Source organism: Panthera uncia, chromosome F2 (assembly GCF_023721935.1).
Source record: "Panthera uncia isolate 11264 chromosome F2, Puncia_PCG_1.0, whole genome shotgun sequence".
NCBI classification, from domain to species: domain Eukaryota; kingdom Metazoa; phylum Chordata; class Mammalia; order Carnivora; family Felidae; genus Panthera; species Panthera uncia.
The window spans coordinates 49,444,950-49,589,128 of NC_064812.1; the positions used below are offsets into that span (position 1 = coordinate 49,444,950).

General features: G+C 38.1%; 4 protein-coding genes and 1 pseudogene across 7 annotated transcripts in view; 1 reads left to right on the plus strand and 4 right to left on the minus strand.

Moving 5' to 3' along the window:
• Positions 1–6,723: 6,723 nt before the first annotated feature.
• Positions 6,724–54,680, minus strand: CA13 (carbonic anhydrase 13). Of its 2 annotated transcripts, XM_049633212.1 has the most exons (8): positions 54,572–54,680; positions 46,746–46,754; positions 35,352–35,549; positions 26,764–26,882; positions 19,560–19,655; positions 18,192–18,254; positions 17,539–17,694; positions 6,724–7,033 (listed from the first exon to the last, which is right to left on the minus strand). In XM_049633212.1, the coding sequence occupies exons 1-8, from the start codon at positions 54,678–54,680 to the stop codon at positions 6,914–6,916; spliced, it is 870 nt and encodes a 289-aa protein (XP_049489169.1). In that variant the 3' UTR covers positions 6,724–6,913. The 2 variants fall into 2 exon arrangements, with proteins under 2 accessions (XP_049489169.1, XP_049489168.1); XM_049633211.1 differs by lacking the exons at positions 46,746–46,754; positions 54,572–54,680 and adding an exon at positions 40,025–40,182.
• A 218-nt stretch (positions 54,681–54,898) lies between these two features.
• On the plus strand, positions 54,899–60,827 carry RBIS (ribosomal biogenesis factor). The gene is made up of 4 exons (XM_049633213.1): positions 54,899–55,004; positions 57,122–57,238; positions 60,286–60,402; positions 60,698–60,827. The coding sequence occupies exons 2-4, from the start codon at positions 57,125–57,127 to the stop codon at positions 60,767–60,769; spliced, it is 303 nt and encodes a 100-aa protein (XP_049489170.1). The 5' UTR covers positions 54,899–55,004; positions 57,122–57,124; the 3' UTR covers positions 60,770–60,827.
• Positions 60,828–61,185: 358 nt separating this feature from the next.
• E2F5 (E2F transcription factor 5) lies at positions 61,186–88,132 on the minus strand. 2 transcript variants are annotated; one of them, XM_049633215.1, is made up of 8 exons: positions 87,797–88,132; positions 70,240–70,349; positions 68,928–69,089; positions 67,614–67,657; positions 66,314–66,378; positions 65,479–65,746; positions 62,846–62,890; positions 61,186–61,609 (listed from the first exon to the last, which is right to left on the minus strand). In XM_049633215.1, exons 1-8 carry the CDS (start codon positions 88,028–88,030, stop codon positions 61,500–61,502), a joined length of 1,038 nt encoding a protein of 345 aa, XP_049489172.1. In that variant the 5' UTR covers positions 88,031–88,132; the 3' UTR covers positions 61,186–61,499. The 2 variants fall into 2 exon arrangements, with proteins under 2 accessions (XP_049489172.1, XP_049489171.1); XM_049633214.1 differs by having other exon boundaries at positions 62,846–62,893.
• A 7,386-nt stretch (positions 88,133–95,518) lies between these two features.
• LOC125924981 (uncharacterized) lies at positions 95,519–95,639 on the minus strand (annotated as a pseudogene).
• A 4,538-nt stretch (positions 95,640–100,177) lies between these two features.
• The window catches only part of LRRCC1 (leucine rich repeat and coiled-coil centrosomal protein 1), a 47,416-nt gene continuing 3,414 nt past the window's right edge, over positions 100,178–144,179 (minus strand). Inside the window, exons 4-19 of one of the 2 annotated variants that reach the window (XM_049633216.1) lie at positions 139,708–139,875; positions 136,632–136,807; positions 136,329–136,535; positions 122,071–122,264; positions 121,644–121,791; positions 120,208–120,356; positions 116,362–116,566; positions 115,374–115,513; positions 113,552–113,753; positions 112,969–113,154; positions 112,049–112,223; positions 111,006–111,169; positions 107,383–107,591; positions 107,152–107,289; positions 103,338–103,473; positions 100,178–101,043 (exon numbers count right to left, since the gene is read on the minus strand). In XM_049633216.1, the coding sequence (XP_049489173.1) occupies positions 100,921–101,043; positions 103,338–103,473; positions 107,152–107,289; positions 107,383–107,591; positions 111,006–111,169; positions 112,049–112,223; positions 112,969–113,154; positions 113,552–113,753; positions 115,374–115,513; positions 116,362–116,566; positions 120,208–120,356; positions 121,644–121,791; positions 122,071–122,264; positions 136,329–136,535; positions 136,632–136,807; positions 139,708–139,875 (2,720 nt within the window). In that variant the 3' untranslated portion in view covers positions 100,178–100,920. The remainder of the gene's footprint in view (positions 101,044–103,337; positions 103,474–107,151; positions 107,290–107,382; positions 107,592–111,005; positions 111,170–112,048; positions 112,224–112,968; positions 113,155–113,551; positions 113,754–115,373; positions 115,514–116,361; positions 116,567–120,207; positions 120,357–121,643; positions 121,792–122,070; positions 122,265–136,328; positions 136,536–136,631; positions 136,808–139,707; positions 139,876–144,179) is intronic. The other variant, XM_049633217.1, reaches the window with a different exon arrangement.

Below are 144,179 nucleotides of genomic sequence, written 5' to 3' on the forward strand. Positions count from 1 at the left end.
GACAGACATTTTTTGAAGTTTTTGAAGAAAGAAGCTCTCCTTTACCATTGGTGTGGCTTACAGGAGGTGGTTTAGGTATAGAGGTGCAGGCTTCTACCCTCCCATTATGAAGGGAGAGTCTGACTGGTAACAAAGCCCACAGAGGTGGAGACAGCCAAGAAGTAGGAACACTGAGGGCTGATTGTAGCCTGTGGCTTCACATTATTGCTTTATCCGTGTTGTGTTGGAGTTCCTATTGTTCTCAAGCAAAAGAGTCCTCACTGATCCATTTCTCTACCCCCTAGCACCAAATACAAATCTACATTAGAGAGCCAGAAAATCCAATTTTCAAAATATCACACTTGCAAATCTTTGTGCCTCTATTAATTTATCTGGAATTAATTTTTGCATCTTTTCCATGTTTCCTTAACACTCTATAGATAGCTGAAATTAAAATACTTAATAACATTTCATATGTTGCAATTTGTTTTTATACTTGTCTTAGATTTTGAGCTAAGAAAAGCAACCATATCTTAATCATCTTTATATCTCTAGTACCTAACATAACATTTAGCACATATCAGACGTCTGACAAATTGTGCTCAAATTAAATTTCCAGAATTGGAGTGTTTAGCAAAGTTCTTCCATCTTTGGAGACTTCCAGCCCAATATCACAGTCATTTGATGAGCTTAATAGAGATCCCAGTCCTCGGTCCCTGGCTGGTTTTAAGTCTGTTTCTCCTCGGATCCATTCCTGGATCTTTCCACTGATCTGCTCTGTATGACAGAAGGGATGATTTCTCATATTTCCACATTATCTGGCATCTGACTAGGTTAGGACAGAATAAAAGGAGAACCCAGAGTATGTCTCCCCCTCTCTCTATCTCAAACCAGGTCTCAATAGTGGCTGACTCCAAAAACTAACCAGATCCTGGTCGTCAAGTCTACTCTAGTTTCAACTTCACCTGGGTGGCCATGGTGCCTGGGCTCCAGGAATATTGCCTCCTTTAAGGAAGGTGATCTCTAGGTTGCCTCACTGTTCTGTTTAGTTTTTCAACATCTTTTCTCACTTGTATAATCAAATCCAAGCATTGGTTCCTCTGATCTCATTGAGACACAAACCCAGAGTTTTTGCAACTCTAACGAGTATAGCTAAGATCAACTGACCAGTCCCTCCACTTAGAGGAGCTGAAAACAGATTCATTACGAAAGTTTAAAATTTTTTAATGTTTACTTATTTATTTTGAGAGAGAGAGAGAGCATGAGCAGGGAAGGGGCAGAGAGAGGGAGAGAATCCCAAGAAGGCTCCACACCCAGCACAGAGCCCGACGTGGGGCTCTATCCTATGAACCCTGAGATCATTGACCTGAGCCAAAATCAAGGGTCAGATGCTCAACCTACTGAGTCTCCAAGGCACCCCTAATTAAGGAAGTGAAAATACCCACTTTCTTTCACCAGATGATTTACACTGGTAGGAATGTTGAAGACCTTCAGGCAAGAAGACTTTCCTTAGCCCATAACAGGAGGTAGGGGATCTCTGCTTGTTATTAATTCCTCTTTAGGAAGGTACAGGTGAGTTTGAGCCACAACAGAAAAATCTGCAAGTAATTCAATTCGATAAACATTTTTAAGTCAAAGTTTAACTCACATAAAATTTACTCAGTCAAGTTAATGAAATACCCAAATTTCTGAGTTAGTGTATGGCAGCATAAATTTAATTTTTGTTACAAAAATTCAACATTTGATGTTTCCACTATTAACAAGCTATGCTGTAAAAAGAGCAAACACATCAAATCTTAATTCAACAGGTCACGTTGCATAAACTTCTTGTAAACTTCTGAGGCATCTTCTAACAAAGCCTCATCACTAGTTCCTCCACAGTTAATTGGAAATTGTTTCTGTTCATCTATTTCGTAGATATGCCCATCTACGTGAACTAATGCAATAAAGCATGAACTAATGCATTCTGTTCATTGCTATACATCAGTCCTTGGTGTGAGGTGTCAGGGTACAGGTAAGAATGAGACATGTAGGCAACACTGTGACGTGGTTCAAATTCACCTTGATTATGTGAACACTCAGATCATTTGCTCTCTGGTACCATGTTCACATTCCTTCCATCAAAGACGTTATTCCCACCAAAACCCACCATGCAAAGATCAGTTACCTTGAAGTAGAAATGACTGGTGGCAACTTAAACAATTATCCACTGAGAGGAGTTTGCATTTCAATGGGTATTGAAATCTTAATATAAAACAATTAATCTTCTTCAGAATTTGAAACAGGAGCAAGTTGGGGTAGTTATTCATGGGCCGGGATGGCTTCCCACCCTCCATAGTGAGACCACTATTCCTTGGCCTACATTTTCTGCAGTCCCACTCCAAAGGTATTAAAAGGCTTTTACAAAATATTCTACTCCATTGTCACTTATGATGAAATGTGTATAGGTAAAGCTACATTTTCAATAACCTTGTGTTAGAAATAAAGGACTTCCCTATGAACAGCCCAGTGAGTATTTCAAAATGTGGTCTTCTCTTCTCCCTTCCCTTCCTTTCCCTTCCCTTTAGGGGTCCAGGCAGCCCAGCACAGGACATCACAGCCCAAGCTGAGTGAGAAGGGCATCCATGCAATGTGGGGGTGAGAGGCTGCAGGTGGTGATGGAATACGGTTACATACAGAAGAATTGGTCAAATAAATAAATGTGTTGAGGATAATGGAAGAAGCCTGGTTTCTTACTTTTGGAAAAGAGAATTACAAATACGGAAATGGAGAACTAGAATGAAACTTGCAGTTGGACAGAAATTGGACATATGAGTGTGAAATCATGTTTCCTAACACAGAAAAATATAGAAATACCAGTGTTGAAGCTGTATATACACATGATGTATGTGTGCACGTATGAACATGTGTGTGTACACATTCCCAACTTCTGTCCATGGAGAGGACCTAGAAGTAGTGACATTCCAATAGCAGTGAGATCATCTAGTACCCAGACTGGTTTTCTCAATACTAGCAGGGTCCCTTTGGAGAAATGGTAGATCCTAGGACTAGGAAAGGGAAAGAATGAGATGAGCCAGGCATGTCAAACTGCTGTCAGAAAGTAAGCAAACAGGGACATGTCAAAAGGACACAGAAGTCATCTTGAAGGTGCTCCCACTGGGTAAATCAAGAAAAATTTGGGGGCAGCTGGGTGGCTCAGTCAGTCGGGCATCTGACTTCAGCTCAGGTCACAATCTCACAGTCTGTGAATTGGAGCCCCATGTCAGGCTCTGTGCTGACAGCTCAGAGCCTGGAGCCTGCTTCAGATTCCGTGTCTCCCTCTCTCTCTGCCCCTCCCCTGCTCATGTTCTGTCTCCCTCTCTCTCTCAAAAATAAATATGAAATTGGGAATGCAAGCTGGTGCAGCCACTCTGGAAAACAGTATGGAAGCTCCTCAAAAAACTAAAAATAGAACTACCCTATGGCCCAGCAGTTGCACTACTAGGCATTTATCCATGGGATACAGGTGTGCTGTTTGGAAGGGACACAGACACCCCCATGTTTATAGCAGCACTATCAACAATAGCCAAAGTATGGAAAGAGCCCAAATGTCCATCGATGGATAAATGGATAAAGAAAATGAGGTACACATATACAATGGAGTATTACTCGGCAATCAAAAAGAATGAAATCTTGCCATTTGCAACGATGTGGATGGAACTGGAGGGTATTATGCTAAGTGAAATTAGTCAGAGAAAGACAAAAATCCTATGACTTCACTCATATGAGGACTTTAAGAGACAAAACAGATGCACATAAGGGAAGGGAAAGAAAAATAATATAAAAACAGGGAGGGGGACAAAACAGAAGAGACTCATAAATATGGAAAACAAACTGAGGGTTACTGGAGGGGTTGTGGGAGGGGGGATGGGCTAAATGGGTAAGGGGCACTAAGGAATCTACTCCTAAAATCATTGTTGCACTATATGCTAACTAATTTGGATGTAAATTTTAAAAAATAAAAAATAAAACAAGTTAATAAAAATAAATAAATAAATACACATTAAAAAAAATTTTTAAAAGAAAAATTTGTGAATGAGAATAAATAGATAAGGTATTAGTGATAATATAATAGTAATAATGATAATAAGTAACTGAATAAATTAGGAATTGCTAAGTCCTTAATAAAGTAAATTAATTAATATTTATGTGGTCTCAAAACACATCCTCACACAAATATGTTAATTACAAAGGGTAAACAACGTTGCAGTGGAGAAACCTAACAGACACTGTCTTAAGTGATGAAAGTGAATATTCTCCATAAGAGAAAAAAATCACAATTGGTTGCCTGATAGGATGAAACGAGAAGAGCACAGCATCCAACACTGCTTTTCTGATATTCCTGCCAACGATGCATAACCTGTATCTAATCGTAGGAAACCTTGAACAAACCCAAATTGGGGGACATTCTATAAAATAACTGGCTTATAATCATCAAAAGTGTCAAGGTCATAAAACCAAGAAAAGACTGGAGGATCATTTCCAACTGAAGAAAACTGGACAACTAAATGAACAAGTTTTTCTCAAATAGATTAGGGGGTAATAATAAAGCAATATTAATTTCATGGTTGTTTTAGCCATGTTGCAACCATGTAGGACAATGTCCTCACTTGTAGAAAATATAAATTAAAATCTGTAGCAAGATAGAGAAGCAGGTTGGCAGCTTACTCTCAAATAATTCAGAAAACAATGTACTGTGTTTGCATTTTTTCTGTGAGTTTGAGATTATCTTCTAAATAAGAAATGTAAAAATCGAATCTCATTCTGTGTCTTGCATATACAAGTCCCTAATACAGTTCAAAGTTTGTCTCATTTTCTTTATTGTGGTTGGATTCAACTTAAATTAAAATGCAAAGTGCTTAATAAACATAAATCCAATACACGTATGGGAAACAAAAGAGATCTATATTAGTATTTACAACTCTTTAATCTTGTTAAGAGATCAACAACTTCAACACACACTTAGACCTTTTCCCCCTAAGAGATAAATAAGTTCACAATCTTCAAGATAATCAGTGCTGTGTAGACTTTTTTAGTCTACTAAAGTCCAATTTGTAACACAGAACCGATGCAATACTGTAGCAGAAACCATAAATTACAAATAACTCTCATGCAAAAGCAGTTACACTCCCCATGATACACCCCTTCAAACAGAACATTACTTTTTCTGAGGAAACAGACTTCTTTCTCTGACTAGGATACTTTACAACATGTCCTTCCAAACTAAAGAAACACTTTACCATTCAACACTGGTATTTTTAAAGCCATTAAAACATCTGGTGACACAGGTAGATTTAATAACCATGCCTTTAAAAGGAAACCATTTTTAAGAGATAGCTTACATTTTACTTGTTACATTAACTTATAATGTATTTAATCCCAAGCAGCAAGATAATTACCAAAGATATCAAATAAAACATTTTAAAACATTCAGTTCGTTAAATATTTACTAGATGGCAAGCTCCTGTGAAGGGTAAGCTAGATGGGGGAAAACAAAAATGACCAATATCCACATTAGTCTTCAGGAGATTATCTTCTGCAACCAAGTACAGCATTATTACACAACTTACTGATTCTCAGTGATCCTATCAAGAAGACTACTGCAGAATAATTTGAATTATTAAAATCTACATCTGGAGGAGAAGCGGTGTGTGACACAAATTAATAAAATCAAGGAAACTCAGCTAAACTTCTCTCGAGGACAGAAGCGTACCATGTGTTCAAGTCTTAATGTGATTAATGCTTAGTGTCGCTCCATTTGTACCAGAGAGAGTAAAAGGACTTCCACCATCCTCCTTCACCAAAAACAAACAAAAATATATGAGAGACGATAGATTAAAATGAATATCAGAAGCCAATTTACAAAATTACTTATGAGATTGAGGGACATGTATCAAAGGGGAGATGGGCTTTGCCAAGGAAATGGGTTGCAGGGTTTGTAGACTCATGGCACATTCATACGAGGCCCGGGTAAATGTTTTCCACCAGTTGACACAACACTAACCTTCACGGGACTGTTTGCTGCTCTGTTGCCAAAACATAGGAGAAAGCGGGGGACCCATCCATCATACCCTTGGGGCACTCCACCTGTGTGGTACCCTGCAATCTGTTAGTCTCAAACCATGTCAATACATTGGGCAAGCACTGTATCTAATCAATTATTAACCAGTTTATCATTAACATTACTGCATGACTGTGATATAGGGCAAAACTCATTAAAGTTTAAACAGTCATTTATATCCAGAGGAATTCCTTGCCAAAATGGTATCGGTTCATTTTGAGCTGTGAAATAGACAGAGTAAGGAGTTATATCCCCACCCCCACCCCCACCCCCACCCCCAGGGCACTCATATTGTTCATTCTATTAAAGGTACCATGCGATGAGCATCGACAACATAATCAAAACAAAAATTCACTTTAAAAGGAAGTATTATCGACTTTTTATGAATTGGAATGATAACAAGACAGCAAGCTGACTCATTTGTGTAGAAAAAGATATCACAATCTTATCATTCTGGAAAAGAATTTAAATTTTTCACCAAACATCACTGAGAGATATGACTGATTCAATCTCTAGGGCAAGGGGAAGATCTTAATACATTCTGAGATTTGTGATGCCTGCCATGTTTTCACACAGGTTGAAGTAGATGCACTTCATGGGTTTTAACACACATCAAACAATGTTTACTGTTTGGATACCCATGAGGGAAAATCTGAGACAGATGAGTTAAGTTATTAGTTTGATTAAAGAGATCTGATCTTTGTGGTACTGAAGCTGACAGCAGCCATATGGTACCTGTAAACCAGAATCCTGGGAAAGAACTGTTACTAGGGATTTTTGTGTTTTGTTTTTTTCTGCACCGACTTGTTTGGGGTGGTCGACTGGTGACAACTTTTAATGGAAAGAGGCTCTCACTTTTCGGCCCTTCAGAGGCTGTGGCGGACGGTGATTGCTCAACAGAAAAGCTGCTGCTTCGCCCTCCGAGGTACAGAGGAGAGTGCGGAACGTGGCCAGCTGTTGAAAACAAGAGAAGAGTTCGTTTCAGCATAGAAAGTCACACCTGCGGGGACACCTAGGTGGCTTGGTCAGTTAAGTGTCTGACTCTGGATTTCGGCTCAGGTCATGATCTCACAGCTGTAAGATAGAGCCCCATGTCAGGCCAGCTTGGAATTCTCTCTCCCCTCTCTCTCTGCCTCCCGTCTGCTGATGTTCTCTCTCTCTCTCTCTCTCTCTCTCTCTCTCTCTCTCTCTCAAAATTAATAATAAATAAACATTAAAAAAAAGTCATATATAACCTTTCCCTTACCAGGAACCAAAATACTGCAGTAAAAGTGTTCTAAATTATGAGTCATATATATAATAAAACAATACTTCTACTAAGTTCTCACCACTATACAAATACCTATGGGTTCAAAAACTTAAGTACATAAGCATTCTTTATCTGGAGATGAAAGTAATAGGAGGAAACAACATCTAGAATGTGGTTCAAAGAGTCCATATCTAGGAATCAGAGAATGTCACCTACCAAGTCAGAGGAGGACAGTGGAAAGGTCACTGCACTGGCTTTCAAGGCTAGGTCCCATTTCTGGGCCTGGTACAGACCAGTTGTGTGACCTTGAGCTCTAGCCTTCAGTTACTTCATCTATAAAGTAATGCATTGGATTATATTCCTTCAATAGCTGTCTTCCAACTCTTGGAATTACAATGAACGCTTATCAGTATTCCAGCACAACATGGCCTCAGTTTGCACAAGAACCTTGTGGTCCTCATCCTATGGAATTTTGATCTTTTAAGTACTGTTTTCCTGAAACAATTATTTTGCCCTCACCATACTTGAGCCTTGGAAACAACAACCATGGTAAACATCTAGTACCCTTCAACCTCTGATAATGTTTAAATACAATTTAACTGGGATAGGCATATTTCTCATCAAAAGAACTTAATTTTTCTTATTACAAAAAAAATGTTTACTTATCTTACAAACTTCATACAATATACAAGCATCAAGAGGAAGACAGAAGTTACTAGTAATCACAAGACATAATCACAGTTAACATTATGGAGTATATCCTTCCAGATGTTCTTCTTTATATAAACACATGAGCACACATGCACATACACACAATGTGTTTTATTACAAAAATAGGCTCAACTGCCATGCTCTTTTGAAACTTTATTTTTTTAATTAATATATATCTTAGATATCTTGCCTGTCAATAAACATAAATCTATGTCACTATTTTTTTAAGTTTATTTATTTATTTTGAGAGACACAGAGACAGTGTGAGTAGGGGTGGGGCAGAGAGAGAGGGAGAGAGAGAAAATCCCAAGCAGGCTCTGCACTGTCAGCACAGAGCCTGATGTGGGGCTTGGACTCATGAGACAATGAGATCATGGCCTGAGCAGAAACCAAGAGTCAGACACTTAACCAACTGAGCCACCCAGGCACCCCTATGTCACTACTTTTAATTGCTGAAAAGTTTTCTATTATAAGCATGATTTATAAATTATTCACCAATTCCTTGGTGATTTAATATTTTTTATCAAGATTTAGCACTGGTCTACAGTAGTAAAATGAAGACTGCTAACTGAATAATTCTACTGTCACAAAAATATTCACCTAAAATACATTGTCAATTAACACAAGTAAGTTTTGGGTGTTTGTTTTGCTGCTCTGCTTCAGCAAAGACTAATTATTACATATTGAGAATGAAAGCCTCCATTGTCTAAGCCGAGTTAGTCACCTAATCGCAGAGGCAAGTAGATTCAGACTAGGATACATCTATTAAGTTTCTGTCATCATTGTTTAACTGAAGCCTAAATGGATGTGGGCCTACATGGCAGAGAAGTAGGGGGATCCGTACTTCCCACATCTCTAACTGAAGCCTAAAATATTTCTTGCACAGCCCTGGCCGGGATGGGAGGCAGAGGTGACAGAGGTGCTCCACAATAAGCAGGCAACAGTTTGTAACCACAGTCCACGGAGATAAGTTCATGCATCATATACAAGCAGCCAGGTCTCTCCACAAATGATACTTTGAGGTGTCTTTTATTATTTGTTTTTTTTAAGATTTTATTTTTTAAGTAATCTCTACGACCAACGTGGGGCTCAAACCCACCACCCTGAGATCAAGAGTCATATGCTCCACTGACCAAGCCAGCCAGGCGCCCGAGGTGTATTTTAAGAGGTATAGATATGGGCAAGACAAATATTTACAACTTAACTATTACTCATATTTCATTAGACCAAATTATAGCTAAAGCCAGATGAGACTCGAATAATTGTCTGGTGAAGTCAAGCAGCAGAGGAAAATAAAATCTAAACTCTGGATCCATAGGGAAGACACCCAGGCTTTTCCCCAGACCATGCGGATCAGGTTTGTCTGGAGTGACCTCTCCAGGTGGCTGTGCAGGAATCCGGAATCTGGAATCAGGGCACCCACTTGCTGGCCTTGGCCAACATGACTTGCCTCCCAGTGAAACTGCTGATTCCTCTGAAAACCTGGGCTTTATTTATCTCGCCCATCCTCCTTATAACTCCTCTGCAAGTTGATCATGGCTCCCTACCTCTGCAACACCTTGACCTCATGGTGTAAAACTGGAATTTACTCTAGATCTTTCTCTGAACCTATCCTGATGTCTCACCAAACCCCTGACCTTTTTGGCTCTGGATTTCCCTCCCAGTCGCTTTGCCCAGCTAGGTAGACCTACATCTGCCAGTGTCTGCTCAGATTTGCTTTTCTTGACTCTGCACAAGAAAATGCACATCCTTGGCTGGCCCCTACCAGTCTCCTCACTTTCCGGACCCCAGGCTTCTTGCAGACAGAGAATTGGCCACTCTGTCACTAAGGCTCATAGCATCTATGGGGGTCCTAGCAGCAGTCTCCACAGATCAGCCTGATGTCTGAGGTAGGTATGACCTGTTTTGCTATTTTTCTTGGCTCTAATACTCAAATTTTAATTTCCTTATATAGCAAGCCCAGCAAGCAGAAATACTCTCTTCTAATGTTTTGTAAATAACTTTGCTTATGTCACTCCAGTGCTCAAATGTCTAATGGCACTCCACTGCCTGCCAAAGCTGGATAATAATGAAAATAAAATCTCTTACAGAACATGGTAGGCCAGGCAATGTGCTAAGTGCTTTACATACATATCTCATTTAATCAATGATATACTATTATCCCCACTTTATTTTTTTTTTAATTTTTTTTTAACGTTTATTTGTTTTTGAGACAGAGAGAGACAGAGCATGAATAGGGGAGGGTCAGAGAGAGGGAGGCACAGAATCTGAAACAGGCTCCAGGCTCTGAGCTGTCAGCACAGAGCCCAACGCGGGGCTCGAACTCACGGACCGCGAGATCGTGACCTGAGCCGAAGTCGGACGCTTAACCCACTGAGCCACCCAGGCGCCCCCATTATCCCCACTTTAAAGATGAGGAACTTGAGGAACAGCTAGGAAGTTTCAATAAATAAGCTGTCTGGCAGATAAGTCATATACTAACTAACCACTACTGCATCTCTTTTTTCCCCCTATTTTCCCCTAATGTCTTTTCGTTAAGTTTTTATTATGGAAACTTTCCGACATACACAAAAGTAGAAAGGGCAGCATAATAAACCACCACAAACCCATCACCCAGCTTCAACAACCATTAACACAGCCAATTTCATTTCACCCATATTCTCATTCATTCTCTTTCCACCTCCCATCCTGCCCAAACTGGATAAGATTGAAGCAGATTCTGAACATCATATCGTTTCAGGTGTAAATATTTCAAAATATAATTCTAAAATATGTAATATTTCTACCTCTAATAAGACCCCCAAAACAAACTTATTAGCCTGGCTTCTGAATCACCGGGTTCTAACTGACTAGATTATCTCCGATTATGACCACACACAGGTTCTGCTCTAAGCCAGTTTTATGAAGGGTGGCTCCAGAGCACCTGAATGAAAAGACTTTGGGGTGATTCATAAAACTTCAGGTTGTTGAACTCTACCCCAGACCTTCTGAATCAGAAATTCTGACAAGGTCCAAGGGTCAACGTTTTGGTAAGCTTCCCCAGGTAACTGTTGTATACCCTAAAGCTTGAGAACTTCAGGTACAAAGTTGCCCACATATCTTTTGTACTTCCTTTACTTGCCTTATTTATGGTGTTCCATCTTGAAATTGCTCCCTTTCCTTTACTACTTCAAACCAGCCACCACATTTTCCCTAGACCAGATGTCAGCTCTTTCATGAAGTCTTTTCCTGATTTTTCCAATAAAATAGTCTCTCCTTTTTTAAACGTCCTTACACTTTATATCTCTTACATACCAAGCACAGCCATTGTGATATCCTTTCTTAGGCATTTATTTTATCTTGTCTATTAGATTACAAACTACTTGAGGATAAGGGACATTTTTAACACTTCTTTGTAATTTTGTGTATTATGCCCTACAAGAATTAGCAATTAATAAACGATTCTAGAATTGACTTGTACTGTCTCCTATAATTTAGAACTTTAATTTCAAAGCTAACTATACACACTTTTATATCAAGTCAAAATCAATGTTCAACCGAATGGATTCTTTCCCCATTTCACATTTAGCCTAAAGATGCAGAAGCTAAGAAAACTATTCCTAGATCATTATCATTAATTACAAAATATAACATTTTACTATTTAAAAAGGATGTTAGAACTTTGCTTCCAGATATGCTGGACTGCAGACAACCTCCCTGTGGAAAACAACGCTAAAACCCAGATGTAATACAAAAAGCAACTAGTCACAGGTACTGGAGAGTGAACAGAAGCAGAGGGACTCAGGTGGGGAGTTTATCCTCACTTGAAGGAGAGATGGGAGCTCTATAAGTGAGTTCCAATTTCCAGTTTTTCACCTGGAGCTGAGAAGAGTCTGCAAGGTGCACACAGTGCAATGGAGCACACTGGTGTTACAAGGATAGAGGCAGAGAGGGTCATCAACTCTACACCCAAGAACCACACATGGCTGTACTGAGACCAGAGCTGCTGCATGAGAACGAAAACCTGAAGTTCAAGCCCTATCAAAAAAATTACCTGCTAGCACAGAGGAAAAAGTGCTCATCAGAGAAAAGTAACTGAATCCAGAATGTCCACAACTTAATGTTCGTCACATCTAGAATACAATAAAAAATTACTTAACATGCCAAGAGGCAAGAAAATGGAACACCTTCTCCAAAAAAGCAACTCCATTGCTTATGGAGTGACATAAGCAAAGTTATTTTCAACATCAACAGAGTCACACCCAAGATGAACCAAATTAGGAATTTACAAGAATTTTTTTTAACTTTTAAGTTTTTTGTTAATGTTTATTTATTTTTGAGAGAGAGAGAGAGTGTGTGTGAGCAGGCGAGGGGCAGAGAGAGAGGGGGACACAGAATCTGAAGCAGGCTTTGAGCTGTCAGCACAGAGCCCAATGTGGGGATCGAACTCACAAACCACGAGATCATGAGCTGAGCTAAAGTTGGACGCTTAACCAACTTGAGCCACCCAGGGGCCCCTGAATTTACAAGGATTTTTAAATGAGTATTTTAACTACCTGAGGGTCATATGTTAAACAAAGCATCATTTTAATGCTTGAGAAATCTTAGGAGAGTAGTGGTAAGTCTCAGAAGAAAAATAGATATAATAAAAGAGAACCAAATAAAATTTTAGAACTAAAATATAGAATTGCTAAAACAAAAAAATTAACTAGATAGACTTAATAGTCAAATTGACATGACAGAGGACAGAGCAAATGAACTTGAATATAGATAAGTAGAAATTATCCCTGGTGAAGAACAGAGATTAAAAAATTACTTAAAAAAATAGAACCTTGGGGATGTGTTAGATGATATTAAAAGGTTAAAGTATGCATAATTGAAATATCAGAAGGAAAGGAATGAGAAAATGGGGTGCAGGATACATAAAAGTTCAACTCATAAGTCATCAAAAACTTAAACGTAAGAGCTACAACTATTAAAGTATGAAAAAAATATTTGGAGGCATATAGTTAGATTTAAGAAATCTTAAACAGGTCATCAAAAGCACAAATTATAAGGAATAAGTTGATAAAAATGAATTACATCAAGATTAAGAACTTTTGCTCTTCAAAAGACATAGTTTTAAAAATGGGGGGGGCAAGCAACAAACTGGGAGAAAACTTTGCAGAACATGTATTTTAAAAAGGGCTTTATCCTGATTGTATAAAGAACTTTTGCAATTCAATAATGAAAAGACAAAACCCAATTCAAAAAGGAAAAGATGATTTGAACAGGTATTTCACCAAAAAAAAAAAGATATACGTAGTCAATAAACGTATGAAAAATGCTCAACATTACTAGTCATCAGATGAATGCAAATTAGAAATCACATATAACCTCTAGAATGGCTCAAGTTAAAAACACTGACAACACTAACTGCTGACAAGGATGTGGAAGAGCTAGAAATCTCATATATTGCTGGTGAGAATGGAAGATGGAACAGCCACATTAAAAAACAAGATGGCAGGTGTGCCTGGGTGGCTCAGCTAATTAGGTGTCTGATTTGGCTCAGGTCATGATCTCACAGTCTGTGAGTTCAAGCCCCACATAGGGCTCTGTGCTGACAGCTTAGAGCCTAGAGCCTGCTTCAAATTCTGTGTCTCCCTCTCTCTCTCTCTCAAAAATAAAATAAAAACATTTAAAAAAAAATTTTTAAACAATATGGCAGTACCTTAGAGAATTAAACATGAATTTACCACATGATCTAGTAAATCTAGTGTTAGGAACTGCCACAAAACGTGAAAACATGTGTCCACAAAAAAATATATGACAATTATTCCTAACACCCAAATATGGATAGCTATTATTCATAATAGCCCCAAACTGGAAGCAACCCAAATGTCCATCAATTGGTAAATAGATTTTAAAATAATGTGGTATACTCTTATGTGGATCCTGAGAAACTTAACAGAAACCCATGGGGGAGGGGAAGGAAAAAAAAAAAAAGAAAAAAAAGAGGTTAGAGGGGGAGAGAGAGCAAAAGCAAAAGAGACTTTAAAAAACTGAAAACAAACGGGGGGTTGGGGGGGGGGGGGGGGGGGGGGAGGGTAGGTGATAGGCATTGAAGAGGGCATCTGTTGGGATGAGCACTGTTGTATGGAAACTAATTTGACAATAAATATCATATAATAAAAAAAATAAACCGATAAAAAAATAAAATAATGTGGTATATCCATATCATAGAATATTACTCAGTAAGAGTCAGTGAATCTTAAAAACATTATGCTAAGTAGAAACACAAAAATCTATGTAACTGTATGATTCCATTTAAATAAAATTCTAGAAAAGGCAGAATCCTAGTAACAGCATCTCAAAGACTGCCCAGAGCCATGGTTGAGTAAGGAGGTAGAGCGCAAGGGAATTTTCGGGCCAAGTGATCTGTTTCATATCTTGATCTAGTGGTTGCTGCACAGTAATATACAATAACAAAATCAACTGCACACTAAAATTCATGAATTTTATTGTATGAAAAGATCATAACAAATAAGAGAGATTTTTTTTTAAAAAAAAAGAGCAAACAATTAAAACCAAGTATTCTGTACACTGAATTCAGTAGATGAGTAAGACAATTTAGATAATTTAGGATAACCCTAAGAAACTTGGCAGAAAAGTTAGCTTAGCCTTCCAAAGAGAATGATGGATCTGTTATCAAAACTATCTGAAAACAGCATATCTGTTTACTGGCCTGGCAGTTAAATCAAGCATTTCAATAAGTGACTCTGGGGACAAAAATGGGCTTGAATCAAATAAAAGAAAATGAAAACTGTCTGATTTGCCTTTTTGGTCAAACAGTGACTTGGCAAGAAATAGCAGGAGAAAAACCTAGAAAAAAAAAATTGGCACTAACTCACTAAAAAAAGAATTTAATCTTCATGGCTAGTGACATTATATGGTAGAATTGGAAAATAAATAAAACAATGTGCCTCAGGGACTTCAAAAATAAACAGCTGCCGAAGTTGAGATTAAAAATTATCGTTTGGAAAGTAACTCTCAAGTGGTATACACAAAAGACATATTCATTTTACTTTATAGGAAACAGATAACTGAATAATCATCTCAACTCTCTCAGGCTTTGGATTTTTTTTAAATAACATTTAGATCAGTTCTGAATTTACAGAATTATTAAAAAGATTGTACGAGTAGTTCTCATATACCTCATACTCAATTTCCCCCATTATTAATATTTTACATTACATGGTACATTTTTTACAATTGGTGAACCGATATTAATATGTTACCATTAACTGCGGTCCATCCTTTATTAAGATTTCCTTTGTTTTTACCTAATACCTTTTTATGTTCCAGGATCTCACCAGGAAACAGCATTACACTTGGTAGTCATATTTCCTTCAGCATTCTTGATGACAATTTCTCAGATTTACCTTGCTTTTGATAACCTTGACAGTTTTGAGGAGCACTAACCTGCTGTTTTGTAGAATGTCCCTCATTTGGGCTTTCTCTGATGTTTTTCTCATGGTTAGACTGGGATTGGACTTTTAAAATATCTTTTGCTTCATTCTTTAACTCTTAAAATCACCATAATGTCATATTATAAAAATTTAGATTATTACCCAGATAATCACGTCCATCTGTTTAGAAAATGTCTGAAAGTACTCCTACTATAGATTTAAGTGAATGTAAGTAGATCACAGTGAATTATCATTCATACTAAAGCTCTAAAATATAGCTATTATTTTATATATTCTACCATATAAATACCCCATTAATACGTAATATTAATTAATCGAGACCTAAATAAGATACAGCAGTGTATCCACACCTAGTCACAATTCCTAACTTTACAGTGAGTCATTTTTTTTAATGTTTATTTATTTATTTTGAGAGAGAGAGAGAGCACAAGCATGAGAGCAGGGGAGGAACAGACAGAGAGATAGAGAATCTCAACAAGGCTCCACATTCAGTGTGGAACCCAGGGCAGGACTTGATCTCATGTGAGATCATGACCTGAGCAGAAATCAAGAGTCAGACACTCAACCAACTGAGGCACCCAAGTGCCCCTACAGCGAGTCATTTTGTTTAGGTTAGTCTTATGCATTTTAAGGACCTAAATTATATTCTTTAACATATTCTCTTCCAAATGGCAGGTGGATTTTAAAAAGTTATTTTCCAAGTGGCTTTAAGAAATAAAAATATCCTTAAAACATGAGGAAGAACATGAGCTCCTATTATTACTACCTTTCTATTATAATTTATCAATTCCTACTGTTAACTTGTTCAAATTTAACAAAGGAATGTAAAAGTAAACAGTTTAACACATGAAGGAAAGAAAAATGTATTCCATTACTAAGGCCACTGAATCAGTGACAGGTCATTTTTCTTATGACACAATGCACCTTATTCATGACTGGAAAAAGTCGCAGGAATTTCCATGTCAGTCAAACTCTGGACTTCAATCCCAACTTTTACAAAACGTTTTAATTAGTATGTTCCAGAGTATTATTTGGCTTTAATCCTAAAGACAAGGCCAACAGAAGTTGGATGTGTTCAACATGCCAAGGAGAAATGTTATCTGACATGACCTTGGAAAAGGTGAACCAGCTCTAGTCTTTGATTGGGGGAAAAAAATAAACAGCTAGGAAGGTGGGCTAGACCAAAATAGAAGTGCTTTATCAGCTGCAAAAATTATTAGACTATGTTCTTATTCAGATTTTGCAGCAAGTAATTCAAGTAGGAAAACAAAAAGAAAATAAAACCCACTAAGCACAGCATCCCAGAAGATATAGCATCCACTTGTCAGATTGGTTAGTCACACAGATTGTAGATCTGAGCAGAGTTTCTAGGCCCAAAGACATCTTGAGCCTGCAGACTGCTTGGCTTATCGTGGGGGCTCAATATGTTTTTCAGAAAAACAAGTGAGGAAATGTCTTCACTAAAACAGCACGGGTGCAAATGCTCAAATAGCGCCTTAGCAAATGCTCAAAGTCCCTCAAGCAGCCCCACAAAAGTTCTGTCAACAAAAGCCTAAAGATCCATTGTTGTTCTCACTGCTTACTTTCTGAATGTCAAATTTGTAGGAGGAGCAGGTCTAGGGACTGAGGTCAAAAAGGAGAAAGTCCCCTTGATGAGCACTGGGTGTTGTATGGAAACCAATTTGACAATAAGTTTCATATTAAAAAAAAAAAAGAGTAGCCTCTCTTCTGATTTGCTCATTTATATCCTAGCCTGTTTATATCTGAGACCAAAAAAGAAAACACTTATAGCCTTTAAAGCCACTTCACTTTCCTCAGTGTCTGTATGCACATGGCATTTCTAACAACTGGGAGAGAAATCATCTAATCATAGAAAGTCAAATAAGAAAGGGACACAAGTTTTACCTGGTCCAACCACCTATCTGATTAATGAAGGGAAAACACAGGCTTCATAATGCAGCTGAAATTAAGGGCAGGGTTTTTATTTTTTTAAAAAGTTTCAGTCCCGCTTCCTCTAGTAAATCAGAATCAACCTTGAAGCAGTGACATACCTGTTGAGAGCTGATATTTATAGGTTGTTTTAAAACGATCCATGTGACACTCTCAAGAAGAGGTGGGACCGTAAGGGAACCAGGGTATGTCCAGTAGTCCCAGGACGGAGGAAGCAGAGATAATGGGTCAAAATTCGTGAATCGAGTTTGTTTACCCTAGTGGAGAAAAAAGAATTCCTACAAATTACAATGGGATAGCTTTACACAGACCTCAAAAAAACACACATCCCATGAAATACGATTTTACTGGAATTCTTTAACTCATGGAATTATTTAGTATCTGCCTTTGTATCTTTAAAAAAAGTATCTGCCTTAATCTAAAAATTTTACATGAAGCAGCACATTACCTAAATTTATTTAAGAAGCACAAGATTTGTTTGAAATGTGCTGCAACTAAATGCTTATTGTGCAAAACTCCAATATGAGAAACTAAGTATGCATAGATTTATTAGTAATGGTTTTAGATAATTTAAGACCCCTTCATAATTTTCAAAACACACTTGGCAATAGGTTAATTCTGCTCTATTGGTCAAGTGTGTTCCAAACCTGCTTCAAAGCAGATAACATATCCAATGTCCAAAGTCTAAGTTATTAAAAGAAGGTAAGAGAATTCAGGAGAGAACAAGTCATTAGCAAACAGTATTTTATTTTACCTTTTCTTTAATGGAATCCAAAATGTCAGTAATCTTTTGCAGTTGAGAATTGTGTTCACCAATCTGAAAGCATGAAATTTCAAAAGAAATGGTTACTGTTAACAGAACAGGTCTGATTCACTCCATGCCAGTCACTTTTTTTTAACCCTTTTTTTGAAAAACCTTTGCCAACCCAGAACAAACGGTAATTGTTCTATAATGAATCTGTCTTTTACCTGCTGGCTTTAGCATGCCAGAGAATGTGAATAACAAGATAATGTTACAGGGCTCCTTGGCTGAATTATAAGTTTGATTCTAAAATGAGTAGTAACAGCTACATATTCTTTAGCTTTATGAAGGCTTAATGTACAGGTTAACTTAAGAGAAAACTTGCTTAGGAAACTCTAACATAATACTTGCCCAATTCAACCAGAAGTGACCTTCAGACCCTACATCTAAACAGACTCTTGTGACATCAAAGTATTAAAAGAAAACATCTCCCATTCTCAACCTAAAATGATTTGAGGTCCTGAACCAAAACGATATATTGTCATGAGTAGAAATCATCAGAAAAATAGATGTAACTCTTTTCATTGTTAGGGATGTCCTGAATCGACCTGAAGGTTTTAAATCCTTCAGAATGAAAGTATAATCTCTTGCTTCACTTGGACTCCACTGCCACCAGCAGACTTGGTGGCCAAAGGGAGGGAGCCGCTGCCATTCATGCCTCCCTCCCTTCTGCCCTGGGCTTCCCCCAGTCCCAGCCCCAACGAGTTACATCACACACAGAGTCGGTGGCAAAGCAGAAGTGCACGCCCTGCAAGAATGTGGTGCAGTGGGAGCCCAACCCACCCACGGGTATTATAACAATGATACTTGCCTAATCCCATGTGAATATTAGACAAAGGAAACTACAACAAAATTTTTAAAAAATTGGCCAGTGTGTCTGAGACAACAAACCATTGTGGTAAAACTAGTGTTTCAAGAATCAGGAACTTGAACTTGACTGTCTGTTATCTCTAAAGACTGTGCAATCAGGAAGAGCCTACAATAAAGCCTACAATAAGAGCCTACAATAAAGATCTTCTTCTCAGAATGTTAGTGTTATTCCTGCTACTATTATTGTTGTTGCTGCTGCTGCTGTTTCTACCCACATAAAAATGATCAATGGACAATAAGAGGAAACAGAAGACAAATCTCCTAAGGTAGTTGTGGGCTATTAGATGAATCATAAATTAATACATAAATTTTTAACATTAATTGCAAAAGGAAAACATTAAAGTTAGAATGAGTTTACTATTAAAAGTGGTAGACTATCTTCTGCATGACTGAAACTCTTTATCCAACATGACTGATTAATTACTTAAGATGAAATCAGTGTATTCTCACCTGTAAAAATACTCCCAAAACAGCTAGTCCATCTGGCTCATGAGCTGCCTCAACAAAGCTGGGATATTTGTCTGAATTCCAATGAACAACATGGAGCTGAAAGGGAGGTATGCAACATAATTCAAATGTTTTATTGTAAAACATCCCTAAAAACATAAATGAAAATAGAATATTTATATAGATGTTCTGGTGCTGTGCACTCATGTATATAACGTATTCTTCACAAGAATCTTGGACAGAATCTTATTTGTTTTCATCCAAAAACCAGAGACAAAAACCATGGCCACTTAGTCTGTGGTGCACTATCAGAAGTTCTACATCACTATTTAGAATGCTCTGGACTATCCTGCCAAGGAACAATCTCCAGCCATTGCTCCTGAGTGACTTAAGGCTCCCCCACAGCCTTGCAAGGGTGGGATTGCAACAGAGCCACCTTAGGTCAGGTCCCAGCTGGTGGCAGAGTCCACTAAATGAGCTTAGGCTCACAGGATGGTGGAGAAGTCCACTGAGGTCTGCAGTGACTGAGTCCTGCTGCTAAGGACAGTGCCAATTTTTCCTGAAACTGCCCAGTCAGCTGTTCATCACTGTACTCTAAGACTTTTTATGGCTTGAAAGTGCAAACTTGGGGCGCCTGGGTGGCTCAGTCGGTTAAGCGTCCGACTTCAGCTCAGGTCACGATCTCGCGGTCCGCAAGTTCAAGCCCCGCGTCGGGCTCTGGGCTGATGGCTCAGAGCCTGGAGCCTGCTTCAGATTCTGTGTCTCCCTCTCTCTCTGCCCCTCCCCCGTTCATGCTGTGTCTCTCTCTGTCTCAAAAATAAATAAACGTTAAAAAAAATTAAAAAAAAAAAGTGCAAACTTTCCTTAACACAACTATTTTAAGCAATATTCACACATTTATTACCATCTATAAATATGTTCAGATCCTTTGCTGACAGCAACTTTTAATGGGGACAAAGAGGCTTTGTCTAGGAACAGGAACTAGGAACCAGAGGTGTCTGAGGATGAAAATGAGAGGCAGGTGGTGCTACTGAGGTGGGGGAAAGGAAAGATGGGGAGAGGGAAGGAGTTGGAAGACTTGGAACTCTAGAAAATAGGTTACACCTACTTCACAACTTGGACCTCATGCAAAATCCAAAGGTGTTCTAAATGTTCTGCCATTGTAAACAGTGCAGTATCCCTATCACACAAACAACTGTGGAAGACTGTAGAATAACAATACGGCAGAAAACCACTCTGGGAAGATCTTCATTCCTGATTAAGGGGAAGAACAATCTAAACTAAGACAGATGCTAAAGGGCAATGTGCCACACTCACATGATTCAGCCAAGATCACGAGTAGACCATGTGGTCTAACAACCCCTATATGAGGGACTGACTTCAGATAAAAATCTCCTTTAAATAAATCCTTTTGGCAACTCAGGAAGGAAACACATATAAAGGGTTTCATGCACAAATAACCTTTCTAGCTAACTCTTACAGAGAGGATTTAGTATGTTCAAAGACATGTTTTTAATCCCATGCTTTAACTATAACTTCACATCTTACAGGCAACTAATATGGGGGATTTCTGAATAAATAAGAATTATCATAAATAGCCACAAAACTATAAAATAGTACACCATCCACAAATAATCAAGGACAACTGTGGGATATCCAGATAGAAAATACAAAAGTGGGTCCCACCCTGTGACCCAGCAATTGCACAAAGGATAAAAAAAATACAGATTCAAAGGGGGTATGTGCACCCCAATGTTTAGAGCAGCGTTATCAACAATAGCCAAACTATGGAGAGACCCCAAATATCCATAGACTGATGAATAGATAAAGAAGATGTGGTACACATATACAATGGAATATTACTCAGCCATCAAAAAAGAATGAGATCTTGCCATTTGCAAGGACATGGATGGAGCCAAAATGTATTACACTAAACAGGAAAGTCAAACAGAAAAAGACAAATACCATATGATTTCATTCATATGTGGAGTCTAAGAAATAAAACAGATGAACATATGGAAAGGTGGGGGTCAGGGAATAGAAGAGAGAGAAACAAACCACAAGAGACTCTTAAAGACAGAACAAACTGAGGGTTCATAGAGGGAGGTGGGTGGGGGACGGGCTAGATGGGTGATGGGCATTAAGGAGGACACTTGTGATGAGCACTGGGTATCGTATGTAAGTGATGAATCACTGAATATTACTCCTGAAACCGGTATTGCACTGTATGTTAACTAAATAAAATTTAAATGAAAAAAAAAGTGGAGGGGCACCTGGATGGCTCAGTCAGTTAAGCATCTGACTTCAGCTCAGGTCCTGATCTCACAGTTCATGAGTTTGAGCCTCACATTGGGCTCCCTGCTGTCAGCGCAGAGCCCGCTTTGAATCCTCTGTCTGCCCCGCCCTTGCTCTCTCTCTCTCTCTCAAAATAAATGAACATTAAAAAAAAAAAAAAAGTGGATTCGGGTGGTGCCATGTTCCAAGTTGGTGTGAGATAGTTGGAGGAGGAACAAAACCTGAAAACACTAAATGATGAAACAAAATTCATTTGGCTCACATGAGATAGATGACATTCCACTGGAAGGGAGGGGCTGAAAAGAACATTAAGGTTGTTTAAAATGGCTCTGTGCCAATCCATCAGCTCACTTAGTAAGAGATGACACCAAAGAGATAGAAAGATGTGAAATGACTTCTTTAGGTTCACAACCACAATTGACTAGAAAATGAACATGTAACTAAAGAGAAATGAATCTATATATCCTTCTGCTGGTTAAAAAACAGCAAATGTTTAGGATATTCTGGGAAACTAGAGCAACAAAACTCTTTTTAAACAAGTCTTTCTCCCACACACCTTGCCTAACTGGCAGCAATACCTTCAGAGAAACTGTTATCACTTGTATTAGCATTTGTATTTGAATCAAAACTCAAACAAATAGCAAACTCACATTTCCTGACTAACAACAACAGCCACGGTGATTGAAGTCATAGTCATGACAACAATGGAAATGAGAAGATTCTTCCCTGTTGGAAAATAATTCCTAAATAATAGTATTATTCAACTTTGGCATTTTTAACTGTATACTACTGATATGTCAATTACGCTTACCATGCCCAAGATTGCCATTAATGTTAAAATCATAGTTTTACTATCAACTACATATTTAATATGCTTACTATATAATCTGCACAAACTGGAATCAGATGAAGTTCTAAATATGGAGTGGATCAGGGGCGCTTGGGTGGCTCAGTCGGTTGAGCGTCCGACTTCGGCTCAGGTCATGATCTCACAGTCCGTGGGTTCGAGCCCCGCGTCAGGCTCTGTGTTGACAGCTCAGAGTCCAGAGCCTGCTTCAGATTCTGTGTCTCCCTCTCTCTCTGCCCATCCCCCCACTCATGCTCTGTCTCTCTGTGTATCAAAAATAAATAAACATTTAAAAAATTTTAAATATGGAGTGGATTATTAGTCTACTTTGTATAGATGCCTAACCCTTGGGATATGGTTTTTCATGATATAGATCACTTTAATCTCTCTATAACAGTTAGAAAATCATCAGAGTAGACCTCAAGTTAAGTTTTTATATGGTACATTTTAAATGGTTTTCCTTTCCTTTCTTTTCTTCTTTTTATTTTGTAAGAGGGTACAACTCAATGACAGTCACGAAATTAGGTACAAATGTAGCTGGAAAAACTAATTAACGCTTTAGACTCCTATCTACAGCTCAGCACAAAGGGACTCTTTTGAACCTGAAACTAAAAGTAAGTGACTCCCAAATGCCTCCAGCGCCAGCTTGGACCTCTTCCCTAAAGTCCACACTTGCACCCAACAGCCCTCTTGAATGTGAGCCAAGGATATCTATCTAATAGACACCTCAAACTTAACATGTGCAAAACAGAAAGTTAACTTCTCTCTGCAATCTGCTTCTCCCTGGACTTGCCCATCTTAGTAAATGGCAGAACCATCCTGTTTGTTCAAGCCAAAATCTTAGGAGTGTTTCTAGACCCCTCTTTTTTTTCTCCCTTCAATCTTGTCATCCTTTTCATTTCCAAGTCCCACTGACTTCACTTCGCAAACACATCATGGACTCATCTAGCTCTCTTCATCTCCACCACACCCATACCCCAAACCATCATTGCTCATTTGCACTACATCCATAAGCTTCAAATTTGTCTCCCTGTTTGTTTCAACCTTAGTCCAACCTCTTCTCCACATAGCAGCTGGTTCTATTTTATAAAATATAAAGTAGAACATGACATTCCCCTGCTCAAGACCTTCCATCATCTTTGTCTCGATACATTAAGGATAAATCCCAAATTTCTTACCATGCCCCACAAAGCCTGACAAGGCATGGTCCTTGCCTGCTTCTCCAGGACATGGCCTATAACTTCTCCCTCGTTAATTCCAATCCCAGAAGCCAAAGGCTTTTGCTTCTTAAACATGCCAACCTTACTCCTGCCTGGGGTCATCTGTCTTTGCTGTGCCCACTTGCTGAGAAGCTCTTTAGATTTTCTCATAGTGACTCTTAGACATTCAGTTTCAATTCACATAAATCACAAAGAAACATTTCCTAACTATTCAGTAACACTACCAGCTCCCATGGTATGTTCCTATCAAAGAACTTATCACGTACCATTTATTAATGTTTATCATCTACCTCTAACATCCCCCCAACTCTGAGGTCTGACCCAGACTTCCTCATTTTCCATCAGCATTCCTGTCTCAAACCAGAAAACATGACCCCCTCCTCCTTTCCCCTTCAAACCAAATTAATCAACAAATCCCACTGAAGGCGGATACTTCCAGTCTATACTTCTAGCCAGCACTCCAGTTAACTATACTATCATCGATTTACCTGGAACTCCCCCCAAAAATCTCACTGATTCCTCTTATCAATCCCTGCTTCAACCCAATTTATTTTCAAATGGTACCTAGAATGTTTTTTTAAATGCAAATATGATCACTTTCCAGTTCAAAGCTAGTCAGTGGCTTCCCACTGCACAGAGAATGAAGTGCACAATCCTTACATTGACTTACCTTACTAAGTGCAGGCCCTCCAGCCCTTCCAACCCTACCTGGGGCAGCTCTCCTCCCTGTTCATGCACCAATCCAACTAGCCACTTTGTTCTTCAAATACGGGATGGACTTCCCACCCCAAGTCCTCATACATGATCCCGTGCAGGACCACTGCTGTCTCTCTCCTTTGCCTGGCTCACTGCTGCTCATCCTTTGTTTGGGGCTGAAGGGCTCTTTGCAGGGAAGTGTTCCCTGTTCTATCCCTACTTCCTTCCAGCATTCCCTTCAGGATGAGCACAAGTCAGCTAGGCAAACATGGGGGACATAGTAGGGTCACAATGAATTCTTAAAGAGTGAATGAATTCATGAACAAATGAAAATAAGAAATAGTCTTAAACATATATTAAAGAAAATATGAAATTCCAGTCAAAGCTTTATCTCCTTCAAGAAGGAAAGTCTACAAAGATGTTTCTTGCTCTGCAAGTCAGGACTCCGAGCTTCTGGAAAATTTCAGGATATGGGTGCCCTTTTCAAGAAACAACTTGCCAGCTCAGATAAGATCTCTCTGAGAGTACGCATTCAAGTTTATGAAACTAGAAAGTAAAACCATAAAGCAATGTGACTAATTTTTCTTAGTTGTTTAGGAATATTACAAAGCAGTAACCCAAGGCCAGCTCAATTGCCACAAAGCCTTTAAGATTTAGAACAATGTGTTAAATTTAGAACACAAAATGTGAGAAAGCAACATGAAAACTGTTCAGCAGATGATATAAACTGAGGCACCACACAGATTCAGAAGTCCCACTTCCTACATTCTTGGCTTCTTTTCTCCACTGATATGGAACACTTTGGATATACATTTTATTTCCCCATCCCGAAAACAGAGCAGGTCCCACACCTTAAGCACTTGGCCTCAGACAAAAGTGTTTTAAGTTGACAAAATGGACACTTTGGTTGATAGACTCAAAGAATAGATGTACCTGTGAATGCAAGAGTAAAACTGGAAAAAAGTTCTGTTGGTTGGATTTCTCTGAACAGCAGAATTATAAAGGAGTATCCATACTCCACAGCTCAGTAACCATGAGAAAATGAAGAACTTTACTGGCCTGGTAACACTGCTCTGTCTCACCTAGATGGCTCACAAGCCAAATTATTTTCACATAAACAGCTTTGGTTGAGTCATACAATAATTCACTTTCACCTCATGAAAAAGTTGGGTGTTAGCAATATTTAACAGTATAAAAACTTGAAGTATATTATGCTTTATCATTGAACAGAGGATTAGAAAAAGTAGAGTGTTATTAACAAATATAATTATAAAGAAGTGACTTCCCAATTAAAAAAAAAAAATCAATGATGGATGCCTGGGCAGCTCAGTCAGTTAAGTGGCCAACTTTGGCTCAGGTCATGATCTCGTGGTTCGTGAGTTCGAGCCCCGCGTCAGGCTCTGTGCTAACAGCTCAGAGCCTGGAGCCTGCTTCAGATTCTGTGTCTCCCTCTCTTTCTGCCTGTCCCCCACTCACATTCTGTCTCTGTCTCTCAAAAAGTGAATAAACATTAAAAATTTTTTTAAAGAGTCAATGAATGCTTTATTGTGTTATGCTTTACCAATGACCTTAATAATTAACAGATTCCATTCTATACCTGTAATTATAGATGTAATGTAGAGTTTAGGAGAATTTGTGTCTTTGTTTTTTCTTCCCTACAAGAAACTCCGCCATTCACTATTACCTCTACAAAATATGATATTAGTATGTATCTCTGTCTGGACCAAATACGTACACAGTTGGGCCCCAATCAAATGTCTCTTTCTCTGCCTTCTCAGTCAACTTTCGGGAAGCACAATAGATAGTATAGAAAGATTTGTAATTTGGTATCAGACAAACTTGAATTTAAATCCATCGTACCCACCCCCTAATTGGATAAGTTACTTAATCTCTCCAAATCTGCAGTTTACTCATTTCTAGAATGAGCACAATAACCCTAAGCTCTCAGAGTTGGTATAAGACTCAGAAGAGCCACACTGATCGCTCTCATATTGATAAACTCTCATGTTGATTGAATAAAGCAATTTCAGACACCGAGAAACCTAACTGACTCAGGATCAATTTGGAGTCAAGAGAGTTGCCCTCTGCGTTCCTTAAATTCCATCACCTAGGAAAACACTGAATCATGAATCTATGTCTGTTGGCTTACCTCTGCAGCGTATCTCACTCCATCCACCACATGTTCAGAGCCGTGATCATCAGCAGACCCCCAATGCAGGTGAAACTGCCGCAGCCTGTAGTTTCCAGTGAGAGGACCCCCACGCAGAACTAAAATGGCGATGCATTTTCAATTGTGAGCAAGAAAACAATCTTTACACATGCTGCTACAACCCACATCATCTCCCTGAACACACGCAGGTCCTCCAAGGAAGTGTTTACAAATGTGTCATTCAGTTTGTGGACAGGAACACAACTTTTAGGTATATGAGGAGTGCGTACAAACATTTTAAAAGGTTGGAGAGTCTACAAAACAGATTTTTATGGAATATCTGGGAAATCACAGCAGACAGTGCTTGGAAAGTAGAAGAAATTAGGAGTTCTTAAAGGTAAGGAATTGGTCTGTTTATTGGAGAATGTCAGCCTCTCTGAATAAGGATGTGATTATGTAAAAAGGGCCACCTTGAACTTGGTAGAGCAGTCCAGCATTATGATTAAAGAATAGTGTCCTGCACTGAGAAGACCTGGGCTCATGCTCTTACTGGTGATCTTGCATGAACTCTAACTTCAAAGCACCAGCTTTCATGTCTGTAACCTCAAGAGAGTAATGCTCCCTCCTCCTAATGCTGTTTTGAAACTAGAAGAAAAGTTGAATACAAAGGACTTAACACTGCCTGGCACACAGTGAGCATGCTGGACATGTTAGCTATTATTACTATTTTATTGTGTTAGGATTACTACAAAAACTGGCCAAGTAAGCATATCTTCTGTACTTAAATTCTATCTTCCCAGGGAAACCTGGAATACAGTGCAAAATTAACTCTTTTCTGACAACAGAATCATATCTTAAGTATATAGAAAATCTTCTTAATATAAAACATAGCTCTAACCTGTCTCCTCCTAATTAATCTTTATTGGGCATGTTTATGGCGGGATAAGACAGCATTGGATATTGAATATACCATACACATTACTAATCTCCCATCAACATCCAGTAGAATTAAGTGTTAGATTATGAGGTGCAGTCTTAATAACAGTTTGATTTAAATGACCTTCCTCTTCAGAGATTTCAGATAGGTAGACAGAGATAAAGAGAGAGAGAGAGAAATCTCAAAATTTGTCAGGAATGATCCATCTTATATATGAATCAAAAGATGTTAATGGGGTTCCTGGCTAGCTCAGTCAGCAGAGCATGTGACTCTTGATCTCAGGGTCATGAGTTTAAGTTCCACATTGGGCATGGAGTCTACTTAAAAAAGAAGCAAGGGGCGCCTGGATGGCTCATTTGGTTGAGCATCTGACTTCGGCTCAGGTCTAATCTCATATTCTGTGAGTTCAAGCCCTGCATTGGGCTCTGTGCTGACAGGTCAGAGCCTGGAGCCTGCTTCAGATCCTGTGTCTCCCTCTCTCTCTGCCCCACCCCTGCTTGCTCTCTGTCGCTCAAAAATGAATAAACGTTAAAAAATTTAAAAAAAAAAGAAGCAAAAGATGTTAAGAGGTATCACATGCAGTAAGGATGCCTAAGGCACACGCCTCTTTGAGCTCTTTTGTGGGAGAAAAATGATCCAGATGGCTGCCTCTATTAACCAGTACAATTGAACTCATTTCTTCCTTACTCAGTTTGACTCAGTGAAGTTGAACATCAATGATTAAGAGTTACCGTGGTTGGAATCAGCAAACCTGGGAATGGTCCCAGCTCAGCAACTGAATTATGTGATCTTTCAAGATTCACTTAAGTCTCTGTGGGCTTTAGCTTTCTCATGCATACTTGTGTTCATCTGTCCGTCTGTCTGTCTATTTTTAATTAGGAGATAGGACTGGATGCTTTTTGGCTTATACAATTTTCAAAATTACCAAGGGAAAAGATTGAGCATATGCAATTCATTTTGTGGGTTTTTTTTTTTTTTTTTTTGGAAGATTGAATGGTAGGAACTTCCCTACCATTAGATTTATTTGGTAAATAAATCTAATTTACCAAATTAAATTTACCAAAAAAATTTATTTGGTAGATTTATTTGGATCCAGATTTTTTTTTTAAATAACCAAAGATGGCTATTTCCAAAACCCTCTGAAAAGTTAAAGAGAAGAACCATTTACATCAGACTCTAAGGCTTGCTCTTCTGTTACACCGTTATAAGCAGAGTAATGTTAGGGTTTTGAGTCTCCCACTGGACAGTGTTCATGAGGGCAGAGGCTCTGTCCAACTGGATCATTGCTGTACCCATCATCTAGCATGGAACCTATCACAGAGGAGATGTATGATAAATATTCGATGAATGAATGAATAAAACATTTGATTTGTCTTTAAACAAACATTTTCAAAGATCATTCACAGATAAATTAATTTAAAAGGCAAATTTCCCTAAGTGACTCCATACAGCATGGATACAGTGGCATTCCAAATGAAAAGAAATCAACAATTCTATTGTCCTTTCTTTTCTTGCAGCAGTAGCATAAAACCTGAGCTGAAACATAAAGTCATTCCTTCACAGATAAAAGGCAGATTACAGAGCTTGAGTAATCAATGTGGAATTAACTTTGGGAGAAGATGCAAATAAGCTGGCTCAGGAGAAAGAAAATGATACCAAAAAACACACATTGTTAGGGAAACATCCAAGAATAATGGCTGATCTCTGGAAAGCCTGCTCAGAATCCAGGGTTTAAAGCCAGATTAGCATAGCTCTGCTAGTTAAGCAACAAAGATTGCCTTACACTCTACATATGTGGACTCCACACGTGAGTGTTTCAATTAAAATATCCAAACTGGGGGCTCCTGGGTGGCTCAGTTGGTTACGTGTCCAACTCTTAATTTCGGCTCAGGTCATGATCTCATGGTTCGTGAGTTTGAGCTCCATGTCCAACTCTGAGCCGACATCATGGAGCCTGCTTGGGATTCTCTCTCTCCATCTCTCAATAAATAATGAATAAATGTTAAAAATAAAATAAAATAAAATAAAATAATAAAATAAAATATCCAAACTGGGACCATGATCAGCAACTGTCTGTGTGTGAAGAAAACATTCTCTTAGAACAGAGCTCTTCTGAAGAAAGCTTCCCACAGGATGGGGAAAAGTAAGTCAAAATATCCAGGTTAATTTATCACTGACTTTGAGATACTCTATAATAAAATAACATAACTATAGTATAAAATGAACAATGGCAACAAAAATTATTTTTAGGGGGAATGAGTTAGTGTTTTCAAGCATCAAATCATTCACCTTCCTCTGTAACCCAGATGAGTAACTAAATATTATTGTCTCCATCTTATATCCGAAAACAGTAATTGTTTCTCCCAAATCATACGTGGTATACATATATAGTCCACTTATCATTTCATTCAGAATTTTTTAAAAATCTATTCCAAATAAAACACTCATATAAGAGGTCCACAGAGAGTAAGCAATCAGAGTTAAGTGCCATTAAAATTTGGGAACTTTTTAATATCTTAATAAAAGAATCCTTGTCATTTGTTATATGCTGCAAAGACCAACAATGTTGTGAAACTAGAATGTATATGTTACTCCATTGAGTTTGGCTTTTTTAAATTGTTGGTAACTTCTTCTTTTCTGAAACCACACTATAGCCAATGGCCTTAAATGGTAACCAAGGCTTGCAACAAAATCAGAAAGAAAATAATTTAAAAATTAACACACTTGTCTATGCATGCATTTACTGTCTATCCCACCAGGATACAAACTCTTCTAAGGCAGAATCTGTCTTGTTCTCTTGTATCTCTAGTGCTTAAGACAGTGTCTGCACCAATAAATATTAAAAACATAAAACAAGAGACCTCACCTGTAGAAGCACATCTCTGTAAACTTCAGTTTATAAGATGGCTACTGAGTAAGTGACCTGGGAACCACTAGAGAACATGTTCTTATGAATCTAATGAAAGTCATAGACTAATCACTGTGTGGTAAACAGTTCTCTGAAGCAAAGCTAAATGAATAGCACATGTATTTTGCTTGGACCCTAGGAAAAGAGGAACCAAAGGGCACAAATCTGCCAGGATTATACTGTGAGAGAGAGAGAGAGAGAGAGAGAGAGAGACCAAAGCCATAAATGCTTCCAATCAGTGGGGCCTGAATTCTTTATGGAGCCAGGAAAGTCTTCGTTAAGTCTGGCCTCTTTTGCTCTGAGCATATGCACACCAGGTCACTCTCTGCTTATTCATTCAACAATTCTGAATACCTTGCTATCGGCTAGCAACTATGTTCAATACTAAGTATGGGATGATGAGTAAGGTCATCCTTATCCTCAAGGGACTTAGGCCTAATGAAGGAAACATCATTATGACAGTTTTGTAATGTATACATTGTCACAAATTACCAATTCAGTTTCCTGGAGATCTTGGTTCTTGGAGGAATCACACAGCTAAGGCATCCTGCTCCCATATCTTTTTATGTTTTTTCTCTTTTCTAATGTATAATTTCAGATCTTGTGAATTTGGTTGATTTCAGGCAGTTACCTAGAACCAGATAACTAGAACTAAATAACTAGAGCGTAACTAAGAAACTGACAATTTCTAGAGGTGAAAATTAAAGAATAAGCATTGAGTCCATCATGTCACTGGTTTTCCTACAAGGCCTTTCTCAGTAAGAAACTAGCTTCCTTCCTTTTGACATCTTTAAAAGATTTCAGCACAACATATCTTATACATGGAAAGGATACAGGCCTGTTATTTACTATGTCTTATTATTATCATTTTGTTATTAATAGTTATTAAGTACTTACTACATTCCAAGAATTTTCATTTATTAAAATGTAACAATCACTACAACAGCCTTTAATGATTAAACATTCAGGGGCGCCTGAATGGCATGGCTCAGTCAGTTAAGTCTCTGACTTCAGCTCAGGTCATGATCTCACGGTTCATGAGTTCGAGCCTGGTCAGGATCTGAGCTAACAGCTTGGAGGCTGGAATCTGCTTCAGATTCTGTGTTTCCCTCTCTCTCTGCCCCTCTCCTGCTCACGTTCTGTCTGTCTCTCTCTCTCTCTCAAAAATAAAAAAACTTTAATAATAATAATAAGAATTAAACATTCAAGCAATGAATAATCCACTAATGTTTAAACTAGTTAGATGTCAGGGGCACCGGGGTGGCTCAGTTGGTTAAGGGTCAGGCTTTTGGTTTTGGTTCAGGTCATGATCTCACGGTTTTGTGGGTTTGAGCCCCGCATCAGGCTCTGTGCCAGCAGCATGGTGCCTGCTTGGGATTCTCTCTCTGTCTCCCTCTCTCTCTGTCCCTCTTTGACTCGCGCTGTCTCTGTCTCTCTCAAAATAAATAAATAAACTTAAAAATAATTATAATTTAAATTACTTAGGTGTCAAATGGTAAATATTAATTAATTTCTGGCAGTTTGTAATTTTACTGGGACTTTACATAGGCTAATGAGTGCTATACCATAATGCTGTATCAATTTTCTTTTTTATTTTATTTTATTTTATTTACTTATTTTTTATTGAGAGAGTACAAGCACTGGGAAGGGGCAGAGAGAGAGAATCTCAAGCAGGCTCCATGTTCAGTGCGGAGCCTGACGCGAGGTTCGATACCAGGACTGTGAGATCATGACCTGAGCTGAATCTCTTGATTTCACTTACCTACGGGGCCACCTACTCACCCCGCCATATCAATTTTCTTTCTTTTTTTTTTTTTTCAACGTTTTTTATTTATTTTTGGGACAGAGAGAGACAGAGCATGAACGGGGGAGGGGCAGAGAGAGAGGGAGACACAGAATCGGAAACAGGCTCCAGGCTCCGAGCCATCAGCCCAGAGCCTGACGCGGGGCTCGAACTCACAGACCGTGAGATCGTGACCTGGCTGAAGTCGGACGCTTAACCGACTGCACCACCCAGGCGCCCCCATATCAATTTTCTATCCTCCAAGAAACATCACACCAAAAAAATGTTTTTAACTCAAACACACATTTATTGAGTACCTACTGTGTGCAAGGCACTATGCTAGACACAGGAGTCAGACAGAGCTGTTGCCCACAGGGAGCGTTCAGCTGAATGGGAAGAGAACCAGCTAGCAGTTACAATGCAGTGTGGGGAGCTCTGGATGGGACAAGCGGGGATGTTACAGGAGGAGTTGTGGGGCCAGTCAGGTGAGATTCCCAGAGAGGTGAGATCCTGTCTGAGTACACAGACCAGTAGCTAGGGTGAGAATGCCCTTGTCTTTCTCTACCAGATTACTATTTACCCTCTGCTATGGCCAAGAGGAATTCTTCCCCCAAAATATCATCACTTCCTACCCCCTCTTTAAAGGACTATTAAATTCTAAAGGGTGGCTCGCCAGAAGTTAACCACGGGGAATGCAACTGCCCAGCCAAAGAAGTCCTACAAGGACCGTGAGGACAATTTCATGCCTGTGGTTTCTCTCTCTCCTTTTTTTTTTTTTTTAAGTTCATTTATTTATTTTGAACAGGGGAGGGCAGAGAGAGAGGGAGAGAGAGAATCCTAAGCAAGCTCCACACTGTCAGTGCTGGGCTGTACACAGGGCTCAAACCCATGAACTGTGAGATCATGACCTGAGCTGAAATCAAGAGTCAGAGGCTTAACCAACGGAGGCACCCAGGTGCCTCTGCCCTCTTACTGGTGGGATTCAGAGTTAATTTTGGTCAAGAATGGCTTCTTTACAAAATAGAAACTGTTTTATTCAAATTAAAGTGGTTTGCTATAGAAAGTTTGTGTTTCTTATAGTTTACCAAAGAAAAAGAAAAATCAACAACAATTTAACTATAGTGGTTTCTACTTTTTAACTGATTAATACCCAGAGTCACCACAAAACATTCTCTTTTTATTTATCTTGAGAAAAAAGAATGAGAATCATGACCCATATTTATGTAGTTTCTGTCTCAGAGGGGTACAAAGTACTTTACAGACATTTCCAATTAACTCTGGTAATTTCATTGTGATCTAGATAGGAACTAGACCTTCACATATGGGAGAAGGCACACACTACCAATCACAGACAAAGTGTCAAATCTGGAAACATAAACTGATTCCCCCAGATTAACTCAAAGTAGAAGGAAAACGAGAGGAAGAGAGAAAGAGACAGGCAGAGAGAGGAAGACAGAAGGAAGAGGGAGAAAAAAGGGAGAGGGAGAGAGAGGAAACCTAGATCATCATCAAGCAGATTAGAGTAGGAATTTTCTATGACTAAGGCTGCCTACATTTATAAACTAAAAACTTAAAGTTTTAGGTGATGTAAATTTAATCATTTCTTATTGTAACAGCAGGAGTGGTTAGCCTCAAATTTTTATGTTTAAGACATAAACAGTATCAAACTACAATTATGGGTGGTAAAGCCCTTATACTCAGAAGCCATGGACTATTTATAATGTACCCATTGCATCAACCATATCTATTAATACAGAAGCATTAAACTGAGGGCTTAAAGGAAAGACAATTGAATGTAGTATATAAAAAGTGAGGTCTGGGGGCTCCTGGGTGGCTCAGTCGGTTAAGCATTCAACTCTTGATTTCAGCTCAGTCATGATCTCATAGTTCGTGGGTTTGAGCCCATGTTTGAGCCCACTGTTAGAACTCTGCACTAACAGTGCAGAGTCTGTATGGGATTCTCTCTCCCTCTCTCTCTTCTCCCCCACTCTCTCTCTTTCTTTCTCTCTCAAAATAAATAATTTTTTTTTTAAGTGAGGTCCTTCCTCCCCATGAAAGTTAAAAATAGCATGTTAATCCTTTTCTGTATATTTTTTACAGTGTTCTGATGAAAATGTATCTTTTATGAATTTGACAAATATGAGAAAGAAATTTTATGAGCTTGTAATTTTTGCTAACAATACAGTACCACATAAATACAGGATATTATTATGAACCTATTCTGAGATTAATGAATAAGTGAAAATCTTTTTCCAATTTAGGATTTGCATAATTTAACTATATTTTTGGGGCGCCTGGGTGGCTCAGTCGGTTGGGTGTCTGACTTCGGCTCAGGTCATGATCTCACGGGTCATGGGTTCGAGCCCTACATCGGACTTTATGATAACAGCTCGGAGCCTGGAGCCTGCTTCTGATTCTGTGTCTCCCTCCCTCCCTGCCCCTCCCCTGCTCATGCTGTCTCTGTCTCTCAAAAATAAATAAATGTAAAAAAATATATATAATTTAACTATATTTTTATTAACAGAGCAAATACAACATCATCCTAATATTAGACTAAAAGTGAAAGTAATTTGTCAGAAGCCTTAAGAATTATTCCAAAATTCAATTCTCTCTAATCTTCTCTCTCATCTTAACTTTAAATTGGATATCATCCATTCTTTGGGCAGTTGATATGCTTGAAGAAGGATTCAATGTCCATTTTAAGGAAATTTTCTTTTTCTACCTCATTTGGTTATCAAATTAACACATAAACTAAAGTTTTATTTGGTTGGTCCATGACTTATTCACAGCGTGAAAGACATTATCCCGTGAAACAGTCAAACAAAACTTTTATTACAAGTTCTAGCAAAGTATTAATAAGGAACACACAATACATAGGTATTTTAAATATGAAAGATAAGAAATCACAGTGCAATCACCTCACACACACCCCCAACCAAAAAAAAAAAAAAAGAACCAACCTGATTTGTCTTCTGTGTCATCGAAGTCAACGCTGAAGGAATGGCCACTATTACTGATGATTTTGGCTGAGTTTGCATCATACTTGATACTCAGAGGTCGCAGGGAAGAGTCATATTTCACTTCTTTGGTTTTAATCTCAATTGGAGATTGCTGATCCCCATCAGCAATCGGGAAAAATTTATTCCAATGAATAGGACCTTAAATATATAGGACCAAAAGAAAAGGATTAAGTAAGTTACTTCATTCCCCAAACATTTGTTGAGTACAATGCACTGTGCTTGAGCTGAAGGAATAAAAAGGATGAATAAAATAAGATCTTCATCCTCACGACCTTTGCATCTAATTTTTTTTTTTTTTTACAAGGCTGGGTGCTTTTATTATAGGATGAAAACCTCCTGGTTTGCTTAACTCATTTGCAGCATTAAACTAACCCTTGCAACAAAAACCGTTTAAGGGTTAAAAAGTACTTTCCAAAGGTGCCTTTCCACCAAACTAAAAACAATAGCATAATTGATCATTGAAAACAATGAGATTTAGTCTCAGCTCCAAGGAAGATCTGTGGTAGCTCCAGAGGTCTCCAAGTTCTTAAGATGAAAGAACGAATGAAACTGAGAAAGCTGTGTAGCGAAAAAAGGGTGCAGTTCTTAAAAATGCTATCCCTGAGGTGCCTGGGTGGCTCAGTTGATTAAGCATCTGACTCTTGATTTTAGCTCAGGATTCCACGGTTCATAGGTTCGAGCCCTGCATCGGGCTCCATGTTGGCAGTGTGAAGCCTGCTTGGGATTCTCTCTCTCTGTCTCTCTCTCTGCCCCTCCCCTGCTCTCTCAAAATAAATAAATAAACTTTAAAAAAAAAATGCTATCCCTACTTCTTTCTTCTATCACTCACTGGTATCTTCAGGTGTCACCCAGGCCTCAACTCAGCTACCTCTAATGTCCAACAGGCATACTAAGGAAATATGTAAATTTTTCACATAGTATAATCCAAATAAAATGGTGGCACCATGTCAGGAAATGTAATATTGTTGATTATCTTCAGCGGAGTCAGGTAACAATTTCTTTCTTTCTTTGAACATTTCTGAAGTTCTTTCTGTGGTTATTTTGCCAATGTTATATTTGAATTCCAACACAAGGGAAAATGGTCATCCTGATCCTCTATTCAAAAAAGTCAAAATTGGAACAAGTCCCCAAGTCAGACACACGTTTGGTAAATTGATATGAACCAATAAGCAGGCAATTCCCTTGTCTAGACTGTTCATTTCTCTGGGAGACTTGATTCAAGTTCTGCCTCCCCAAATCAACAGCAAGACTGCAGCTTCAGGTAAATCTCTAAGTCATTTACAGGTGTGTGTAGTCACTTTACAGGTTAGAGGTTCTTATTGTCTACTATGCCTGCAATTTATACAGCTACCACCAAGTCAGCAGAGCACAGGGCTACTGACTAAGCTTTTCCCTACTTCACTAACTTGATTTCTCTAATATTCAAGTACTTATTAAAATGACACAGCCTGGGGGTGCCTGGGTGGCTCAACTGGTTGAGCATCCAACTCTCCATTTCTGCTCGGGCCATGATCTCACAGTTTGTGAGATGGAGCTTCATGCTCTGACAAGGTGGAGTCTGCTTGGGATTCTCTCTCTGTCTCTCTCTCTCTCTGTGGCCCACCCCTTGCATGCACGCTGTCACTCTCTCAAAATAAATAAATAAACATTAAAACAAATGTTACTGAGACAGCATGACAATTAAACATTTGTTACTGACAACAAATATTTTTAAAGATTTAGAATGAAACTTCAAGAAATACAAACATATCGCAATTATGAACAGCTTCAATCTCTAAATCTAACACTCCTTATTACTCTTAAATTTTGCAAAGGAGAAAGCTTAAGCTCTTTCCTTCACATGTGCATCAGTTACAAAAACTCAAACCATGAATATACAACCATTCACATAACTTAAAAGCTCTTCTCTAGGGAATCTGACATTTTGGACTTCAAAACAACTTGAACATCAAAAGTCTTTGCCTACTTATTACAGAGAAGGCATTACATTTCCTGGTTTATTGAGTACTCTCATTTACCTTTCTAGTACTCTTTCTGTGTACAATCTAGTCCTTTCTTTAAGTGAAAAAAAGTTTTCTATTTCACTGCCACCAAGTATGAGTCAACCTAACCAGAATTAGATTTCAAATGTGTAATGCATGTATCATGAAAGGTTGTTGTTGACTTTTTTCCAACTAGGAAAGAGTTTCTGTCTCCTCCTAATTCCTTTACTCTCCTATTTCCAGTCCTTTATAACAAGAATAATTTTGAAAAGCAGAGGCAAACCAAAATAAAACAAAAATAATAACACTTTGGGGTGCCTGGGTGGCTCAGTTGGTTAAGCGTCTGACTTCAGCATCAGGTTATGATCTCACCGTTTGTGAGTTCGAGCCCCGCATCATGCTCTGTGCTGACAGCTCAGAGCCTGAAGCCTGCTTCGGATTCTGTGTCTCCCTCTCTCTGTTCCTCCTCCACTCACGCTCTGTCTCTCTCTCTCTCTCAAAAATAAAGATTTTAAAAGTAATAATAATAATGCTTTGCATAAATTACTCAATATTATTTATTAACCGCTATAGTCGGTTCATTTTCCTGCCTCTTAAACAAGCTCCTTTTTAATGAATGTTTCCAAAACATTCAACTTTAAACCCATTTAAACACAGTTCTTAAGTAGAAATAAATGGTGATTCTTCCATTGACTTTAGAACTTTTAAATATCTACAGATATGCAGTTTTCAGTAACTGTTACATTCCCTAAACTAAACCAATAAAAGTACCACAGGTTAGTGGAAGAACTTTTAAGTATTTGGTGAAGGTGGAACCCCCTTCCAATGGCTCAACTCTTGGTGTTCCATTTTATTGTTGCTACTACACCTTGTTTAAATTTCCTTTTATCTGCTCATTCACTGCTTTTGCCAGCCTAAACAGAAAACAAGCAACTAAACTTGCCCGGTCAGGATACAACACATCTCCAGTAGCATTTTGCCACAGTTGATTTACTTACAGGCATAGTCCTCAGAAAGCTATTGCATCAAAAACCAGGAAATGGCCCTACAATTCTTAGCAGAAATACAAAATCACTCCTTAGTAATGGCTTTTCAAAGATAGATTTTTTTACATTTCTGAAGATGAGTTTCACTGGGGCCAACATTTTCTAACAAATAAATGTATTAAAGAGTAATCAGTACTCATTGATTGAAAAGACGCTTCTTCTTCCTAACTATTGTGAGGGCACGGTTGACACCCAGTAACTATGAAATGACAAAAATTAAAATTATTCCAGCAGAGAGGGAAATTAAAAGAAATTTTTTGTGGGTTTTTTTCCCAAACATAAATTGGAAATTAGCAAAGTGTGAGATTATAATTAGAGTCTCAGTCAAAAAGAAATTCGCCTAAATTATATGTTTTATTATTAAAGGTCTAAATTTCACCTGCTGCCATTTTAAACTGGCAAGTTAATCATAACCTCAAGAAGGCTGCAATTAGAAATGAAGCTGAAAAGCTTTCTTTGTGAAAGTTTCTTTGTGAAAGTAAACTTTCTCTAAAATTTGACTATATGGTACTATTCAATAATATGCACATTAATCCAAGGAAAGTATAATTATAATTATTATTATTATTCACAGATCTAATTTTTTTTATTATTTTTTTAAACTGTTTCATTTTTTTTTAAAGTTTATTTACTTTTGAGACAGAGAGAGACAGAGCGTGAACAGGGGAGGGTCAGAGAGAGAGGGAGACACAGAATCCGAAGCAGGCTCCAGGCTCTGAGTAACAGATCTAATTTTGACACTGATTCACTGTAAGGCTTCTTGGTTCACTGTGCAGTTATTTCAAATAATGGTTATTTTGGTGATTTAGTATATAGAAGAAGACAAGTATACATATTATTACTGCTGCTCCCATCAATAAATCCATGTTTGCCAATATGATAAAATTTGAATAATCCTTTGCTAATCCTCTATCTATGCAAGGATGATTGTGGGAGAGGGAGAAAGAGTGAAGTGGCCCAAAGCATAACTTTATTTTTTTAGAAAGAACCTGAAACCTCCTAAAGCTAACAGTACCAGTCAACCAACTGCAAATTACCGTGGCAATATTTTATAGTAACAGCTATTAAATGATATTTGCAGTATTTCATTTGCCAAGAAGGCAACTTCAATCTTCAGGATTGTGATTCAATTATTAAAATTTCTTAAGTATACCTTCAAATGTTTTCCATGATTTGTTTCCTGCGAATAATGAACTCAAAAAACTGAAAGCGAACTTGCCCTCGATTCATTAAAGTATGTCATCAGACTTCTAATCTCCGTGCCTTTAATTGATAAGTAGTTGTTACTAGGGAAAGTCCTCGGCTTTTCAAGTGAAAGTGAATGGACATATACGAAGATTTCGTGGTCTGGGGGAATCTTCACAGGGCTAACACACACCAACTTTCACCCTCACTATCAACACCCTCCAAAAGACGCTTTTCCTGTCTTCACAAGACTGAGCCCTCTCTTTACTTCCTGCATTCGGCTCAGGGGAAAGCTGCTCAATTTAAAGAGGAACCAAAAAGTTTCTCGCAAGTGCGAGATCAGCAGTGTGTGGTCTGTCCCCCACGGCCGCCCCCTGGAGCAAAGCCCTCCCTCGCTCACCGTTGTGTTCGCCGTATCCCCAGCTGAGCCGCGACATGGTCCCTCGAATGGGAGGCAGAGGAAGATGTGGCAGGACAGCGAGAGGAGGGACTGAGCCGGGCGGGCGCGCGAGTTGGCAAAGGCGGCGGCCAGCCTGGACGGGGTCCGCCCCGCGCCGCCTGGCAGCAGGGGTGCGCTACAACCCCGGGGCCAGGTCGCTCTCGGCTTCGTCCGCCAGGGGGCAGTGGCTTGCAGGAAGGCGCCCGCACATGTCTGGGCGACCTCGGGCGGCGGAGCTGAGCTAGGTCCTGGGGCGAGCGAGAGTCCCTTGCACTAACAGCTTGAACTCCAGAAAAGGAGAGTGGGTTTGATAGAGAGGCGGGGAGGAAGGGAGGAAAGAGGGAAGAACGAGAGAAGAGTTTCCAGAGGAGATTTTCTGCCTCCTGAGAAGTAGTCACCCCTGAAAATATTGCTTGGAGGTCTATCCTGGGAATAAATGAGTCACCTGGGCCTGAAGCTGCCGGGCTGGGAGGGGCTGCTGGTGGAGACATGAAGTCAAGTCGTTGGTGGTGGTGGTATTAAAGTACAAAATAATAGTGACAATGGTAATAGCTACAAAAATAATTTAGCTGCTATTTACTAAAGGCTTACCATGGGCCAGTGTCTGAACTAAGACTTTTACCCACATTTTGCCACTAGATCCTATAATTGCCCTAGAGTCTTAAGACAAGCTGAGTAACCCTCCCAGGTCACACAGCCAAAAGGGGCCTAGAGTTCTTACTAAAACAGGACCCCTGACCCCTCCCTTACCCAGCCTGGTTGCACCAGCCCATTCATCCCATCTCCTTCCTGACTCTCACCTCTGCTCACTGTGGCTGGAGGAATTAGGGAACCAATCTAATATTGATTCTTGGTCCCGAAATAATGCTGCCCTTTTGTCCCAGTAGAGACAGGAAGGTGTTCATTCCATCGTTGGTTTGGATGCACAGTAGGCTTGCTGCCCTATGACTGAAAGCTGAACTGTCTGCAGAGCCTTGAATTTCTGTCCTGGAGTAGTAGGTGTTCTGGGCTCAGAGTGAAAAATAAAGAGAACTCTGTGACCTGCCAGGATTATAAGTACTGTTCCGGCTGCAGAAGGGTTTGAATTGGGTCAATTTGAAATTTCAAATTGAACTGTGCAGTGTTATTTATGGTCAAGCCAATGCAAATAGTTTCTTAATGGTCATGAACCTTCCATAAAAGATGTAAGGATGGCTGTTTAACTATCATCTTTCACTTTCTCTTGCAATCCACACAGCAGCTGCCTAATGTGGTAATTGAAAGTCCCAGGAGGTACCTCTTTTGGTAACCACCGTATTGTTTAGGGACCACTAAATAGGGATCAATTTGAACTATTCTTTAGACCTGACCTAAATACTTCATAGTGCAGCCTGCACCTCCTTCTGCTTCTGTAATTCTTAATGAGGTTAGAATGCAACAGAAAAAAAGTTTTTATACAGCCATAAGTACAATAAATTTTATGCTCCTCTTACAGCTAAGGGAAAGCCCAAGTTTTCTCTTCCATATTCTCTGGTAGAGTTGGGTTCATTTATGCCAGTATAGTAGTAGTCAAACTTTATTTTATTTTATTTTTTAACATTTATTTATTTTTGAGAGACAGAGCACAAAGCAGGGGAGGGGCAGAAAGAGAGGGAGACACAGAATCTGAAGCAGGCTCCAGGCTCTGAGCAGTCAGCACAGAGCCTGACACGGGGCTTGAACCCATGGACATGAGATGTGATCTGAGCCTAAGTCGGACACTTAACGACTGAGCCACACAGGCACCCCGTGGCCAAACTTACAATAATAAAAGTTTTATTTATGTTCACTTTCACTACAGAACACAAAGTAGATATATGTATATATTTATATACAAATATATAATAAAGTACTGTTATCCAAAATATACAAAAAATTCTTAAAACTCAACAATAAGAAAACAACCTGATTAAAAAATGGCCCAAAGACCTTAACAGATGTCTTCCCAAAGAAGATATGCAGATTGCAAACAAGCACGTGAAAGACATTCCACATCATATGTCACCAGGAAAATGCAAATGAAAACAAAATGAGATACTATTACACACCTACTAGAATAGCAAAAATCCAGAACACCGGCAACACCAAATGTTGGCTGTGGAGCAACAGGAACTCTCATTCATTCATGATGGGAATGCAAAAAGGTACTGGCGCTTTAGAAAACAGTTGGCGGTTTCTTACAGAACTAAACACACTCTTAGCATATGATCCAGCTATCACGCTACTCAGTATTTATCCTAATGAGTTGAAAACTTACGTCCACATAAAAATCTGCATATGGACGCTTATAGCAGCTTTATTCATAATGGCCAGAACTTGAAAGCAACCAAGATGTCCTTCAGTAAGTGAATGGTACTTCCAGACAACTGAATATTATTTAGTACTAATAGGAAATAAGCTATCAAGCCATGAAAAAACATGAAGGAAACTTAAATGCCATATTGGTAAGTGAAAGAAGCCAATTTGAAAAGACCACATACTGTATGATCCCAACTGTAGGACATACTGAAAATGGCAAAACCATAGAGAGAGTACAAAGATCAGTGCTTGCCAAGAAGGGTGAGGGGAGGCAGGTGCTGAGTAGGCAGAACACAGAGGATTTTTAGGGCAATAAAATACTCTGTATGCTATTACAATGATGAATACATGTCATTATACATTTGTCCAAACCTATTGACTATAAAACACCAACAGTGAACCCTAAGATAAACTATGAACTTTGGGTGAGTAGGATGTATCAATGTATGTTCATCATTTGTAATTAAAAAAAGACTCTGGAAGAACAAGTTGATAATGGAGGAGGTTAGCCTCCATGTTGGAGCAGGGGGTAGAGGGTATATGGGAACTCTCTATACATTCCTGTCAATTTTGTTGTGAACCCAAAATTACTCTAATAAATAGTCTTTTTTTAAAAAATAGGCAAAATAAACCCACAAAATACTAATGGACTCATGTAAAATACACACACACACACACACACACACACACACACACACACACGAGAGAGAGAGAGAGACAGAGAGAGAGAGAGAAACAGGAGGTAGCATGTAAGAGGTCCTGCTGCCAAATTGGGGACAATTTGGCCATCAAAAAGAATAATGATAGTAATAGATTATAACTTCCACTCCACAAAATATCCATGAGTCCATAGTGATACTGAAAGAAAAAGAGAAAAAATGTTCCTTTATGAGAGAATGCAAGCCACTAAATACAGATAAAGTGATAGAATTATAAAGCAATAACTTTTGCAAGGCCAATGTAATATTTGGTTCAGGCAAGGATCAATAATGGGTGTTAAAACTTCCAGGTGAAAGGCTCCTGGGGAATAGGATATTCCCACAGCCTGGAATTAAGAGACAAAAATATATGTTACAGCCAAACATAATGTGTGACCCTCAATTAGATCCTAGGTTGGAAAAAAAGGTGCAGTACATGCCTTGGGGACAATGAAATGTAAACATGGACAGCATATAGGTGATACTATTGAACTGATGTTCATTTGCATAGGCGTGGTGACGGTACTGGCCATACTTTAGGAGATAAATGCCAAAGCAATAGGGCTGAAGTCCTTTATGTTTGCAACTGACTCTCAGATGTCTCAGTCAATAACTGGAGACTCTAGCTAAAGGATATTTGGGTGCTCATGTTACTACTCTCACAACTTTTCGTAGGTTTTTAATTTTTCCAAAATCATCTAGGGCAACAGAAACCTGCTTTCTCAAATCAATGAGCCATTAGTTTGCTAAATAACCTTTATAGCTAGGTGTGGGTGTTCTCCTTAACAAGAGCCCCTGTCTCCAGGTTCAATACCATCAAGTGTAAACAAGTAGAGGAAGATTAACACTGACCAGAGAACCCAGGAATCCTGACCGGACATATGTGCATCAGTTCTACTTCACTCTCGATACAATTACGTCCAGTTCAAGCTTCCTCTGCCGCAAAGCATGGTTAAGTCAGCTCTCCTCTTCAGTGAATCAGACACTGTATGTTATGAGCAGCACTTGTAAGTTAGAACTCTAGCCATAAAAATATTTAATTAAGGATGGTAACATATTCAGAAACTATCAAAGTATGAATCAATCTTATTCTATTAGGACATATATATGGACTCTCTTTGAGATGCATTTTTTTTTCAGGGATTCTTTTTAAGAAACTCTGAATGTGAACCCAAGTGGCCATTGTCATCTGATTTTTCCTGAGTAGTAAACTGAGATGAGCAAGGTTCCTCAGTTACCTAGAGAGGCAGGCCACATAGTTGGGGACATAGCCCCAGTCTGCAGAGTCCCAAGTCCAAGGTGCTCCCCAGTCTGTGACCATTTCCTTCATTCAAGCCCTGTGATTTGCACAGCTGGGATTTATTAACCACAGGACTGTCTTATCATTTGATATCTTGTGGAGCGTGTAGGTTTTATGGAGCTGATATATGGGGGTTTCGATTTCTTTAGTTTCCATTCCTAAAGTTATCCTAAGGTTAGGACTGCATAATGCAGTCTCCCAAAGGGGCTTCAGGACTTGCCCAAATGACTTAGGTTTCATGCCAAGATGGGAATTCTCAGACCAGAATTGGAAAGACAGCTTTAATGTATCACCTCTCAAGTCTCTTTTCAGATAATAACTTTCAGAAACTGGAGCCAAACATTTTGTCCTGTGTTGTCAGACAAGAACCTCCATTGCCAAAACCCTACCTTCTACATTTTTGTTCTTTTGTTTAATCTCATGCAGTCTTCTGACAGAAATTTATCACACCCTATTTTATAGCATATTATAAAAGTAGATAAAGCATGAAAGAGAAAAGCAGAGATTATTTAAAAGGAAATAAAGTTGTATAGACGTCAGATCAGTGTTGAAAAGCCTAGATAATTCAGGGCAAAATAACTCAACTATCGAAGAATTTAATTAACTGTTATTAGCTTGGAATAAGCTGATTTGGAAATAAGTCAATTTTACTCTACTGCTGTCAACTCTTTGAAATATAACAACAGAGAAAATTAGGGGTGTTAACAGGCATTCTGTCATCAGTACTTATAATGTTAATCTACCCTCTTCTGTCCTCTAGGAAAGGGCAGTCTGTTCTCTCAATAGCAGTACCCAAATCCCCATCTCACCATCAAGAAAGGCTTGATAGACCCCCGCTCCAAGAAGTTCCCTGCCTGGATACCACCATTTTACCACCAAAGATTTGATGCACCAGTGCTACCTAGCAAAACTTCTTACTCCCACCAAACACATACCATTATATCCTTTATAACACAAGTTACCAACTCCACTTCCTGTTGATCATTGCCATCAGCATACCAATATGTTCTAGAATTTCCTCTTTTTAGAGGGAAAAATCCCCCCCTGAACATACGTTCTGCTCCCATTTGCTGCCCATCATCCTGTCTGCTGCTCCTTGGGTTCTTCTATACCCAACTGTATTAGTAAGGTTTCTCCAGAGAGAAAGAACCACACTCTGTGTGTGTGTGTGTGTGTGTGTGTGTGTGTGTGTGTGTGTGAGTGTGTGTGAGTGTGTGTGAGTGTGTGTGAGTGTGTGTGCGTATGTGTGCGTGTTTGTGTGTGTTTAAGAAGAGATTTAGGGGTGGGGAAAAATAAAAAATAAAAAAGAGATTTAGTATAAGGAATTGGCTCACACAGTTATGGAAACTGACAAGTCCTGAGATTCACAGGATGAGTTGGCAAGCTGGAAATGAGAAAGTCAATGGTCTAATGCCAGGCTGAAGACTGGCAGGCTCTAGATCTTGGAAGAGCCAATGTTTCAGTTCAGGTCTGAAGGCAGGAAAAAACCGATGTACAAGTTCAAAAGCAGTCAGGCAGGAGGAATTCTGCTTTACTCAGGAGAGGGTCAGCCTTTTTATTCTATTCAGATCTTCAGTTGATTGAATAAGACCCACCCACATTAGGGAGAGCACCCTGCTTTACTCAGTCTACTGGTTTAAATGCTAATTTCATTTGACAAACACCCTCACAGAAACACCCAAGATAATGGCTGACCAAATATCTGAGCATCCTGTGACCCAGTCAAGTTGGGACACAACATTAACCATCAAACCAACCTTTAAATTTTAAGGGTTTGGGACTTTCTACCAGGATCTCTTCTCTCTCTACACTCTTCTCTTAGGAATTTCCACCAACGTCTATGGACATAATCTACCTAGTTTAGAAATATATTCCAGCACTATCCAAGAGAAACGTAGTGTGAGTCACATATGTTATCCATATTTTTGACTTTCAATTTTCAACTAGTTACATTAAAAATAAGTTTTAAAAAAGTGAAAATTTGTTTTAATGATAGATCTTATTTAACCCCATATACCCAAGATATTCCTGTTTTAACATGAATCAATATAAAAAATATTAATGAGTGTGCCAGTGATCAATGCATTCTTCCTCAGTTCTGAGTTCACCACACATTATCTGCTCTGTGATAATGGAGCTTTAAGAATTTCTTCTTTGCAGCAAGCACAATGCCAACCTTTTTTCAGTAGAGGGACATTTCAGGACAGGGACCGGTTTCCTGGTTCTGGTGTGCTGAATTTTTGTTTTCTTCTTGCTCCTGCTGGGCTCCTGGCAGAGACGTGTGTGGATGGACATGCAGGGCCGCTCTGGCCCAGCCTCACACCAAGAGTGTGCAGTCCCTCAGCAAGTTCATAGCCCCAGCCCGAACCCAGTAACCCTCTCATCGTAACTTCCGAAGTAAACGCCAAACACCCCGGCTCTCATGCTCCTCTTCTGGCAAGTAGATGCCTCTATTCCCTCTCCACACCTGCCCACCGGCCTCAGGCAGACTGCAGCATGGATGGTGTTTCCCATGGTGCTTCTGAAACAGACACTGCCCTCTAGCTTGTGTACCACCCTGCTGGAGAGGTGGTTCCCAATGTCTGAGTCCCTTTGCACACCTGCATGCCAGATTTAGCTCACTGTACCCCAGAGGGGTGTTTCCTGCTTGCCTGCCAACTATGGACCAGCTCTGGCCTGGGCCACCCCATGAACTTCTCTGCCATCCAATGGGCTGCAGCTACACCTTCTCCAGTGATCTGAATCCCAGTCTTGGAGAGGAGGCCAACTTCCAAGTTTGTCCTTCCTTAGAGACTCTCCATTAGCCTAAGGATATTCTTTACAGTTCTCTTACGTCTTATTCCTTGTTATAGTTAACAATTCTTTACATCAACTTTTATTATTCAAAATATTATATGATTTCTGTCTCTTGAATGAATCTTAACTGACACAATTATACCTTTTACTTTTTTTTTTTTTTGGTCTTACTAGGTCTTTAAGTCTGATGCATAGTTTACTATTACAGAATATCTCAGTTCAGGCTAGTGCATGCAAGTGATTGATAGCCACATGTGGTGAGTGGCTACTATATTGGGCAGGATAGCTCTAGATCCACTGAATTGCATCCAAGTGCTGCAACTTAAGGTGTCTGAAATGGAATTATTTATTTCCTCCCTGTCCCAGTTTCCCTCCCACAGTTTTCTCTATCTTATTAAATAGCACCACAATCCACCCAATTGCACAAGTCATAAATTTAATAATCAGGGGCACCTGGGTGGCTCAGTGGGTAAAGTGTCTGACTTTGGTTCAGGTCATGATCTCACAGTTTGCGACTTCAAGTCCTGCGTCGGGCTTTGTACTGACAGCTCAGAGCCTGGAGCCTGCTTCAGGTCCTGTGTCTCCCTCTCTCTCTGTCCCTCCCCTGCTTGCACTCTGTCTCTCTGAAAAATAAACATTTAAAAACATTTAATACTCATACCGATTCCTGCTTTTCTCTTTCTCCCTTTACCTCTAAATTTTGTCTATTTTAACTCCTAAATAACCAGTTAATATGACAAAAGAAAAAAAGAAAACTAAGCTATAAACATGAAACAAAATTCAAAAGATGAGAAATTGTTAAGAGGTCTTCATGCTATGTCTTCCTAATCAAAATCTCAGCTTCTTAAAAAGTATAAAGACTCCATATCAATAAGGACATGATGAACTGGGCACGTTCACACACTGTTGGTAGAATTGTAAAATATACGGTCTTTCTGAAAACAATTGGTAATTTAAATCAAGTACTTTAAGTGTTCATAACCTGAGATCTTATTCTTAAACTATGCTCCCTAAAATATTAGATCTTCTCAAAGATTTATGTACAAAGATGTTCATCACAATGTATTTATATTAGAAAAAAATCCAGAAACAACAGAAATGTCAATGTTAAGAAGAGAGTTGAAATAATTTATTATAGATCAAAAAGATGTAATTTTAGAAAGACATAAATATATTTTCAATATACTTATTAATAAGTAGATGTTTGTATCTATAGGTTATAAATTTTTATCCTGAGAGAAACTCCAATTTTTAATAAATAACATAGCATAATTGCTCTAAAAAAAGCTGCAAAGAAATATATTTTTGAAAATCTGAGTGGTGGAACTTATTCATTGTTCCAAATATTTATCAGATTACCTTTAGATGCTAGGCAGTTTTAGGCACAGGGGATATAGCAGCTGTACTAGTCAGCCTCCAAGATAATCTTCAATGATCCTCACCTCCTGGGATTTAATTCTTTGTGTAGTCTCTTTTCTTACTGAGTAGGATGGGCATACGTAATTAATAAAATAGAATGGAAGCGGTAGGGTGTGATTTCTGAGTCGAGGTCATAAAAGACATTGTAGTTTCTCCCTTGCTCTCTGGGATCACTTAGTCTGGAGGTAGCCAGCTTCCACATCATGAGAATATCAAACAGTCCTGTGGAGAGGTCCTCCTGGAGATGATTTCAAGCATCCTGGCACTAGCCAGCACCAACCTGCAGCTGCATGAGTAAGTTGCTTTGCAAGTAGATCCCTCAGCCCCAGTCAAGCCTTCAGATGACTACAGTCCCAGCAAACATCTAAGTGAACCCTCAGCAAAGACCCTGAGCCAGAACTGTCAAGCAGAACCCCTCCCGAATTCCGTACCCACTAAAATTATGAAATAATAAATGAGGGCTGTTGTTGCGAGTGACTAAATTTTGGGGTGATTTGTTACACGTTAGGAAGCTAATATAGTAGCAAACAAAACCAGATGGAAAGATCTGCCTTTTTTTTTTTAAATTTTTAATGTTTATTTTCGAGAGAGAGAGCCAGAATGTGAGCGGGGGAGGGACAGAGAGAAAGAGGGAGACACAGAATCCGAAGCAGGCTCTAGGCTCTGAGCTGTCAGCATAGAGCCTGATGCGGGGCTCAAACCCACGAACTGTAAGATCATGACCTGAGCAGAAGTTGGACACTTAACCGACTGAGCCACACAGGTGCCCCGAAAGCTCTGCCTTTATGGAGCTTACATTCTAGCAGGCAGAGAGATAAAAAACAAAATGAATAAATATATGGTAGGCTATGTGACAATAATGGGATAGCAGAGAAGGGATGTAGGAGGACTTGGAACTTTACAGTCATGGAAACCCTCACTGAAAAGAAGACATCTGAGAGAAGATCTGAAAGACATGAGAGAGGAGCCTTGCAGATATTTAGGGGCAGAAGGGTTGAGAAGGAGGAACACACCTGGCCAGGATTATAGAGCAGTGGGAGCAAAGTGGGGGCGGGGGGGGGGGTCACACATGGCTTCACAGGCTTTTAAAGAACTTGGCTTTTATTCTGAATCATGTGGGGAACATTGAGGATTTTGAGCTGAGGAATGACATGAACTGATTAACATTTTAGCAGGATTCCTCTGGCCGCAGGGCTCGCATAGAGATTAAAGCAGGGAAACCAGATAGGAAGCTATTACAATAATCCAAATGAGAGAAAGTAGATGGAGAGGAAAATCAGAATGTAATAATTGCTGGTTATTTGTTTTCTTCCTTATACTTTTCTGAATTTTCCATTTCTACATTGACTCTTCATGACTTTTCTAATCCAAAAGAAAAACAAAAGTCTTTAAGGAGCCAGATGTTTGTGAGAACTTTTAGTCCTCAGCATTTTTTGGTTTTATTAAAATATAGATGCCCATGGAATTCTTAGTAAGATTTCAGCACAACAGGGTTGCTATAAAACAACACAAAGATGAGAGTCAAAAACTGTTGACTTTAGTCTGTGCAGACTTTGAACATAACAATGTCAGCTGAAAAACAAATGTGAAAGGACTTCATGTACCCTTTGAATATTTTCATTGCCTTTGTGCTCTGTATTTGACCATTCTTTTTCAATTTTAATTTTAATTTTTTTTTGAGAGAGAGCAGGCATGTGCATTTGCCTGTGTGAGCAGGGGAGGGGCAGAGGGAGACAGAAAGACAGAGAATTCCAAGCAGGCTCTGTGCTGCCAGCATGGAGCCTGACAGGACTTTATCTCACAATGGTGAGATCATGAGCTGAGCTAAAAGCAAGAGTCCTTAACTGACTGAGCTACCCAGGCACCCCTGACCGTTAACCTTCAAATATTTCACATACAAGCATTCCTTTGTGACTGGATTTCAGGATTTCTAGGTACTTGGCTAGGAGATAACTCTGGATAAAAATCTGTTTAATTAAATTAAAAACATATTAATTGAGCACCTATCATTTCCAAGGAATAGTGCTACACGAAGATAAAAAGAAGTGTTCCTCTAGGTATTTTTCTGTCATGGTAAAGATAATAGAGCTTTAAAGTCATTTTTAGTATATTGGCTACAATACCTTGCTCACCTGTTTATAATTCAGGGAATTTTATTTCATTTAGCAAATGTTTATGCCATACCTCCTATGAACTGGAAATAGAGAATCCTACACGGGGATGCAAAGGTGACTGAGTAATAGACGAGCCCTTGAAGAGTACATGGACTAGGTATAAAAATTTTATCTCAGTCTCAAGTACACGGGAAGTGAATGGCTTATCCCAAACCCAGAAAACGGAAACTTTTTTGGTCTTCAGTCCATCACAGTGGCTGCTACAATTGTCAATATCAATGCCTAGATTTCCTTTGCAGACAGAAAAGCTCCAACCTTTCTGTAACCCTTGTTGGTAGAGAGATCTTATGCTACTTCTCCTCAAGCCATGTGCCAGAGGGACAAAAGTCTCAGGCAGAAAACTGTTAACCACCCTCTCCCCTGAACATTTCTTCAATTTCCAGAAGCTCATCTTCTCTCCTAAGATTAAGCCATTTTCCTTTTCCATTCCCTATGGAAGATCCAGGTGGGGATGTCTGGAAAATATCTGGAAACTTCAATTTTCAGCCCAGACACATGAAAACCATCGATAACCATTAGAGACAAAGAAACTCAGACTCATGATGTAAAAGATCTAGCTACCCAAGAATGCTGGGAGGAAAAGTGACCTTCATTCTTCTAAGAGTTGTATTGCTTTGAGTATAAAATACTAATGCTAGTACAACCAGTTACACCACCGTGCTGCTCATCCTCTAAGATGGGTTGGTCAAGTTTTTAAAAGTTTTAAAATTGGTAAAGGGCCAGATAGCAAATATTTTAGGCTTTGCAGACTACGCAATCTCTGTCACAACTACTCAATTCTGCTGTTGTAGTGTGAAAGCAGTCATATATAATACGTAAACAAGTAAGTGTAGCTGTGTTCCATCAAATTATACTTACAGACACTGAAATATTAATAGAATATTTATGTGTCTCAATAAATTGTCCTTATTTTGATTTTTCCTCCCATTTTAAAATGTAAAACCTTTCTTAGCTCATGGGTTGTACAAAAATAAGCAGTGGGCTAGATCTGGCCTTTGAACTGTAGTTTGATTTCTGCTTTACGACAGTCAGATGAGAACTTTAACATGAAGGTCTCCAGAGTGCAAAATTATTTTCTTCCTTAAATAATGCATTTTTATATTTATCATTTTGCATTTATCACAGTCCTTACCACTTTCTGTCTTCAATGATTACTCCATGTGCACACATCTGTCTCTCCCAGGTGCCTGTGCTCCCTTTGAGAGGAAGCAATGATCATGTACTTCTCTGAGCTCCCACAGAGCCTAGGTGTTCAAACTATTGTGATAAAATGAAACTGAGCACTGGGGAGAATAAAGTTGAACCGATAAAACAAGTTTATCATAGCGTATCATTTATACAAGACTGGCTTTGTTCCAGTAAAGGGCTATGAGATTTGTTATGAATGGTTTGTAATTATCTGTGTGTGCTCTCATTTTCTTATTCCCCCTAACTATCCCTGTTTACTCGTTGAATTACTTTTAAGACAGTTCTTTGAGGACCAGATCTGTATACAGAACTCTGCATTGCTAAGTTTCAACAGGAAAACTAGTGTTTCCAAAAAATGTTTCTTCTACTTATGATTTTATTTTTAAGGTTGTCGGAAAAATGTGAAATGATATTTGCATGTATTTTTAAAGATTAGAAAACCTGAAGTTATTTTTTTCTTTATATATGATTCATTTGGTTCATAGGTAAATAGCTTTTAGAAAATTAGCATGATCCTTTCTTTTGTCCTAGTAATATCTTATGCTTTCCTGCTTTGTATTTTATTAACTCTGCACAATAGTCTTGTGAAGTAGGTTGGACAGGAATAAAGACTCTTTTAGGTACAATTTAAAAAAATAATAATAACCCCAGACCACTGAAGCCAAAAAAACACAATGTTTTTGCTTAGGTAACTGAGAAGTCTAGGGATACATCTTTCTTGCATCTATGGCTGAATCCAAAGATTCAAATGACATCATCAGGGCCCTGTGTTCTATTGTTCAGTCAGATCTATTCTATTTTGTAATTTGCCCTCGTTCCCTCCCACTGCAGACAGGCCTCCTGCAAGTTGCTGGAGGAGATGGCTAATAGCAGCCCTAATTTCACATCATCCCAATACAAAGACACTAAATGCAGGAAACAGCATTCCTCACCAGCTCTAGTTGGAACATCTTTCAAGGAGGACTGTTAATTATCAGCTCAACCAGGACCACTTAATGGGAGAAGAATGGTTCCTCAGAAAGGATGCTGAACAGAATGGACATTCTCTGAAGTGGGCATACTCTATGAATGGCCATCTACATATGGGAAAGGGAAGCACAGAGAAATGAAGTAACTTTTTCATAATCACACTATTGGTTGGTGAGAAAGGTCAAACAGAAATCCATGACTTCTCACTCACACCTCATACAATGCTTCTGCTTTTGCCTGTATAACCATGCTATTTCTTTGCTGGATGTATCTTTATCTCACCGTTTCAAATAAAAGAGCCAGTCCCATAAGTTTTCATAAACACTATGATGTCATTCTATTACATCTATTTGTCTTCCTCATATACATCAGTAACTTCACATTCAAGTAACCATAATTAAACCTGCCTTATTTGCTTCAGTACTTGTGGGTAACTCGGGCCTTGTAAAAGATTCTGATGATTTTCTGTAATTTTGGTTTTGCCCCTGCACACTACTGGTATTTTATACCAGCATTTTAAGTTGTTTTTTAAAAGTCACTCTTAGGGGCACCTGAGCGGCTTGGTCGGTTAAGCGACCCACCTCGGCTCAGGTCCTGATCACCAGTTTGAGCCCCACATCAGGCTCTGGGCTGACAGCTCAGATCCTGGAGCCTGCTTCGGATTCTCTGTCTCCCTCTCTCTCTGCCCCTTCCCTGCTCACGCTCTGTCTCTCTCTCAAGAAATAAACGTTAAAATTTTTTTTAAAAAGTCACTCTAAGAATACAATATTTGAATAAACACACTGGCAGGTAATTATTTCTTTCCTTAATATATCCCCTAGTTTTTTTGTGATGAATATTAACATAATAACACGATTTATTGTATAAGCGGCTCATCTTCCTATAAGCAGGCAAGTGGCTGTTTGGGCGGAAAATTTGACCCAGAGCCAACCCACAAAGATCCTAGTTTGGTTTTGTTCAGTACTAGTTTTGCGAATGCCGGTCAACAGCTTAAAATATGAACCTTGGTAGCTAGTATCTTCCGTGCAAAAGGAGAGTGGAATTATGGCTTTATTTTGATACTTAGTGTAGGCTAAACTCTTGAAAGTAATAAATTGATATATGAATGTTAGTACTTCTACATGCGTTTAAAATCTGGATTTTCCTATGAACTCATCAAAATAAACATGTGAAAACTTAATGAGGAGTTCCTCTTAGCAGAATTGAATCAGTTTTCTAGCAAACTCAACCCAAAATGTCTTAATTGAGAAATACACACGAAATCACAACCAGAAGGCAAAAAATGTTTCCTCTAAGTTTTTCTAAGTTCCCTGATAATTATTTTCTTTTTATATTTTCTTGTACCTCGGCTGTGCTGTTAGAAATTCTCTTTTTGGAGAAAGGAAACTACACGAGAAAAGCCTTCCATCTCCTCGCTCATTCCAAACGTCCCCTTTCGAGGTTATAGCCCCCATCTCTCCAGCCAACAAGGTTCTTTGCACCTCCAGCCAAGCCCCGAACGCCACCCAGAGGTGCACAGCGCCACCTCCTGGGAGCTTGGGCAGAGACAGTCAGGAGTCTGCGGCTGAGGGCCGACCCCTTGGTGACTGTCTTTAAGGCTCGGAACCTCAGAAACGCCTCAGTGCTTTCTGTGCACATACCCATCAGCCCTGAAGTCCTGCTTGGCTGCGTCTCCAACGCCTCCAGTTTGCCGGAGCAGAGTACGACTCCTCAATGCTGCCTAAAGTAAGGGATGCTCTAGGGGCGGGATTTCCCATGGCGGGTGGAACTTCACCCTGTGGGCGGGGCTTCGCTAGGTTTGGAAGGAGCTCAGCATTTGAGCAGGCTCTATGGGCGGGACTACGTTACGAGGGTGGGAACCCGCTCCTGAGCGGAACTACGTTTGGTAGGCGGGGCTTCGTCTGTGTCAGGCCGTGCTCTGTGTGTCAGGCCGCGCTCTGTGGGTGGGACTCCGTTCGGTGGGCGGAACTATGGCCTGTGGGAGGAATTTTGACTGGCTCCTTTCCCCCCGGAACTTCCTGGATCGTGTGCGTGCAGATGGCGTCGCTTGGAGTTTGACGTGCTGCACGAGGTTATCGAAGGTATGGTAAGATGTTGATAAATTTTCTGGCAAACTGTCGTGAAGTTTCAGGGGGTTGGGACAGGACCGGTGGGTCTTGTACCGCTGAGGCCCGGCGGCTGGGTTCCATCGCGCGCGGCCTCAGGGCAATCCTACTGGGCAGCGGCGTGCCTGCTGGCCGAGGCCTGAAACCAAGGTGCCTTTGGGCCTTAAGCCCTTGTCAGGGTACCAGTTTTTCGTTGTCTCTTGTCATCCCAATTTTCACGTTGTTGTCAACAAAATTTCAGTATTGCCTCAGCCACCACGGTATTCCCTTCTCCACGAACCTTTCTCAAGTCCACGACTCTAGTAGACCTCTCCCTCTTGTGTCCATTTGTATGCTTCATGTAGCGACACATATCATGTGTCCGTGTTTGTATCACATACATATTTTTTTGTATTGTCACATTTATAGCACAGCTGGCACATAGTACGTTATTAATAAATTCTAGATGAGTGATTGGATTTTTGGTTACTATTGGAAGAAGGATTTTAGATTATTTAATTGGGAGGATATGATGTGTATTTTCTACTTCCTCTTTAGTAATCATGAATTTCCTATTGTGTTCATGTCTGGCTTTTTTTTATAAGTAGGAGGAGTACCGTTGGTGTTTAAAAGCATTGCTGTCCCTAAGTAGTTTACTGAGGCTAGACATTGAAGGAGAATATAAATTTAAGTCCAGAGATAAAAGTTGAGGAAAGGAAAGAAAGAATGTGCAAAGTGTCTTCAAACAGCAATTTGTAGGCTAGGATGGGTATGTGTAGAGAGGTAGCAAGAGATGTGTTTGACATATTTATGCTAGATTTGGGGTTCTGGCAATATACCAAGACAAAGCTCACTGTCCCTAAGGCATGGGAAAAGTCACTGGAAACTTTTAATATTGGAGAGGTTCATCGCACAGCACTATGCATAGACTTGAATGCAGATGGCTTAAGCCAGGGGTTGGCACTCTTTCTGCAAAAGGCCAGATAATAAATACTTTAGGCTTTGTGGACTATTGTTGTAGCAGGAAGGTAGCCACAGACAATACATGACCAGGCTGACATAGCTGTGTTCTACTAAAACTTTACTTACAGAGACAGGTGCCTGATCTCATTTGATCCATTAGTATAGTTTGCCAATCTATGGTCCAACCAAATGGACCTAGGGACCATGCTGGTAATACAGTCCTGAACTAGGCAGTACTATACTATGTTTCTGTATTGGCTTTATTTGTATATGAGAGACCAAATCACATGATGTTAGCTCTGGATCTAATCTTCCTGGCTTTGAATCCTGACATTTCTTGATTACTAACAGTGTGACATTGGGCAAATTAGCCTTTTTCATCAGTTTTATCTATAAAATGGGGATAATAGTACCTCCCACAGTGTTGTGCAGAGTAAATTGGCTAAAGCAATAAAATGTTCACATAGTGCTTATACACATTTTAAAACCTCAATAAATCTTAACTATTAATATTTTTAAAATTTTCCTCATATGCACTGTTAAAGCAGATTTGAAAGACATTTCTAAGGTAAAATTTACAGGCTACGTGCATGTTTAACTATAGAGCAAAGAAAATATGTAAAATTTCACAACAAGAGCGATTCACATACAGGTGACATGGAAGTTGTGAAAGTAAGGTAGGAAGTGCAGAATTAAGGACTGATTTTGAAGAAGTGTACATAGGAGAGAAAGGCAAGTAAAAAGGAATGAAAAAGGAAGAAGGGGAGAGGAGTCCATCCTAAAGTATGATAGGAACCAGAGTGGTATAGTAGTATATAAACCAACAGAAGGATGGATGGTGGTGGTTAATGTTGTCATATGCTGCAGAGAGCTGAGAAAACAATTGTGTTGTTAGTATTAATGAATTCAACCCGCAGAAATTAACATGGTACTTCCTATGGGCCAAGTATTGGAGATACAGAAAAGAATTAGGCACATACTCTGCATTAAACAGCAGAAAACTTAGTAGTGACGAAAGACATTGAAATAATTTAATACGTACAGCAACTTTAAAAAATCCGGAGTAAGATGGAATTTCTTACACTAAATTGGTACCTTTATTTTAAAAACTTAAATTGAGCTTAATTGAGTTCTGTTTCTTTTTTCCCTAGACAATGGCCAAGAGCAAACTAAGAGGACAGAGGTCCAGAAATGTATTTCATATAGCCAGCCAAAAAAACTTTAAGACTAAAAGCAAAGCAAAACCGGTTACCACTAATCTTAAGAAGGTGAGTATTATTTAAGTACTCTGACAGTATTGTTTGCAAGCCAAGCATAGTTGTAAAGCCACTGAAAAACTGAAAGCTATTATTTAAAACAGGTTCTTAGCCTTCCTCACAAAGGCAAGATAATTTTAAACATTTATTTTTTTTTAAATGAAAAATTACCCCCCCTTTCTTGATGTATATGTATGAAAAGAAAAAAGCACTTTTTTTTTGTTTTCTTTTTAAAGAGAGAGAAAGCACGTGAGTGGGGGAAGAGGGCCAGAGGGAGAGAGAGAACCCTAAGCAGGCTGCACACTCAGCGCAGAGCCTGACACAGGGCTCGATCCCACAGCCCTGGGATCATGACCTGAGGTAAAATCAAGAGTCAGACTCTCAACCAACAGAGGCACCCCAAGGAAAAAGCACTTTAACTGCAAATGCATGAGGCTCCAAAGAACAGTTTTAAAAGCTTTTTTATCAGAGCATAGAAATTATCCAAAACCATGGTGTGGGAAACAGTTCTTATCTCTGACCCCAAATATATTCAAGAACCTCCTGACAGAATCGAGACATGAAATGCTGATCGGCACCCATTCTTTTTCTTCTTAGTAATTCTTATCTCCCTGATATCTAGAACTCAAACAAAAACCTATAAAATGAAGATAAGATACTTTCTTAAAGTGCAAAATTGGGAAAGAAAGGAGTTTATTGTTTTTGTTTTTTGTGTTTTTTTCCTCAAAATATTTGGGAAATGGGAAATTTCTTCTTCAAGATTAAGTAGATTCTTTCAGGAAATTCTTCAAGAAAATGTTTTCAAGTTTAAGTAGTAGGTGGAGTCAGGTCTCCAGGACTTTGTAATTGGCAAAATAGTCAAAGATATGTAACATTGTATCTTTCAGTTTTCATGAACTAGCTAAGTTAAGCATTTTGATGGAGCATTTTTATGACTTACTTAGTAAATGCTATAAAGGAAATAAAGCTAGGTGATATGATGGGGTAGGGAGTGACAGTTTTACACAGGATTGCTTTCAAAGTTGACATTCAAGCCAAGATCCAGATGGTGGGGAGCAAGTAATGCCGCAGGATTTTTTACCTCAGGACCCTGGGTTCGTCGTCTCACCTCTTCAAAGAATGAAGAGGTGTACTTAAAAAATGAGCAGCAGGCAAAGGTTTATTATTAGAGTATAAGATTGGAGTGTAAGAGTAGTAAGTAGGAAAGCTGTCTTTACAGAGAGGGGGCATTCAAAGTGAATGCCTAAGGACTGTAGGCAAGGGTCCTTGTTATATAAGGTTCTTGTCACCCCCCAGCCCTTCCCCCTTGTTCCTTCTCAGGTTTTATACCCTTACTGGCTTGCAGGTCTTGGTGCTGGATTGTCCATTCCTGATTGGCTCATTTCCATTGTACCAGGGGGTGGCCTATGGTCATACTTAGGTCTTTTGTCAAATTCCTGAAGGAAGCCTGAAGGGGAGTAGGTGGGGTCTTTTACTTTAAGAGGAACCTTATGCCTGAAGGGTTTGCTGGGGTCAGACACTCCCAACGTTGTTCCAAAGTAAGTGTTTTTCCCTACTAGGGACCTCAGGTCCTAATCTTTACCTCTCTGCCTACTGAACCCTGTCTTTTCCTTATCATAGTAATATAAAGCTCTGGAAAGTGTTGGGAGCAGCACACTTTACGCAGAGAGAATAACAAATGCGAAGGCCCCATGCTGGGGAAAAACTTGGTGTATTTGACTGACAGGAGATCATATTGTTTGCATAGAAGTGCTAGCCGCTTTATGTATGCTAATGGAAAGATATATAAGGGAGGGAAATCTGGGTAGGCCGCCTGGTTGGGGAAGGTGTCAGATAGTTTTCTCAGAAAAGTGGCCTAATTTACTAACTGGAAGTCTTAAGATTGCCAGGCACTTTATACATGGCAAATTGAAGTTTGTGATCATGAATTTAAAGTGAAGCCAGCCAGTTAGATTTTCTGCAGATTCAGTTTTAGGCTCAGAAAAAGCTGTCAGTTGAGTTTAACTAGTTTGTCAAGTAGGTTTGATTAAGGAAGAGAAGGAAAGTTAAGAGAGTAAAGGAGTGATTGATTAAATAATGGTCACGGAATCTGGGCTGGCTAAAGGAAAAAGTGACGATACGGAAAGTGAAAAATAGTGAAATTGGTGGGAGATTTCAGGAAGATTGAAGAATCGTTAATAAGCCAAGTGAACTTGAAGAACAGGAGGTGTTACAAGTTGCAGCCAAAGGTAATCCATGGAAGTGGATGGCTGAGGTAGGTAGTGGGAAAGAATCTGGGAGTTGAGGACCTGAACAGACTAAGAAACTAGAGGGTTAGGTTTTTGTTGAAGCCCCTCACCAGGCATGAGAGAGGTCAGTGAGCTGAGTTTTGAGATCTTTCGTGAGGGAGCAAGTAAATGTGCTGGCAGGTGACAGTAATGAGGAAAGAGGTACTAGAATATTCTGATGCATTAGGGGCAGAGTTTTTAAGGAGAAATGGTTTCAGAGCAGCAGTGAAAAACAAGATTTAAAGAGAGGAGGGTTGTAAGGGAAATTGTCCTCAGGAGACTGGAAGGGACTTCTGTTAAGGCAAGGAGGTCAAGGAAGGATTCTGAGATGGACTGTTAGAAGGAGTCTAAAGTGGAGCACCTGGTTGGCTCAACCAGTAAGGCCTGTGACTCTGGCCGTCAGGGTCGTGAGTTTACGCCCCACACCAGGCACGGAGCTTACTTAAAAAAAAATTAATTAAAAAAAAAAAGTAAAGCATTTGATCCAGGTTCCTCGTTTTACAATGAGAGATGACTGTAGCCTAGGATTGTGGTCATGTATTTTAATGTGCCTATACCATGTCTAAATATGATGTATGTCCACATAATTCTTATTTTTAAAAACACAGAACCTTTTGTCTAAAACTTCCCAATAAGACCATAAGAATTTTTGTGTAAATTATCCCCACAAATGGGTAGGGTTGATGAATTTTTACATTTTTAGGTTTAACAAGATTAAATTAAAGTTGGATATATTTTATTATTTATGGTTACAAGATTGTAGATTAATAACCTTTTTTTCTTTTTTAAAAGATAAACATTATGAATGATGAAAAAGTTAACAGAGTGAATAAAGCTTTTGTAGATATACAAAAGGAACTTGCACATTTCTCCAAAGGACTTTCCCTTGAACCTCTGCAGAAACAGCTGGTGAGTGTGAATCATTTCCTTTTGTTACGGCTAATAAGCTAAACTCTAACTTTTTAAAGCCTGTGATTTGAATATAATTTTTAGTATTTGGCTCTCTACTATCCTTGGCTCTGTAGTATATATAGCATATTGAGTCATTCAGACTCTAAAACATTGAGTCCGAATACGAGAATTTACTGTTCCGTTTCCAAAGGTATGACTAGAAGATACTAAATTAGGTAATATATTATATACAAGTCATTTTTGTTGACTGTTGTTATCTACATTTTTAAATACAATATTTTTCTCCCTTCAGATTCCTCAGCAGTGTCATGAAAACGAATCAGTTAATGTTGATGAAGCGACAAGATTGATGGCTCAATTGTAATACACTGGTGATACATCAAATACCCCAAGAAGACCAATAAATTAAATGTTTTATACAGTTTTATTTTTAAAAATCTTGTTAATGTACAAGCATTGGCACATTTTAAAAACAAACTACATAAACAGATCTTTCCTATAATCTAGGAAAGTGGAATGTCAGAAGTCAACAAAATGTGATAAACTTAAAGTGCTAAAACAGAAGGCACTTCACAAAATCTGTTCACTGAAACAGTTAATATATCCTAGTTTACATCCTTCACTTTATAAGTGGCAGTGAATGTGTTTTTGGATTGGAGGACACACAGAAATATGGACAGTTTCGTGGCAGTAAAAAAATATAAGACAAGGGATGAGCCGCTGGCCAACTTTGTTTGTTTTTGATGACCTTCGTCTACTTTAAATTTCCTCTCATAAGAGGGAAAAAAACAGAAGGATTCAGAATTGGAAGAAAAGGTGAAATCCCAGAATGTAATCACTTAAGGGGGAAGGGAGGGGATTTGTGGGTATCAAATCACTTTTTCCCCTGAAAAAAAGCCTTTGTTTTTATGGTTGAAAAGAGCCCTTTGTTTTTATGGTTGAAGTTTTGTGAAGTAAAAAAGAAATTATTAGAGAACACTTCAGAATCAGTGAACTAAAAAGGTGTTACATTCATTATTTTAAATACTTAGGTTATTAAGAAGTCTAAAATGTTACAGTTAGAGGTAGATAACAGTCCCAAGTTTCCATGGAATCTAATAATTTAGTATCTGGACATCAAACAGATCACAAACTCCTTCATTATCATCTAAATTAAAGTTGTAGTCATCTGCCGGGGTAGGAGAAAGCCGTAAAAGAGGAAACACTGCAAGTAAAACAAATTCAGTGTTAAACATGGGTTTTATATACAGTTAATGATGTTTCACAGAATACTCTCAAATACATCTCTCTAAATATCTAAAGAAACTATGTTTCTTAATGTTATGTAAGAATTTTTAGGAAATAATAGAAAAAGTTGTAATCAAATTAACGACTTCTGTTTAGTGTATATTTTGAAAGATTCTCATTTAAAGATAATTTATGCATTGGTATAGCTTAAGAAATAGAGGTTAAAATTTTTTTTTATTTAAAAAAAATTTGTTTTAACATTTATTCATTTTTGAGGGACAGAGAGAGACAGAACATGAGCAGGGGAAGGGCAGAGAGAGGGAAACTCAGACTCTGAAGCAGGCTCCAGGCTCTCAGCTGTCAGCACAGAGCCTGACGCAGGACTCGAACTCACGAACTGTGAGATCATGAACTGAGCCGAAGTCGGAAGCTCAACCGACTGAGCCACCCAGGTGCCCTGAGGTTAAAATTTTTGTTGGTTGAACTTGTCACACTAAAATGTATGATTCAAAAACAGTGTCAAAGTATTTCCTCTGATCTCTGCTAAATAAGCTCCTACTTTGAAAAGAGAAATAGGAACTAGACTTCATAAATATGCTGATGTTTTGTTTCTACAGAAATGTTTATTCTCTAAGTGGTTATTGTACCATTTGCTAATTTAACAGTTGCAGTTTCCTAGGTTCGGCTATATTTGTTAGGAAACAGGACTGAATCCAAGAATTTACAGGAAGGTGAAAGCCCAAGAGAGTTACTAAAGTAATTATAATATTTTGTAGCAATTGATTTTTAAGGATTATTTCAGATTAGATGATGACATGGGTAATGTTAGTAATAGTTCACATTGGTAGCTTGACATTAGCCTTTGTGGGGATATTTACAAAACTGGGTTTTGAGATTACCTATATATTATTTTACTTTTCTTGGCCAAATTCTTCAGACATGAAAAAGACTAGTGGGCTAACAGTTTAGAAATTTATTCAGTGAAAGTGGTAAGTATCCCCTTATTGGTCTTTTTCTTTTCTTGAAATGCAGTAAAATAAAAATTGAAGGATGCCTATGATTTACTTTAAAGTGGGAGATTTTTCATGAATCATCATAGGATGTTAAGCAGTTAAAAAAATACACATTCTGCATTTCTTTTCAATCTTTTGCCACTTATAAACTCTAGAGAAGCATTATTGATATTTAAGTAGTAAAATTTTAAACTACTTACCATCAGAAGACATTAACTCATCAATGATATCTCCACTAATAGATCCTGCTGGAAACAAATATGATAATAAAGTTTTGTTACAGTTCTATTTATATATTTTGACAGTAAAAGGCAGTTACTTTAGGAAGCTTGGGTGGCTCAGTCAGTTAAGCATCCAACTCTTGATTTTGGCTCAGGTCACGGTCTCACTATTCATGGGATCTAATCTCACATTGGGCTCTGCGCTGACAGCACAGAGCCTGCTTGGGATTCTCTCTCTCCCTCTCTGCACCTCCCCCACTCACATGCATGCACATATGCACATTTTCTCTCTCTCTCTCTCAAAATTTTTTAAAAGGCAGTTATGGGGCTCCTGGGTGGCTCAGTCAGTCAAGCATCCAACTTCAGCTCAGATCATGATCTTGTGGTTCATGAATGAGTTCAAGCCCCATATGTGCTGACAGCTCAGATCCTAGAGCCTGCTTCAGATTCTGTGTGTGTCTCTCTCTGCCCTTCTCTCTCTCTCTCTCTCTCAAAAATAAACATCAAAAAAAGGGCAGTTATTTAAAAAACAGCATATATTTAAACAGTAGTGTTTAAAAAGTTAAACACTAGCAGCTTTTATTAAAGTATAGAACTTTACAGAAAGATACCATTTTCATGAGCACCTACTCTGTGCTTCGCATTACTTTTAACTTCTAAACTCAAGATGTAGATCAAAAGACTCTTCATCATTCTCCCAAAACTGACTCCTTGGTTTTACAAAGTCAGTAGTACTGTAATTCTCCCAGTTACCCAATCTCGAAACTTCAACATTACTTTCCATTCCTCTAATTTATCTCCGGATCTCACACATCAAAGTTACTTATTTTATTTTACCTAAACAATACTTCTCAAATCTCTTCTTTCTCTTTCCAATCCCATTGTTATCACCCATCTTAGCCATAATGTTCTTTTATAGTTACATAACTGCAGACACCATATATTCATTCTCCATTGCCTCTAATCTCTTCTGTTTCCCAGGCCAAAAGCATCTTCTTGTTACTCCTGTACTCACCAGTGTGCAGTTTCTAACTTGCTACTTCCCTGCTCACAAATCTTTGTCTTATTGGCTAAAGTTCCAACTCAGTCTGATATTCAAGGTCCTCTCTAAAATCTGACCCCAAATTACTTTCCCTACTATTTCCAAATACAAAACTATATACAGAAACTGCTGGAAAAAAATGTTTAATGCTTTGTGGAAGCTGACTTACTAATGGTGTCTAAACCACAGAGAGCTTGTCTGTCTTTAGATTTGCCCCCATTAATTATAATTAGATCATAAACTTTTTAAGGAGTACACTTTGTTGTGCACACCCCATTCTATATCTTAAGTATAGAAATACTTCTGGAGGAAGGAAAGGAGGAAAAATACCGTGTCCAGTTAGATCTTTATAGCCTCACTCTTAAGTATTGTGAATTCCCACAGTAGTAAGACTCATGCCACATTCTAATGAGACACATCCCAAAGGTAAAAATAAACAAATTGGATTGTGTACAATGTAGCTTTTAATGATCTGCAATATTACATCTAGACTGGCATGACTTAATTCATTCAGCAACTCTTTCAGATATTGAGAGAATATCTGCCATGGGCCCTTTATTTGGAATCAAATTTAGATGTGGACGGTACTCCTAATGCCCAGTTTTTGGAGATTTAGCTATTTTCATTTCAGATTAAACAATTTAGGAAGGCAAGATTTCCTAACTTGGAGTTGAGACCATTTATCAGCTATAAAACTAAACTTTCCAAATAAAAAGTATAACAAGGAATATGAAGAGGCAAATGTCACTATATTCTACAGTAGTTTGATTTTTCTTAAAGGTAATTGGAGAAGAGGGTAAATACTCATCGTTAGTTCAATAGTTTCAATAATTCATCCTAGAGTGACTAAGAGATGAGTGACTAAGGTTTACAAAGTAAACCTCTGATAAAAAGTTGATATGTGGGGCGCCTGGATGGCTCAGTCGGTTGAACTTCTGACTTCAGAAGGTCATGATCTAACCGCTCGTGAGTTCGAGCCCCATGTCTGGCCCTGTGCTGACAGCTCAGAGCCTGGAGCCTGCTTCAGATTCTGTGTCTCCCTCTCTCTTGGCCCCTCCCTTGCTCACACTGTATCTCTCTCTCTCAAAAATAAATAAACATTAAAAAAAAAAAGTTGACAAGCAAATATGAGGGGGGGGGGGGGAGGGGGGAATGAACAAATTTCTATCAATTCCGAACATGGAATTCTAAGGAAAACTGCATACGTAAGTCCATTAACTATCTTTTCCTTGCTCACACTATTCATAATGCTACACGGTCTTAGCCACATTATACTGTATCCAATTATATATGCTGAATATACAATCAGATTGTGTGTGTATATCACCTAAAAAATAAATCTGTAGTAACAGAATTAAAGCAGGATCTGTTTTTAAATTTTCCTCATAATACCTGTCCCAGTGTGTCCTGTGTAGGAGACACTATATACTTCTTAAGCTTACCATTTTTCCTCCTGTGTTTGGTAATAGAATGACCATGGCTGACAAATTCAGAAAAGCTCTCCAACTTACTTAATACGTTATTCATATTTTTCCTTCTCTACTTTTTAAAACAAAGGCTCTACACTCACCTGATGACAAGTCTGTGGCTGGAGTCTGTTGAAGATTTTGGCTTCTTTCAGAGACATGTTGCTCAGGCAGATTCTGAGTTGCTATGTTGGATTTCTGTGGAGTCACTGGAGTGGAGGGCTGAGAGGAGGGTTGTGTGAGGTCATCAGGTGGGGGAACAGGAAAAACCACAGGCTTAGATGAATTGGATTCTTTATTTATAAGCAGCACGTGGATAGGTCCTGAATGACTCTTTAGATTGATCTGGTATTTCTTTTGTCCATTCTGACCCTTTAAGGTTATTGGGTATAAACAAATGAATAAGTATTAACATTTCTAACTACTTTGGAACACCAAAAATTAAGATAAGCAAAGCTATAAAGGACTAATTGTATATATAACATAGAATTATACATAGAATAGAGTCAATAAATGTCTTTGACTCAACTAGAGAATGTTTTGAAAAAGACCCAATTTCAAGCAATCTGGTATGGTGGATATTTAAGTTGAACTTTTTCCTCAGCTAGGATTGCTGTATCAGTTATAGATATAGACATTTTAACTGACTTTTTAAAAGATTATTGATTATATCATTACTCATTCCTTAATATTTTCTAGCTCAAAAAATCACATAAAAAAACTTTTATACTCAAAATGTTAAATGATTTATTCAGTCACTTCTATAATTTTACTAAAGTACTAAAGACATACAAACTCATATATAAATACTTTCAGATAGAAAACTTAAAAGCAGTATTTGAAAGTGTTTACACACAATTAGCTCTTGTTCAGCTAAAGATAATACATTTGTCCTTCTTAAGACAGCAGATCCACATTAAGAAAAGTTACCCTGCATACCATTTCTGGAATAGGTACCTCCAGCTGTGTACCAGAAGGTGCTTGAATGGCCAAAAGTGTATCACCTGATGAAAAAAATTTCTAAGTTTAGAAAATACTATTGATCTTGGAATACAGTGGCAAGAGTATGAGCTCTGGAATCAGATGCTTGGGTTTGAATCCCAGGCTGGGTAACCTTGGGCTTTGGTTCCTAATTCTGTAAAATGGGGGGAATAAACCTTACTGCATAGATTTCTTTTGAGGATTAGATGAGGTAATATATGTAATAGATCTGAGAAGAGGGTAAATACTCGTTAGTTCTATTCTCATGAACAAATTCAGATCAAGTTAATTTTGCTTTCATTCAGTCTTGCATAAAGTCTGAAATTCCTGAAACTGTTAGCCTCAACACTGTTTACTTGAGATTTTTAAATTACTTAAGTGACTAGGGATACTAGAAATTAGGTATGATAGTGTGAAATCTTGAGCTTAAGTGAACTTAATTTTAAAGCTAAATTCTATAGCAGACTGTTGAGCTGAAAATTAAAAATACTTTCTCAAACTTTCTTAGAAAGCTCAGGATATATGGTGGCAGAGTAAAGCAATAAGGCCACACATATTGTCAACATAGCCTTGGAAAATCAGATTTCACTTGGCAAGGTGCTTGGCAGATTTTTTTTTTTATGTGCATAATATGCATGACTGTTTAACAGGCCATACATGATTAATATAAATATGTATACAAAATTTCATTTTACTTGTATTATAATTATGGGGTACAGCCTCCTCCCCCCCCCCCCCCACACACACACCGATGTTATTAATACACTGTATTGTCCTGTCAAGGGGAAAACATGGAGGCAGGGGATGGGATGGAACAGGGTTAGGAGTAACTGTCCTGGTTATAAAATGGATTAACCTAACTCTGCCCTCACGCTTTCTTTGAGTTCATTTGTGACCAGCACACTGCACATGGTTTCTAAATGGTGCCAGTGAGAAATATATTTGATCAAATTTAATCACTGACCCTACAATTCTGTGACTTTGAAACTGTTTAATCTCCCTCTGATTTAGCTGCCCCTCCCACACACAGTTTACACCCACCAATGCAGGCAATGAAGTGAAAACTGTGCAAAGCAGTTACTGTCATGAGAACGGAAACAAAGGCAGCCTATCACTACAGAGCACTGTAGAGTAACACAGAACGTCCACAGTTCCTGAAACTAATGACTTAGGGTGAGTGTGTGGGGGAATTTTGACTCACTCTCCGCTAAATAGGTTGACCAGAGGAAGAATGTTAGGACAAACTAATAGTACTTACCATTAAAGCAATTACAGATGTCTTCATGAGTTACATAGGAAAATGTACTGCCATAAGAGTTAAGGAACAACATGTATACCAAGGTCTCGGCATTTAAATTAAGATAATAAATCTGCAGGCCAAAATAAACAAAATGACCAAGTGCATGAAGGTGTTGCCACACATGGTCAGATAAAGACGTCTTTAGTCTGAAAAGGCAAAGATAAAGGTCCATAAGAGGGGTACCCATCCTTTGCTCTAAGAAGCCACTTTTGATTTTTGTGACATTTGAGTCCTCCATATTCCTCATGGAGACAGGGCTTCTGGGGCGGGGAAAGAGCGATGGGGAAAAGGATGCGGTCAGCAGGAGTGGAGAGCAACCATACATGCCTCCACATTAAGAATTTTCCTGGTCATGGTTTAGGGGTCTGGGAATGGCCAGAACCTTGGAAAGCAGTGCAGCAAAGTCTATGATCAGCTAGTTCAATGGTTTTTGTGTTTTGGGGCTCCACAAGGTACAGCCTGAAAACCCCACTTAAGTTATCAAATTGTTAAGGAGCTTTGGTCCATAGAAAAGAAATAACAAATGAGATCATGGACTTATTCAACAAATTACAAAACATAAGAAATTGGATACAGTAGTCAAAAATTCATGAGAGGTAGTAGAAGATAAATGCAATTAAGAGATTCCATAAGTATCTAGGTAAGTTTACAAATCAAGAGTATCATGTGTATCTAAGAGAACAGTGATTTTTAGGAAACACATGAAGTACATCACTAATTTTTTCCCACAACTTAATATGATGGATACATAAGCCTTGGTCCCCAACCTCAAGTAGGTTGTATCTTTCAGTTAATATTAGGCAAAAATGTATCCTGGATTGATTGCCAGCCCATGATAGTTTGGCTTGATAGTTTCAAGCCAAAATTAATTTTTCAAAACTTGAGAGGTAACTGAATTTTTACCACTTCAGAACACTGAGCACAATTATTTAAATATAACTGTGCATTTAACAATTCCTTCTAATATTCAGAGACCCCCTAAGCACACTTTAGCTAGCATGTGGCATCCTATTAATGGTAGATTTAAAGTAATGACTTTTTTTCCTCAGTGCAACAAAGGAACAATGTTAATAGATGTACTTTGTAATTTTAAGAGGTAAAAACTTTTCAAATATTAGTATAAATTATTAGAATATTATAAAATTAAAATACTTTATCCACTTAGAAAACTTTGTGAAACATTAGAATAAAGTAACTGATCTTCAGACTGGAAGAATGCATTATATACATACATATACTACAGCTACATGGGTAACTTATTTAAAAGGATATCTATTGTTAATCGAGTCGTCCATCACATTTTTGATGCTTTGCTGTAGCCACAACTTCTGCTGATCAAGTTCTCTTTCCTTCAGTTCTAGATCTTCAATTTCAGCTTTAAGATATCTTAATCTATCTATGACTTCTTTAGTATTACAGCCAGCACCTACACCTCTTAAAAACGTATGAGAATCAGTATCTCCAGTATCAGACCCAGGTTAACATCACTTAATTTTTATAGTAATAGAACTGAACTAGTAATTTATTCAAGACAAAAATCTTTACACTCTTCTAAAAATCAAGCATTAAAATCCTTAGAAAATTTAAACATCGTACCTCTGAACATATTTGCTTAGAAAATTTATTGGCAAGAACAATCAAATCACAAAAATTCTCAGTGTTTTTGCCATACAGAAAATAAAAATTTTTATAAAGTCAAAAAAAGTTCTATGTTCTAATGGTGTTTTTCATCTAAAAGGACGGGCTAGTGACTGGCACCAAAAGGATGTCAAAGCTGAGGCATGTAGGTGGCTTAGTCAGCTGAGCGTCTGAGTTTGGCTCAGGTCGTGATCTCATGGTTCATGGGTTCGAGTCCCATATTGGGCTCTGTGCTGGCAGCGCAGAGCCTGCTTGAGATTCTCTCTCTCTGTCCCTCCCCCATTTGTCTCTCTCTCTGTCTCAAAGTAAATAAACTTAAAAAAAGAAAGAAAGAAAAGGATGTCAAAGCTACATAGTTACACCTGGAAGTCGCATGATATAGACTGAGATGCTGGTAAATTACAACCTTTTAATATTTTGGTGAGACTCTGGCTTTAAAACAGAACAAAACAAAAGAAAAAACTAGGGCCAAAGAGGACGAATTTGCAGGACCGAAAGTATTTTTCACATTCAAACATACAACCATACAACAGTTAATGAATGACAACATGCATTTCAATTAACTACTATACACAAGGTCATATTCCTATATATACGACATAGTTCCTATTCTTAAGGAGTTTCTATTAGTTGGGAAGCTAAATGCTCACGCAGAAAGGGATCAATAATACAAAGCAGTATGCAATGTGTGCCAAATGAGTAGCTTGAGGGAGAAAATAAGATTTGAATTTTCAGAGTGTAAATCAGACAGTGGAGACAGCAAGGGAATATCCCAACATAGGAGTCACATACAGAGGCCCAGAGCAGTGTCCAGGGAAAGATGAGGGGCCTGTTGAGAATACCAGGCCAAATGAGAGGGAGAGCCAGACGGTATAAAGGTCAGATTTTATACAGCATCAGGAAGAAAAATATAGGTTTTAGAGTAGGGTATTGGTTTGTAACTTACTTCCATTGTATACTATTTTTTGACTTTTTTTCAATCAGGTCAATTCCCTCTAAGACATTGGTGATATCATAAATTCTTCTTTTTTGCCTCACAGCCAAAGTATCTGCAGCCTGTTTTTAAAAAGGGGAGGGGGGAGACAAAGAACAATGAAATAAAGGGCAATTCCTATTTTAAAATTAAAAAAAGGTTGATTATGAAGTTCACAGCATGAGGACCCAATGCCAAATTTAACCAGTATGTTCAAAGTATCTCTCAAACATTGCAAATACCAAAGAAATTATCCCATTTAAAAGCCAGCAGATGTTAGAATGGGAAAAAAATATATAAAGGGTCATGACACAAAGCCCACAAAAATAAAAGAACACAGTGAGAATACTTCATGTCACCTTATGGACTAATCCTGAGAAGGAGCTCCTGATTATCTACCCACATCACTTCCTATTTTATCTGTTCATATACAGTCACCTAAAAACAGCCTTTATTGTTTTTTGAAACTTTGAAAAATTATATCTCAGCAGCTTGTTAGTAATTAAGATATGTGGGGAGTTCTAAATTATACACACACTTCAGTACTTTGAAATACGCTATCTGCATTTTTTAAACTCACAATGAAAATGGAGGAGTGAATCACGCCATCCCAACACAAAGCATAAACAAGAAATCAAAAAGAAATCAAAATTCATAGCACTAAGTTGTGGTACCAGCAAATATTATCCAAAAACCTGGTAGTCTGACTAAACAAAAGTAAGGTCAACAAAAATATTTCATGCCACCATGACATCAATAAATGCAGGAATGTTGTACTGTTTCTCTGATTGGTTCCCACTCACATTTATGAGCTTTGGTCCCCAATGGAACAGACACAATCTTAAAAAAGAGGTTATCCTGGGGCGCCTGGGTGGCTCAGTCGGTTAAGCGTCTGACTTCGGCTCAGGTCATGATCTCGTGGTCCGTGAGTTCAAGCCCTGCGTCGGGCTCTGTGCTGACAGCTCAGAGCCTGGAGTCTGTTTCAGATTCTGTGTCTCCCTCTCTCTCTGACCCTCCCCTGTTCATGCTCTCTCTCTGTCTCAAAAATAAATAAGTGTTAAAAATTAAAAAAAAAAAAAAAAAAAAGAGGTTATCCTACAGCTCTTTTTCGGGGTGAGTTAGACAATAACGTATCTTGAATGTGGAGTCACACTGTAAGAGTCATGGTAATAATGAAAAAACACATTCATGTCCTTACAATATTCAGCACATTATCCAAATTAATGAACAGATTTTAGCTTCACATTATTGTTTTCCAGCTCTCCCAAAGCATTATTACTTTCTTAATTCTTTAAAAACATAGCTCTACACACACACACACACAATCCAGGAAAGCATATTTTTGCAATCTGGACTTACTTTCTACAGGGAGCAAGTGTGACCAACTTCACGGGCATTTAATGTCAATTCTACCAATCCATTTCTTGTGCTACCAAAATACCAAGTTACCACTGTGCAATTATTCAGATCTTCAGGAAGGGGATCCATGCCTCAGTCAATGGGCCAGGAGAGTAAGTAGGATATGACAGAGAGAATGAAGAACCGGAAACTGAAGCTCTGAGTTCCCAACTCTGACTAGTTTAGTTCCATCTCTTCTAGAGAACCCGAAAATTAAAAGGACTAGGCATGGTTTTGTTAATTTCCTCTTTCCTTGCACTTAGCTTAGCAGTTTCCTCCCCTTCATAAAGTTTCTTGAGTTCGAAGCTGTTTTTCTAAAGAGCAATAATCTCCTGCAAAGTTAACTATAAAAATCTGAAGTTGAGAATTCATCTCACTTCCCTCTGAAGAGGCCCTCTTAAGAAGTAACCCAGAGCACTCCAAGCCAGCTCTACCTCACACACAAAAGCCTTCACAACCATAGCAATAGCTCACTGGTTAGGGTATTAGGACACGTTTGTAGAAATTAGATTGCAAGAGCAATCAGTCATCAGGCAGAGAGCCATCAATGCTCACTTTTAGCTCAAGACTTTTTAAAGTTGATAATCTATCAGGGTGTCTGGGTGGCTCAGTCGGTTAAGCATCAGACTCTTGATCTCAGTTCAGGTGATGATCTCACAGTTGTGGGACCGAGTCCCATGTCGGGATTCTCTCTCTCTGTCTCTCTCTCCCTCCCCACCAAAAATAAATAAACATTTTTTTAAACAAAGAATAAAGCTTATAATCTATCTAGTTTATAATTTATTATGGTTTAACAATTACAAATTTTAGTCCTTTAATTTCCAAAACTAAACATTATTTCTTAAATACTTTTCTATTTAAGTATATAAACACATAAAGGACCAGCATATACAGAACATATGTCTTAAAAAGGATCTCCTGGGGCGCCTGGGTGGCTCAGTTGATTAAGCATCTGACTTCGGCTCAGGTCATGATCTCACGGTTGGTGGGTTCAAGCCCCACATCGGGCTCTGTGCTGACAGCTCAGAGCCTGGAGCCTGCTTTGGATTCTGTGTCTCCTTCTCTCTCTGCCCCTCCCCCCCCTCATGCTCTGTCTCTCTCTGTCTGTCAAAAATAAACATTGGAAGAAAAAAAAAAGGGGGGGATCTCCTGGAGGCTTTTATTTAGCAGCCCCATCTCCTTTGGATGTTAGCTTCTGGAGTTAGGCACACAGAGATCCAGTCCCAGTGCTGACACTTCCCATCTTCAGCTGGTCTCAAACTCATTAAGCCTCATTTCCCTTTTTGTAAAATGGAGTAATAACATACCTGAATTGTAGAGACTCAACTAGATAATCTAAGCACAATGTCTGCTGCATAATTAATACTTCAATGCTGGTAAGTAATAGCCTCATCATCAGATACAGATTGAAGCAGGGCATCATGGAGGTGATTTAGAGTTTTTGTGTATCTTGACCTATCACGTTGTATGTAGTATTTTGAAAAATTGTATGAATTCTTATAGTTTTATGAAGTAATTCAAGACATCGTACTTAATGGAATTATAAAATCATAAAAATCATAAAAATGAATCACAACCACCACCTTCATTCGTTTAGCACCTGTGATGTGCCAAGCTGGTTCTGTGTCTCACGGATAGAGTAGTAACAGAACAAAGTCCCTGCCTTCAAAGAAGGGAAAGAAGGTAATAATAAACAAATAATTATGTTAGGAGGAATGCATGTAGGGACTATATTTAACAGAATTTTAAAGCTCCCTGAATAAGGAAGCATTTGAATTGAATGGAGAAAGTGACTGCTGACAAGCAGCAGTCAGAACATCTAACAAGCAGCAGCAAGAACAAAGAAAGGCTCTGAAGTGGGAATATGCTTACTTCCTTCAGGGAAAGACAGGAAGTCAGTATGGCCAGAACAGTGAGTGAGAGGGAGAAGAGTGAGAGAAAAGGGGGAAAAGGAAAGAAGGGAGAGAAGATGGGAGGGAGGGTGGGAAGGGAAGTGAGAGAGATAAAGACAGTAACACCATATGCCAAGGGGCCAGATCACTGGGGTCTTGCAGGCCATCGTAAAGACTTCCGCTCTTACTCCCAGTGAAATGGAAAGCTACTGGAAGGCTCCGAGCACATGGTGATTTGGTGCTATGCTTTAGCATAGAACAGGTTCATTCTGGCTGTTCTGGGTAGAAAAAAAGAGGCCAGCGAGAAGGCAATGGCAATAATCCATTCAAGAGATGGTTAGCTGCTTGGATGAAGGAGGCAGCTGTGGGCGTTGTGAGAAATGCTGAGATTCAGAATATATTTTGAAAATATAGCAGGTAGTAGATCTGAGAGCAGAGTTAAGGGTAACTCCACAGTTTATGACATGAGCAACTGGCCATGAGGAAGACTGCAGAAGAACAGGTTTGAGAAAACCTATTGGTTTCCTCCTTTGGCTCAGGAACTTGGCTTTGAACAATTTGACCTCCAAGGGGAGTAGTTCGGAAGACCACTGGACACGAGAGTGTGGGGTAGGACAAGTCCAAGCTAGAGATACAAATTCAGTAGTCATCAGTAAATAGACATTTTAGGTCACAGGGATGGAACCCACTGGATTCACCTAGCAGGTAAGCACAGAAAGAGAAGACGTCTAAAGGCTTAGCCCAGCACACTCCAGTGTTTAAGATCTGGGAAGGGAGGAGCAACTTGCCACTGAAGACAGAGAAGTAGGAAGAGTGGGGTCTTGGAGGCCAAGGGAAGAGTATAAGTAAGAGTGACCGTGTCAAGTACTGCTGTCAGGGTGAGTCAGATGAGCATGAGACCTGATCACGGATTTGACTTTGGCAAGGTCACTGGTGACCTTGGTCAGAGCTGTCTTGGCAGAGTAATGGAGTCAAAGACTTAACGGAGAAATTCCACCAGAGTGGAAAGAAAGCTAGAGCGGACAACTCTTTTGAAGAGTTCTGCTGCAAAGAGGAACAGAATAGAACAATGGGGCAGTAGCAGCAGGGAGTTGTGGGGTCTGGCCAGGAAGTTTTTCCCCTTCCTTTCTCTTTTCTTTTAAAGATGGGAGCTAATTCAACATGTGAGTTGTGCTGATAAGAACTGCCCGGTAATGGAGGAAGAGGGATAATTAACCATGCAGGAGAGAAGGGACAGCTGCCGGTAGGCACAGGGGAATGTGAATCAGGCTGAGGAATAGCCTTAGATAATAATGAGGCATATTAATAATTGAAGTCCAGCCGAGTGACCAGCGCAGATGTAGGTACGGTAATAGACACGATAGGAAGAGAGACTAGACATTTCCTCCTGTTTGCTTTCTATTTTTTCCTAAGTGGAGGCTAGTGGAGGGAGGGGGGTGGGGGAGAAAGGGAGGAGGGGGCATTTAATGGTTTAGAAAAAAGGAGAAAGTGTAAAATATTCATCTAGGAGAGTAAGAGAGTAAGTAGTGTAAAAGGAATGCTGGACCCATCACTACTTTTGAAGTTAGTGGTGGTGAATTTAAAGTGAGACCCACGTGCAATAAGAGTACATCCTCATCCCATGTTGGCAATTAGCTATTGAAGACACGCACATGTGCATGCATCAAATGTACTTAAGAAGGTTACATTTGCTATTATAGACCTGACCTATAAAACATAAAGGAAGCATCTATTTGTACCAAACCAACTCAAGTTGAGAGAAAAATAAACATAATCCTCTGAAAGAAATACATCTCCCCTCCAAATACTAAATCTTTTTCTAAAAATGTCACCACTGGGGTACCTGGGTGGCTCAGTTGATTAAGCATACGACTTTGGCTCAGGTCATGATCTCACAGTTCGTGGGTTTGAGTCCCATGTCCGGCTCTGTGCTGACAGCTCTGAGGCTGGAGCCTGCTTGGGATTCTGGGTCTCCCCTTCTCTCTGCCCCTCCCCCATTCATTCTGTCTGTCTCTCTCTCTCTCTCAAAAATAAATAAATGTTTAAAAAGAAATTTAAAAATATGTCACCAGTTGTAAACAGTTTGGTATCAATACATGGAAAAAAATTAAAGCTTGTGATACCATTAAGAGGTGGGCAAGCTAAATCAGGACAGCTGAGATCGCATATAAGTGCTAAAAAGAGCTTAAAGAATTTCCTGGCCCCACCCCTTCACCTTAACAAATGAGTCCACTAAGACCCTGTGTTAACTCTGGGAGGGAGAGATTATGTGGTAGGTTTATTTGAGTTAAGATTAGTTGCAGCTCATTTGTTCAAGAATGTTCTCCTGATGGAGCATGATGTTGCATTCAAAAGCACTAACATAAAAACAATAACTATGGGAAACATCCTGTCTTTCAGGTTCTCCATCTGCAAAGCAGGTACTTGACTCTCTTCCCGGCCCATAACCGTCAATACATGTGTACTCAGTGTTTTAGCTACTGTGTTTCAGAAACTAACACTACACGAAATTGGGCCAGAATCCAAAAGTAAAGAAGGTGCTATGGAAATACTATATAAAACCAATTCGATAACGAATTGCGCATATAAATGCACATGCACAGACACATACAGATGATGGGATGCCAACAATGAGGTGAAAAGAACTCAAGTGATACACCACCCAGAGTGCCCATAAAATATTTTTAAGAAATTTTAAAAACTGAGTGAACTGCCTTTCAACTGTGCCACATGGATTTTCTGTTGGTCTATCCTATAAGGTGTGGGATATGAAATTATTAGCTAATTTCATATACTGCCAGAGGTAATTAACATGTAGAATGTTTGATTTCGACCCACAGTTAAGACCATTGATAAGCCAGTAATGGGATAACTGTGTAAGAGGATCTTCTGAAGATGTTACCTAATTTAAGGCTCACGCCATTTTGCAAAGTAGTTACCATTTTCCCCATTTGATAGGATACAGATTCAGAAAGCTAATGGATAACCAAATGGAATTTGGCATTAATTACATATTCATGAAATAAGTTTGTGGCAGAATTTTTCAAACGGGCTCTATAATTTCAAGAGTTTAAATAAGTGCGGTGTGCCATCAAAATTCCCAAGCTGTAAAAATTGCACTGAATAAGCAAAGCGCCACTGGTACTTGTAACACAACAACTGTGTAGGTATCTAAGGCTGTGGGTAACACCTTGTGCTAGAGAATGAGGTCTAAAAATTGAACAGCCCCATACAGTAGAGATAAAGTGTTACAAGAGGCTGAATAAAAGAGAGCTTACTTAAGGTGGAGGCAAGAAGGAGAGTTCCTGGAAGAGGCTGCCATTGTGTACAATGGATCTGGAGGGGATGGATGTTAAATCAAACAGGAAATGAAATACCAAAAATAAAGAACTTACTTTAAGGATACAAAAGCCTCCCTCAAGAAGCAGCACTAAGCACATAGTATTTTAATTCCCACTCAGTATCCTGCCCCAAAGGAATTTCTCCTAAAAAATCTCCAGTCCTTTCAACTACCTTAAACTGTCATCCATAAATATGATATTGATACATATACCAGTATCATGTCTAACTTTATTTAAATCCAAGTTAATTAACATATAGTGTTATAATGGTTTCAGGAGTAGAATTTAGTGATTCATCACTTATATATAACACCCAGTGCTCATCACAAGGGCCCTCCCCTTGTAGGGGAGTTCCCCATCACCCATTTAGCCCATCCCCCCACCCAACATCCCTACAGCAATCCTCAGTTTGTTCTCTGTATTTAACAGTCTCATATGGTTTGCCTCCCTCTGTTTTTATCTTATTTTTCCTTTCCTTGCACTGTGTTCATGTTTTGTTTCTTAAATTTCACATGAGTGAAATCATATATTTATCTTTCTCTGACTGACTTAATTTGCCTGGCATAATATATTCTAGTTCCATCCATGTTGTTGCAAATTCAAGATTTTATTCTTTTTGATTGTCGAGTAGTATTTCTCTCTTTCTCTCTCTCCACACACACACACACACGCACACACACACCACATCTTCTTTATCCATTTGTCAGTCGATGAACATTTGGGCTGTCTCCATAATTTGGCTATTGTTCATAGCGCTGCTATAAACACTGGGGTGCATGTGCCCCTTTGAATCAGCATTTTTTTTTATCCTTTGGATAAATACCTAGTAGTGCAATTGCTTGAGCTTTAAATTTGTTCTAATTTTTATTTATATATATATATATATATTTTTTAATTTTTTTAATGTTTATTCAGTTTTTGGGAGACAGAGAGAGACAGAATATGAGTGGGGGGTGGGGACAGAGAGAGAGAGGGAGACACAGAATCTGAAGCAGGCTCCAGGCTCTGAGCTATCAGCACAGAGCCCTATGCGGGACTCAAACTCACAAAACATGAGATCATGACCGGAGATGAAGTCAGACACTTAACTGACTGAGCCTCCCAGGCACCCCTTATATTTGTTTTTATTGCAGTATAGTTGACATACAATAATTTATTAGTTTTAAGTGTACAACTCAGTGACTCAACATTTATATTCATTCTGATCACCATGATAAACCCAGCTACCACCTGTCACCATACAAAGTTGTTACATATTAGTGACTATATCCCCTATGTTATACTTTGTATTCCCATGTCTTATTTATTTTACAACTGGAAGCTTGAACCTTTGAATAAATTCTGCATACACTTTTAAAAAGGAACTTCAGGGGTGCCTCGGTGGCTCAGTGTCTGACTTCTGGTTTCAGCTCAGGTCATGATCTCATGGTTCATGAGTTCGAGTCCGCATCAGTCTCTGAGCTGACAGCTGCAGGGCCTGCTTGGGATTCTCTCTCCCTCTCTCTCTGCTCCTCCCCTGCTTGCTCTCTCTCTCTCTCTCTCCCCCTCCCAAAATAAATAAATGTTTAAAATAATAATAAGGAACTTCAGTTTTATTGTTTTACTCAAGTCACCAAAGATTACTCAAAAGAAGAAAAGAAGGTATTTGATAAAGTATCTATTTAAGTAAGAAAAGCCTGATGAAATTCTGGAATCTATAAATTGGAAACTCTAGATCTCGTCTAAGTCTTCAACTGCTTTGGAAATTCTTTTCTCATAAGTATTAACTTTTTAGAACAAGAACAAAATCAAGTGTGCATTTGCTCTTCTACCGTTTGGATTTGCCTCTGCACATTTTATATCTTCCTGCTGACGTAAGGCACAGAAGTGAGGGAATATGCTCGGAGATTGGCCCGACTTTATTTCTTTTTTAGAGAAAGAGCACCAGTGGGGGAGGAGGGTTCAGGGGGAAGAGAGAGATGAGGGAGGGAGGGAGGGAGAGAGAAGGAGAGAGAGAGAGAGAGAGAGAGAGAGAGAGAGAGAATATCTTAAACAAGTTCCACGCTCAGCACGGAGCCTGACATGGGGCTCAATCCCCCGACCCCAGGGAATCACAACCTGAGCCAAAGTCAAGTGTCACACACTCAACCAACTTGAGCCACCCAGGCACTCCCAGGCCCAGCTTTAACTTTATGACCCTAGGCAAGTTACTTAGCCTCTCTGTGCCTCAATTTCCTGGCCTGTATGAATTTTTTGTTTCTTATTTATTTTTGAGAAAGAGACAGAGGGCAAGTGGGGGAGGGGCAGAGAGCGAGGGAGACACAGAACCTGAAGCAGGCTCCAGGCTCTGAGCTGTCAGGACAGAGCCTGACATGGGACTCAAACTCCTGAACCGTGAGATCATGACCTCAGCAGAAGTTGGACACTTAACCAAATGAGCCACCCAGGCGTCCCTAAGATGTTACTATTGTAAGGATTAAATGAGCATATCTGAAACACTTAGAAGAGTGCCTGGCACATGGTAGGCATTACAGTTGTATTAGCTATTATCACTATTATTGATCCAATTTCTCCCTTAAAGTAATAAGGAAACTTTGTTCTTGGAAAGGTATATCATAATAAAACACCCCTACCTGTGAACTAACTTTAACACTTGGGAAGATAGTCAAGCACAATGAAGTATGAAAAAAAGGTTCTGAAGAGTAAAAATAGATATAAAAAATGTATTTCCCTACTCAAAACATTCACCCCATTTGGATCCTATTGACTCCTTCTTTTCTAGGATTCTTAATGGCTTATACCATTTAGTACTCTTTTTTTTTTTTAAGTTTTTTTTTTTTTTTAACGTTTATTTGTTTTTGAGACAGAGAGAGACAGAGCATGAACAGGGGAGGGGCAGAGAGAGAGGGAGACACAGAATCTGAAACAGGCTCCAGGCTCTGAGCTGTCAGCACAGGGCCTGACGCGGGGCTCAAACTCACAGACTGTGAGATCATGACCTGAGCCAAAGTCGGACACTTAACCAACTGAGCCACCCAGGCTCCCCCAGTACTCTTGATATTAAGGTAGACTTCATCTGAAAGTTACTACTTTCACCCCTAATTTCTTTTCTCTTTCTTTTTTGCTGGTCTGCCTTCAACTTTTTGAGTCCTTTGTTGGCAAGTTTGTCAACACCAGAATTGTCTGAATTCATTTTCCACTACACAACTCTATTAAAAAGAAAAAGGAATTGCATACATTCACATGTACTATAGAAACAGGTTATTACTCATTTGATGTATTTTGTGTATTATGCTTTCATGGTGTTACCTTTTCACGGATTTGTTAAGCTTTCTGTGTTATTTTCCCCCCCTTAAAGTGTGACAGCAGTTCAAAGTGTGTTTCTGGTCAGTTAACAGTTACCTTTTAAACTTTTAATAACATAGTTATAGAAAGACAATGAGGTATAAAATCAGTGAAAGCCTAACTACCACACCAGGACACTGCTAATATAATCTCAGTTAACAGCGGCTGTCAACTGGAAACTCCTTCCTAGCCTTGTTAAGAATGCTCCCCAAATGTGTATGTTCCTGACTCTACAAGCTCTTCACTCCAGGAAAGAACCCTTCCCCACTCACTGAGGCCCTTTCACCCTTTTGAGCATCACTGCATTTGTTGCTTAGTCCCCTGGAACACACGTAATGGAGATTCGGCCAAAGTTGTGCTGATTTTGCTCTTTTTCAACATTAAATGCAAACTTTCAAAATCTTGGGATTCTCTTCTTCCTAAAAGTCGAGAATTGTACTGTAAAAGTGGATTTTCCTTTATTCTATTATAAAATAATTCTCAAAACTGTTTAATTTCCACTTGAAATTAGGCCCTTTAATTAGCAGTGTAAGATTTAAGAGCTCTAATATGTTGCAATTCAAAGATATGAGCAGTAACTATATCAGAGCATATGAAAGGGGGACCTTTTCAATCCCCAACTTCTCACATTTTCCCAAATGCAGAACTCACCAATCTTAGCTCCTAACACTAGAAGCTATTTCTGATTTGTGAATAGGATGGGAAAAAGAGAGGCAGCAGGATTCATTCCATGGCTCTCAAATGCCAGCAGGAATCAGAATCCCATGGGGTATCTGTTTAAAATGCAAATTCTGGGGCTCCTGGGTGGCTTGGTTGGTTGAGCGTCCGACTTCGGCTCAGGTCATGATCTCATGGTCCGTGAGTTCGAGCCCCGCGTCGGGCTCTGTGCTGACAGCTCAGAGCCTGGAGTCTGTTTCAGATTCTGTGTCTCCCTCTCTCTCTGCCCCTCCCCTGTTCATGCTCTGTCTCTCTCTGTCTCAAAAATAAACGTTAAAAAAAAATTTTTTTTTTAAATAAAATGCAAATTCTTAGGCCCCTTCTCTAGCCCTACATAACCCGATCTCTCAGGTCCAACATTAGAATCTGTATTTTTAGTAAGATCCAGGAGAGTCTGATACATCTACACATTGAGAAATACCATCTACACATTGGCTATTCCAATGTAGATGGCTATTCCATCTACACATTGAGAAATACTGTTATAACCCCTTTCAGGCCCCCACCTTTCTTCAAAGGGGGGGAGGGGCTGTTAGCTTAGTGCAAAAATAAAACTTGCCTGGTACTTTTCACACAAGACACTGCCTCTAGTTATGGTGGCTACATCACTTCCTCCTCCTTGGGGCAACTATATGCAGTTTGTACATTCCATTTCAGTAAGATATACAGCTTATGAGGCTTGCCCAAGGACACACTGCTGGGTCCGAGAACTCAGAACTACTGTCTTGGATACAAGCCTATTTATCCTGTCCAGAGATGGAAAAGCGAGATGGCTGACTTCTTTTTCTTTTTTCTTCTTCTTCTTTTTTGTACTGAATGAAGTTGTTTTTGAAATGACACCAAAACTTTGGAGGTGGGTACATGTTTTGCTTACCGCGGTGGTTCAGGGTGTCAATTCTGGCATTTATATGTCAATTCTGTGGATACTTTTTTTTTTAAGAAAGTTCTGTGCCCAATGTGGGGCTAGAACTCATGACCCCGACCGAGATCAAGAGTTGCATGCACCACTGCCTGAGCCAGCCAGGCACTCCAAAACTTTTCTTCTTTCTTTTCCTTTTCTTTCTTCTTCTTTTTTAAAAGTAAGCTCTACATCCAACGTGGGGCTTTAGATACTATGGATACCGATTGCCACTTAACCTCATCACACCTCACTTTCCTATCAGCAAAATGGAGATAGATCTCCTTTACACTTTTGTTATGAGGATTATTGATATTGGGTTGATGTTGAATAATTAGTCATTGGAATAGATGTATCCAGATCACCTTTTTATGTGCATTTTTAATAATTTTATTTTTTTAGAGGAGATTTAGGTTCTCAGCAAAACTGAGCAGAAAGCAGAGTTCCCCATAGACCCCTGCCACCGCACAGGCATAGCCTCCCCCACTATCATTATCTCTCACCAGAGACATTTGTTAAAACTGATGAATCTAGGGGCACCTGGGTGGCTCAGTCGGTTAAGCGTCCGACTTCGGCTCGAATCATGATCTTCAGGTTTGTAGGTTTGAGCCCCAAGTCGGGCTCTGTGCGAACAGCTGGGAGCCTGGAACCTGCTTCAGATTCTGTGTCTCCCTCTCTCTCTGCTCATCCCCCACTCATGCTCTGCCTCTGTCTCTCAAAAATGAATAAACGTTGAAAAAATTAAAAAATAAAATGATGAGTCTACATTGACATGTCATATCACTCAAAGTCCAGAGTTTACATTAGGGTTCATTCTTGGTGTTACACGTTCTGTGGGTTTTAACAAATATGTAATGACATATATCCACCATTACAGTGTCATACACAGTAGTTTCATTGCCCCAAACATTCTCTTGTGCTCTGCCCTCTAGAGAACTTCCAGCAACTCCTGATCTCTTCCTGTCTCCATAGTTTTGCCTTTTCCAGAAAGCTATAAAGTTGGAATTTTATAGTATGTGGCCTTTTCATATCAGCTTCTCTCACTAAGTAATATACATTTAAAGTTCTCCCATGTCTTTTCATGGCTTGATAGTTTTTTTAAAAAACAAAACAAACAAACAAAAAAACACTGAATAGTATTTCTTTGTCGGAACATGCCAGTTTATTTATCCATTCACCTACCAAAGAACATCTTGGTTACTTCCAAGTTTGGGCAATTATAAAGAAACCTGGTATCTACATCCATATGCAGGCAGACCCACGTTTCCGACTCATTTGGGTAAATGCCAAGTAGTGTGATTACTGAATCGCATGGGAATATGTTCAGTTTCCTAAAAACTGCCAAATGGTCTTCCAAGGGGTCTGTACCATTTACATTCCCACCAGTAATGAGAGTTCCTGTTGTCCCACATTCACACCAGTATTCAGTGTTTTGTGTTATTTTGCCATTCTAGTAGGGATGTCGTAGTATCGCTGTTGTTTTATATGTTTTTTTTAATTCTGGTAAAATACACGTCGTATAAAATTTATCACCTTAACCATTTTTAAGTGTGCAGTTCAGTAGTTTTAAGTATATTCACACTGATGTGCAACCAGACCCCACTACTCTTCTCATCCGACAAACTCCAAATCCATAGCATTAGTTTGCTGGGGCTGCCGTAACAAAGGACTGCAGACCGGGTGGCTTAAACAACAGAAATTTATTTTCTGACACTTTTGGAGGCTAGAAGTGCAGGATCAAGCTGTTGGCAAGTTTGGTTTCTCATGCAGCCTCTCTTCTTGGCAGATGGTCACCCTCTCATCGTGTCCTCTCACAGGCTTCCCTCTGTGGACATGCATCCTGGCATCTGTGTGTCCAAATTTCCTTTCTTCTAAGAACACCATTCTGATCGGATTAGTCCCCATCCCAATGACTTCATTTTAACTTCATCATCTCTTTAAAGGCCCTATCTCCAAATACAGTCACATTCTGAGGTACGAGAATTAGGGCTTCACCATATGGATTTTGAGAACATAGTTCAGCCCCATAATGTGTTGACCCATGAAACTTCCCTCTCTCCCCTTCCTCCTAGCTCCTGGCAATCTTTTATTTTCTGTCTCTATGAACTTGACGACTCTAGTTACTTCATATAAGAGGAATTACACAGTATTTACCTTTTTGTAACTGGCATGTCTTCAAGGTTCATCTATGTTGTAGCATGTTTGGGAATTTCCTTCCTTTTGAAGGCTGAATAATCTTCCATTGTGTGTACATATCACATTTTGTTTGTTTATTCATCTGTTGATAGACATTTGCACTGCTTCTATCTTTCGGCTATTATGAATAATGCTGCTATGAACACGGGGTATAGAAGTATCTGTTTAAGACCTGCTTTCCAAATCTTTGGGCTATACACTTAGAAGTGAACCTGTCCTGAGAATTTTAAGCATGCACTAAAGTTCTGGCTGTACTACTAATATATCTTTCCTCAGGCTAATTCTGTCTTTATTCTGTGACACCAAATCTTTGCTTTATGCCACAAAGTAAGATGTTATGTTAAATTATTTATTTCATCCAGGGCATATATTAATTAGCTAATCATAAATGGGTATGAGTCAGGGACCTGTGAGATAAGAAACATCATAAATACTTTATCATTTTAACCTAGGTACCATGCAGTCAATTTGTAACATAATTATAAGAGATAAGCCATCTTAATCATGCTTTAAAAAGTTCAAGACGGTGCCAAAATGGCAAGTAAAGAAACTCAGTTAGAAATTATATTTAATAGGAGTTTCCAAAACAATGGACAGTTCTGACTATCTTAACAGTTCTTTAAATCCTTACTTCTGGAAAAGTAGAACCCTAGTTTAATTTGTAAAATAACGTGGAATTCGCCATCAATACCCTCATTTTTCAAGTGATAGCTCAATACCTCTCTCTTCCGTCATGGGTAAAGGGATAAAAATAATCATGCAAAAACTCATGTTTTGTTACAAGAAACATTCCATGTTCTTACACAGATGAAAAACCTAAATGAGAAGTTTTTTGTTTTGTTTTAAGGAATACTAAAAGGAATTATAGCATAGTAAGAAAAATGGTCTACGTTCAAATCTCAGCTCTGTCACTTTCTGCTTCATATTGGGCAAGCTACTTAACATGTCAGTTTTCTCACCTGTGAAATGGGGGCGTTAGTTAGGCTCAAGTTTCCAAGTTGTTAAGATGATAAAATTAGTTAAGATCTGTAAAAAGCCTGGAACAAACTCTCAATAAATGGTAGCTATTAACAGCATAAACTGGCAAACCAGATAAAGCTTGAGGAGCATGAGGTAATGTGTCATCTCACTGGAATAAAGAGATGTGACTACTGTACCCACTTTTATAAACGAGACTATGTGGTGTGGGAAGGAGATATGATTAAATTTCTCAAAACACTTTCGAGGTGTTTCTAATCCCTTCTAATTGTTAACTTATACTTGAACAGCTTTATTAGAATTTATTTGCTTTATTGGTCTACGTTCTCAGTTATATTATGAAGAAGAAATGCATCACCAAGATGGAGCATTATGTTATTTTTCAATAATGTATGTCATGGTTCACAGTAAGAAGCATCACTGGAAAGATTTCACTGCAAGATTTTTACATGAGTAAGATTTTACACATATATGAAAATAATTGAAAAAAATATATGTAAATAAATGAAGTATGTATATTTTTCATGTATATGTGAAAAAGAATGATACTCAAAGTGTACCTTAGGAGTAAAAAAAAAAAAAAAAAAATCACTGATATAAAGAGACAAAACGTAACTGCAAAAACTTTTGAAACTTTTAAGGAAAGTTCCAGGATGAATGGAACAATGTTGTTATGTAAACTCCACTCTCTCTACTCACTGTTCCTGTGACTTCTGGAGAACAATGCAATGGCCATAGATGAAACAGGAGGAAGTCTTAAGAATTTAAAAGCAAGAAATGCAAAGTTCCATCATTTTGCCAGGTGAGTTGAGAAAGAAGCCCTCAAAGTTTGGGGCGCCTGGGTGGCTAAGTTGGTTGAGCGATTGACTTCGGCTCAGGTCATGATCTCGCAGTCTGTGAGTTCAAGCCCCATGTCGAGCCCCGTGTCGAGCCCCGTGTGGGGCTCTGTGGTGACAGCTCAGAGCCTGAAGCCTAACTCAGATTCTGTGTCTCCCCCTCTTTCTGCCCATCCCCTGCTCACCATCTGTGTCTCTCTGTCTCTCAATAATAAATGTTAAAAAAAAATAAAATAAAAAGAAAGAAAGAAAGAAAGAAAGTCCTCAAAGTTAAACCCTCAGAGTGCAGCTGTATCTGGAAAACCCCAAAGTTCCCTGATTCCCTCTACTGAAAGCACAGTCCATTTACACAGTAAATTCATGATACAACTGAATGTCTAGATTTTGAACGATAGTTTACAAGCCGTGTTTTGTAGCACGTCTGGCACTCTGATAACCTCATGGCTTCCTTTGAAATCCTTTAAACCAAATCCATTTTAGTTCTTGACAATCTAAATACTATATATGCCATAAAGTACTTTCAGGGAGGAAGCAAGGGAGGAAGAGGCTGTAGAAAAAACAAGGAATTTCCAGAGTTGGGAAATTCCAGCAATAACACTTCAAAAAAGAAGATAGTAGAAACTACTTCCCCAAATGCAAAACGCACCTACCATGCCTCATTGGAATCCGAATAATTCAATTCCCCAATCACTTAAGGAACACCTACTGTGCTCAGGGAAAGAAATGGGCATTCTCAGACAAAACAGCACCCTCTGGGCTACAGTCGGGAAGGCCCTTGAGTCTTCCTTCCTCTCTACCTTCAGGAAGTACTATAAAATGCTCTCAGATGCCCCTTCTCTTGCTCTAGGCACAGCCTTGATGGTCTCTGTCACTCTTTCAAGCCAGGTGAGGCGGTCCCTCCTGTACTCCTCTGGCTGTTGGGACCAATCATCAGGGTAAAATCGGATTTCAGATATCGGGGACATGGCTAGGAGATGTCTGCAGTGATTAACGACTCATTAGTAATTTCTGCTTTCAAAGCTTTGGTTCTTAAACTTGGGGCACTGGTTGAATTTTAATTCAAGTAATCACAGTCTCCTGCTCCTCAGCGTTGTGGAATCCTTCCAAATCCTGCTTGGAACGGTTAAGTCATTTTGTTTAACCCAACAGCTTTCGATGCATGTTGTTGTTTGAAAAATGTGAACTGTAGTCCACGACGGAAGCACACATTCTCAAGAAACAGGGGAGCTTACTGAGCGCTTCCCCCTCTTTGAGGTTGAGGGAAAGCTGTAAAACGTCCCCTTTTTGTGTGATGGCATATCTCACTTTTAGAAATCTGTACCATATATCAAATTAAGTTAAAATCAAATACCCCCTCCCATCAGGATGATGAAAAGAAGTGTACAAGGAAGAGGGTTTTTTTCTTTATTACTATTATTTTCAACGCGGAATGAGTGTGGAAAGTTCTTTTTTTTTCTTTCATCCGCAAAATCGGGTTGTTTTGTTTTGAACAACGGGAACACCGTCTCAAGTAGAATAGCCTATGAAAACCACCAATTCCTAACAGCAAAATCAATTCCCAGGTGTCTCCAGGCAGAGTGCCAGGGTCCCCCCTGCGCCTCTGCCACAGGTGGACGCGGAGCAGCTAGGACACTCGGGCGCCCTCGGGTTCCTGCGCCAGCAGAAGCCACGCGGGCGCGCTCCAGGTACTGGGCTCTTTGTCGAGAGCCCGGCGCTGCGCCGGGCCCCATTGGTCGTGCGGCCGGTCGGGGCCACCCGGTCCCTCGTCCCTCCCCCATCCTGGAGTCGTGGGCCTGGGCACCGGCCACATGGCCCTGGCTCTGGGGGGGTCGCCCGGTCCCCGCGGGGCGCGCCCACACCGCGCCACCCGACCCCGCGCTTCAAGGGGGTGGGCTTCTCCGGGGGCCGCGGGCAGCTTAGTCCGCCCCCATCCCCGCCTCCCGCGCTCACCGCTTTGAGATCCAGGACGCCGTCCTTGGCCTCCTGCAGCAGCGACACGAACTTGGTGGTGAGCAGCCCCAGGCTCTTCTCGTGCCTGCTGCTGCCGCCCCCGCCGCCCCCGAGCTGCGGCGGCGGCGGCTGCTGCGGAGGCTGCGCCTGGGAAGGCTGTGGCTGCGGCCGCTGGCCCTGGCCCTGCCCCTGCGGCGCCTGCTGGCCCGAGCTCGCCGGCTCCGCCGCCGCCATCGCGTCCCCACGCCGCGGCGGTGCGGCCGCTCGTCCGTCCCCGCCCGCGGCCACCTGCCGGGCCCGCTGTGCAGCGGCCGCTCCAGCAGCCGCCGGCCGAGAGCAGGGCGGAGGGGCGCGGGCGCCTGCAAACAACAGGTGCGCGCGCGGCGCCCACCGGACTCGGGGCGGCTGGCGCGCCGGGCCTCCGCCCCCTCCCCAAGCCCCTGGAAGCGTGAATGGAGCCCACGACCGAGGGGAGGGGGAGTGGAAGCGCAGAGAAGGGGCAGCGAGGGGTGGGGACCCGAATTTAAATGGCAGGAAGTGACGTCGTGGCCCGTGGTTGCCTGGAAACGCATTTTTCTGTGGGAAGGAGGAGCGCGCCGGGAGGAGGGGGAGCGTAGCTACTGTGTTTCACACTCGCCTCCCTACAGTTGGTGAGCTGCCTCGAGGAAGGACGACTTCCCGCAGCCACCTCAGGAGAAAGCAAGGACTTCTCTGCGGCAGAAAATCACTATGGCCAGTGGCCATTAGCTTCTGAGCTGTGAAGGTGGTTGGTTTCTCCATTTGTAGAGCCGCGGGAGATCAGCTTCGGGTCCCTTATGGTCTTTGGGTATTATCTGCTGAGCGCGTTTGCCGAGCTTTAAAGTAGTTGCAAACATTTCAGTGACTCGGACCAAGTGCTGGGTTTTATTCAGTAGATCGTCCTTTTAGATTTGTAACGCAGGAAAAGCAAAATCCTGGAGTTAGGGTTTTGTCCTCATCAGTGTAATGCCCCCGATTTCGAATCCAACAGACGACCAAGGTGCCGATACCCATGCAAACGAACAGGGTTTATTTGCAAGCTCGAGCTTGGACCCAAGTATACCCGACACAGCAGAGCAGGGACTTGGACCCCTAGGTTAAGAGGTGTAGCAGTTTTATAGGGGCCGGTGGCCAATGAGATTGTAACACACACAGAAAGTTGCATAGTCATGTCAGTCCACATGCAGGTGGCCAATTGAATTACAACTTACCCTATAGTAACCATTTGAACTAGCCTATCACTCTGGTCAGAATTGGCGGGCAAAAGGCGGGGTTTACATTCTTTGGCGGTTAGGGGTTCTGCCTTCCTATATGAGCCGGTTTCCAGTAAGGGTGTGCTCAGTGGCTTGACTAGGGTGGGGGAGTGTCTTAAGCAATAAGTAGGTCATATGGGGGTTATACATGAGATGGTGGGTATAGCACAAAATGGAGTTAGTCTTGCTCTGCTTGTCCAGGGGTAGGGGATTTTTGTTAAATTCCTTGGGTCCCACAATCAGCAATCAACTTTGTAAACAGAGAAACTGAAGTGTAGTCAGGGAGGCAGTGAATTGCCAGACTCACAACTAGACCCCAGATCTCCTGCATTTAGAAGTGTTCTTAATGCCTTATCGGAATCATATACTGTGTTACTTAGACTACTTGGCGCTCATAAGTTTGTGTGCTACGGTGATAGCCCAAACCATTTATGGTAAATGAGATGGCACACAGTTCTGAGTAAAAAAAAAAAAAAAAAAAAAAAAAATTTGTCATTCGATTACACATTTTTGAGAATCAGGTCTAAATTTTAAATGAGTTTTTTTTTTTCACACTTGGAATAAATGCTCAATATATACTAGGTGAATGGAAATTCTATATGACAATAATTAAGAAAGCTTCATGCAAGATTTTACTTAATTTAAAATAACAATAAGCTAGCAAAAGCGGCTCACTAAAATGAAGTGAAATATTCAGACAGCAACATTAACAAGTAAAACTATACAGACCAAAAATGAAGTGAAATATTCAGACAGCATCATTAACAAGTAAAACTATACAGACCATTTATAATAAAAAATGTGTTTCCTTTTCATAGGTACAGAGCTTTATTTTTTTAACATTTATTCATTTTTGAGAGTGAGAGAGACAGAGCATGAGCGGGGGAGGGGCAGAGAGAGAGGGAGACACAGAATCAGAAGCAGGCTCCAGGCTCTGAGCTGTCAGCACAGGGCCCAACTCGGGGCTCAAACTCACAGACTTCGAGATCATGACCTGAGCTGAAGTCTGACGCTTAACCGACTGAGCCACCCAGGCACCCCCATAGGTACAGAGCTTTATAAATAACGAGATAGTCTTCATTTTAAGCCAAAAATCCAAGAAATCTATAAGCAAAATGTGAAATTAAAAATCTGAAGTAAAACATGAAAACTGCAACTAAAAAAAGTTGAACAATTTATCTGAAAATAGCTTTTCCTGTGGATTTGGCATTAGCAAAATCAAAGACACATTTTGCAAATTGATTTTATTAATAGAATTAAACACTATAGTGCTTACTAAGAAGGTTTTACTTTTAATTTGAAGAGGGAACATTCTGCCATAGACGCTGGGATGGGAATTGATAAAAAACAAAATTATTGTAATAAAAAAAAACCCTTACATTTATGTTGTGCTTTAGTCAGCTAAGGGTGCCATAACAAAAACAGTGTAGTAATTCTCACAGTTCTGAAGCCTGGGAAGTTCAAGATCAAGGTGACAACATGGTCAGGTTCTAGTGAGAGCTCTCTTACTGGCTTACAGACTTTCTCTCCATGTCCTCACAAGGCAGAGACAGAAAGAGCTAGAAAGATCTCTAATGTCTCTTACAAGAACCCTAATTCCATCCTGAGGGCCCTACTATCATGACCTCATCTAAACCTAATACCTTCCAAAGTCTCCCTCCTGAAATACCATCATACTGGGGATTCAGGCTTTAACATATGAATTTGGGGAAGACACAATTCATTTCATAGCATGGAGTATCGCTTCATAAAAGCTATTTTGGAAATTTTGAAAATTGTGTGTTTTTTATTTCAGTTTTTAAAGGTTTTTTTAAAAAGCAATTATTATACTGTTAATGATGCTAATAAGTCACTTTATGATAGGAAAAAATAGGATAAAACAGGCAGAGAGGGAAATAATTAGGACCTGAGGTCCCTGGGTGGGGAAAAACACATATTTTGGAACAATGCTGGGAGTGTCAGACCACAGCAAACCCCCTCACGCTTAAGGTTCCTCTTAAGAAAGTAACAGACCACACTTACTCCCCTTCAGGCTTCCCTCAGGAATTTGACAAAAGACCTAACTGAAAATAAGTAGTAGACCATGAAACATATGACCCACAAGGAATGATATGGCCATAGACCACCCCTCATAGAATGGAAACAAGTCAATCAGTAATGGACAACCCAGCACCTAGAATTGTCCAGCCAATAAGGGAGAAGAAACCTGAGAAGGAACAAGTGGAAAGGGAAGGAGGTTGACCAGAACCTTATAAAACAAGGACCCTTGCCTATAGTCTTTGGTCATTCACTTTGAATGTCCCCTCTCTGTAAAAAGAGACTTCCTACTACTCTTACTTTCTGATCTTATACTCTAATAAACTTTTGCCTGTTGCTTATTTTGTGTCCACCTCTTCATTCTTCAAAGAGGAGAGACAACGAACCCCGGGTATTGAGGTGAAAAAAAAAAAAATCCTGCAACAACTTGAAATTTATTTTGCAGTGCTTTTGTATTTTTCACAGTAAATTTTTCCTTTGTTTAAATTAGCTGGGGTTCAACTAGAAAATATTCACAAATTAGCCATTTCAGTTAGTCTTCAAAATGGTATGTCTGTTAGAGAAGCTAAAATTCACTTATACCACTTGTTCCCAAACTTTACTGAGAAAAATCATCTATGGTATTTGTTAAAAATGCAGACTGTTGGATCCAAACCTCAGAGATGAAATCAGTATTGATATGAGAATTTGACTTGGAGATCTGCAGGTTTTGGTTTCAGGTAATTCTCACACACCTGGTGAAATACACTTTGTGAAAAAATGAATAACACCATAAAAAATAATGAAATTATCCTTTTCCCTAAAAACAGCTAAAAATCAAAGGCTGATAATACAAAAGTCTTCTTATTTTTTTGAAATTTCTGCTAATGAAACTTTAAGAAACATGAAGTTAAAAAATCAAAATACAAATAATCATTAAGAGGGGTGCCTGGTTGGCTCAGTCGATAGAACATACAACTCTTGATCTCAGGGTTATGAGTTTGAGCCCCCTGTTGGGTATAGAGATTACCTAAAAAATAAAATCTTTAAAAAAAAAAAAGGAAAAAAAAACCCCAAATGTGCAGAATTGTGTCATAATATGGTAGTTAAATATTTAAGAAAATCAAACCAAGTTTTAAATTTTTTAAAGATTTTTTTTATTAAAATTTTTTTTTTTAATTTAATGTTTATTTATTATTGAGAGAGAGACAGAACACGAGCTGGGAAAAGGCAGAGAAAGACAGGGACACAGAATCCAAAGCAGGCTCCAGGCTCTGAGCTGTCAGCACAGAGCCCATCATGGGGCTCGAACTCACTAACTATGAGATTATGACCTGAGTCCAAGTCAGAGGCTTAACTGACTGAGCCATCCAGGTGCCCCAAATATTTTTTATTTTTAAGTAATCTCTACACCCAGTGTGGGGTCAAACATGTAACCTCAAGACCAGGAGTCCCATCCCTCAACCAAATTTTATTCTGGTCACTGGTGATGGCATACTGATTTTTAAATGCATGAGCCTATTTAGTGGTCATGATTGGTTATAACTTCCAACTCTCAGGTCTCCTGGAAAGTAACAAACTTCCATTGAAAGGCTGCCTTCATCAGCTTTATTTCTCCCTTATTTAATATGTTCTGAATTAGTAAGAATAAAATTTGGCTTCTTATTTTTCCTTCCCAAACTTTGCAACACACAAACATCTATCTTCTGTATTTTCTAGGTAAAATAAGCAAACAAACAAAACAATACTACCAAAAAACAACAAACTTAGTTAAAAAATATGTTTCAAGGATTATTAATCCCCTCATTATGATAAACATATTCTTTGTCCATCTAAAACCTGCATGTTACAAAATAGGATAAGTAATGTAAAGACCTTGTCTTCACAAGCTTGTGCCCTATAAGTAGAAACAAGAAATGCCAAGTACATTTAAACATATATAGAAATAGAATTCACACAGATTTGAGAGAATTTAAATTTTATATGGTGACTTGTATTCTACCATACTGCCCTATCAAGGCAGTTTACAGAAAGAGCACATGTATCAAAAATATGGGATGACATTAAAAGAAACAAAAAGAATTGCCTCCAAAGCTCCTTGAAGAGTGGTATTAAGAATTCTAATTCTCAGGGTGCCTGGGTGGTTCAGTTGGTTAAGCGTCGACTTCAGCTCAGATCAGTCTGTGGGTTTGAGCCCCACGTGAGCTCTATGCTGGCTGCTCAGAGCCTGGAGCCTGCTTCAGATTCTGTGTCTCCCTCTCTCTCTCCCCCTCCCCTGCTCACACTCTGTCTCTCACTCTCTCTCAAAAATAAACATTAAAAAAATTTTTTAAGAAAAAAAATTTAAAAAATAAAGAATTCTAAAAAAGTTAATGCTTATGATCTGATATGTGGGGTGTGAATTTCAACCATACATGTTCAAATATAAGAATAAGAGATCCAAGTTTGTTATAACAAAGTATAATTCAACTAGTATACACTGCAAACTTCTATTATACATTAACAGTCCTCTAACTGCTCTTGTAGATAAAAAGGGAAGGTAAATAGGGTCAAACATTTACTGAAACTGAATGTCATTTATACCTTCCTGAAAAATCAAGTTGCTTAGCAACCCTCTTCCTTGGAAACATGGTTGATAATACCATTTCTTTGAAGTTTTAGTAAGATAAAAATGCTTATCACCAAACTACCAAAGCTTAAGAAGACAGCTTGTCCAAATAACGAGCCATCACATAAAGGCTTCTTGATTATAATACGTTGCCCCAATTAAGACAAAAACTTATACATCTTACCCTCAGATACAGACCCTTCATCAACTAAAACCTCATGTCAAAAGAGTGTTGAAAATTTTTGGATTTATCACCAAGAGGGACTTTTCCAAGTCAAAAGTGTTGCTGTCGAAAGATAATTTCTCACCACTAATGATCCCCACGTCATTCAATTCCTTGTGCAATGCCAGGACACCTATTCCCTAGAATGAAAAATAAAAGTACTCTAAATAAACAAACAAATAAGCAAATCCTTCAATATGACAAGAGGTACCCAAAAATTATCTAACCTTAAAATATGCAGCATACTATCTTCGTCTACTGCAAACTGTTTTATTTATAAAAATACACACTTACATAATTATATGTATGCCATTTTTAACAAAAATAATTTATTCAGCAAAAATGAAATTCAGACTCATCAGCAAATATTTTCCAGCTAAGTCATGTTAGCCATGAACACTACCAAATCAAATAATATGTTCTTTTAGAATCTCTGAGAAAAAAATGCTTTGTGAAATGGAAAAAAATGGAAAAGTCAAAATAATACTTTTGGGAATCTTTCATCAGTCAGTGGACCATCCAATAACTTATCTTTTTCAACGTGTGCACATACTACTGGTATCACACAGAATGATTGTAGCTGATACATGGTCAAGAACTTCTTCATTATAATACTTGCATGACTAATACGGATTAGGAAAAATTTTAGATAAACATAACCAGAACATCAAACTAGTGACTTATGTTATTTAAATTGTGGCTGATAAAGGGATGTAATTTTTAAAAGTAAGTTAGTTTTAAAAGTAAATAAAAAACTAACAAGAAACTAACAATTTGTGTGGTGTGAAAATGTGATGAAAATCATGATGATAAAACTTATGTGATACCGGTTTTTAAGTGTGTTAGTTTATTTAGTGACCATAATCACTTATAGTTTGGTAAACATTTATCTTTTTTAAAAAAATTCTTTAATGTTTATTATTTGAGAGAGAGAGAGAGAGAGAGAGAGAGAGAGAGAGTGAGCAGGGGAGGGTAGAGAGAGAGGGAGACACAGAATTGGAAGCAGGCTCCAGGCTCTGAGCTGCCAGCACAGAGCCTGATGCAGGGCTCAAACCTACAGACTGCGAGATCATGACCTGAGCTGAAGTCAGCCGCCCAACCAACTGAACCAACCAGGCACCCCAGTAAACATTTATCTTTTAGTTGACAGGAAGAAAACCATTTTGCTCTTCTAGTCTTTTTTTCTTTTTCTTTTTGACAGGAAGTAGAATTTATTGGTGGACATGAATAAGGAGGGGGCACTGCTGAGTTCTCATGAGTGCAGAGTCCAACATTTGTCCCAAGGGGCCACGATTAGGGATGTATTTGACCCCCACCCATCTGGGATGAGCCACTTTTCAGCACCATACCTTCAAATTCTTCCACATTAAACTTAATAAAGCTTCACTCCTTAGAAATGTGGATCTTCTGGTGGCTAGGGAACTTGAAGTTGGCCTTGCATAGGGTCTCAGTCACATGTGCCTCGTTCTGCAGGTTAGTATGGATGGACATGATGACTTGGTCGATGTGGACCCTGGCCACCACCCTAGAGCTTTCCAAAATATCCCGCATACCTGTCTGGAGCCTAGATAGCATGAAGTCAGACATCAATGTCCACTGGAAAGGCCTGTCTCCAAGGTCCCTTGGGGAACCCATACAATCAACAGGCTGCATACACTACCAAAGAGGTACTATTTGCAGCCATTGCACCCTGGGTATCCTTCTAGTCTTCAGCCAGTTGTGCATCAAGGAGAATTTGTTCTAAAAGTTCAGAATATTTATGTGGGTTATATTAGTAAACAGAGCAAGAACACAGAGCAAGATTTCATAAGCTCAATAGTATTTACAAAATAGTAGGTGATGCATGTCAGCATTGTAAACACTGGGAGCAAAAAGGGCATCCCGGGACTGTAAAAGTGGACACCAATGTTGTTTACACTACTGTTCAGAAGAAAGTATCTGCCAATCAGGAAGCCTCTCCACCTCAAAGATTTAAAAATAATGGGAAGAAGTGGCACAGACAGATCCTCAGTGTCCCGCCATGATCCATATGCTAAGAAAACAGAATCTAAAAGTGAGACAGTTACATTACCAACAAGTACCGCAGTATGGAGATGAAAGTGAAAAACTGGCTAACAAAAATAAAGTAATCCATTCAGAGCTGTGGCAGCTACAAGGGCAGCCTATGGCAAGGTGGGTTGGGGAACAGGAGGATTCTTACACCCATGAAGTGTTAAATAATTATCTACTATGGGCAATTTTTCCCTACAATAATAAAATCCTGGAAAGATTTCAAAGATTCTTATGATATTTAGGCTTTAAATTTTCAAGGTTGTAAAAACAACCATCTCTTTAGGATTGAATAAAAGTATATTCCAAGACGTTTATGGAATAAAAAATATCCAACTTCATTTATAAAGTACTGCTTAATTAGATTGTTGTATGAGAAGACTGCAATTTGTACACTTCTTGGAGGAAGATAATGCAAAATTTAGTGTAATTACAGATGTTATAGTTAACAATTAACTAACAGATGTAACTACTTCTAGCCTTTCCAAAGCCTGGTAGGGGTCATGCTGGAAAATTGCACAGTAGCCTCTTGGAAAAGAATGTTCGGAAAAGAACATTCTGATTTGATGAGTCTCAGAGAAGACCCCATGGATTGATCCTCCCCAAATTCATTCTCAGTAGGTATATCCAACCAAAGAAAGCATGCTTGCTATTGTTTTGATTGTAGGTGGCTGTGTGCCTGACTCAAGACCTCTTTCAGGGAGTGACAATGGGGTGAGAGATTGGGCAAGGGGCTCTAGGGGCTTCCGATGAGAAGCAGTTAGATCACACTGTGATTTACACCCCAGGATGTGGTAATAAATGTTGGAAACACCAGTATGACAGAACCATAAGGAAAGAATACAGTTAGACTCCAGGCACTCTGAAAGAACTAAGTTATGTATTCTCGAACAGGCACTTGGACAAAAATGGTGGTCACACATCCACTTAATCTATAAATAAGTCAATTATACTAATATGTTCAGCAACTTGTGTCTCCCTGGATCATTGTGATTTAAGCCTTAAATTAGGCATGAGCAGCAATCTCATATCTCCAAAGGAAGTAAAGAAATAGAGAAGATAATTAGGGACCACCATTAGTGGTGGTATTGCTAGCCCATAAATCACAAATCAGATGGGACATCAAGTCTTCTTGATGACAATCTTCCCAATGAGTAGTCACAACTTTGGCAGTGTTATTCTCCTACTCCATAAAATGTGTATTCATCTATTGTTGCAGATTTACTTACTGGAACTTGCAATGATGAGATCAACCTAAGGACATTACTGCATCATCCACTACATTCATGATCTTTAAATATTAGTAGGGTTTAACGAAGAAGGGTAGCAACTGCTTATTTTCTAATAAAATAGAGATAAATTGCTATTCCCCTAAACACTCTGGCCATGTGGGTGAGCATTTTGGAATTCCAAAGAATGAGAGCAGGTAGAGTATCTTTTCCAATTACCCTTCAGAATAATAAACTGGAACCTCTATACCTAACATCTTAACTTTGTAGGAGCTCAGGAGTATTGAAGACAGCATATCTTTACTTTAGGAATTTGGTGTGTTAATATGTGCTAAGATAAGCTAGACTAGTGAGTTTAAGTTGAGGTACTTTCAAATCAAGATTTTGGACCCAGGGTGGGGGAATTGGACTAAGGTGGTCAAAAGGTATAAGTTTCCAGTTATAATATATATAAATTCTGGGGATGTAGTGTACATGATTATAGTTAACAGTTCTATATTATGTATTTGAAAGTTGCTCAGAGTATATCATAAAAGTTCTCATCACAAGAGGGCGTCTAGCTGGATCAGTTGAAGGAGCATGTGACTCTTGATATTGGGGTTGTGAGTTCAAGCCCCACATTGGGTGTAGAGATTAGTTATAAATAAAACTTTAAAAAAAGTTTTCATCATGAGAAAAAAATTGTACTGTGTGGTGATGGATGTTACTTAGTTGATTGTAATCATTTCACAATATATACATACATCCTATCATAATTTTGTACACCTTAAACTTACAGAATGTTACATGTCAATTAATCTCGATAAAACTGTGGGCAAAAAGATTTTGGATCCAGAGATAGGTTACAGTATAGGCAGTCCTTCTTGGGCTCCATACTTCAGAAAGCCAAATGATTTTTTAAACCTCTGATCTTTGAATCTTACCTATGCAAACCTCCGCTCCCCACACAGCCCTGGCCTCCACATACACCGATCATGGGTCAATATGGAGCCCATTTCTCTATCACACCTTTTCTTTGTGATTTCTTATTTGACTCATAGATTTAGAAGTTGCTGTTTAACTTGAAATATTTGTGGACTCCTCACATTTCTTTCAATTTTAATATTTTTACTCTGGGTAGTGGCTGTCATCAACTTTTCCCACTTGAAGTTAGCTTCTTGGGGGTATAAATTTCTGATTGTCATAAAGTTTGACAAGCTTAGAACCATTATTTCTTCTAATATATAGGTTAGTTACATTTTATATATATCTTATTTAGAATTTATATAGATCACTCATGTCTCTCCCCTCTCCTTTGGTACTTCGCTGTACGTTGGTGCACTTCATGCAATCCATGTTTCTGAGGTTCTGCTTATTTTCCCTCAGGTTTTTTCTCTTCTTCAGATAATCTCCATCAACCTCAAAGTTCACAGATACTTCTGCCAGTTCAAATGCACTGTAGAGACCCTATAGTAAAATCGTTAATTTAAAAATATTTGTGTATCTACTATTGGTGAGCACTGTTAACATACCTTACTTTACTTTTAAAGCATGGTTTCCTTTAGTCCTTTGAATATATGGTGGTTGCTTTGAAGTCCTTTTTAAGGCTAACATCTGGGTCCCCTTGCAACTACTTTTCCTTTATACTGTGTATCAGTTCCACTTTTCTATTTCTTTGTATGTCTTATGTATTTTTTTTTTATAAAAACTGGGCATTTTAAGGAATCTATTGTAAGCTTTTGCTGTTCTTATGGGGATTTAGTAAATTTTCTTAAAGAAATGTTTCATTTGCTGCATGCTCATAGGAAAATTTTCAGACTTTAAATGGGTGTTTTAAAATACTTTTCACCAGCTGTGGCTGTAAACCAGGTCCACAGAGTTCCTTGCACTGCCATTCCAGAAGTGGAACCTACTCTGATTTTTCAGGAATAATGTTTGGGTTTTCTTAATGGCTGTTGTAGGAATTACAATATGCATTTTAATTTATCAGTCATCTTTAGATTAATCTGACAAAATAAACTCGAGTATGGCTGTATTTCCTCCCAACTTTGTGTTTTTTTGTCACACATATCCCAATATATATGCTGTAAATTCAATATAGTGTTACAATTATTGCCATAAATGTCTTTTAATTAACAGAAGAAAAAATGTATTTATATAGTCCTATGAAAACTTACCCACAGGGATGCCTGAGTGGCTCAGTCAGTTAAGTGTCCAACTCTTGACGTTGACTCAGGTCATGATCTCACAGTTCATGGGTTTAAGCCCTGCATCGGGCTCTGCGCTGACAGCACAGAGCTTGCTTGGTATTCTCTCTGCCCCTCTCCCCGCTTGCTCTCTAGCTCTCTCTCAAAATGAATAAACTTAAAAAAAAAAAAAAAAAAAAAAAGAAACTTACCTACATGTTTATTGTTCCCAATAGTCTTCATTTCTTCCAGTGGGTTTAAGTTAATGTCTGGTATCACTTCCTTTCAGCCTTTTAGAAATTGAACATTTCTTTTAAGGTGGGTTGGCTAGCAATAAATTCTATCAATTGTCTGGGAATGCCATTATTTTGCATTTATCTTGAGAGTTTTGCTGGATATAAAATTTTTGATTGACAGTTCCTCTTCTTCCCATATCAACTGTGTGACTGACTGCCCTCTGGCCTCTACTGCTTCTGATGAGCAGTCAATCGTTCCTCTACATGAATCGTATTTTCTTGCTGCTTTCAAGAATTTCCCAAGAGTTTGACTATAGTTCCCAGGTGTGGTTCTCTTTGTGTTTATCCTGGCTTTTACTGAAGATCTTGGATCTGTAGGTTAATCTTTTTCATCAAATTTAGGAAATTGTCAGCCATTATTTTTCCTCCTGACCTCATTGTGCATGTTTGTATGCTTGATGTTGTCCCACAGATTTCAGTAGGAATCTTGCCTCTAATGAAATGGAGCCCTCTCTTTTAGAAGCATTTGCATTTTTTTCTGATTGCATTTAATTTTTAAAACTTACTTCAGTGGCTGTTAGTTCAAAATATTCTTTCTTTTAGAAATAGTATTTAGGTTTTTTCCTTTTTCTGCATGCATAGGAGCATAAGAGATGACAAAAGTTAAAATAAGAATTCTTTTATATACAGTGATTAGAAGGGAAAATGAGCATGGAACAGTAGTGTTGCTGCTGAGGAACAGACAATGTTCATAAAACCTTAAGTATAATCTTTAATGAAAAAGTCATATGCATTCTAAAAAAGGGGTCATTATGAGTGATGTGGAGATGGTTACCTGTGCTTTGTTAAGAATGCCACATCTTTATCATACAGACTTCAAAGCTTTTCAGCTACACTTACGAAAAAAATGGAGCTATATCAACTAAAGGATGACCAATATATATATTAGTTTTTCATCAACACAATAATGTAACAACAATGATGAAAATATTTTACCTCATATAGTCTAAATACTAATCTTAATTTCTATTTACATATTTGTAGGCAAATGTGTAATTGCCAAACAATGTATATATAGCACAGAAACAAGAAAGTGTCATAAATCTGGTTGATAGGTTTTTCTAATACACATATTATCAACAATTTATTATAGAAACCTACAGATACAATTGAAAAATACTTGATCAAAAGTCTTTTAAAATATAATCAGAATGAAATGTGTACAAAGAGACATTTCAAAGTCGTAGCAGTTACTACTATTACAATATTTAATCATTTTTACAATAGGTCTGCTGTTCCATTTCAATTAAATTCATTCTCAGAAACATCACATTTCTCGCTGAATTTCAGTTAGAGCAAAAGCAAGTTGCTTAATTTTTTCTTCCATTGCTTTTTTGTTCTTGCATGTTTCTTGCAGAAGTTCACGCATTTCTTCTTCAACTAGATGAACCTAAATCAACATATAAATTCACTTTTTTTAAAGAAAATATATTTTAAAAATGTATTCTGAAACAAAAAGTCAACACTTTACTCTCTTCAATTTTGTAACTTGTGGTATTCATTTAAAGCAACGAGGTTAGTAAAATGTAACTTGTTCAAATACTAATAGGGAAATCAATGTGTATACTGTACACAAAGTACTTACATGTATATTGTCTATATCTCATGGGTGCTTGTGATGAGCACATAGGCATTTATTTTAACTCTATTTTAGAGCTTAGAAAATTTGTTCAAGTTATACAGCTTCTCAGTAGCGTATATGGACAGAAACCATTCTTTTGACTTAATCTTTCCACTGTCCTGTACTACGTATGAATAAGGAATCATGAGTTCAAGTAAAATATCAGTTCCTTATAAACTTTCAAAACAAATAACCTCCCTTCCTAAAGAAATGCTTTAATTTAGTCTATCTCATTTCTAAAATTGCTGTGGGTTATAAATTACCATCTTTTTGAAAGATAATTTTATCATTTCTTCCTAACCAATATTCTCCTAGGATTCTTTGTATTTGATCCTACTAATTTCTGCTTGAAATTCTCCTATGATACAACATTCCTGACAGTACTATCAATATGACCATTCCTTTCTGTTTATCTCCCTCTTCCTAATCTCTAATATAGATTTCCTAATTTTTTTTCCCTGAGAAAATTAGTATTTCTCCTAATTTAAATTATATTCATGTGATAATTTACAATGTTTTCATGATTATAACATTTAAGCTCTGGTGCCATTTCTCTAACTCTCAAACAGACACATCTCTTTGATATTATTAAGTCATCGGCACTAGAGGTCCAATATCAAACTTATTATTTCCCTTTCAACTAAGGGCCTAATCTTAGGTTTTATTTGGTATTACCTGATACACCCCTGTTAAACTTGGTAGATTTTAAAGAAAACTTCTGAAACATCTGTTGACATGAAATAAAATAAAGAACTACATTTTGAACAAGTTATACTTCCTTATTCATTATTTCCAAAGACCTTGTTGCTTCCTTCTTTGCACATAGACTCCTGAGGGTAATGTCACCTAATCACACAACTGTAATAATTATATGGAGTCACTCTTTCTGTTTATGAACTCTTTCCCAGTCACTGGTTTCTGAGTCTCTATTCGTACAGGTATCTCACTTTCTTATTGCCACTTCAAAATCAAGGAAAAATGGAAATTTACAACTGTTCCACTGATCTAGTAGGTCTCAAAAGAGGGGACATATCAAACCAAACAGGTGTTACCTGCTGAGTTTTAAAATAACTGGGTCTAACTAAAATACAAGAGACTTAGGAAATCAAAGTCTCGGAGGGGGGGGGGGCGGAAGCTCATGCATATGTATTATTAAAAAGCTCTAGGGGCATCTGGGTGGCTCAGTAAGTTAAGTGCTCTACCTTTTTTTTTTTATTTATTTTTGAGAGAGACAGAGAAAGTGAGAGGGGGAAGGGCAGATAAAGAGGAAGAGAGAGAATCCTAAGCAGGCTCTGCACTGTCAGCACGGAGCTTGACATGGGGCTCGAGGTCACAAACCGTGAGATCATGACCTAAGCGGAAACCAAGAGTCGGACACTTAACCCACTGAGCCACCCAGGCGCCCCTGCATTCTACTCTTGATATCAGCTCAAGTGGTGATCTCGTAGTCTTGAGATCAAGCCCTGCATCAGGCTCTGTGCTGAGCATGGAGCCTGCTTGGGCTCCTCTTTCTGCCCCTCCCCAACTAGCATATGTGCACTCGCTCTCAAAATAAATATTAAAAAACAAAACAAAACCAACAAGCTCTATAAGGTGATTCTGATGTTGCTTCTGATTTAATAACACCTAAAATTCCTGTCGATGATATTAAATATCATTCAAGATTATCAAAGATAGTCTTAAACCCTAATTAACAAAACACATCTTGGGAGTTATTTCCAAGGTAGTGATGAATTGTACTTATTCACATCCTTACCCTGCCTATGTGTAACCAAAGGTGCTTCCATATGAGACTGATCAGGAATACGTCAATTTTTATTCAGAGATCATGCAGCAGGTGCACATCAGAATCAAACTTCTAATTTTGGTTTCCTTAGAATTCTACAACTAGTCTAAGTATTACTAGCATTTTGGCCTGATTGCACAATAGTTTTGGCAACATTCTTCATATCTATTCAGTCATTAAATCATAGTGCCTTTTCTCTTTATAATTCTCAAAGATATAATTTATTTAGCTATAATAATTTAATACTGATTATCAAAGCAAATTTTATTAATAGTACCTTGAAATTTGCAGAATCAATGTATTTCTGCTTTTCACTTGCTAGTTGTATTATCTCAGCTTGATGAGCTTCAACAATTGCATCAACTTGTTTTTTAAAGGCATCATCCATACTATGAAGCTTTTCCACCGCATCCCTTAAAAAAAAGCACAAAAACCATATTATCTTTGTTTATAAAAATTAGGATTTCTTTTCTTCTTAGATGGCAGCTCTTACATTCACTTTTTAAAAAATGTTTATTTATTTTTATTGAGAGAGAGAGAGAGAGAGAGAGAGAGAGCACGTGCATGGGAGAGGGGCAGAGAGAGGGAGAGAGGGAATCCCAAGCAGGCTCTATGCTGTAAGCACAGAGCCCGACATGGGGCTTGATCTCACAAACTGTGAGATCATGACCTGAGCAGAAATCGAGTCAGATGCTTAACCAACTGAACCACCCAGGCACCCCATCTTACATTCACATTTTAATGGAAGTATATATAACTCCATTAAATAGAAGAAGGTATCCTGGGTAATAAAAGACATAAGTAGTTCACCCAGCAGAATCTGTTAGTAACAGAACAGGGCAGGATAACATCAATGAAAATTTGTTACCCTTTTATCCTCTAAAAGTCAGAGTACTCTGGTTCCCATTTATTTTGAGTCTCATGGTATGATATATAAGCACATTCATAGATGATTGCTATCAATTTTTTTCTCTATGTGTTTGTAGTGTGATAATTTGAGAAGTGTACGTTATAGGCAGGTTTAGGTTTATGAACATGTAGATCTGACTTTTCTATGCTAATGTTTAACAGATAAAACCCTGTGTTAATAAACACATTAAACAGTACTGTATTCACAAAATTTTAGTGCTATAAGTTTCTCAGAGGCAAAAAACCAATTCCTTTATATTAAGTATGAATAATTTCATTTAAAAAAGTTAAGTCCACAATGAACATATTTTCTGCTTTTGGCATAGCCCATAGTAACAGACTGAACACTGGGTCCGTGAATCAAGTCTTTCTTATGTTCCCAGATGCAAGCAACCCTTAGTAGCTGTATGACTTAAGGGCAAGTCACAAAACTCTGCTTTTAAGTTTTTTAAACTATACAAACAGGATAATCCTACCTGTTCTGCCAACCTCACAGAATTATTGTTGGTTGCAAAATAAGATATAAGAAAAAAACCAATTATGTATTTTTTAAAAAATTTATTTATTTAAGTGATCTCTATATCCAATATGGGGCTCAAACCCACAACCCCAAGATCACGAGTCACATGCTCTTCTGACTGAGCCAGCCAGGCACCCCAATTTATGTATTATAAAAGGCTATATAAATAATATCTGTTTTTATTAAAATTCTATTAAGTTAAAAATCTTCTATCTTACATACTAATCTTAGTCTACAATGCATAAAAGCATTAATGTATACAATCAGGTCTTTACTGTTTTGCTATTAACAACATGACAAACAATGCAATATAAGAGATTTTGAAAACTGTCAGGCTTTATGATTTATATTAACTTTAGGAACTGCTATTTATAGGAAATGATTATTTCTTTCAGGATATAAGAGACTCCCAATTGTGACAGGCAGGAGAGAAAATTTCAACAGGTTCCAAGCCAAAGTCCCTGTATTAGTGCTGGTTGAAAGCAAAGTGGAGCAGGGTCCATTAGCAGACAAACAAGACACTACTGTCAGTCAAAACCTTTTCCATTTACACTGAGTTAAAATATAAGAAATCAAATTCCAGGTTCTATTAGATTTGATATAATGGGAACTGACCCCTACATGAGATTTTGCTGTTTATCCATACCACTCTTTAATCCTGACCAGAGTTTAACTGATCATTAAACTGTGTTACCTATTTTTCAAGGCAGCCAACTTTATAAATTATTTTAAGAAGTCCAGTTACATAGTTTACAAGGTGAAGCCTTCATTTCCTCTATGGGATTTCATAAAATCTACACACCGATGGCACCCAGGTATACATTTTCTTCCCCTTCTTTCAAATTAGCTCTCATCCTCAGTTTGTGCAGGCCTGCTACTGAAATCCGTTCTAGCTTCTTCAGGAGTTCACTGCCCCTGGTAGTTAAGGGACTGCCCATTCTAAACTCCACACAGAAGAGCCAAAAATATCACTAGATTTTTCAATCAGTTTGAAAATAATCACAGTCATAAAAAAAAATATTCACCCAACAATTACTACTATGTGTTAGGCACTAAGTACCAAATAACTCATACAAGCCATATATACACATAAATACATTTACATATGCTTTTTACATCTCACCCATCCCAATTCAGTGTTTACATCAAAAGATCTCCCACAGAGGCAACACAATCCTAGACTTTAGCCTCTACTGCAAAGCTGTAATCATCAAGACAGCATGGTATTGGCACAAAAACAGACACATAGACCAAAGGAATAGAATAGAAACCCCAGAACTAGACCCACAAAAGTATGGCCAACTGATCTTTGACAAAGCAGGAAAGAACATCCAATGGAAAAAAGACAGTCTCTTTAACAAATGGTGCTGGGAGAACTGGACAGCAACATGCAGAAGAATGAAACCAGATCACTTGCTTATACCATTCACAAAAATAAACTCAAAATGGATGAAGGACCTGAATGTGAGACAGAAAACTATCAAAACCCTAGAGGAGAAAGGAAAAAACCTCTCTGACCTCAGCCGCAGCAATTTCTTACTTGACACATCTCCAAAGGCAAGGGAATTAAAAGCAGAAATGAACTATTGGGACCTCATCAAGATAAAAAACTTCTGCACTGCAAAGGAAACAATCAACAAAACTAAAAGACAACCGATGGAATGGGAAAAGATATTTGCAAATGACATATTGGACAAAGGGCTAGTATCCAAAATCTATAAAGAACTCACCAAACTCCACACCTGAAAAACGAATAATCCAGTGAACAAATGGGCAGAAGACATGAACAGACACTTCTCTAAAGAAGACATCCAGATGGCCAACAGGCACATGAAAAGATGCTCAATGTCACTCCTCATCATCAGGGAAATACAAGTCAAAACCACACTGAGATATCACCTCACGCCAGTCAGAGTGGCTAAAATGAACAAATCAGAAGACTATAGATGCTGGAGAGGATGTGGAGAAACGGGAACCCTCTTGCACTATTGGTGAGAATGCAAACTGGTGCAGCCGCTCTGGAAAACAGTGTGAAGGTTCCTCAAACAGTTAAAAATAGATCTACCCTATGACGCAGCAATAGCACTGCTAGGAATTTACCCAAGGGATACAGGAGTGCTGATGCATAGGGGCACATGAACCCCAATGTTTATAGCAGCACTTTCAACAATAACCAAATTATGGAAAGAGCCTAAATGTCCATCAACTGATGAATGGATAAAGAAGTTGTGGTTTATATATACAATGGAATACTACTTGGCAATGAGAAAGAATGAAATATGGCCTTTTGTAGCAACGTGGATGGAACTGGAGAGTGTGATGCTAAGTGAAATAAGGCATACAGGGAAAGACAGATACCATATGTTTTCACTCTTACGTGGATCCTGAGAAACTTAACAGAAGACCATGGGGGAGGGGAAGGGGAAAAAAAAGTTAGAGAGGGAGGGAGCCAAACCGTAAGAGACTCGTAAAAACTGAGAATAAACTGAGGGTTGATGGGGGGTGGGAGGGAGGGGAAAGTGGGTGATGGGCATTGAAGAGGGCACCTGTTGGGATGAGCACTGGGTGTTTTATGGAAACCAATTTGACAGTAAATTTCATATTAAAAAAATAAATAAAAAAAAAAAAAAGAGAAAGATCTCCCACATATTTTAGGACTTACTTTTGTAGTTCAATACTTTTGTCTCTTTCCGCTTTAAGTTTCTTTTCCTTGTCTTCAAATTTTTCTTTTACTTCTTTTACTTGCATTTCCAGATGACTTAGAAGCTCTCCTTTATCATGCCACTTCTGACTAAGTGTACTAATACAAAAAGAAATAATTTAAAAAATAAAATTAGTTATATGAAACTATTAAGCCACATTTTATTTCTCAATAGGAAATACTATATAATACCTATAAGCTTTTCTAATTTCTTCAAGTTCTAATTCCTTTATTTTCAACTGCTGTTTTAGTTTTTCTTTTCTTTCATTGTGTCTTTCCAGTTTTTCAATTACGTCATCCAGTTGTAAAGATTTTTCATCAAGTTGTTCTTGGGTACATTTTTGTATTTCAATAATCTTTTCTTGTAATACTTTGATTTGTTCTTCTTTTTCTTGTACACACTTAGAGAAACAAAAAAACAGCCCTTTATTTTTATTAACCCAGATGTCTCATTTTCTATTTGGATTTAATGGTTTAAAATGATTCTAAAAACTACAGATTAAAAAATAAACTGAATATTCACTAAGTGTTTTCAAAAAGATTTACAGGACATTTTTTAATAACAATCAACAAGAAACATCACTACTACTTTGTTTTAAGTGCTATTAAGAAAGATAAAATTCTAGGGGCACCTGGGTGGCTTAGTCAGTTAAGTGTCTGACTTCTGCTCAGATCATGATCTCATAGTTTGTGGGTTCGAGCCCTACGTCAGGCTCTGCTGACAGCTCAGAGCCTGAAGCCTGCTTCAGTCAGATTCTATGTCTCCCTCTCTCTCTCTCTGCCCCTCCCCTATTCATGCTCTGTCTCTCTCAAAAACCAATAAACATTAAAAAATTACAAAAAAAAAAGAAAAAGGAAGATAAAATTCTTATGCCCTTTACACTTTTTATTTTAGTAAGTTAGCAATTATCAATCATGGAGAAGGAAAAGCGGCACAATAAAAATTTTCAATTACTGTAATTTTGCATTTGAAAAAATGTTTGCATGACAGAAAGAAAAAGAAAACTCTAGGTGGATGACAGATACAGCAAAGACTGATATGCACAGTACATGTGTGGCACTAATTAAACTGCTATTTCTACTATATTCAACAGAAGTGCTTTCTGCATCAGGATGAGCAAATAAATGCTTTACCTCAAAACAAAGCATGATTTTATCACTATTAAAATGTCACATAAGAACAGGGTTTACATCTCCCCAAACTTTTTATGCTATCTTCTATACCATGAGCCAGACTTTATCCTGTGTGTGCATACTACAAATCAGAGGATAATGAAAGATCAAAACCACCTTAGGCAGCGTTAAATGTCTGCAGGGATTAGGCTTCCTATAGGTGATTTATTCCAATGACTATTTCTTTGCTTTGTGGGGGCATGCCTGGATGTCTGGAACAGTCTGCTACATACCGACTACTGGTATCAGTCTCTGTAAGTGAGAAAAGATGAAATTGGCAGTTCTTATTTTTTCCTCTGCCCCACTCCACCTTGCCTTTTTTCCTTTTGGGAAGAAGATGGAGGCAAACACACAAATACTGGGAAAGGCCAATTTAAGTATATATTCATAAGAATTATAAACAATGCAGTTCAATTCCTCAGTGTGTTACATATGCAAAAATCTAAGCAAAGATGTTGGGTAGTCTCCTAGTCTTGACCAACATTTGCAAAAAAGTCATGAATTGTTTATTTTGTCCCCCTGACTCTCTGAAGCACTAAGAGTGAGCAGTCTTGACATATGTTATGGGAGTTCACAAAAGCTATAAAAAATTATTATGAAATAACCCTATTAATCAAAAAGAATGATAAACATTGCAGCATCAGAGAGTACTATGACCCAGATATACTGAAAAATACCAAAATAATATATGGGGCAGAAACAGAATTTTTAAAAAAACTTCTGCTTCTGATTTCCATAGTCAGAAGCTAACTATAGATTCCATTTAATTGAAAATATCACACTCCAAAACATCAAACATCAGTATCAGGTTCATTTGCCTTTTGCAGAGACTTGTTCTCTCTCTCTAAACTTTCAATATGAGCCACTAATTTCCCATGATTTTGGGCTAGAGAAAATCCTGAGAAACAACACGATCAGTGACAAACTTTAAAAGACCTGAAGGTTTTCTATTCAATGAACATCCAACTTAACAATAGATAAAGGTCATTATCGGTTTTAGATGAATTTACTGCTGAAAGAAATTATGCCTAACTATCTCTCTCTGTTACATGGTTGGTGGGAAAGCACCCTAATACTCACACCTGTGAGGCTCTGCAGTGTTCTGTAAAGTAAATGTAGTAAGTTATGGGAAAAGAATGATGGGTTGAAAAATCTGAACTTTTTTTTTAAAACCAAAACTCTAAAACTAAAACTCAACAGTGTTTTGGCTCCACTGTATCATTCATTACTAGTCATTTCCTTCCTGCTCTGAGACTGACAAGAAGGCAGTAGTCTTCTGTAGAAGTAGCTTTGTCAGATCAATGTCTTGTACCCATAGTATCCCCTGCCTTGCTTTGTGAAATTTAAAAAGCAAATCACAAGTCTTTCTGTTTCATACTTAGCTTAACTCAAAGGAAAATATGTTTGGCTAGAATTTTAAAACAAGAAAAAAGGCTTACTGCTAAAAAATTTCAATAATTTTCACTGCAAGTTGGCATGTATCACAGATATATTTGAAATTTTGGATATACTGAAACCAAATTTCAATGGAGTGAACAACAATGTAATTGCTTAGAATGATACAATTCAGGCATTCATGGCCTAAACCTAGCTAAGGATATAGCAACATGGTGATACAGATTTATTTTCTGTACTTGATAAAGTCAAGTTCTCAAGGAGTTTCTTAAAAATGACTAAGAAAAAGAAAATTAAATGTTAGGCAGTTATAGCTACTCTGAAGAACGAGTTGTTACTTTTAATGGGTGATAATCTCATTTAGAAGTTTTTTAAATACTCCTTTCTCAGTTTTTACACTTTTTAAAAAAATATTTATTTTGAGAGAGAGAGAGAGAGAGAGAGAGAGAGAGAGAGAACACATGTGTGAGTGGAGGAGGGGCAGAAAGAGAGGGAGAGGGAGAGAGAGAATCCCAAGCAGGCTCCTCACTGTTAGTGTGGAGCCCAATGCAGGGCTCAATCTCACGAACCCTGAGATTATGATTTGAGCTGAAATCAAGAGTTGAACACTTAACCCACTGAGCCAGCCAGGCTCAGTTTTACACTTTAAGAGATAATCTCTAGAAGAAAATTTTGGAGATCAAATTTGATTCAGTACTCAAGATAAATTTCAAAAAATTTCTCTGGAAAATTTTCATGTAACATACTTTGAAACAAGTGAACCTAGTAGTATTCTCTATTAAGATATGCCATATTGGAGAAGAAGGTGAAATGGTTTCCCCTGGGAACAAGCATAGTTTTACAAACTATTTCTACTTTTAAATACAGAATAGTTGGGTTTTGTCACAATTTTCAGAATTTAGCAATATTAGAAAATTCTAAACAGTGCTCTAAATGGATATTTTAAACATATAAAACATTAATTTTCTTAAGATTCCTAACCCTTTAATGACATTATTTTCAGTTATTTCACAGGACCATGATAACATCCCATAAAATTCTGAGGTAAAAGTAATTTAAAGTTAATAAAGGCCATACAGTCATTTTAAAAGGCAAAGGGCATAGATTACATAAGGAAACATCTGATAATCTGTCCCAAATTCCACAACAGTTGGGATTCACTGAGACAGATATTTATTCGATACTCTGATCCACAGATTTACAAAAGTGCCACATGCTCTTTTCCCAAAATAAAGTATCAAACTTACAACTTTTAATTTTCCAATGGTTTCAGTTTGGTCTTCTATGATTTTGCACTTAATTCTTAATGCATCATTATCACGTTCATTTGCCTTTCTCAGAGACTCATTCTCTCTACATAAACTTTCATTTTGAGCCTCTAATTTGCCACGATTTAAGGCTAGAGACGATCCTGAGAAATAAACATCATGAGTTACAAACTTTTAAAGATCTTGGAGGATTTGTATTTTATGAATATCTAATTTAACAATGTAAATAAAAAGTAAATAAAAATAAAAACTGAATAAAAACCCAAAATACATAAAGCATAATATAAAAGGAAACAGGAAAAGAACCAAAAGGCCCTTTAAACACCTGTGGCTATTTGGAAAACCTAAAGCCACAAATCAAAAACAAGTAACTCAGACATGTGATATTTAATTGATCAACTTATGACATTCAAACAATCATATTAAAGATTCTTATATGGAATGGACAAATGAGCAATTCTCCACTAAGACCAACATCTAGCTATTCATAATTTGTAATCTATGAAGGCCATAAAACAGTGTCTATCTCTTGCTTTAGTGATTGGAAAAGAAAGGAGACTAAGAGTAAATATACCTACACCTAAAGTGGTTTTCATTCATACACTATTCTCACATTTCTCTATGTATAACAAAAGTGTTACCAAATTTTTAGGAAAAAACATGAATACTGCATACTATACAAATAATTTAAAATAATTGTGTAAGAATTATTTCAATGACTTAGTTAGTTGAAGCACTGTAAATGTATACCTGATCAGAAAAGTAACCAAATTATGTTGGGAAGAAAACCAAAATTAAGAAAAAAATCAGAGCTGTAACTTCCTACCTAGTGTAATAAACTATTTCACATCTTAGGCATTTCATTTGGCTGTTTGGCTGGCAAATGCTTACTTATCCTTCCATATAAAGTGTTGCCTTTTTTTGGTATGTCTTAGGCAGAATTAATGAGCGCTTGTTTCTCTCATCAATACCCAGAATTGTTGGTTTAGAAGAATGAGCTATTTTCCCTTTGAAAATTTTACCTTGTTGTGCCAGCTCATGCCCCCATACTTTTCTTTCTGTCCTTAAACCATAAATTAGTGATTCCTTGGCGGCTAGCTCAGAAATGAGCTGGACTTTTTCATGCTTGAGAAGTTCTATTTGAATACTCTTCTGCTTGTCATCTTCAATCAAGATTTCAAGGGTGTTGATTTGATTCTGTATATCCCCAAAAAACATCAAAAAAAAAAAAAAAAGCACAGTATTACATTTAAGTGCTCTATTTTTTACTTTTTGCATTTTAGGAGAAAAATTGTTATCTAACCAAATACAAAGCAAATGCTCCTAAATTTTACATTACAAAGGTTTTCATTTTAAGATAAGTGTACGTCATAAAATAAAAAGTCAAATTTTAAGGGACTATTCCTTTAAGAACGCTGAATTTTATTCTAATATCAGTTATCTTAAAAGAGCAACTACACATGTAATACTCAAAATTTCTCACCCAGCATTTATATCAATAATCTAAAGGTCACTTTCTGGAATTAAGTTTTCTTGGGCAAAATACCGCTAATGTTTAAAACTGAGACAACAGCACTAAAAAGGTTAATTTAAGAATTACTATAGCTAGGTCTATCTAAAGACAACCATCACCACCACAAGACTATCAGCAATTTGTGTGCCATTTCCCGAACCTCAACCATCTGAGTATCACCATCACAATTTCTGCTGTATCACAGACAACTGGAACCTATTTACCTAAGTACAGTTCTTAAATTCACTTATTTTATTTAAATACCATTTTAGTGTAAGCAATACAATCTGTGAAATCATTGTTTAATCTCCTAGTTATATTACTTTTCTCATATGCATCATATATATACTTAGCATTAAAATCATCACAATATACATGAGACTATGATATAAAAAATTAAAGAGGAAATAAAATGTTTCAATGTTTTACCTGTAAATTTGCTGCTGTTTCCTGTTTCAATTTCGAAACTTCTGCAAGTTTTGTTTTTTGCTCCTTCACCATACAGGTCAAATCTTTAATTAAAGAGGAAGATTCATTTTCTTTTCGTTGAGCCCAAACAAGAGCATGCTTGCTCTTTGCTAACTCAGTTGCAACATTTTCAAAACCATCTTTAACCTATATTTCAAAATTGCATTATAAATAGCAGTTCTCCAAATATTTAGAAACTATTTGTTTCTGTGGCTGTGTTCTAATAAAACTTTATTTACAAAAATAGGCCTAGGGTCTTTAGTTTGCCAATCCCTGCTCTATAGAAATAGGAGAGTTCAGGCTTCCCAATTCTTATTCCGGTGCTGTCTTTACTTGACCATTTATAATCTCACTCAGTTTTTGCAACAGCACTGAAGAGTAGCTATATTTTTGTGAAGAAACTAAGGCTCTAAGAATTTAAGTAATTTGCTTAAAATCATAGAGGCAACATGTAAATAAAGCTAGAATTCTAAAATGTAGTCCTCTCATCCAACCATATCTTGCTGATTTTGTTTTCAATAAAAAGCTAGATGCCAATTCTTACATCTTTAAATCTTCTGGCTTCAACAGTTAAAGCAATACGGAATTCATTTTCTAAATCCATATACTGTTGGTTTAATGTATCAATTTTTTCTTGGTACTCTTTTATATCTTGTTCATGCTTTCTTTCTTCTTTAGCTACTTCTTTAGCTAAGGCTTCTTGGAACTCAGCATCACTGAGAAACTCCCTTGTTTCAAGTTCTTTCCTGGAATGAAATACAAATAAAAATCGCAGGATGCTATTCATCTGCAAAGAAAAACTTTAAGGCTGTTTAAATAGTTATTAAATATTCTATATTCTCTATTGTTAACTTAAAATCAGCTTCTCACTTTCAAAAACAACCTAGCGGAGGATGGTAGTTAGACAAAGACTATATATATTCAGTGGTGATGGGGATAAAAGGGGTCTGCTGTATTTTAACTTCACTGAGATAGTTCAGAATCATTTTATGATTTCTAAAATTCTTCAGGTGCATTTGTAGAAGTCAAGTTCTACTTCACTGTATCTTCTTTGACATACAACTGTGACATACAACTAATATAGTCTGACTGGTACTGGTGGTTGGTTAAGAGAAAAAAATCAGTTAAAGTGTGAAAGTATTCACTGGTCTTTTGATATATAGGGCAAGTTTATTTAAATATGAGTTAATTCTTTACAGTTTTCCACTATTTTTCCTGAATAAGTCAAACCCATAATACAAAATCCATTATTTCTAGTTTTGGTTTCTTTAAATCAGAACAACAAGTTAAAAGATATCTGTGAAGGAAACTAAGTGCAAAATTTTAGATTTTTACAATTATTTCCCCCCTCATCTTTTATAGTCGTTCTGCCCCTGCACATGTTGACAATTTTCCCCGGTGCATCAAAATTTAATTTATACAGTAAAAATTTCATTTACATAAGGGCAAAAACAAAACAGGTTTGGTAACAAACACAATTAACTCATGCAAATACACAATTCAACTGGTAGGGCAGTAAGTACATAACTAGCTGCAAGTGTTCAAATTATTGTGGACTCCACAGAGCAGGGCTGGCAAACTATAAGTGATGGACCAAATCTGGCCGGAGACTCTTTTTTTTGGAAATAAACTTTTATTGGAACATAGCCATGCCCATTCATTTACATATTGCTTATGGCTACTTTATTACTACAAAAATATAGTTAGGTATGGCCTGCAAAGCCTAAAATATTTTCTATCTGGTCCTTCAAAGAAAAAGTTTGTTGACTCCTGCACTACAGAGGAATAAAGGCTATTGATTAATTTAACAGGTAGTTACCTGGAGGTCAATTAAAATAGTTTTCTCGGGGCGCCTGGGTGGCTCAGTCGGTTAAGCATCCGACTTCAGCTCAGGTCATGACCTCACACACTGAGTTCGAGCCCCGCGTTGGGCTCCTTGCTGACAGCTCGGAGCCTGGAGCCTGCTTCAGATTCTGTGTCTCCCTCTCTCTCCGCCCCTCCCCTGCTCACACTCTGTCTCTGTCTCTCAAAAATAAATAAACATTAAAAAAAAAAATTAAAAAAAAAAAAGTTTTCTCTACTACAATGACTGACTTTTGGTTGGGCTTGAAAAAATACAAAATGAGCTTCATTATTATAAGTTCTTACCTCAATAAAGCCACCTATTTGTTTTTAAGCTATCAGTTCTTTCTGTAAGACTGATTTTAATGCATACCTAAACATGCTATTTTCCATGAGCTAATTCTGTCAGACTTCAGCACTGATCAATCAGTCTAGTTTTCGGTAAGTGAATAAGGTAGGGAGGAACCAAGAAGCTTTCTTTCTCTATTTTTAAAAGTCATTTTCCTGATGTATTTTTCATTTACCTGTGTTCTTGTTCTTTCAATGTAAGAACTTCATGAAGTTGTTGTACTTGTTCCTTTTCTTGATGAAGAGAAGTTCTAAGTAAGTTTATTTCTCTATCAGCAGCAGCAGCTTTGAGCTCCATCTCTTGGATAAGTCGTATCTGAGTAAATATATACATTACAGTATTTAGATAATACTCTCCCTGCTTCTATTTTAATGCTACTTCCCCAAAGAAAACGGACTTCTAAATAGAACCTGGTGACTAAGTTGATTTTTTTCCAAATTTATTAAATTAATGATGCCATGGTCACATAAAAGTACAGTCTTAGAAGCATCGGACTAGCATTAACTATTGTTTAGTTACATCATAGACCTCAATAACTTCCACTCAAAAGGCATGAAAATGAAATATCTTCGGGATCCCCAAAGAGACTTTTAAAACTTGTCTCCCAGAACATAAGCCTAATAACCTCCAATATTTCCACCAACTATTCTTAAAACTGCTTTGCAAGTGCTAGTCAGAAATAACTCCATGGTGGGGAGTGGGGGGCCTGATTGGCTCAGTTGGTAGAGCATCCGACTCTTGATCGGGGGGTTGCTAAGTTCAAACCCTACATTGGGTGTAGAGATTACTTTTATTTTCAGCATGAAAGTGACGTGGGGTGGAGGGTCAGAGAGAGAGGGAGAGAGAATCCCTAGTAGGCTCTGCACTGTCAGCACAGAGCCAGATGTGGGGGCTTGTACCCGTGAACCGTGAGATCATAACCTGAGACGAAATCAAGAGTCTGACACTTAACCGACTGAGCCACCCAAGTGCCCAAAATAAAATCTTTAAAAAAAAAAAAGAAAAAGGAAAGAAAGAATTCCACAGGAATTGTTACATTTAAATTAATTTTTGCATATAGTCTAACATCTTTGAAGTTTACTCTATAACAATAAAACTTGCTTCAAGATGAAAGCTATGAATTTGTGTTAATTCACATGGTTGATGGATTTAAACAGAAATACCTGTGCTGCTTGCTGTTGTCCCTTCTGCCTCTCCATTTTTTCTAATGCTTTTTCCAGGGTTCTTAAGTGTCTAATGTGATACTCTTGTTGATCTCTTGCTTTGATTAATTCAATACTTAGATTTTTTACTTCATTTTGAAGTTTGTGAACCATAACTTCGAGTTGTGCTTTGGAATTTCTCTCTTTATATATAATTTCCTTTAACCTAAAGCGAAATCGAATGTGGTTTTAAGTATATTACACATACAAAAGGTTAAAAATTGTAGTAAATATTAAAGGTTACAGTAAAGAGGAAATTTGAAGTAGGTTTCAAATCCTCATTAGGTAAAAATGGCTGAAAAACAATATAATACAACTCTCTCCCATCCCTGAAAACACTGTGCCAAAAGGGAAACACTCCATACAAATTAATAAAATTTTATCTTATATGAACTTTGCTATTCAACAGCAAAACTTTATTAAACACCTAATTTGTTTCAGACATTATGCTAGGTATGGGCTTAAAAGCAAGCTAGATGGATTAAGATACAGCCTGTGCCTTCAAGGAGTACAAGGAGAGGGAAGAGACATGGATACAGTTACAAAGCTGTAAGAGAGAATTGATATATAAATAGATACCTGGAAGTTAACTTTGACAAAGTATTGATCCCAGCTTTGTAATAGTTGGAACCGTTTGATTACAACTGAAAACTCTTAACTAAGTTAAAAGAGAGAATCTGTTGACCTACATGACCATTCAGAGAATGGGGTGCACTATTCTGAGGAGCCCCTGAAACCAAGGACATGAAGACTATAAGGGCTATTTGTAATTCTCTACAGGCTGGTTTCTGTTTTCCTAATGTAGGATTCCTTGTAAGTATGGAGAGAAGGAAATGGGTTCACATCCTAACAGCCCTGAGAACCAAATAGAAAAGATTATCTTTCTCTAGTTCAACTTAGAAGAGAGTTCTAGGAAAGGTCTGATTAGTCCAATTTGGTTCATATGCCCACTGTATGCACCTATCACTGTGGGCATGGACTAAGGCATTTCGTTTACCCAGCTTGGGTCAGATGTTCATCTCTTGACCAATATTATATAGGCAGAGAGGCAAATGATGAAAGAATACAAGTCTGGTGTTTGAAAATGGTACAACATGGGTGCCTGGTGGCTCAGTCAGCTGAGCGTCCTCTGACTCTTGGTTTTGGCTCCGGTCATGATCTCATGGTTTCATGAGTTCAAGCCCCGCATCAGGCTCTGCACTGACAGTGTGGAGCCTGCTTGGAATTCTGTCTCTCCCCAATTCCACTCTCTTTCTGCTCCTCCCTCACTTGCGCTGTCTCTCTCAAAATAAATAAACTTAAAAAAATTTTTTAAAAAAGAAAATGGGACAACAAACAGCAAAGACACAGCCTCATGAATAAATTACTGAGCTAGGCAGCCACTCCTATATATATTTACTATAATTTCCAAGCCACAACTGAAAAAAGTACATATATCCATCAGGTGCTATAGTAGTCATTTCTCCAATTCTTATCCTTACTATGTCTCCTCTTCCCTTTGAGAGTAGTCTCCGAACTGGTCTTCCTTTGTTTACTTTCTCAACGCCAGTTTGGTGTGAAAGAGCATTAGCCTTTATTCTGTGGACCACCATATTTGGTGAATGAGGCAGAGCAGCTATGGATCAGTACAATCAGAACAACCATCTAAGCAAGAGATAAGGGCCTAAACTAAGGTTACAGTCTCAGGATAAAGAAAAGATAGTTCAACATCTTTTAGCAAGTAGAATAAAGAAGATACCAATACCAACTGGTTAGGGGATATGAGAACAAGAAAGAAGCAAAAAAAAAATGATTCCTAAATTGCTAGCTTTGATGGCTGACTGGATGAGACACATCATTTATTAGAACAGAGAATATAAAATAAGGGAGCAGGGTAAGTCTACTTGTGGACATGCTGATTTAAGACACTTATGAGCAAGGTACACAAGGTATTTCTGGTAAATAATCAGATGATCAGATCTGTTGTTCATCAAGGAGATCTGGATGACATACAAAGATTTGGGGGTTTATAGGTTATGTGTTCAAAGCATAGTAGAGAAGATTGAGCTTCTGAAATAATGTATATTCAGAACATGGCACCTAGATGTTAGACTCTATTAGGGATGAGGAATGCAGAGTCCCTACCAAGTCCCTTAAGGGGATATGAAAGTGTGTGAGGATCTAATGCCAAACGAACATTTGAGGTATAAATAAAAGGCAAATCAGAAATGATTGAAGCTGAATTTTTAAGAAAATAACGAATATATAACATGGTAAACATGGACAACAATGGAGAAGTTAAGCAAGGATAAAGATGAAGTGTGCCCAAAGCCTTTCAATTTAAATGGAAGCTGGCTAGCAGCCCCAGACACTGCTTCCTCAAAAATCCCATTAAATAATACCTACAATACAGAATAAAGCAAAAATTCATACACCTACTATTAAAAACAAGAGAAAACATAATGTCAAAGTCTGGAAGAAATTTTGATTAGAAGAAAAACAAAACTAAGCTAAAATAAAAACCACCCCTAAAACACTCACGCTTTGCCTCATAAAACTACAACTTCATAAAAGTGTGTGTGGGGGGGGGGGGGGGGGGGAGGATATATCCTCAGGGTCCCAGGGGCTCTGTAAATCTACCACTGCACTCTGTTAGCTAAGTATGCACCTAATGCAAATAAGAGTACTGTTTTTCTGAGGCCGTCATAGACTGTTAATTTATCCATTCTGTTTTCTTTACCCCTGACCAGCATCTTCTTATGTCAAAGACAGCATGTCCCAAAACAAATAAGGCAGGAAGTTGGTGGGTGGTGGTAATAGTAATAGTAATAGTAATACTATAATGCATCATGCTTATATAACAGAAGTTCTCAGAGAACACATGATGAGTATCATAATTTTCCTTATAATGCATGGGTACAAAGTATGAGAGAAGTAGGTAGTGGGGAATAAAAAATAACACACAAGTACCACAACATTTTATGAGTTAAATGCCTAAAAGAACCTGGGAATTGGGCTAGGAGCTGTGTACATCAACTTAACTAATCTATTAAGATCGTAGAAGGGAATTTATCCACTGTACAAACAGATAGGAAATGGAACTGAGAACAACTTCCCAAACGCTATCTGTTGGCAAATACTGAATCTAGAAACAGTGTGCTCATTCAAGGATAAGACACATAAATCAACAAGAACTATGGAGAAAAGTCTTGTAACCGTTTGAGGAAAAGTATCACTTTAGAAATAATTACCTACAGGAAACAGAAGATGACGTTACTGTAATTTCAGAAAACTGGTATTCTTACAGAATGGAGTTAAGACAAACCTGCATTAAAGAATACATACAGGACAAAAAAAACAAAAACAAAAACAAAACAGATAAAATGGGAAATGGAAATGGATAAGATGGAAAAACAGAAATACCAGAATAAGAAACTTGGGCTATCTGGTACCAAAGCCCACTGCAGAAGAGAAAATGCAACAGAGACCAAATATGACCTCCAAAGCTGAAAGTTCGCCAATCCCTACCCTTAACAGAAACCAACACTTTACAGGAAAAAACTGCCAATCCCTGTTCCAGTCTCTTGCTCTTCTTCACTTATAATACTTAAACTTATCTAACACTTCTCAGCTTGAGGGCAGCAGCTTGACGGCAAATAAGTGTACCCTGAATCCTTCATTTACAAAAAAAACTTATAAAGCATTAAATCTTTAAATAAAATGAGTTCAAAACAAACTAAAACCACATACATTGTCTTTGGTCTTACTACAGCTAGTGTAAACTGAGGTACTCCAGTTCCAAGTTAGATTTACAGACTTTGCCCTTACCTATCTGTGGTGAGCATAGCCAGGGCATGAAAACCTTTTTTCTCCTTTGCATGTTTGTGCAGTTCATCAATATAATTCCTAAGTTTCTTTTCAGCTTGTTCAGCTTTCCACCTCTTCTCTCTCTCTTGGTCTAGTTGTTGAAGGAGTGTCTGAAAGAAAACAATAGGGTTATGTGAACCTAGAAAAGTTACCTAACCTTTCACTGCCTCAATTTTATCATTTGTAATATAGAAATAATAGTTATCTAATTAAAAAAAAATTTTTTTAACATTTTATTTCTTTTTGAGACAGAGAGAGACAGAGCATGAATGGGGGAGGGGCAGAGAGAGAGGGAGACACAGAATTGGAAGCAGGCTCCAGGCTCTGAGCCATCAGCCCAGAGCCAGATGCGGGGCTCGAACTCACGGACTGAGAGATTGTGACCTGAGCTGAAGTCGGATGCTTAGCCGACTGAGCCACCCAGGCGCCCCAATAGTTATCTAATTTAAAGGGCTGTGGTAAGAATTAAACAAACTAATGGAAGTAAAGCACTATATAGAACAGTGGAGAACAGTGCCTGGTACATAAAAGGCACTCAATAAATGTTAGCTGGTATTATTATTGTCCTAGTGATTATTATCTTTCAAACATTAAAGCCTCTATACTTGAGAATAGGGGGAGGAAACCAATGGCATGAAAGGTGTGATACAGGTTAAAAAGCAATTATTCTACTGGAACAACAATGCACATTACAATTGAAAGTGTAAGTAGCACTTCACAAATAAAGCAAGGGCAAATTGATGGAAAATATAAATCAATGTGTACTAAAATTCTTAACAACATGAGAGTGATTAAGGCAAATACTGAAGAATATTTAAATTCCTAAAGGCCTTTTTTTTTTCTTTTTAAGTTAAGCTCCCTGCCCAACGCAGGGCTCAAATTCACAACCCCGAGATAAAGAATTGTACGCTCTACTGGGTGCCCTTAAAGCCCTCTTAATCTGGGATCTATGCATCTAAAATTGGGTTTCAGCAGAGTACGTGAAAACTTTGAAATTATACACATTTTTTGAGTGTGTAAAGTAGACTTCTCAGAGAAGACCCATAAATTTCCTTAGAAATTTAAAAGGGTCTGAGACCCAAAAGAAAGGAACCACTGTTTTAAGAAATAAGACTTTGAAAATTCTGATGTTTTTTTCTCCATAAGCATGTAACAAATGATTTCACCAAAATCTGACCTTAGATAAATGTATAATTTTCATTCCTTTACAATTCGCAAAAATAGTGTTACACAAAATCTGCAAATCAGGAAGGGAAAAACAACCCAAACCATCACCCTAATAAAATTATATGCAGTATTTTTTGCTCATAAAAACATGCATTATTTTACTAGGACTAATTCTACATTTAAAACTAAGATTATTCACATTCATTTTTTCTTAATCTCCTATGCCATACCCGGTAAGTGGTGTCTTCTGAGCTACTATTGTCTACTTTAATGAGCTCCTTTTTCTGTTCTTCTGATTCTTCTAATGTATTACAGTTTGCTAAAGATGATCTTACACATAAGTCTTTAAAGAAAGGTTGTTTCATTTTACGATTACAACTGCAAAGAGAAAAACACAGGTAATAACTCAGAAATGTATAGTATTTATTCTACTTTACACAACTTAGGTAATGACGGTCTATCAGAGAAAGGGATCCTTTTGTATAAATGTATATAAACGTGCTGATCAAATCTGAGCCAGCAAGGCTGAAAAGTCAAATGTAATGTCTCTGACATTAGAAAAGTAAGAAATATCGCTCTAAGCTTTAAAGGAACAAGCCAACAGTATTAACTTGTATCTCTGCGCCTTATTCATATTTCTAAAACTAAAACAATTACCTCATAAGAGGGTTGTTTTTGTTGTGGTGCTTAATAGTCTGAATAGTTTTGGAATAGTATGGGATTTTTGATCTTCGAGGAATTCTCTTATTACATTCTTTTCTGTTTCCATATTCGCTTTCAGAAGTCATATCCGTATCTCTTTTTGGTCTGAGATCTTTCTCGGGCACATTACTTATTAAAGAATCGGAAGTCTAGAATAAAAGAACCAACAAGGTTTGTTAAAGTTCAATTCAGTATAAAAGATTTAAATGTGATATCTCCTAAAACATTATGACTTTTTACAAGATTAGGAGTTTATAAACTAGGTATGTTTAGAATTAAAGACAGGAAATTCAGCTTCTGGTATGGACAAATAAGTTCTGACAAGGTTGATTCTCAGGACAGCAATCACAAACTCTAGGAAAAATATAAACAACAATAAACAAAAACTGTTTGTGGACACCCTGGAAAGTGAACAAAAGCTGGCTTATTCTATAGCTGACACTTAGAAAAAATGACCAGAACAGGGTGTTTCTATTTTTATGGTTTTTTTTCACTTGAGAGCTTAACACAATCAGCAGTACGTAGGGAATCTGAAGTTTCAGGTAGAAAAACCATACACCTTTGGGCCTAAAGAATCACAGGCTAGTACAGACTACAAGAAGCCAGTAAAATATAAGAAAAAATAAACTGCTGTCCAAGACAGACAAATTTATAGTTCGAGTGAAAGCAAGTTAAATGTTTCTACATCTGAAGTATCAGTCTTTGGAGGGCTGTAATAGCATCTGAAGTCTCCACAACCTAACATTCACAATGTCCAGGATAAAATCCAAAACTATTCACCATAGGAAAAACCAACAAAATATGACCTATTCTCAAGGGAAAACGCAATCAGTGGAGACCTAACTTGAGAGGACTCAAATATTCAAATAAGCAAAAAACAACAGACTATTACTTGGGTATAAAAAAAGAACGAGATATTGCCATTTATGACAACATGGATGGACCTAGGTATTTTGCTAAGTGAAGTAAGTCAGAGAAAGACAACACCATATGATTTCACCCATATGTGGAATCTAAAAATCAAAACTAACGAACAAACGTACAAAAAAATCATAAAGTGACCCATAAATACAGAGAACAAACTGGTGGTTTCCACAGTGGAGGGGACTGAGGGATGAGAGAAATGAGTGAAAGAGATGGGAAGGTAGAGGTTTCTAGTTATGGAACGAATAAATCAGCATAGGGAATACAGTCAGTGGTACTGCAGTAACATTGTATGATGACAGATGGTAGACATAATTGTGGTGAGCATATACAGAGTTGGCGAGGTCAAAGCTTATACACATAGTTACTATGTGACCTAGCAATTTCACTACTAGATACATAGCAAAAAGAAATGAAAACCTGTGTCTACGCAAAAGCTTACTCATTAATGTTCATAGCAGCATTTCTCATAATAGTCAAAAAATGGAAATTACCCAAAATACACAAAAAGAATGGATAAAGTGTGGTATATTCACTCAATAGATTGGCTGACACACAAAAAAATGAAGTACTGATACATGCTACAAAATAGATAAAACCTGAAAACATTATACTAAGTGAAAAAATAGTCACAAAAGGCCACATATTGTATGACTCTATTTACATGAAATTTCCAAAATAGGCAAATCCAGAGAAAAATAAAATTTACCAGTGGCTGCCTAGGACTGGAGGGAAATGGTAGTGACTGCTAATGCGTACAACTGAATTGCACAGTAAGTGAATTATAACTCAATAAGGCGCTTATTAAAAACTGATTAAAGAAAAAAGATTTATCATATAAATTACAAGCATAAGAAGGCTGGAATGGCTATATTAATATCACATATAACAGACTTCGAGAAAACAATACTTCCAGAGACAAAGAGGAACATTTCATTAGGAAGACAAAGCAGTTGTAAACACGTACATGCTTAATACCAGAGCTTCAAAATATAATAAGCAAATGTTCAGAGAATTAAAGTAAGAAACAGACCAATCTACACTCTTAGATGGAGATTTCAACACCTTGCATGCAAGGGCTAGAACCAGACAACAAATAAATTTTTAAAAAATCACTATCAGCAACTGATAGAACTAGACACAAAAATCAGTAATGATACAAGTCATCTTAAAATACTATTAGTCATCCTGACTTAACAAGTTTACAATACACATTCTGTTCAAGTGCACAAAGATCCACCAAGATAGACCATATGCTGGGCTATAAAATAAGTCTCAGTAAATTTAAAGAGTAAAATTATCCAGAATGTTCTCTGACAAAATGGAAGGAAATTAGAAGTTACTAGCAATAAACATGTCTAGGAACCACAAATATTTGAAAATTAAATAAGACAGTTCTAAATCATCCTTGGATGAAGGAAGAAATCACAAGAGAAATTAGAAAATACTTACAGCTAGATGATGAAAACAGATGTCTAAAAATTTGTGAAATGTAGCTAACGCAGTGTTTAAAATTTTTTATTGCTTTAAATGTTTAATTTAACTAGACGACTGGTGTAAAATCAGTAATCTAAGCACTTACATTAAGAATCTAAAAAATGGGGAGTTAAGACCGTGGAGTAGTAAGAGGACTCTGGACTTGTCCCCTAAATACAGCTAAATCAACATTAAACCATTCTGAACACCTAGGAAATCGATCTGAGGATTAATAGAACAACCTACGTAATTTGAGGGAGAGAACACTGCAGGTACAGCACAGAGAGATGAATTGAGGGAGAGAAGAGCTGTGGTGCAGCAGAGGGGAAGGAGCCATTTTCACAGAGAGGAGAAAGTCACAGGGTGAGAGACAGCAGTGTATTGAGTTTGTGCAAGAAGACACTCCCCCTGAAAGCAGCTAGAGGGGGAGTGAAAACATGAACAGGGGTCTGCACAAGAAGACTGTTCCCCAAAAGCAATGACAAAGGAAAAAGGAGATGGTATCACTACTATCCGTTTTTATACACAGCAGTGTCTAAAGTTTCAGAGCTCAGCCTGGCTGGTGCTCTGGCAAAGAAGCAGGGTGGAACACCAGGAGCAGGCAGCAGTGTCCAAGGATCCCCTGGGTCCCCCGGGGAGAAGCAGTTCCCCTGCTTGGAGTGCATTTGGTACAGGTGATAAGCTCTCTCCCCAGGCAAAAGACCTAGTGGGTGCTATCACGCTACCACATTCACCCATATAAGAACAATGAAGTCAGCTGAGGGCAGCAAATCCTGGTGCCAGCTGTGTGTTGTGATTTACCATAAACTGAGCCACTGCCACGGCATGGTGATGCAACTATTTCCAGTGACAAGGTGGCCCTGGCCACAGGATGGTGAGATGCTCCCTCAGATCACTGTGGTTTCAAACCGTGGGGGTCTCTGAAGTGTGGGGTTCCAAAACAGAGCCTCACCTGAGACAAAACTCTGGAGAGGTGCTTCCTGGTAGGCAGACAGCTAGGACACAGACGGGAAAGGCGGGGAGCTGAGGACACAGGAGGGGAGACTGATCGTCCATCTGTGTGGGCACAAACATCCCACTCTGGAGACTAGAGAGCAGAGTGAAGCCATTTTTACCATTAGCCCACCAATAAGTATCTACCCCAGTGAGATAAACAACGCCACCAAGTGGAAAACAGAACTGTTAAACCAAGTACCGGCCACCTGTGCCTTCCAGGCACATCTCCACTAGGATTAAGTCCATTGGAGAATCAGAGAAACAGGCCACTCCCCCAGAAGAACACCAATGCCTTCCATGAGCTCAGTCTGCTGATCATAGACTGCTGCAAAATTTCAGCTCTAGGTGATCTAGCTTCGTTTGGGTTTTTTTTGTTGTTGTTCATTTGCTGTTGTTGCTTCTGTTTTTTTGTTGGTTTTTTTCTTTTATTTCTTGGATGCAGAATGAACAAAATTTATTATTATTTTTTTAATTTTTAATTTTTTTTCTCTTTTCTTTTTTCTTCAAGCTTCTCTTAAGCAGACCAAAACAAGCTTAGGCCTACCTTCCTTTATTTGATAGAAATTTAATTTAAAATTTTTATTTCATCCTGTTATTATTATTATTGTTTTTCTTCCTCTAAAATGACAAGACAGAGGAATTTACCTCAAAAGAAAGAACAGGAAGAAATGCCAGCCAGGGATTTAATCAATGTAGACATAAGTAAGGTGTCTGAACTAACTATAAGGATACTAGTTGGGTTTGAAAAAAGCATAGAAGACATCAGAGAATCCCTTTCTGCAGAGATAAAAGAACTAAAATCTTGTCAGGCCAAAATTAAAAATGCTAAAACCGAGATACAAACCCAAATGGAGGCCACAAAAACAAGGATGGAACAAGGCAGAGGAGCAAATTAGCAATACAGAAGATAAAATTATGGAAAATAATGAAGCTGAAAAGAGGGAAACAAAGGTCAGGGATCACAAAGACTTATAACACAGTGATTTATTAAAATATAACAACATTTGTATCATAAGAGTCCCAGAAGATGAAAAGAGAGAAAGAGTGGCAGAAGGTTTACATGAGCAAATTATAGCTAAAAACTTCCCTAATCTGGCGAAGGACACAGACATTAAAATCCAAAAGCACAGAGAACCTTCATTAAATTCAACAAAAGCCAGGCATTGCCAACACATGTAGTCAAATTCACAAAATCCACTGATAAGGAAAGAATCCTGCAAACAGCAAGGGAAAAAAAGTCCTTAACCTACAAGGGAAGATAGATCAGATTTGCAGCAGAACTGTCCATAGAAACTTGGCAGGTCAGAAAGGAGTGGCAAGATATATTCAATGTGCTGAATGGAAAAATATTCAGCCAAGAATACTGTATCTGGCAAGGCTGTCATTCAAAATACAAAGAGAAATAGTTTCCCAGACAAACAAGAACTAAAGGAGTTTGTGACCACTAAATCAACTGTGTAAGAAATTTTAAGGGGAATTCTTTGAGGAAAAAAAAAAGACCAAAAGCAACGAAGATTAGAAAGGACCAAAGAGCATCACCAGGAACAGGTAACACAATGGCACTAAATTCATATCTTTCAATAATTACTCTGGATGTAAATGGACTACATGCTCCAATCAAAAGACAAAAGGTGCCAGAATGGATAAACAAAACAAGATCCATCTATATGCTACCTAGAAGAGACTCATTTTAGACCTAAAGACACTTGCAGATTCAAAGTGAGGGGATGGAGAACCATCTAGCATGCTAATGAATGTCAAAAGAAAGTGGGAGTAGCCCTACTTATATCAGACAAAGTAGATTTTAAAACAAAGACTGTACAAAGAGATGAAGGAGGGCATTATATCATAATTAAGAGGGCTATATTTATGACCCAACCTGAGAACACCCAAATATATAAAGCAATGAATAACAAACAGAAGGAAACTCATTGATAATAATACAATAATAGTAAGGGATTTAACACCTCACGTAACAGCAATGAACAGTTCGCTTAGGCAGAAAATCAACAAGGAAACAATGGCTTTGAATGACACACCGGACAGGATGGACTTAACAGATATATTCAGAACATTTCTTCCTAAAGCAACAGAATACACATTCCTTTCGAGTGCACATGGAACATTCTCCAGAATAGATCACATACTGGGTCACGAATCAGCCCTCAACAAGTACAAAAAGATCAAGATCGTACCATGCCTATTTCTGGAATATAATGTTATGAAACTTGAAGTCAACCACAAGAAAAAATTTGGAAATCCCTCAAATACATGGATGTTAAAGAACATCCTACTAAAGAATGAATGGGTTAACCAGAAAATTAAAGAAATAAAAAAATACATGGAAGCAAATGAAAATAAAAAGATGGACTGTCCAAAACCTTTGGGATGCAGCAAAGGAAGTCCTAAGAGGGAATTATATTGCAAATCAGGCCTACCTCAAGAAGCAAGAAAGCTCCCAAACCGAACCTTAAACCTAAAGGAGCTAGAAATGGAACAGCAAATGCAGCCTAAAGCCAGCAGAAAGGAAATAATAAAGATTAGAGGAGAAATAAATGATACAGAAACAAACAGCAACAAAAACAGTAGAGCAGATCAACGAAACTAAGAGTTGGTTCTTTGAAAGGATTAATGACATTGATAAAACCCTAGCCAGACTTACCAAAAAGAAGAGAGAAAGGATCCAAATAGATAAAATCATGAATGGAAGAGATCACAACCAACACCACAGAAATACAATTATAAGAGAATACTATGAAAAATTATATGCCAAAAAACTGTGCAATCTGGAAAAAATTTCCTGCAAAACAGAAACAGGAAGAAATAGAAAATTTGAACAGACCCATAACCAGCAAAGAAATTGAATCAGTAATCAAAAATCTCCCAAAAGGGTGCCTATGGGCATCTGACTCTTGATTTCGGCTCATGTCATGATCTCACGGTTCATGAGTTTGAGCCTCCCCGTCAAGTTCTGCATGGACAGTGTGGAGACTGCTTGGAATTCTGTCTCTCCCTCTCTCCACCCCTCCCCTATTCTCTCTCCCTCCCTCTCTCCCTCAAAATAAATAACATTAAAAAAAAAAAAATCTTCCAACAAACAAGAATCCTGGGCCACATGGCTTCTCAGGCATATTATACCAGACATTTAAAGAAGAGCTAATACCTATTCTCAAACTGTTCCAAGAAATAGAAATAGAAGGAAAACTTCCAAACTCATTCTACATAGCCAGCATTACCTTGATTCCAAAACCTGACAAAGACCCCACGAAAAGGAGAATTACAGGCCAATATCCCTGATGAGCTTGGATGCAAAAATTCTCAACAAGATACTAGCAAATCAAATTCAACAGTACATTAAAAGAATTATTCACCATGATCAAGTAGGGTTTACTCCTAGGCTGTGGGGCTGGTTCAACATATGTAAATCAATCAATGTGATACACCACATTAATAAAAGAAAGGCTAAGAACCATATGATTCTGTCAACAGATGCAGGAAAAGTGACAAAATACAGCCACCATTGTTAATAAAAACCATGAACAAAGTAGGGAGAGATGGAACATACCTCAATATCATAAAGACCATATACAAAAGACCCACAGCTAATATCATCCTCAATGGGGAAAAACTGAGAGCCTTTTCCATACAATCAGGAATAAGACAAGGATGTTCACTCTTGGGCACGTGACTGATTCAACTGGTTAAGCGACCAACTCTTGATTTCAGCTCAGGTCATGATCTCATGATTTGTGGGACTGAACCCTGCATGTGCTGACAGAATGGGGCCTACTTGGGATTCTTTCTTTCCCTCTCTTTGCCTCTCACACTCTCTCTCAAATTAATAAATAAAATTTTTTTAAAAAGTCCATTTTCACCATTACTAGTTAACATAGTACGGGAAGTCTTAGCCTCAGTAATCAGACAACAAAAAGAAATAAAAGACATCCAAACTGGTAATGAAGAAGTCAAACTTCCATTATTTAAAGGTGACATAATACTCAATGCAGAAAACCCGAAACCCTACTAAAAAGTGCTAGAACTAATACATTAATTCAGCAAAGTCAAAGGATATAAAATCAACATGCAGAAATCTATTGCATTTCTATATACCAATAACGAACAGCAGAAAAAGAAATCAAGAAATTGATCCCATGTGCAATTACACCAAAAACAGGAAGATACCTAGGAATAAGCCTAACTAAAGAGGTAAAAGATCTACACTCTGAAAACTATAAAACACTTATGAAAGAAATAGAAGAGAACATAAAGAAATGGAAAAGCATTCCATGCTCATGAGTTGGAAGAACAAACATTGTTAAAATATCTGTACTACCCAAAGCAATCTACCCACTTAATGCAATCCCTATCAAAATACCACCAGCATTCTTCACAGAGCTAGAACAACCCTAAAATTTGTATGGAACCACAAAAGACCCCAAATAACCAAAGCAATCCTGAAAAAGAAAAACAAAACTAAAGGGGTCACAATTCCAGATTTCAAGCTATATTACAAAGCTGTAGTGATGAAGGCAGTATGGTATTGGCACAAGAAGAGACACACAGATCAATGCAACAGAATAGAAAACCCAGAAATAGATCCAGAACTATAAGGTCAACTCATCCTTGACGAAGCAGGAAAGAACATCCAATGGAAAAAAGTCTCTTCAACAAATGGTGTTGGGATAACTGGATGGCTACATGCAGAAGAATGAAACTGGACCACTTTCCTTTTTTTCGTTTTTTAATGTTTACTTCCGAAGAGACAGCAAGCAGGGGAGTGGCAGACAGAACCACAAGCAGCCTCCGCACTGTCACTGCAAAGCCCAATACAAGGCTTGAACTCAAAAACCATGAGATCATAACCTGAGCCAAAATCAAGAGTCAGACGTCTAACCAACTGAGCCACCCAGGTGCCCATGGACCACTTTCTTACACCATACACATAAATAAGACCCAAATGTGATGAAAGACCTAAATGTGAGACAGGAAACCATTAAAATCCTAGAGGAGAACACAGGCAGCAACCTCTTTCACCTCGGCTACGGCAGCTTCTTAGCAGACACATCGCCGAAGGCAAGGGAAAGGAAAGCAAACGTCAACTATTGGGACTTAATCAAGATAAGCTTCTGCACGGCAAAGGAAACAATCAACAAAACTAAAAGGCAGTCTACAGAATGCGAGAAGGTATCTGTGAAAGACAAATCTAATAAGGGGTTAGTATCCAAAATCTGTAAAAAACTTACAAACAACACCCAAATGCAACACCCAAAAACAAATAACCTAGTAAGAAATGGGCAGAAGACATGAATAGACAATTTTCCAAAGACATCCAGGTGGCTAACAGACACATGAAAAGATGCTCAACGTCATTCATCATCAGGGAAATACAAATCAAAACCACAGTGAGATACCACCTCACACCTGTCAGCATGGCTAACGTTAACAACTCAGGCAACAATAGACGTTGGCGAGGATGTGGAGAAAGAGGATCTCTTTTGCATTGCTGGTGGGAATGCAAACCAGTGCAGCCACTCTGGAAAACAGTATAGAGGTTCCTCAAAAAATTAAAAATAGAACTACCCTATGACCCAGCAATTGCACTACTAGGCATTTATCCAAGGGATACAGGTGCGCTGTTTTGAAGGGACACATGCACCCCCATGTTTATAGCAGCACTATCAACAATAGCCAAAGTATGGAAAGAGCCCAAATGTCCATCGATGGATGAATGGATAAAGAAGATGTGGTATATATATATATATATACAATGGAGTATTACTTGGCAATCAAAAAGAATGACATCTTGCCATTTGCAACTACGTGGATACAACTAGAGGGTATTATGCTAAGTGACATTAGTCAGAGAAAGACAAAAATCATACGACTTAACTCATATAAAGGCTTTAAGACACAGAACAGATGAATATAAGGGAAGGGAAGCAAAAATAATATAAAAACAGGGAGGGGAACAAAGCATAAGAGACTCTTAAATATGGAGAACAGAGAGTTGCTGGAAGGGGGATGGGCTAAATGGGTAAGGGGCATTAAGGAATCTACTCCTGAAATCACTGTTGCACTATATACTAACTAATTGGGATGTAAGTTAAAAAATTAAAAATTAAAAAAAGAAACATCAGGTATTGGGGGGATGCAGAGAAAGGGGAGCTCTCTTATACTGTTGGTGGGAATGCAAACTGGTGCGGCCACGCTGAAGAACAGTGTGAAGGTTCCTCAAGAAACTAAAAATAGAACTACTCTACAATCCAGCAATGGGACTATTAGGTATTTACCCAAAGGACACACACACACGACTCGGATATTTATAGCAGCATTATCAACAATAGCCAAACTATGGAGAGAGCCCAAATGTCTACCGACTGATGAATAAAGAGGTGGTATATATATATTCAATGCAATATTACTCAGACATCAAAATGAATGAAATCTTGCCATTTGCAACAAGGTGGCTGGAGTTAGAATGTATTATGCTAAGCAAAATAAGTCAATCAGAGAAAAGATGAATACCATATGATCTCACTCATTTGTGGAATTAAAGAAACAAAACATGAACATATGGAAGGGGGAGAGAAGGGAGGGAAATAAACCACAAGAGAGTCTTAATGACAGAGAACAAACTACGGGTTGACAGAGGGAGGTGGGTGGGAGAGGGCCTAGATGGGTCATGGGTACTAATAAGGGAACTTGTGATGAGCACTGAGTGTTGTATGCAGGTGATGAATCACTGAATTCTATTCCTGAAACCAATACTGCACTACGTTAATTAACCAAAATTTAAGTTAAAAAAAAAAGGGAAAAAAAGAGCTGAAAAATGAAGGGTATACTCAAAAGTAAATAGAAGAAATAAAAAAATGTAGGAATCAATAATACAGAAAACAGAAAGCAGATAAAATTAACAAAACTGGGGCACCTGGGTGGCTCAGTTGGTTGAGTGTCTCTTGATTTCAGCTCTGATCTCATGGTTCGCAGGATCAAGCCCAGCATCGGGCTCTGGGCTGACAGCGCTGAGCCTGCTTGGGATACTCTGTCTCTCTCTCTCTCTGCCCCTTCCCTGCTCGCTCTCTCTCTCTCTGTCAAATAAATAAACTTAAGAAAAACTAACAAAACTGATTTTTGTAAAGAAAAACAAAGCCCTTGGTAAACTGACCAAGACCAAGAAAAAAAAAATACATGAAATAAGAGAGAGAGAGAGGGAGAGAGAGAGAAGACACAAATCCTCATGCTACAATTAAAGTAAAAAGAAATATTCCTCATGAGCAAATTTGTAAAACCCTCATAAAACATTGATTAGAAACTAAATCCAAGAATATACAAAAGGATCCTATATCATAATTAAATGAGGTTTAAAAAATGCAATGTTTGTTTAACACTTGGAAATTAATCAATGTAATTTACACTATTATGTGAGTAAAAAAGAAAACCATAAGATCAGAAAAAGCATTTGACAAAAAAATATCAACAACATCAGAAAACTCAGCAAATTTGGGACAGAAGTAAACTCCTTAAGTTGATAAAAAGGCAATTATGAAAAACATAAGACTAACATCATACTGAATTGTGAAATATTGAAGGCTCTCCTAAGATGAGAAACAAGACGAAAGTGCCCACTCTCACTATTTATCATCAGTATCGCAATGGAGATCCTAGCTCTTGCAACAAAGCAAAAAGGAATAGCATAAAGATCAGAGAAGAAAGAAAACTGTCTCCATATGATCATTTATGTAGAAAATCACCAGGAATATAAAAACAAGTACTAGAACTAATAAGTAAATTTACCAAGGTCACAGGACCCAAGCGCTATATGTGTGTGTGTGTATATATGTATATATGTGTATATATATATATACATATATATATATACACACACATAAATTATATTTCACAAATAAGCAGCAATCATGGGATCTGAAACCACAAAAACTGTTTGATTTGTGATACTGTAAAACATAAAACATTTAGGAATAAATTTAATAAAAGATATGCAAAACTTGTATACTAAAACTACTGCTGAGAGCAATGAAAAAGATCTAAATAATAGAAAGACATATATAGAATGATTTCAAAGTTATGCTGAGTGTGGGGTGCCTGGGTGGCTCAGTGGGTTAAACGATCGACTTCAGGTCATGATCTCACCATTCTTGAGTTCAAGCCCCATGTTGGGCTCTGTGCTGACAGCTCAGAGGCTGGAGCATGCTTCAGATTCTGTGTCTCCCTCTCTCTTTGCCCCTTCCCTGCTTGTGCTCTGTCTCAGTCTCTCTCTCTCAAAAATAAACATTAAGAAAAAAAAAAAGTTATGCTGAGTGAAAGAGACCTTACACAAAAGAGTATATATACTGTATGACTGCATTTATATTAGGTTCTGGAAGAAGCATTCAATAATCTATGATGAAAAAGTGAGAAAAGTGATTGCCTTGGGGGATCAGAAGACAGTGAGAAAGGGTAATGCTGAGCACGGTAATGTTTATCTTCTTAGAAGTTTGGGTAACAGATATATATATACTGTCAATTCAGGGAAAACACACATCTATATTTTACATCAAAAGAGATGATGGTTAAAAAAAATACTGAACTCTATAGTTAGTTATTTTGGGGGAAGTATACCAATGCTTAAGTGTTTTGGGGGAAGTATACCAATACATGTAATTTACTTTGAAATGTGTCATAAGGTACTTTTTCAAAATTTATTTTAATTTTTTTTATTTGAGAGAGAGAGAGAGAGCACACACCCAAGCAAGGGAAAGGGGTAGAAGGAAAGAGAATCTTAAGCAGGCTCCATGCTCGGCAGGGAGCCCGACGTGGGGCTCGATCCCACACCCCTGGGATCATGACCTGAGCTTAAACCAAGAGTCAGATGCTCAACTGACTGATCCACCCAGGTGCCCCATGTCATAAGACAGTTTGATAAATAAATAAATGGATAGATATATGATGGAATAAGTAAAGTAAAATGTTGGTGGCGGAATCTAGTTGGTGGGTATACTGGTATTCACTAATAAATTCTTTCAAGTTTGCTCTAAATTTGAAAATTTCATCATAAAATGATAGGGAAAAACTAAAAGACAAAAGTCTTCACAGAGAACTCTCAAAATCAGTATAATAATTCTAAGTCCCATAGTTAAAAGTATCATTGTAGTATAACACATTTTCAGTAATTTAATGACTTCACTTATAAATTACTACTTTTGAAATAACAGAGTGTATACATCAACTGAAATTAAATTTTACGTTTACCTTCCACACCAAGATTAGCAGATAAGAAGTTATTTACCTAATTTTGTTTTTAATATGTGGAGCAATGAGTCATGTTTTTTCCCCGTTAGCTAGAGTCCTATTTTTGGTTACAAGGTAGGAAGAACTGTCACCATAACTGAGTAAAAAGCATGATGGTGGAGAGAATACCAGACTGGTTATTAGAGATTTGGGTCTGAAGCTCAATTCTCTTACTAATAAGGATGCCTCAAGTCCCAAGTTTCTTTTCCATAAAATAAGAATGATATGTTAATCCCTATCTACTTGATTGGGTTGTTGTGAAAATGAAAGGAGGATGGCATAAGAAAAGCCGCAAAAGTTCACTTCATATTTAAGTTACTCAACTTAAATCTAAGTTCTGACATTGGTAGAAGAATCAGCCATTAGAAAAGACGTACGATGAAATCTGAGTAAATGGAGACGTCTGAAAGCTCAGTGACATGTTATCAACAATATCAAAGAATGTATAGGCTGGCATTGTTGTCCCAGTTCTATTACGATCTACCTATGTGGCCCAAATGAAATCTCTAGAGATTTCTGGCAAACAAAATCCTTACATCCTTATTAATTCACTGACCTAAGGTAGATCTCTTGTTTATTGAAGCACTGTTAGTATTTTAAGTATGATAACAATTCAGAATTATTAAAAATCTTTCGAACCATAAGTCCATTAGCGTTTTCTACTCCCCACACCCACCTCACTTGGAGGAAAAATTTTTGATTAAAATCTAATTACAAATATCTAGGTCAAACAGACTTTTGACTAATAGCCTCTTTGGGCTGTACCACAGTATTTCTACCTTACATCCAGGTAGGGGTTAAGTAATAATCTACTGCATTCTGGGAGGTGTGATATTTAAGAAAACAGCTGCTATTGTAGATCACAGCCAAGAATGCTAGAGCAAGGGTTGGAGACCTGAACAAAAATAAATCTAGGAATTGTAGTTCATCCACATAGTTCAAATATTCTAAAAGCCAGGGTACCAGTAGTAGGGGTAAAAAAAGAATTAATATCTCAGGAAAGTAGAGATTAATCTGGTGAGGGTCTGCTGTAAACAGAAATTGAAGCAGGAACTATGTAAATTCACTTGTCATTCAGCTCTAAGTTCTAGAAGTGGTTTTGATCATTAAACAAGTGAACATAATAGAGGCAATCAGATAATAGAGGATAATAGACAATAAAGAAATTCACATATCCTGTATGATAATAAACATTGAGTCCAAAGAGTTCTGAGTTTATTTAAGGTTGAAATAAAAGGTGGGTGGGTGGAAATAATATGAAGTACAGCAGAACAAAGGAATTACATAATAAACATTTGAAGGACAAAAAGGAAAATGAGTGAAAAAATTGTGTTACCTTTTTCTACCACTACTATTATAAAACTATTATTACAAATCCTATTTCTGCAAAGGAAAAAAATACATACATACCAATATGTTAACTGTAAAGTGTTTCTAGTTGGTTAGCTTGTATGGTATTTTTATTTTACATATTCTTAACTATTTTTTTCAACAAACACACTGCTTAGAAAAATAGGAAAAATAGTTACGTCATTGAGAAGCTGTAAAATTTGATCATCTATTTTCTGAAGTTTCATGTCATTATTAAAATTGTTTTCATGATTAACTTTCTCCGGCTCAGAAGATGGACACACAGATATAAAGGATGTCAAACCAGTATCTGTTGGTGATGCAAACTGATCCAAGGGAACTATCTCATCGATGGGTGGTGTTACCACTGGCATACTATCAATTATCTATGATACAGAAACAAACCAAAATCTTTTAAATTTATATTATTAGTCAAAATTTGAAGTTATCTTTTATATTAAAAAAAAAAAACAATACCATACCTCATCTTCACTTATATTTAGTGGAGAATCTGAAGAAAATAAGTTATCCAAAAGACCTTCTAAGCACTGTAGGCGTGATGAATTTATTTTTGACAAATTTACTGGCTCACCAAATATGTTCTTGCAATCTAGGATTCTAAGCTGTGGCAACGTCTGGAGCAGAATTGCTCTGTACCCTTGGAAACAACATATTCAAAGTGAAAAGTCAGGCATTAAAAAGTTAGTTATTTCTAGAATACAGTAAATTTATCAGCTACCAGATATATCTAAATGATAAAATTAGTCCTGGAATGCAACAAATAAACTTGTAATAAAAGCTCCTTGGTCCTTCTCTAATATGTAATCATTAAATACAAAACAAACAAACAGTACCCACCACCCATCCCACAAAATCCTCCTGGTGAAGATCAGAAAGTTAAAAATCACCATTGCTGGATTTATCTTTCATAAAATTGCTTTAAAGTTATATCTGCATGATACCAGTAACAGTTTATTCTTTTTTTTTTAACTTGTTTTTTTATTTTTTTAAATTTACATGCAAATTAGTTAGCACATAGTACAACAATGATTTCAGGAGTAGATTCCTTAGTGCCCCTTACCCATTTAGCCATCTCCCCTCCCACAACCCCTCCCGTAACCCTCAGTTTGTTCTCCACATTTATAAGTCTCTTATGCTTTGTCTCCCTCCCTGTTTTTATATTATTTTTGTTTCCCTTCCCTTATGTTCATCTGTTTTGTCTCTTAAAGTCTTCATATGAATGAAGTCCTATGATTTTTGTCTTTCTCTGACTAATTTCACTTAGCATAATACCCTCCAGTTCCATCCACATAGTTGCAAATGGCAAGATGTCATTCTTTTTGACTGCCAAGTAATACTCCATTGTATATATATATATATATATATATATATATATATATATATATATATATATATACACACCACATTTTCTTTATGCATTCATCCATCAGTGGACATTTGGGCTCTTTCCATCCTTTGGCTATTGTTGATAGTGCTGCTATAAACATGGGGGTGCATGTGTCCCTTCAAAACAGCACACCTGTATCCCTTGGATAAATGCCTAGTAGTGCAATTGCTGGGTCGTAGGGTAGTTCTATTTTTAGTTTTTTGAGGAACTTCCATACTGTTTTCCAGAGTGGCTACACCAGCTTGCATTCCCAAGTAACAGTTTATTCTGAACAGAAAGCCAAACATGTCTTTTATTTGTAATATGATTAGTATAAATATAAATCAGGTAATGTGGGTAACAACCAGAAATCCAGAATTTTGCTAATGAAGCCTCAAGCATTAGTACAATTAAACATCCCCAACTGTCCCCCTTAAATTACATATAACTAAGATTAAGATAGGCAATGTATCAACTATTCAAGAATATGTTTATTTTCCCTAAGTACAATTAAATATGAGAAATCTGATAAATCACCATTAATTTGTGTTTTGGCTAAAAGAAACACTTTAATTTTACTTAACCATAATTTTAAACAAAGGGCAATGAAATGGTTGGGAAAACTCCAAAATAAAGAAGGAGGTCTGGCAAATTAATACTAGAAATTTTGAAGGGAGATTAAGTAATTTTAGTAATAAGTATCCCTTCAATTCTAGGGGGATGGCAATCATGTTATAGTACCTCATCAAATAAAGTGAAAAACAAAGGTTCAAACTGTAGTAACTAGAGACTCTTAAGACAAACTGTTAAGAAAAAATCCAACTTGGGTAAGTAGAGAAAAAATAAAGTTGTTTTAGCAATAAGGTTTCCTTTCAAGAAAAGAAAACTGAAGTTCACTATCCTGATTGTTAGGGAGACTCTATATTATATCGCCTGAGGAAAATAGTTAATCTCAAATCTATTATATTCTTGTCTGAAGTAAAATTATCAAAACAGGTTTCCATTCTGGGAAAAGCCTTCATACAGTTGCATATTAATAACAGAATGAAGCCAACTCTATAGCCAACTTCTACCCAAGCAGATCTTTAGAATATATATTCATATTCTACATTTGTCATCTTATTGCTTGGTTAAGCAACTTGAGATTAGTGAGTTCTAGAAACTGCAGTCTGGTCTGCTTTGTATTTGCCAGCTTTCAGGGATTCTGAATTAGCTCAAATGGCATTTCAGCAGTGTCTTCTATATATTATATTCAGTTTAAGCTTTCTTTCTTACAAAAATCATTTATTTATTAATTATTTAACACATTCACAGATAAAATTTAAAAAGTATACAGGAGGGACGCCTGGGTGGCTCAGTCGGTTAAGCGTCCGACTTCAGCTCAGGTCATGATCTCTTGGTCCGTGAGTTCGAGCCCCGTGTCGGGCTCTGTGCTGACAGCTCAGAGCCTGGCGCCTGTTTCAGATTCTGTGTCTCCCTCTCTCTGACCCTCCCCTGTTCATGCTCTGTCTCTCCCTGTCTCAAAAATAAATAAAACGTTAAAAAAAAAATTAAAAAAAAAAAAAAAAGAAAAAAAAAAGAAAAAGTATACAGGAAAAAATTTTCCTAACATTTCCTGATTTGCAGCTACCCTTTCCACTATTTCTGCATTTCCTGACCTCCAGCTACTTAATACCGGAGTTAGCCATTATTACCAGTTTTTGGTGTAGCCTTCTAGATATTTTACATATATACTCAGCAAATACACACGTTACCCTTTGCGTACAAATGGCAACCTATTATTTGCAATGTTTTGTAATCGGCTTGCTTTTCTTTCTCTTAACAGTATATCTTGGAGATAAGTGCATACCAGTAGCTAAAGATTCTGTTTTTTATTTTTTTATGCCTGCACAGCATTATACTGTAAGAATATAACATAACATAATTTAATTTTGAGGCATTCACTTATCAAGCATAAAGCTGTTTATATAGAATTACTTATCTGTTCATCCTGTGTTCTTTTAATGGCAATTTGTCTTAAAAATTATTTGCGATTATGGTTTTTTCCAAACATGTAATAAAAAGTTGCAAAGCTTAAGACAAATAAAAGGAGGTCATCAACACCAGTTGCTGGAAATAAAGGATCTTTGAATATTAACTATTACAAAAAGTATTAAATTAATTGCTCATACCTGGTACACGACAGACAGGGTTATCTTCTCCATTTGTCTCCAAAATGAGATTAGTCAAGAAGTGCAATCCTACCATACACTGAAGTAAGTGATGGATACTATCTATACAATTACTATGTAAGTCAATATATCTGAGTTTATGTTTAATTCCATGAAGGGGGATCAAACCTGGAGTACGGGGGGAAAAAAAACAAATTTTTTGATACCACCAAAGTCATTTTTCCAAGAACTAATTAAAAAATAATTTTTACATGGGTTAGATATTGAGACAAAGGAGCAGCATTAATAAGACTCTGCATATAGCTACAGCTAATAAATAAGGTATCCGTAAAGTCAATTTTTGTTTTGAAGGAACACAGGTTTAGCATCTCTTTGAGGCCCTAGCCTGGAGGTCTCTGGTTTTCTTCAAACACAACAATGTACCTCCCAAGGCCAATGTTATGTACTTCTATGAGAAGCATAAAGGCATGACTTAAGGCTCTCGATCAATACATATTTTTGATTAGTAGACATAAGCAAACACTGCAATATCCTTCAATTTTGTTGGTTTGAGCATAAAATACAAATAGCACCCCTTTGATTTCGTTCCCTGGTACTAATTCTTACATGAGTGCACCTAGAGCATGGTAATGTTAGGAACTAGGTTTGTAGCAGAGGCGACTGCTGCCTGGTACCATTCTCATTGACCAGCCTCGGACTTGAGCTGCAGCTGTGATGAATGCGGCCATGTACACTGCCAGTGTCTCCCCGGAGCACTTCATGTTTCTCTTTTCTTGCCTCAGAGCTCCCTTCAAAATGGAGCTTTTGAGCAAAGGTGCAGCCTGGAAATGTAAGGGAGTTAAAACCTCCAGGGATATTCCCAACAGAAGGGGGACTGTCAGTGGATGAATGCCCTAGTCTCCCTTCTTTTGGAAAGACCATTCAGAGGTGTACTCTATATTGTTCCTCCTGAGGTCTTATATACAATTTTGCTTGGTTTAGTACTCTCCATATATAAATTCAACTTTACCCACCTTTTTTTTTCCCTTCAATTTCTTCAACCTGACTGGTATACTCTTCTCTTCTCCATCTTTATTGGGCTAATTTCTACTTCTGTTCCTTACAGGGTTGCCTCTTTTGTTCACAGTCCTCATCACTGACTTCAACTCATCCCTCATGTCCTCAGAAAAGTCTTCTCTGACAACTCTCTACAAGATCAGATTTTCTCTCATGCGTTCTTGTAAGTACTCAGCATTTCTTCTTAATTTCCTGTGACGTTTCTAAGTCCTTGTTCCACGTTACTGGTTCTTCCTCTCATGTTTTAACTTTATGTTCCTCTTACTTTTCAATTTTAAAGGCTCATTCCTGGTCTGCCTTCTCTATTCATATGCTTTCCAGGATGTCCTACAGTTTCATGGTTACAAATACCATTGATGTGCCAAATCTACAACTCCAACTATGATTCCCAATCTCTAAACTGCACGTTATACAAATACATAAACACGTATGTCTAATAGGGTTCTCAAATTTAAGACAGAATCCTTACGTCTCACCCCCTCAACTCTGGTTTTTCCCCCAATCTTTCCCACACAGTACCATCATCCGCCTGTAACTACAGAAAAAACTCACAGCTGATTACCTTTGATTCCTTTTTTCTTCATTTCCTTATCTCAATCCATCAGCAAATCCTATGAACTCTACCCCCAAAATATATCCATTTGCTCCTCTACACTATTTCCACCTTAGTCCGAGTCTCTCCTAACCAATCACTTGACTTCCACTCCTATCCTTCTAACATTCATTCTTACTCAGCAACCAAAGTGATCCTTTATTTTTTTTAATTTTTTTTTAATGTTTATTTATTTTTGAGACAGAGAGAGACAGAGCATGAATGGGGGAGGGGCAGAGAGAGAGACAAAGAATCGGAAGCAGGCTCCAGGCTCTGAGCCATCAGCCCAGAGCCTGACACAGGGCTTGAACTCACGAACCGTGAGATCGCAACCTGAGCTGAAGTCAGACGCTCAACCGACTGAGCCACCCAGGCGCCCCCAAAGCGATCCTTTAAAAGCACATATATCACTTACTTGTTTAAAGCCCTCCTATGGCTTCCTATTGCACCTAGAATAATATGCAAACTTTTACCCTGAGTATGAAGCTGTGATCTGGCCTTTGCCTACTTTCTCATCTGTTTTCTTAGCACATTAACCCCTCATTACTATGCTCTAGCACATTACCCTTCTTTCTGTTCTTTTATCAGGACAGGCTTGAAGGTGAGGTGCCTTACTGTTTTTGCATGCTCTTATATAAAGTGCCTTTATTTATTGAACACATAAAATATTATCATTCTAAGAATTATCCATTAGAACTTACATGGTTTCCTATATTTTCTTCATACTCCTTATTACAATCTGATATGAAGTCACTAAAACACACTCTTTTTAGGTATACATATCAATGTATTCTAACAAGCATATACAGTTGTATAACCACTACTATAATAAGATGCAGAACATTTCCATCCCTCCAATCAACATGTCTCTGTTCCCATTTTCAACCCCTGGCAACTAATGATCTAATTTCTGCCACTAAAACTTGCCTTTGTCAGAATGCCATATAAATGAAATCATACAGTGCAACCTTCTGTGTCTTACTCCCTGCACTTAGCCTATTTCTTTTTAGATTTATCCATATGACTGCATGTATCAATAGTTCATTCCTTTTTGCTCCCAAGCATATTCCATCATGTGGATGAATCACAATTTGTTTATTATTTGTTTATTGTTTACTAAGTGGTAAACGTATAGACTGTTTCCAGTTTGGGGAGATTATAAAGAATCATATAAACATCATTATATAAACAGCTATATAATCATATAAACATTCATGTACAGGGTTTTGAATAGACATGTTTTCATTTCTCTTAGGTAAATACCTAGAAGGACTGCATGATTATATGGTGAGTGTATGTTTAAGATTATAAGAAACCTTCAAACTGCTTTCCAAAATAGTTGTATCATTTCAGTTCTCCCCATAGTGTATGCAAGTTCTAGCTGCTGTACAATCTCACCAGTCTTTTGTACTGTAAGTTTTTAAAACTATCTATTCTAGCAGGTATGAAGTAGATCTGATTACAATTGTAATTTGCATTTTCTTAATCACTAAGGATGCTAAATATATACATATATTTTTCATGTGCTTATTTGCCATTTGGATATCCTCTTGGGGAAGCGTCTGCTCAAATCTTTTGCTTATTTTCAAGGGGTTGACATAATCATATTTTTTGTTTTTCTTCCTCACTACAATGTAAGCCCTATGACCAGAACCTAATCTATTTGTTGTTGTTGTTTTTCATCACTATAGAACAGTATGTGATATAGTGATCGTCAATAAATATTTGTTGAGTGAATGAACGAGCAAATCTTATCCAAGAGTCACATTCTTCAGATAAGGAAACTGCATCCAAATAGTAATAATATACTTTGCTCAACAGCATGTAGCAGTGACAAAGCTAGGGTTAATACTCAATTCTAATATTTTCACATCTTTGGGAAAAAACGTTTATTTTTTAATTTTTTTTTTTTTTTGGAGAGAGAAAAAGAGCAAGCAGGAGAGAGGGGCAGTGGGAGAAAGAGGGAATCTCAAGTAGGCTTCATGCCCAACCCAGGGTTCTATCTCAAGACCCTGGGATCATGACCTGAGGCGAAACCAAGAGTGGGATGTTCAACTGACTGAGCCATTCAGGCATCCCAGGGAAAAAAGGTTTTAAAAAATTAAAGTATTCTTGAGGCACCTGGGTGGCTCAGTTGATTAATCGTCCAGCTTCAGGTTAGGTCATGACACAGTTCGTGGGTTTGAGCCATGTATCAGGCTCTATGCTGATAGTGCAGAGCCTGGAGCCTGCTTTGGATTTTGTCTCCCTCTCTCCCTGCCCCTCCCCCCACTCGTACTCAGTCTCTCTCTCTCTTTCAAAAATAAATAAACATTAAAAAATTAAAATATTCTTGCCATTCCAGCTTAATGGTAGGGTTCTCTTTAATTTTCTGTATATGAACTACCTGGCATAGGGCAGTATTTTTGTAGTACTGGGAGAAAAATAAACACATGAATAAAATTGTTTCAAATACTGATAGAATTGTGAAGATAATTAGAAGAAATCCGCCAGTTCTAACAGATAATTCTAAGAATAATCATGAAACTTTGTTCATTTTATCAGTGTATCACTTTACTCAATTAAAAATAGGTAACAATGTTTAACTTTGTAGACATGCTAAAAGTCAAAAAGAAAAAAAATTATTTGATCTTCAATTCGCAATAGCCTTTAGAATGCTGTATACCCATATGGCCCAATATCTTAGCACTAGCCACATACGGCTTTTTAAAATTAAGTTAAAATTAAATTGCAAATTTAGTTCCTCACTGCACTAGCCACATTTTAAGTGTTCCAAAAGGATACATCTGGCAATTAGTTGTCATACCACACAGCATAGATATAT

Bases quoted from the DNA above. Each gene is read 5' to 3' on its own strand.
- CA13 (XM_049633212.1), bottom strand. From the start codon at position 54,680: ATGGGAAATCCCGCCCCTAGAGCATCCCTTACTTTAGGCAGCATTGAG. The intron at 18,255-19,559 runs GTGAGAATACAC...TCATGCTTTCAG, and splicing joins TTTTGGGAGTATTTTTACAG to ATTGGTGAACACAATTCTCA. The intron at 7,034-17,538 runs GTATGTCACTGC...TGTTTTCAACAG, and splicing joins TAAATATCAGCTCTCAACAG to CTGGCCACGTTCCGCACTCT.
- RBIS (XM_049633213.1), top strand. From the start codon at position 57,125: ATGGCCAAGAGCAAACTAAGAGGACAGAGGTCCAGAAATGTATTTCAT. The intron at 57,239-60,285 runs GTGAGTATTATT...CTTTTTTAAAAG, and splicing joins TTACCACTAATCTTAAGAAG to ATAAACATTATGAATGATGA. The intron at 60,403-60,697 runs GTGAGTGTGAAT...TTCTCCCTTCAG, and splicing joins AACCTCTGCAGAAACAGCTG to ATTCCTCAGCAGTGTCATGA.
- E2F5 (XM_049633214.1), bottom strand. From the start codon at position 88,030: ATGGCGGCGGCGGAGCCGGCGAGCTCGGGCCAGCAGGCGCCGCAGGGG. The intron at 66,379-67,613 runs GTAAGTACTATT...TTTTTTCATCAG, and splicing joins CATCTGTAATTGCTTTAATG to GTGATACACTTTTGGCCATT. The intron at 65,747-66,313 runs GTATGCAGGGTA...ATAACCTTAAAG, and splicing joins AGGTACCTATTCCAGAAATG to GGTCAGAATGGACAAAAGAA.